At 38.3% G+C, this 122,222-nt stretch overlaps 14 protein-coding genes, 1 long non-coding RNA gene, 1 other non-coding gene and 1 pseudogene across 18 annotated transcripts in view; 11 read left to right on the top strand and 6 right to left on the bottom strand.

Moving 5' to 3' along the window:
* Trnar-acg (transfer RNA arginine (anticodon ACG)) overlaps nt 1–4 on the bottom strand; it is a 73-nt gene extending 69 nt beyond the window's left edge. The window contains exon 1 of the tRNA in view: nt 1–4. This exon is cut by the window's left edge and continues 69 nt beyond it. This is a non-coding gene — a tRNA (tRNA-Arg).
* Nucleotides 1–6,222, bottom strand: part of LOC144660104 (uncharacterized) — a 10,177-nt gene extending 3,955 nt beyond the window's left edge. The window contains exons 1-5 of the mRNA XM_078520662.1: nt 6,182–6,222; nt 5,071–5,252; nt 4,360–4,623; nt 4,169–4,216; nt 1,270–3,606 (exon numbers count right to left, since the gene is read on the bottom strand). Of these exons, the coding sequence (XP_078376788.1) occupies nt 3,395–3,606; nt 4,169–4,216; nt 4,360–4,623; nt 5,071–5,146 (600 nt within the window). The 5' untranslated portion in view covers nt 5,147–5,252; nt 6,182–6,222 and the 3' untranslated portion in view covers nt 1,270–3,394. The remainder of the gene's footprint in view (nt 1–1,269; nt 3,607–4,168; nt 4,217–4,359; nt 4,624–5,070; nt 5,253–6,181) is intronic.
* Nucleotides 6,223–11,245: 5,023 nt separating this feature from the next.
* LOC144660775 (homeobox protein notochord-like) lies at nt 11,246–13,920 on the top strand. Its single transcript, XM_078521501.1, has 2 exons — nt 11,246–11,814; nt 13,111–13,920. Exons 1-2 carry the CDS (start codon nt 11,502–11,504, stop codon nt 13,515–13,517), a joined length of 720 nt encoding a protein of 239 aa, XP_078377627.1. The 5' UTR covers nt 11,246–11,501; the 3' UTR covers nt 13,518–13,920.
* A 6,290-nt stretch (nt 13,921–20,210) lies between these two features.
* LOC144659740 (uncharacterized) lies at nt 20,211–27,000 on the top strand. 2 transcript variants are annotated; one of them, XR_013571951.1, is made up of 2 exons: nt 20,211–20,467; nt 25,248–25,381. XR_013571951.1 is itself a non-coding variant. In XM_078520241.1 (2 exons), the coding sequence occupies exons 1-2, from the start codon at nt 23,660–23,662 to the stop codon at nt 25,595–25,597; spliced, it is 678 nt and encodes a 225-aa protein (XP_078376367.1). In that variant the 5' UTR covers nt 23,400–23,659; the 3' UTR covers nt 25,598–27,000. The 2 variants fall into 2 exon arrangements, 1 of the variants encoding a protein (XP_078376367.1); XM_078520241.1 differs by lacking the exon at nt 20,211–20,467 and adding an exon at nt 23,400–23,987 and having other exon boundaries at nt 25,248–27,000.
* LOC144659742 (uncharacterized) lies at nt 27,000–118,031 on the bottom strand. 2 transcript variants are annotated; one of them, XR_013571953.1, is made up of 7 exons: nt 117,857–118,031; nt 107,075–107,336; nt 100,204–100,304; nt 67,307–67,380; nt 56,009–56,082; nt 54,961–55,058; nt 27,000–27,736 (listed from the first exon to the last, which is right to left on the bottom strand). It is a non-coding gene; the product is annotated as an uncharacterized LOC144659742 (long non-coding RNA). The 2 variants fall into 2 exon arrangements; XR_013571952.1 differs by lacking the exons at nt 67,307–67,380; nt 100,204–100,304; nt 107,075–107,336; nt 117,857–118,031 and adding an exon at nt 66,716–67,170 and having other exon boundaries at nt 27,260–27,736.
* LOC144659734 (uncharacterized) lies at nt 31,757–41,239 on the top strand. Its single transcript, XM_078520234.1, has 5 exons — nt 31,757–31,904; nt 34,236–34,386; nt 35,916–38,630; nt 39,606–40,348; nt 41,099–41,239. The coding sequence occupies exons 1-3, from the start codon at nt 31,832–31,834 to the stop codon at nt 37,225–37,227; spliced, it is 1,536 nt and encodes a 511-aa protein (XP_078376360.1). The 5' UTR covers nt 31,757–31,831; the 3' UTR covers nt 37,228–38,630; nt 39,606–40,348; nt 41,099–41,239.
* Nucleotides 41,089–43,047, top strand: LOC144659256 (uncharacterized; the record flags this gene model as incomplete). Its single annotated transcript, XM_078519683.1, has 2 exons — nt 41,089–41,617; nt 42,182–43,047. Coding segments are annotated over 2 exons (711 nt in total), but the record flags the coding sequence as incomplete, so codon positions are not given.
* Nucleotides 46,594–51,579, top strand: LOC144659739 (uncharacterized). Its single transcript, XM_078520240.1, has 5 exons — nt 46,594–46,653; nt 46,735–46,832; nt 47,359–47,895; nt 50,399–50,509; nt 51,035–51,579. The coding sequence occupies exons 2-5, from the start codon at nt 46,757–46,759 to the stop codon at nt 51,355–51,357; spliced, it is 1,047 nt and encodes a 348-aa protein (XP_078376366.1). The 5' UTR covers nt 46,594–46,653; nt 46,735–46,756; the 3' UTR covers nt 51,358–51,579.
* LOC144659738 (uncharacterized) lies at nt 53,903–60,014 on the top strand. Its single transcript, XM_078520239.1, has 4 exons — nt 53,903–53,998; nt 54,815–54,899; nt 56,329–57,312; nt 58,537–60,014. Exons 2-4 carry the CDS (start codon nt 54,824–54,826, stop codon nt 58,794–58,796), a joined length of 1,320 nt encoding a protein of 439 aa, XP_078376365.1. The 5' UTR covers nt 53,903–53,998; nt 54,815–54,823; the 3' UTR covers nt 58,797–60,014.
* LOC144659731 (major facilitator superfamily domain-containing protein 6-A-like) lies at nt 60,043–61,996 on the bottom strand. The gene has a single exon (XM_078520232.1). It carries the CDS (start codon nt 61,890–61,892, stop codon nt 60,273–60,275), a length of 1,620 nt encoding a protein of 539 aa, XP_078376358.1. The 5' UTR covers nt 61,893–61,996; the 3' UTR covers nt 60,043–60,272.
* On the top strand, nt 61,633–71,690 carry LOC144659733 (major facilitator superfamily domain-containing protein 6-like). Its single transcript, XM_078520233.1, has 2 exons — nt 61,633–61,766; nt 69,443–71,690. Exon 2 carries the CDS (start codon nt 69,486–69,488, stop codon nt 71,073–71,075), a length of 1,590 nt encoding a protein of 529 aa, XP_078376359.1. The 5' UTR covers nt 61,633–61,766; nt 69,443–69,485; the 3' UTR covers nt 71,076–71,690.
* On the top strand, nt 65,274–66,611 carry LOC144660947 (major facilitator superfamily domain-containing protein 6-like). Its single transcript, XM_078521667.1, has one exon. It carries the CDS (start codon nt 65,274–65,276, stop codon nt 66,609–66,611), a length of 1,338 nt encoding a protein of 445 aa, XP_078377793.1.
* Nucleotides 77,886–82,017, top strand: LOC144659728 (major facilitator superfamily domain-containing protein 6-like). Its single transcript, XM_078520224.1, has 2 exons — nt 77,886–79,622; nt 80,403–82,017. Exons 1-2 carry the CDS (start codon nt 77,987–77,989, stop codon nt 80,585–80,587), a joined length of 1,821 nt encoding a protein of 606 aa, XP_078376350.1. The 5' UTR covers nt 77,886–77,986; the 3' UTR covers nt 80,588–82,017.
* On the top strand, nt 85,099–87,309 carry LOC144659735 (major facilitator superfamily domain-containing protein 6-like). The gene is made up of 2 exons (XM_078520235.1): nt 85,099–86,478; nt 87,034–87,309. The coding sequence occupies exons 1-2, from the start codon at nt 85,149–85,151 to the stop codon at nt 87,213–87,215; spliced, it is 1,512 nt and encodes a 503-aa protein (XP_078376361.1). The 5' UTR covers nt 85,099–85,148; the 3' UTR covers nt 87,216–87,309.
* Nucleotides 87,236–89,372, bottom strand: LOC144659730 (major facilitator superfamily domain-containing protein 6-like). Its single transcript, XM_078520231.1, has one exon. The coding sequence runs from the start codon at nt 89,109–89,111 to the stop codon at nt 87,471–87,473; it is 1,641 nt and encodes a 546-aa protein (XP_078376357.1). The 5' UTR covers nt 89,112–89,372; the 3' UTR covers nt 87,236–87,470.
* On the bottom strand, nt 90,196–94,844 carry LOC144659726 (uncharacterized; annotated as a pseudogene).
* Nucleotides 97,502–100,696, top strand: LOC144659727 (major facilitator superfamily domain-containing protein 6-like). The gene is made up of 2 exons (XM_078520222.1): nt 97,502–98,953; nt 99,661–100,696. Exons 1-2 carry the CDS (start codon nt 97,513–97,515, stop codon nt 100,572–100,574), a joined length of 2,355 nt encoding a protein of 784 aa, XP_078376348.1. The 5' UTR covers nt 97,502–97,512; the 3' UTR covers nt 100,575–100,696.
* Nucleotides 118,032–122,222: the final 4,191 nt, after the last annotated feature.

Genomic DNA, 122,222 nt, shown 5'->3' with positions numbered 1-122,222 from the left:
GGCCTTACATGAGGGATGAAGTTACCTTTAGAAGACTTCTTCTTTATGGTTGGAAACTAAAGGTAAAGTGCTTAAGGGCTTCGTTGAATCTGCTATCGATTTAATATATATTTAAAAATAAGCAAAGCCGTGTCTGATTTCGAATCAGAAGAGTCCCGATTCGATGTTGAGAAATATCTTTTAATTTAAGTGTTAATGTCAAAGTTGTTTTCTGTCGAATTGTTTAACTTTGTTTCTTTTGACCATGTCATCATTAATTTCTGGTATGACTCGAAGCGAGGTTTCTGATTTTGTCGAGTGAGCCTTGTCCGGTGCTCGGAGTTCAGAAAGTTTGAACATAGTCCGTTTCGTCTGTACATAGAAACGAGGGAACCGTCAAAATAGAAGCAACGTTTTCACCCCGGCTGGGCTCTTCGTGATTCGATTTGCAGAGAATGTTAAGTCCTAAACAACAAGGAAGTCTCCATACATAATCATACTTTTCTCATCCGATTTCTAGCACAATTCCACTGATTTTGTTTTGGGTTCTGTGCTGGTATACCGGTGCACAAGAGACTCGCCATTTATATTTATTCTCTGTTGGAAGAATCTTTTTTCTACGTATTGATCTATGCTACCCCGAGATTTGCGAGGTCTGCAAGCTGCGCACTAGTACTTATATCTAGATTAATTTAGTAATCTTTGGATGTTGTTCTTCAGTAGCATTTCAGAGCGGATGATATTTTAATTAACCTACATTAATTAACCTAACACTACTGTAAAAATCGTATACTAAAAAATGCTATCTTACGCCGATCAACAGCACCATCAGGGATGATGATGCCGTTGATCGCAGAAAGCAAGGATTTATTTAGTATGCGATTTTTAAAGTAGTGTTAGGCTACATTTTTACTTTTATAGTCTTTTTTAGATTAATTTAGTCTAGCCATTTCTTTTGAGTCAAAAATAATATAACAAATCAAAGCATTTCAACCTCTAAGGGCGTTCTATGAAAAAGACATGACATGAATCTGGAATCTCCTGATTCGTAGTCAGATGCCTTATCCATTGGACCCGAGCGGGACCTTTCGCGTTAAGGAATGGCAGAAATACCAGTATAGGTATATACACGTTTAGCAGAACCACACTGGCCGTGTATTGGTAATCGCGCAATATGATTTCCTACACACGTGCCCTCTATTTAACAAACATACGTGTAGGACATTACGTAGGACATTAGCTTTAAAATCAATGTTGGAAGTTTTTTCTTTTCGAATTGTTCAACCTTACCTCTTTTGAAACGCCCATATCGTCGTCCTTACAGTAATTCTGTCTTTCTCATTCATTCAAGTTGGCTGACTGTCGCGTGCATACATGGAACTACCGCGTCACAGAGAATATTGCTTGCTCTAGTAAATAAGTAGAAGGTCTCGTGGAATGAAAGTTCTATTCTTCTACCGCTCCAAAAAATATGGTTGGATATCATTTGGGTGAATGAAAGCTGATTCAGAATAATATACACTGCAGTGCCGATCGACCCAGTTTTTTGCCTTGCACTTTGTGCTGAAGATTTTATTTTTACAATATTGGGATTGCCAGTAAACCACCGGTTTGTATCAAGTGCTCCTGCATCCCTGTCTTGAATGTTATCAAAGCAAAGAACTATTTCTAGATTTGATTTTATTTTCTCATCCAGGGTTAATATGGATTATAAAAGTGACAGGGCCCCATCATATAATGCAAAAAGTTTAGTAAACTCCACCAGGACTCGAACATAAAATCACCTAATTTATTATCAGATGCTTTATCCATTGGGCCACGGAGCCTCCTTGCATGGGTATTGCTTTGCTACTTGTGAGTGCACTTTATTTTACGCAATCTTTTGTGGAAACACTTACTATTAAGTGGGTTATCACTTCGATACCGAATTGTCCTTGGCATAAATTAAACATTGCCACCTTTTGGCTATAAATAAAATAAATGACTTTTATTTTGACTTTTCAAATGAGATGTTACGTTAAGCGTGGGTATGATCTCATATGTAATATTTTTGAAATCAAGCTTTTCGAGTTGTTTCTGTGTTGTTGAATGTTTATTGTTTGTAACTGTTATCCTCTTCAATAACGAAAAAATGATAAAATAAATTAAAAAGGAAGATATTCGTACAGATGTGGTGCATCACAATTGTCATTTTTTAAAGTTAAATGGCTTGTATGTAAAGCTTCTTCGAATGGCTCGATTTATAGCTCTTAAGAATTTCACATGACAAATAGAAGAAATAATCTTAGAGAAAATATGAAAATCTTCGAAACACTGAACTGACATTCCGTGTTTTGATCGAATTTTTAGATTTTCCAGGCACGAACTGTGGACTGCGACTGTGTTGGGTATTAAAAGGTTGATTTCAGGACAATTGTATGAATAAAGTCCAATTTTAGCAGTCTCTGAATGTTTTATAGTTCCAAGCGTATTGTATGATAATCGATAGTCATGATACGTAAATAATTTATCGTAAAAAAGCTCGCCAAACTGACGAATTTTGTTGCCTTTTAATAATATACTGTATAGTACTTGATTTGCATCTCTAATAGATTCATAAAAAAGGAGAAAGAAAAAAAAGACGTCGTATAAAATTGTAAAATAGATTGTCGTAAAAAAAAAAAATTAATCGTCCCTGCTGAGAATCGAACCCGGACCGCTGGACTGGAGGGCCAACGCATCGCCACTACACAACGCGTTAGCAAGCTTGCACTTTATGGTAGAAATTAGTGTTATATAACGAAGGCTTTTGAATGGATTACCCGCGTCCGCTGTAAACACAAGGAACCAACGTGATCATATCTCCCTTCAAACAACTTCTATACTAACATGCCGCTCACAAAAAGACAGAATCATTTCATAGCTTTACACCAATACATTTAGTATTCTCATTCACGAGTGGGCTAACAAAGCGCCTTTGATTATATAATGGCATTATTCAGTCATTTTGAAAATGACTATGATTCAATTTTTCATGTTGATTGAATAATTACAATACCATACTCGGCCTAGAAAATCACCAACTTTTTTAAAGCTCAGTTTTAAAACGGCTGTTCACATCTACATGTAAACCTTTTTCAGTAATGGTGTGAACGAAACAAAGACTGTTCAACCTGCCAAACCTCGACTCTTTTCTTATGAAATGCTGAAATGCTAAGATCAGCTTACGGAGTACACGAAAAGTTAGAATTCTGCCTGGAAATATATAAATATTTTTTCATTTCGAGTCCAAATACATTGTTCGATCGTTGCAATAATTGTAAGGCACTAAGCTACATTATTTAGCAAAATATAGTTTTTCAAGCAAACGCAAGCAAACTCAGAATTGTGATACGCTACAATAATTTTACACTACAATACAAAAAGACGTGACTTGTTAAGCTGTTTGTTGATCAGATTCTGTCGAAAGCGGGTAGTAGAGAAACCATTTGTTTACATCAGGATCTTTGCTTTCTTTGTTGAGTATCAACAGAGGCTTGCCAGCTAGATAAGTCGCTCCACTCTCGATAGCTGTTGTTTTTTCTGGAACTCCGTTAGTGTCAGCCAGCAAAGGGGCTTCTGCTATATTTACTGCTTGTGAGGCGCTATCTATAGAACAAGCAAGGAAGAAAACGTTTTCCTTGTCAAGTATGCTTGAAAAGTTTTATTTCATTGTGTGAACAAACAGCAAGTTTACTTACCAAATTTTCTTTCACAAGTTTTATTTATTCGTTGAAACCTTGAAATGTTTTTCTAAGACTTACAAAATGTAATGCTCTTTGCACGGCGTACTTTTTCGAAACGTCATTGCCTTTGGGAATACATGATTACTCTTAGTGGACTTAGTAAAGAGCAACTTGAACGTAGTTCCTTAGCCGGTCTCTTTGGATTTGCCTTACTATTGAATTGGGTAAAAATTAACCGCGTATATACAGATTATACACAATAGTTTTTATACTGACACATATGTTACATACATAGGTCTCGTAGGGCAACCATAAAGGCTGGTGTGGACCTGCCATTAAATAATACACTAACAAAACATATAACTATTAATGAAAAAGAAATATAAAAAGAGAATTAAAAATATATGAAGTCAGAATCCTTGGAATTAATCAAGCAGGCCTCTTTCTCACAAGTTTTTGTCCTTTTACACGACTATGAGATTTACCTGTTACGGCTTCCTCTGCGATGCCGTCTGTGTTATTCTGATCATGTTCTAACAGTAAAAGAAATAACATTGTAACTTTATGATATTTGTGTAGCAAAATTTGACTCATGCTATGTTAATGACAAACAAGACACTTCATGTTAGGAGAATGTTTTAAACTGCTCTGAAAACTAATTTCTTATTCGTTTTACCTTTTCCAAATAAACTGTTATTCGTTCTCTCCAACTTTTCTTCTTTAACTCTGGTGTCATTTTTTTCGCCTAAAAGCTCTTCACCAATCTCTTGGCCACTCTTAATGGCCTCCGTCTGATTGTCCAAGTCGTCCAGCAGTTTGGTGATGTCATTGTTGCCTAAATCTCTTGAAGAACGAGCTTCCTCATCACTCACGGGCTGCTTATTTCTCGTTGGCAATGTTTGTCTCAAATAGACCACATACCCGGCCCTGTTCAGAGGAACTTTTCAAATCATAAGTTAATCAGTACACTGTGAAGGATTTTTGTAAAGCTGAAGTTTCTTTATAACAATAACTTCACCCTTTAAAATTCAGAAAAAAGTTATTTTGTGAGCAATACAAACTCTCGTGAATCCCATATTTTGCACTGCAATTATGGGATTGCTTATAAGCAAGTTCGATCAATCTGTGCACTAGACATTGATAAATAAATTAAAGGAGCGGGGGGTGGGGCTGGTCCTCTTCTCCCTGGATAGTTCTGAAACAACTCGACGAAGTAGAATAAAGGTTCACTTTCAAAGTAGTCACTAAATTGATCTTTTTGAAATCTGTCCCCTTTTAGATCGCACGTCAGTGGTCAAAATGAATAGAAACGGATTATCGTGCATGGGGACATCGTATTTTGTTGTACGATAAGTGAAGAATCAGTTTAATTCTACAAACAACTTACCAAGATCAACAGTTACTATCACAAATGCAAACAATGCCAAGAGTATAAATACTGTAGGACTTTGAGCTACACTCATTAAGGTTTGTATCTGTATTTTTCTTAAAGTCGCCAATTCTTTCAACCTCTCTAACGCAACATAAGCATCACTTAAGTGAGTGTAGAGTCCTTTTAAAATATTGATCCTGCAATGAAAAGAAGAACTTCACATTGACAAGGGAGCTGGTAAAATTTTACGATATCTGTTTTTCTATTAAAATGGAGGATCATGGATCGCTTTTCTAGTCTGAAGGCAAATTGACATGTAGAAAACGTCACCATGCCAGTTAAACTGAAAAACACAGTTCATAACAGCCAAATTTTATTTTAGTTTAACTGAAGTTTGGTCGTCCTCAAGGCTGCGTTTTAGCGCCCACACTGTTCAGTATCATGCTCTTTGCTATATTCACCGATGCCACAGTCTTTTAAGTAGTGACTTAATAGACTTAATTAAAAGGACTAAATAATGCTGATTTTATGTGGGGTTTTTTACGACCTACATTACTACGACCTAATACTGAAAGTGTCTCTGACCGTTCACCCCGTGCAAAACGCTTCACCGACCGATCGATCCAACGGAAAATGTACGGCCAGCATTGTATTCCTAATTTAACTCCAAATAGTCAATTAATTGTATCATGTTAGTTACACCAAATTTCCTTATTCTAAGGAAATAATAATTTCTTTATTTTAAGGAAAATAATATCTCTATAAATATATTTGGTTGGAATTTGACACTTCTTATGGGGAAGGCGTTCTCATTTTGTCGTTATATATTGGTCCGTGCGAAGCCAAAACGTGTACTACCTAACGTACACTGAATCGATCAATAAGTTGACCTCAAAAGGAATTACTACAACATGTTATTAAATGTGATGTTTTAAGATGAAAACTCGAAGATTATTTAAGAACCTGTTTGGTGCACTTTAAATTATTATTACTACTGAATGGTTTTTAACGGAGAAAAATTTCTAACATACATGCACCGTGAAAGGAAAAAGCTCATCTGTTCTTAAATATAGCAACCAAACAAAACTAACCTTTAAAAACAATAACAAAATATAGTTCGTTTTACCTGTGCTTGGCACTTCCTCAGTTGCTGGTGTTGTGGTTATTCATGCTGGTGACGACATACTTTTCAAACTCTACAGGTGTTGCGTGTCAAGAACACTTTTGGCGGGAAAAATCATTGGACGAAGCCATGTTCTTCCCTTTTACACTAAGGTCACGTGTGAAACACTTTCATAATTATGCAATTGTCATAATTAATTTTAATGGTGCTAATTAATGCCAGATTCACTTCATTGAGAGAATTCTTGGAGACTAGTTTCCGGATATTTATTTTGAAGTTTAATTCCGTATTATATCCGTTGGACAACAGTAGTGCTTGAGAGCAAACAGGCGTCCAAACGAAACATTTTGAATTTGACCTAAGAGTTAAACAAGTTTTGCACCGTTTCCTTTCTTTCATGATATTATGTCTGTTTATTATTCCACTATTGCCCCTTTTAACCATATTAGGGCAAAAGAACGCGCAAAATATGCCATGTTATTACAGAGCAGAAAAGGGCAAAAAAGCGGGAGGACAAACTTACGGAATACTGGCCCAAACAAAGTGGAAAAAATCCCTTATTCGATGGTTTGAAATATAACACGAGCGGACATTTTGCTTATTGCTCGTATTTTTTCTCGCCCCTACAGGGCTCGGAAAAATACTACGCAACTCGCAAAATATTCGCGCGTATTATACTTTAAACCATCGAATAAGGTGTATGTATCGCATTAGTGATAGAAGTGTATGACTTTCTGCAACGAAGACGAAAACCAATACCAATGACCCTTATTCTGTGAGGCTATACCTAATTTAAGGATTTTAACCTCCATATTTTTCAATTAAATTAGTTTTCAGTGTTGATCTGTTTCAATTGGCGGCTGTCTAATTGGAATGAATGAAAAAGTCTTTGTTTACCCCCTTTAGGTGTCACTTCTCCTGAGTTTTGATATTGCTTCTCAAACAACTTGTTTAATGACAATAATTGCGTGTTGAACTTGATATTTTTGTATAATTATTTAGTGAAGTAATGACATGCCTTACACCAGGACTTCAACTTCACAAAAAGGCTCCTGTCCTTACCTAATTGACCGACGGGTGCGGTCGACCTTATACTTAAATAAGTTCAACATAATCGAGAGCTAATTCAAAAATATAATGTCGAAAATCAATGCCTCCTCACAATGCAAACAGCAGGCCTTGTCTTATGCGTACGCGTTGTTTTCTGTAAAAGAAGAAATGTACAAATCAGAAAAACGGATAATCAATCACCACCTTTTTGGTACATGATAGAAAATAATCTTTAAAGAAAGTGAGAAAACCAAGCAGCATATCAGAATATTCAGAAGACAAAGACGTTTTGCTGATAAAGTATGCCATGGTATAGTGACCTTAAATCGTAAATTGAGAAGGATTCAAACGATATCTCGATCTTGCTTGAACCGTGCTTGCGATTCTCTGTTCTTCTCAAGTATGTCGGGCCAGTTAAAGTTGTCTGATAGCGTAACATCAATTTTTTGTGCTGTGCTACTTTTAAGCTAATTAAAATTTGCTGCAATTGTAAAGCAAAGAACTTTAAATTTAGAGGAAGCAATATTTAATAGATAATTACTGAGGCTCACAGCATTATTGGGTATATTGCAAAAATGCAGCTGTGAGTCGAAATAATTATTTATTATAATTATTGACCCTCCCAAGACCCCATTTCTCTCTCTCTCTCTACATTACATGGACGATTTCAGTCGCTTCTTTTGGTTCATGGCTGCAATATTCGATATATTGCAGAGAGAGAGAGAGAGAGAGAGAACAGTAGGATTTTTTGTGTGTCAGTAATTATTGACGGTTATTGAAGGAAAAAGTACGGTAAAGGACTGATGATATTCGTGGCCGAGAAGTGAGAAACAACAAAAAAAGAAATGAATTTATCTTAACATGTCAAATGGGTAGAGGTTACTTCTTCCTAACAGGCGGCTTTTAAATACCAGACTGTATGATTGATGAATATCCGACTGACTGTCAACGCGATAAATTATATTCTGAAAATGTCGGTCTGAAACTAAGCTGTCGTCAAAAAGACCTCTCGAGTTCGTCTTGGTGTAAAATTAGCATTTGTTAAAATTATGGCCTTTCTGTTGAGCGAGCTAGAGTAATTCTTCTCAGTGTGGTTATTAGTCATCAATCGTGGCAATCGGTGTGGTCAGGGTACGGAAAAGAACAGAGCATTACAATGACGATCTATATGATAAGCTACTAGATCATTTTAACATCCATTTCTTGTTAACTGCGGATAAAACTTTGTTATCGAGTCAGGACTACAATAGCAACTCAGGAATCTTTAGCGAGTTTAACGTGGAAAGGAGCGTGATGATGTCATTCAACACTCAAGACAAGAATCGCTTTTTTCGTAAGTGAGAGTTTATTTTCATATGCATGAGATTGACTTGGAAAGAGATGTTAAAACTATTTATTGCAAGTACAGCTTACCCGAGGATTGGTGAAGGATGCATGCAGTGTATATGTCTATTGCACTGTTTTGCTCTGAGCCGTCAGTCATCTTATTGAGTAGACCTGTACAGTAATAGGGCATAGCTAGTCTTGGTCCTTCTTATCGGATTTTCTCTTGGATGAACGGATTAGCTTCAACATTGTAGTTCATTTTAATATTTTCCTTATATTTGAATTTGATTTTATTTGAATCAGGCGAAAAGTCCGTTTAGTTCATTTAAGAAAGCTGAAATTGAAAGGTTTTTATTTGGTAGATTTATGAGTGGATAATGTTTTAATGTCGATGGTTGTTTAAAATGGAAGATTACGAATACCTTTAATAAAATTAACAGTCTTTCTTGTCATAATGTAACTCTGAAGCTGGTCGGGTAAATTGCGGTGAACGGAAAGGACCCTAGGGCTATAAACTAATGCCATTTGTATAAATATCTATTTCACTCTGTCTCAGTAACTGATATCATCAGAATAATGCCTCGACGCTCAGTTTTGTTGTTCAAACTCTCTTACTCGGTTAGTAATTACTCGACAAGACTAATGTTTAAAGGCTTTCACCTTCGAAATATTGTTCGCGATTTCCTAGTGAAAGTAAAACACGTTGGTCAGCTGTTTTCTTCGTGGTCGTTTTTTATGTGCACAGTACCTACTATAAAGGCTTGATGAACAAAGCCATAATTAAATTCTAATCACAAAAGGTTCAAGCCAATCCATCTCGAGTAGATCTAAACATTAATAAACATTTACAAAAAATGTGGCTCTGAAAGAAGACCAAAGTAATTTTACGCTCTGTTGCTAAATTGCAAATAGATTTATTAAACAACAACGGGGATGCAACACAAATATCCCGAACAGGGGTATGTGTAAATATAACACTTAGAGCGAATCATATTATTATTTGTAATACATACTTTGTGATTGTATAATTAGATTACTGTCATCACGTTATCTTATTCTTAAAATGGACGAATTAAGATTTCGTCATGCAGGAAGACCTAAGCCCTTTTCAATGGTCAGAATCAACTTGTGTCAATGAAATCGAGCTGTAAGTTTTATTTCAAAAGCTTCTCTGTGTATTAGGATGATTTTCGTTGGAGAGTAAGTGGAAGAAATTATGTGGAAGATTCTTTCCTTCTTATATGACTTAAAAACGTTTAGGACGATGACAGTTTGTCATCTTGTAGATTCTTTCATCATTTTATATCACATTATATTAACAAGTCGTTCTAAAGATTGTGTGAGGAAAATAGCTTTTTCTCTGGTTCCTAGGCTATATTTACTACAAAAAATATTATGTATAAACATCCAATCAATGATATGGTTAAGTAAATAAAGACGGGTTTTAACTTATTTATTTCAGTACGTAAGACAAACGTCTGCTGTGAGATCCAAAAGAGTGGCTATGAAGGTCAATGGCGCTCAGCCGTCTCATTTTCGTATTCTCGTATATCCAAAATATTTCGTCTACTTATGTATCAAGCGTTTTCGCCACCTCGTTAAACTTACCATGTTATCTGACTTTACTAAAATTTCAAAACCATTTAAATATTTAAGTGCCATCAATTTGAACTTTCAGCATTTTTTATGAATGGAGAAATGCGCCTCAATTAGCTTGTGCAAAGAATTATGGGTAAATGTACCAGTCGCCCACATTTTGCCTATAGTGATTATGAAACACGTTTTTCTGCAAAATTGTACCGCTCTTTGTAATCCAAATTGCACATAAAGTTTATCTCTTTTATGTTTAATTTTTTTTTTGCTGTAATCACTTTGTTTTATTTTAAGTCGATTTTAACGAAAACAATAAGAAATGAGCCTGCACATCGACCACTGACTGTGTCCGTCAGGCCAAGTAATTACCAAAGTAGACCAAAATCTAAACTGATTTTATTGTAATGTGCTTATTATTTGTTAAATTTTGTGAATAATACGTGGATACAAAATCCTTATGACGTCACAAAATAATAATAATAATAATAATAATAATAATAATAATAATAATAATAATAATAATGATCAGGTGCACGTGTAAGAGTTTTTTAATTATACTTTGTATTATATCTAATACAGTTAAAGTTCATGTTTTAAGCGTACAGCCTTTTTTTATTTTCATAAAAGAAACGCATGAAGTTGGATAAGTTCCAAAAACTTATCATTTCCTTCCTCGCCTCGCTATTATTTGTAAATCCATTGAAGACTATAAATAAAAATATGTATTTTTAATGGTTTATGGTTAACAATTGACCAAACATGCAGTTATAAAATAAATCGACCTATATACTATATATATTACCAGTCCATACTGATTCTCTGCATTACGTGATAACTTGAATAAGCTAAATTGCGAGCTTTTTTGTTTGCTTTAAAAATACCTCATTTCCTTGGTATACAAACTTCAATTAGCACTAGCTTGACATGTTTTTAAAAGTCGCACATTTCAAAGGAGGCCGCGATTGACCGGGTCCCGTTGTCTGTCATTTGAACAAAGAATTACTCTTATCAGCCCGTCATGCACCGGAAAAAGGAAATGGATCAAATAACAGTAACTTTTACGTCAAGTGCCTTAGACCAAGTGTATTAGAGTTCAAAAACTGTGCCAAATTATTGATCCCACATTTCTTTTAGTTCAGAGACCACTTCTAACACGGTGCTTTGCTCATTATGAAAAATGGCTTTCTTTTCAATAATTTTCGTACAGCGAAACAACTTCAATGTTGATATCATCACTGACACCCTAAGTAATGACCGGTTATTGTTTAAAGGAGGCTGACATGCATAGTTATCAAATATTCTGCCGCTATTCATTACAAGACTGCTGCACAACACGCCCTGTTGAAGAGTCAATATGGCGTCAGAGGGTACCACATCTCCACCCGCTGTTACTGGAAGTTCTTTTTCTATAGAAAACTTGTTGAATCTCTCTGAAGGTGCTACGGAGAAACGAACCGCCAAGCTTTCAACTGACAGTTTATTATGCGATTCCCTCTCAAGGCCATCATTCCCACTTGTTCCTCGAGCAGTGCGTCCGTTTGTGTTTTACGGTCAAAATATGCCTCTTTGTACCCCTGAAGTTGGATTCCACTTTGCTGAAATTCCCCGTCCTCGCCCAGAGGCATGCATTCATCATTTTCCAACTCCAAACAACGGACCTCCATTAGGTAAGCTGAAAAGGGGTGTCCACTCACTAAATACCTGTCCTTGTTATCATTATTCCTGTTGCGCGGAAAACGTGGTTATTACGCCACTTCATTTTGGTTTTTGCACCATGTTAACCGTTGAAAGTTATGACTTAATCTAAGCCACAAATTGATTAGTTTCTTGGCAAAACGCTGAAGTGAAATGTTAACATAATTGTTGGTTACGTTTTTATCGTTTTGACTCTGTTAAACAAAACCATTTTTGAAGCTTTTTAGTTGTTGAATACTTTATTCTCCAGACCTTCCTATTCTACATTCCGTCAGGTTTCGTTATCCAAAGAATCCATGGAAGAATGGTTATTAGAAACTAAGCTTGTTTCAAATGATAGTTCTTCATTAAAATGTAAAGAAGTCACCTTTTAAGTAGCATCCGGGAAGACCAAAACTATTTAGCCGAATGTGCGGGATAATATCCTCAGCAAACACACGTTGGAGTAACAATTTAGAAGAGAATTAGTGTCAGGCTTACTCAAAATGTATTTGTAGCGAATCTTTTGATGTTTATAGTTTTATACCATTAGATCCAAGTGTCAATGCATCGTAGAAAAGGCTCCATTTGAATCATAAGCGTGTGACAGCCTTCTCTCCAAGAACTAAGACAGCAACATTCAAAGCTCATCTACTAATAAAAAAAAACTTTAAGAAAAACCTTGACAGCAAAATTACCTTTAGTTTACAATAAATTATTTGTCAACCACAACAATATATAGTCTATAGTTAAAATAGTGGTACTACATAGAGCGATCGTGAACAATTTACACTGAAAATTAGAAATTAGAGTATAGATATTGTGCTTAAGATTTCTATCACCCGTATGCATATATTTGCTATATACATTTTTCTAATGGAAAACCAGTATAAAGCAAGAAGGTTTTATTGAAAACGGTTTTCTAATCGCTGTTTCAATGTCGTGGAAAGAAATTAATACCATTGATGAAATGAAGGGTTGTTCTATGAGACGCTAGACAGGCAGTACTGAACTTGTTGTTTGGAGCTGATTTCGTTGCTTATCAATGTTAGCGTTTTACACATAACAAATGTTTTCATTTACAGCTTTATTTCAGCTCATCCCATACTGTAGCAACAATCAAACGTAGTAGTGCAAAACAATGTCAAACACTGGAAAGACATGCAACTAGTCACATGCGAGGTTACCGCGTGTGATTTTGATCCCAAAAAAGCAATACCTGAAGTACAAACGTTGTTTGTACGTACACCTTTATGAGTCATTAATTTTTCTTTTTCTTTATGTTTAAGGTGTGGAGCTTTTCACAATAAAACGAAGACGACCGATGAGGAAAAAGAAGCAGCGTCCATTGTTTTCAACTCATCAGATCCAAACAATGGAGAAGGAGTTTACAAAATGTCGGTATGTCACTGAAAGCAGGCGAGCCGAGCTGGCCTCAGACTTAAATCTCACGGAAACACAAGTGAAAACCTGGTTTCAGAATCGCCGAACAAAGTCGAAAAAGGAAACACGAGATAAACAAGAGAAATTAACTTCGGAAATCAGACGGCGGCCCTTTGAGTTTACCGACCAATATTTGCTTGAAGGGGAAAGAAACTTTCGTAAACAGGAGCATCAAATACATTCCTTTTTGCGATATGACCCAAATCCTCCATTTACTATGCCTTTATTGGGTCGTTTCTCTGGATTATTGTAGTTATCCAACAGAAGTTAAATATGATATATATGCGAATATATCTTAAAAGAAAAAGAATATACTGAGCAGTTGAACATATTTCATTCTTCTCTTTCCTCGCTAAGAAAAATTATTTACAATGCCATGTATATAATATAAGTCCGCCTAAGTAAGTTTGTTATAATGATGTGGACGTCGTACCTGACATGAAATTTGCCTTTTCTTACGTTTATGTATGTTATAACATGCATCATATTATAAATAAGTTACGGTCACAGAAATGTGCAATTCACTTGCACTAGAAATCATGTCACTTTGCTTTGTCAACAGATTCAATGTGAATAGTCTTTGTTATCAGTGGTCGTCTTTAGTTACTGTTGTGTAGAAATTTACTGGCACTTACCATTAAACATTTTAATAACGGGCTGTGTGTTTTATTTTTGGCACATATTATAGCAGTGCAGAGATTTTTTTGTTTTGTTGTGACTCGAGCCACTCACAACATCTCAGCATATAGTGAGTATAAAATTGCCAACACATATAGCTTAGCCGCTTCGAGCGAAATATAATTGTGGACCTGTACATTTATTACAAGATCCTGAAAAGAGAATGGCTGTTCAGATAGCGGTCCTACAATTTTGAATGAACTGTGTGGAATTCGGAAACAGCTAATTATCCAAAAGGGTAAAGGAAACTTGTTAACAGTTGCCCAATCTTCATTAGACGTAGTTTCAGTGAAGCAATACTCGCATGGAAATTTTGTTACCTTGCCAAAATCAGTAAAGTGAACTCAGTTTAGACATTTATTTTACTGATTGAGTAGATTTGGTGTTGGTAGGATTGAAACCACAAGACACGCCAAAATTGGGATAAAACGATTTAATGCCATTATTTTTGTATGCAAAAAGATATCCTGGTTTTTTTTTTTTGTGAATTGATGAAGGGACCTTTCATTTTATACCAGAATGGAACTCTGTGTATACCTAACAGTGTTTTTTAGTGAGTGGCGGAATGTCAATCTGTGTTGTGCGAGGAAAACACAATTTGGCCAATTTGTAAGTACACGAACAACGCATTAAAAGGACAAGCTAAGCTATGAGCGCTGATAAACTGAGGTTTTATTTTAACACATATTTGTTTAAGCCGATCAGGAAGCTGAAAATGCAATTTACATTAAATCATTTCTTCCAAAATATAGGAACGTGTCTGTTTATAACATGTCGAATTAACAGCATTCTTTGATAGGCAATCGCTTGTTTTTGGAGCCAAGTTAATGGTAAATACCAAACTTCCAGCTGTACAAGCTCGTGTTTGATCACAGGAAACGGAAATGAAAACCAGCTGCAGCGATGTTTCACTGAAAATGCAGGCCAGACCGACTGGGGCAGTTTACGAGAGGTTCCACGTTTTGCAGTGCTCTAAAAACGTTTTTTAAAACATTTGCAAACCTATTTTCTTCTTCCTAAATATTTTATATCATATTTGTCCTAACGTATGTGAATATCATTGACCCCATTTGGCCACAACCGCTCGTTGTTAAGAATTGCATGATTGACAGATGGCATGATAACAAAGGATCTGCCGGTCACTTGGATGTTCCATTACACACCTTTTTAGTCGATGACAGTGTTCAATACATGTAGTTATTTAGAGATTGGTGTGGTCTCTTTCAACAAACATTGTATTTTATTTATTTTTTCCGATTTATAGTGTAGATTTATAGTGAAGATATTGTAGATGAAGAACCTTTCTTCATTGGATACTCTGGAATAAGTCATTATTATTATTATTATTATTATTATTATTATTATTATTATTATTATTATTATTATTATTATTATTATTATTATTATTATTACTATTATATTATTATTATTATTATTATTATTATTATTATTATTATTGTTAACCTTGTTAAGCTTTATTGAAACTTGTTAAACTTAAAAAGATACTACAGATCAGGAGGGATAGGACTAATACTGATAGCTCCGCAAAACATTTGATAGAGTTATTGCGCTGTTTCTCGTGCTACCTGTCCGATACTTTGACTTTGGTTGTGGTAACCCTGCTCCTTGTCCTCAACCAGTGAGATAGTTTTGTTCGGTCCATCCCCGACTACCTTCATTGTATAGCGTATAGTTTACCAAATTGTGTATTCCTCTGGCCTTGTTCACGTTGGTGTGGAAAGTGTGGGTGTTAATCCCTTAATTCTCTTTTCACTTGAACAAATCTTGTTAACCCTCAAAAGCTGTAACGGAAATTTAGTAACGAACTGATTTATTGGTTGTTGACACCTGCTGTCTCCAAAATCTTTTGATTCATGCAGGCCCTCTATCATTACTGACTATAATTTGTTTGTCAGTCACTTTTTCAGCATTTCGTCAATTTTGTAACTGAAAGGACAAGTTTTGGATTGTCACTGGATTGGAGAATTATTTAAATGTTATAAATGAACCGTCAGTCCAGTCAATCAGAAGAATAGTATTACCATTTTAGGAAGGGTAGTGCGATTAAGAATAGTTATGCGGAAGGAGATCAGACTAATTACCTTTATTACGCTTTTCATAGAATCAGCTAATTTCCTCGAGTAACTTCTTTGAATCACTTCAAACCCTCACGGTTACGTCTAACTGTCTTACTTCAATATTTTATATTGTACATTTTTGAACCTGAACATGTCCTTGATGAAGTAAATATTAAAATCTGAAATAATCTTTCCGGTAAATAAAACAGACCTTTAAACCACATCTCTTTACTGTACATGTAGTATTAGTAGCAGTACTATTTTCAGGTATCATAGCTTTGTTACAGCCAAACCTACGGAACAATGTAGACAATGTATGCAGTTTAAATTTCCTACAGTAAAACATTAAACGCTGAAAAAGGTAGCAATTTGAGGTTCAATAACAATTGCAAAAGCTGTTTGTCATTTTACCCTTTCCGTATTCAGAGCTTCGACTTATTTTTTCTAAAAAAAAACCTACAAATGGGACCATTCTGTTAACACAGGGCCATCAATTTCCAGCTGAGGTTCCACTGTTTGAAAGGATTACGGGACTCGCTATCGATTTTTTTTTTCAAAAATATTGCAATTATTCAAATGCGATGGATGTTTAATCCTTGGTATTTGCCAATAGCACACTAGAGTTGCGAGAACTGTTCCTTTCTGTTGTATGAAAATAGAATCCCTGTCCTTCAAAAACGTAGCACGAAAAAAAAAATCCCCCACTCATTTCTCTGCAGTAATTATACCACTGATATGATTAAACAGAATTAACAGAAAATTCTGGAATAAATCAGCAGAGGCCAACTACTTTATTTTTTTCACCTTTCACATTTCTCAAACGAATAACTTTACCACAGATGCGATTATAGAAAATATCTCCTTTCCAACAGACCTTTTAATACATTCCTGGCTATGCCATTATTGCCATTATTACTATGCCATGCCATTATTCTTCCTTTTTTTTCATACTGCTGTATAGTCTGGGGTAACACCTATGATCATAATATTACACCACTTGAAAGAATGCAAAAGAAAGCAATCCGTCTAATTACCTTTTCTGATTTTGATGCCCATACTAGTCCTTTGTTTTCTCAACTCAAACTTCTAAAACTTCAAGATCATATCAAACTTCAAACCCTTTACTTCATGCACCAATTCTTCCATGACAAATTACCTAAGGTTTTTGACTACTTTTTTATTAAAACTTCTGATAAGCATAACACACGCTTTGCATCTAGGTCAACTTTTTATGTTCCAAAAATTCGAACTAACTATGGCAAATTCAATATAAGATACAACGGACCTATATTATGGAATGAAATTGATGAGAGATTTAAGATTCTATCTCCTTATTCATTTAAAAGAGAATTATCATTGCATTTCATTAATTTCTATTAAGTTTTTCTACTAATAATTTTATTTTGGTATTTCTGCCATTTTTCATTTTTTTTTTCCTTTTTCTTTTTACTATTATCTTTTTGCTGCTGTTGTTGTTGTACATACGTGTTTAAGAATTATTTGTTCTGTAATCTACCGCCTTAATTAATTGTGTAAAATTGTAAAATGTAAAATGCCTCTTTTCTGACGTTGTATTTATTTTAAATTAATAAATGGTGGTCACCCAACTAGTTTAGCTTTTTAGTTATTTGGGTGACCAGCAACTGTATGTATTTTTAATTTATTTATTGTTTAAACATTTCTTTGTAATTTTACAGTTCAAATAAACTTTGTTGTTGTTGTTGTTGTTGTTGTTGCTAGTACTTAGGGAAAATTCATTCTTTACGGCCTCCATATTGTTAGAAGCCTTTGTACTCGAATCATTATAAACGCTTGTAAATGCTCATTACTTTGATCATTTCCGGTTTTGAAATTTCATTTCGTACCTACTAATAAAATATTATTATCAATATTGTTTGAATTGTTGACAAGACTTGGTGTCGTCCAGGCCAATTTTGTCTGTAATCATATTTATGATTGACCAAGGCCATTCCAAACTGTGCCGTCTTTTACTGACATCTCTTATTTTAAGAAACGTATTTTACTGACATTTCTTAGAATGACTTACATCACGGAATTGTTGACTTGTTTTTGTATCGTTTTAAATTTCTTTTGCAATATAATTCGCCTTTTCCAGCTAGCTCATAGTCGGTTAGAATTATGTGTTTGCTAAAAAAAATCTCAACTGTGTCGTTTTGAAATCCAGTCCAGCAAAAACATTTGGCAAATGTTTTTGCTGATGAAGGAATGTATCCAACTTGTTATCAGCAAGGTGGTAGAATGAAGAATAACTAAAAAAAATAAGTAAAATAAATAAACATAACAGCGTGAGTCGCTAAGATGAATAATTACCCTAAGTTCCATAATCCACACCACATTTAAATTTATAGCATAAACAAGATATTAAGCCACTGTCATCTCTCACGGTTTATTTTACTGCGGCACATTGATCTTTAGTTTTCTCCTGTGAATTATGAAATGAAGTATTTGGTTACGTATCGTTTTCGTTTTATCGTTAAACCATCTGCTGAAGAACGGTTCCTTTTTTTTTAGCACCTCAACTTTGACGAATCGATACTACAACTCCTTTTCTGTTGATGCAACAGTTTTGGTATTAAACAGATGTCCAGTCACTGGTGAACAAGTTATGATTATTTTTTTTGACATTACAAGTAATAAAATAAAAATAATAATAACCTTTATTTACCCTCGGCAGTATTTAGAGCACAAAGGCTAGTGGGGCCGAGCAAATGAAAGAAACAAATAAATCAAATAAACATAACAACGTTAAGAATCCCAGATGGCCGGAGGCAAACCAGCTGGCTATTTACAAGCGTGGTCGAGAATCTGAACTTGGGACTACCAAGAACAAATTCAGCTAGCGGGTAGGGCGGGACTTGAACCCGGGAACTCCGCATTGCAAGTCCAACGCTCTAACCGCTCGGCCACGCTGCCTCCACAAGTTACCAAAGCGACGGTACGACCTGTTAAAAACACCCTTAATTTTCGTGTTTATAAGTCAAAACGACCCCCACTTTTTCATAATGGAATAATGATCAGCATGTTAGGATACAACTTTTGGCAAAGTTTTAAAAAAACTTCTGCATTTTGGGTTCAGAGCCACCTTAAATTTTCGAAAATTTGAAGTGGCTCTGAACCCACAAACAGACTTTTTTAAAACTTTGCCATAAAATTAATGGGTCAACGAGCTCGTTTTTGAGTTATAAGCACTTAAAACGAAATTAAGGGTGTTTTTAGCATATTCTACAGTTGCTATGGTTACCAGTGACGTAATAAAAATGACCACTTGTTTGCCAAAATGATTACTTTGGTTTTGGTTTAACGACACTCAAACGAAAATCGTTCTGAGCATAAAACATCAAATCTACGACAAACAAAAAGGTATTGACTAACGCATGGTGACACCTTATTCACTGGAAATCATTCTTGATCTTCTCAAGGGCGAACGTGCAAAAACACATTACCTTTTGTTGTGCAGGCTTCCGGCCTTAAAATGGGAATTTCTCAACTGCTACTACGATAAACGTTAATTGATTTCAATATATTAATTTATATCGGCAGAGCTGACAAAGCCACTGAAAATCAATTCAATTGTCCTTTACTTCATGTGGGATATTTAATAAGTAACAGTTTGATATTAGGTAGACCATTTCAAGTCTGTCGTTATTCCCTAAGTTTCAATTTTAGAGACTTTTGTGGTTCTTGTACGTTCTAAAAAAAAAAAGTGATTTTTGCCCTTTGTACGTATTTCCTTTGGCAAGTGTAACTTTTATTTCACTGAATCGAGTCACATATTATTAATAGTAATATAATTGTCTGGAATTCAGCTTTGGCAAATTTTAAAATGAAACAAATATTCAATCCGAATCTAAAAGAAATATTTTTTTACGCTCATCATATCTTCAGTTACGATTGCAGTGATAGAATACAAAAAGGAAAAACATTGAAAGTTATGTCGTGAGAATCTTCTGTTAGTAAATAACGTGATATTGAGTCTCGGGTGGAAAATCGGGTCACAAATGGTAACAGATCGCATGAAGGCCAGTCTCCCCTTAATGCGATAACTTGCTATATTACTGTCATCACCATTTATACAGTTTATATCTGTTAACCTAATCGACTTTCAGTGTCTCTAAAATGGCCCAAAGGCCACTTTGTACCTTACAAGGGCACATAATTATGGCTCTTACCACGCCAAACAATCAAGTCATCTAGATAATTCGACGGCGAAAACAAGTTTAAGAGAAACAAACATTACTACTAGCTTTTCCGTAAAATGAAATAAGAGGGAGGCTAATTTTTGACCAACCAGTGAAACAAACCAGTGAAAAACAGGCACGAATTACAATGAAGACGGGTGGGATTTATTGAATCGACCTTTTGATATGGCGCAAGACACTAAAGCATCATCAACAAAGATCAAAGAAAGATATAACAAAAAATCAAGGTTTGTATTGTCGAATAATTACATTTGAGTTATAACGTTTACCTACGTTACCTTTTATTAGCTTAGAGTTTCAGTAAATACAATGCCAAGACAATACTTAAATCCTAATGAAAAGCTCTAAGGTACCTGGAAAGTATCGTTTGTGCAGTATTTGGGGTTTGTAACCTTCAAATAATTTATAGCTTTGGCAATGTAATACGAGAAAGAACCTTGAGCGTGTATTTTACCAGACGTTTTTGTAAAGCAGTTTAAATTCAGGCAAACATTCACATCAATAGACCATATAGTGTACCACTACATCTTAAAACAATTTGAAAACGGCGACATTAACTTCGTATGGTTTCAACTGACAAAGCTATACTTTTATTCCAATGAACCTTTTGTAATAAACTAACCTTATTTGCTTTACGCAACATAGTAGAGTAGCTGGCTCACACCAAAATAATTTGGTACGGTTTCCCCTATCAATATCTACAGAAATTCGCATCTTCGGTTAGACGAGTTCGCGAGTTTTTTTTCGACACATCTAAAAATATAGACCGGCTGAAAAGGCCGCGAGGTGAAATAATGTTGCAGACATCATGGCGGTGCATTGCCAACTTACATCAATTCCATTCACATTCCACTAGTTTCATTAGCTTATCGCCGTCCCGTTAACGTTGTAGTGAATGAATTTTTTCTTATTGCCTTTTAAGATGAGCAATATTTGCAGTTTCTACAACAACAAACTTTTTTCCCTTTAGTTTTACAGATATATTACCAAATACAAAATCAGTAGTTAGTCTAATACATAAAGATAAAGAAAGGGGTCTGGTTACGTGCAATAAATAGAAAGTTAAAAGAAAGATTACAAATATATTATTTAACTCTGTAGGTTACGACTCTATTTGTGAGAATATATTTTGCTTGATATTCTCCTCTCCAATAAAAATGCACGGTGTTAAATTAGTCAGCTGGAACATTAGAAAGTTTCTTTATATTTATGTTCTCTATGGATGTTCTTTCATTGGAAATAAAAGAAGTAATAATTAGAAATATAAGTAGTGTTAGTGAGCGAGCTAAAACAAGGTAGATGACTGCTCAGTTGCCTTTCAGGTTACATCAATGTAAGAAGGAGAAAACAAACTGATAATTGTGTTCTCATTATGATTCCCAACTTTGTCAGGTTATAATCAAATGTTTCGGTAAAGTTTACTCCGCAATAGAGTGATAATTAGTTATACCGCTGTCAATAATAAGTGAATGATCTTTATCGACCTTCGTCATGATCCCGTGTACACAGCTTGATTTTAAAATATAAACAATTTAATCTCGTAATAAGCTTGACTTGACATATTTTATCAGCGCATATATCGGCGTACTGGTGTGAGTAATACACAGAATAACGTTCAGTTATCTTTATAAAACGATTTTATTGGAGTGCAAATATAAAGAGAATGATAGTATGAAATTTTAGCTAAGATGAGATATGTCACGATATATTTCAGTTCCAAAGAAGCCTCAAAATAATGATTTACTAAGGTAGAAAAAAGCAAAGGTTAAATAATAAACCAAGAAGCAAAAAGGTTAATATTAGGTGAGGTCGACACGAGCTTGAACGTTTTTAAGAAGCACTATCCGTGACATAGCTCCTTTCATTGTCAAATAAAACGCGCTTCCTTTTATTTAACTAAAGTTGAAAGTGTTTACTTATTTCTAGCTTCATTCTGAGTGACATCAGTGAGCATTGAAGATGCTTGCAGCCAATCTTTTCAACCCCTCCCGTTATTAATGATGTAGTTCACCGGATGCTTTGGAAGCACTTTGAAACAGCACTGAACATGTGAGAACGGAAATAACTTTGGTCAACGTTTAAAGGGAGTTTCTGTGAAACGTTTCAAAACAAATAGGATTGTAGAATATAGAAGTGCACCCTGAAAGTAGAAAGCTTTCCAATGTTCTCTTTTATTACAATTTTTTTCATCTTAAAGTTCATAATTCCTTAGGATGATTGAGGGAGAAACACTGGGGTATTTACTCTAAAGCGTTTGGTCTTCCACTGACTGTAAAGCTTTGTGTCTAACATAACCAAGAGCAAGATTATATTTCATGCTGATCTAAGTGTTCAGACAGCACTTTTAAACAGTGGTTCGTAACATTGAGTGGTGCTAATTGACACCAAATAATTGTCCTCTTTATATGGCAGTGATAGATCACGTGACCATACTTCGGCGAAAGAACAAAGGGGAAATTTTGCATTCATTCTTTAAACTGTGTGCTTAGTTCACCTCTTATTATCATTTGACAATATGGTAAAGTGAGACCGAGGAATGCCCAGCGATAGCGAGTGATTCCGTAACTTTTGGTCCTTACAGCTACTATTGTGGGTATTCAGTACAAAAAAGAAAGATATTTTCTTTTAAAAACAAATTTACGCTATACACTAGAATATTACATTTTAGTAACCGGTAAAAGTTATTGATACAGAACACAGTACACTACGATCCTCCTGTTTCTGTGGGATTTGCTCTTAAATATTTATGAAGAAGCCTTCTGATTTGGCTTTTTAAATTAAAGTTTATCTGCATAGCCTGAACACATTTTAGTTTATTGTAGAGTTCATTTAAGGAAACTCACAATCCAATTCGGCAGTCTTTTCGACCAATATTTAAGGGCCACTCGCATTGCTTCTTTTTTCTTGCCATACAACTCAGTTAAATTAAAAATTGTTTTAAAACAAGTAATCGATTTTATTGTACCACTTTCACAAAGTTTGTTTTTTTTATGAAATATCTATAAAATGTGTCAAATGACAGCTCTCAGTGGCAAGTGCAATTGGCAAAGTTCCGTTTACTGCCACTTCAAGTTTTTCAACCGCAACAGGAAGCGGAAATTTAATCCAATCGTCATAAAATTAAGATATTACGTTGAAAAAAATCATAGGTCATAAACCTTTCCCAAATATCGTGCTAGCCCAGATCTCACGCCACTGCACTAAACTACATGCGTATTCTTTTTGTAAAAGCATACTGTAAACCCTTTAACATTGTGTAGTTGATAGTGTTATTGATAACGTTCTTTCGACGACGTCGACGACATCCTGTCTGCCAATGACTGACAGGATTAATTATCGTAAATTCCAAAGCCTTTCTTCAAAAAGCCGCCATGTTACACGCCCAGAAGGGTAACACATGTCCCTGATCAAGGACCAATATGGCGACAAGAGGTATTGCATCTTCCCCACCCAGCATCTCGTCATTTTCACCAAGTAGAAATTCGTTTTCCATCAAAAACATTTTAAATCTATCGGATGAAACAGTGGAAAGGCAGAAATGGATTTCTGAAGATGCCACATCGATCGACGCACTTGATGCGCCATGCCCAGCGCCATCATTTCTTGTTGCTCCTCGTGCAGTGTTTCCTCCAGGGTATCACCGTCCACATTTGTCATCTTGTTTGCCTGGATTCTGTTCATCTCCATCTCCCCAGCCAGTTGCTCAGATGACTCCATTTACTTTCTCGAACCACGTAGGTTCCTTTGGTAAGTTAACAAAAGGAGCGGGCATGTTAACAGTAACTGCAGAGTTTTTCTTTCTGCATAACTCGTTGTTTAAAATAACGTTGTCTATTCAATGAAAATCGCGTTCATATAGAATCCTCTGTATCATCAATGCAGTTGAGGAAGCTTTAAAACCAGTTCTTTCTGATCAGGCTCAGGAGATGTCGAAGAACGATAAACAAAGTTTTACTCTTAAAACGGCTTCTTTGTTTTAGTTTTTTGCTTTTAGTTTTATTTTGGACAAACAGGTATCGTTTAAAAGTAAAGGTACCTCTTCTTAGAATCACATGAATTTGTCGATGATTATTTCAGTTATGTAGGGAATAAAAGCCTTGCAATATTTTTAACAAGAAAGCGTGCGTATCATTTTCCTAGAATAGAGTACAATAAAATATGTTCACTGAAAGTTGCAAGTACAAGATCTTTTTGACATGATTTCACCAAAACGCTTCCCGGCTGCTAGTTTAAACCGTGCTACAAAAATACTGTTATTTTGTTTTAGTCTTAATGTAATTTGTTTCATGGCAAAATTGCGTGAGATGTTTACATTTTTAGCTTGGACGCGGACTGAGGCAGCATGTCTATGTGTTTATCAAAGCTGATTCCGAAAACTTACAAACTCAGGTTATTTTAATGTTGATTTCTTTACCCTTACTTAATTAGAAAGCGTTGTGAACGAACATTACTGGACTTAACAGAACAAAAATATTTTTTTGGTCCGAGCCTCGGTGGGCGAGGTATGGTAAATATTGCCCTTGATTTACTGCAAAGTCGAGCGTCATTTGTGATATCATCGTTGTTAATTGTGTACCCTAGACCTGTCCAATGAATTTGCTTTATCGAATGTCTTTTTCTCTTCATTTTAAAAGGACTTAACACCTAATTGTATTCAAACAAGCGAGATAGCTTCGAGGTTGTTAGCAACTCATTATAATAATCATGTCTTCTTCCCCGCCTTCCTTCGCTTCAGTTTAATATATTACATTTTCAAATAGAAGTTCTGTTAACAAAAACATTTTTTTTTTAAAAGCAATCGTTCTGAAGTTAACTTTTTGTTCCGTAAAACTTCAAGAGCCAAGCAGCTTTATGCACGATGCCTTTATAATGTGCCCTGGGTAGCTGCCTTGGCTTGTCAGAAGTGGCACCTCTTTAGTTAATTTCCTGCGGAGTCCGTAAAGTGTTCACCTTTGTAATTTTACATGAGTAATATTCTTTGATAAGGCTTTCTTTTCTAATCTTTAGGTGTGAATCTTCAGAAGAAACGAAGGCGTCCAATGAAGAAAAAGAAATTACGTCCCTTATTTTCAGCTCATCAAATCCAAACGATGGAGAAGGAGTTTGAAAAATGTCGATATGTCACAGAAAGTAGACGAGCTGAGCTTGCTTCAGACCTGAATCTAACGGAAATGCAAGTAAAAACCTGGTTTCAAAATCGAAGAACAAAGTGGAAGAAAGAAACACAAGACCAAGGAGAAGCTCAATCATCGGAGATGCAACTCTTTTGCGGAGGAACCCACAAGCAAGGCTTCCTTGGGACAAATACAATGAGATTTTACAATGCAGAGTGTGTCAAAAGCTTTGCCTTTTTTTGAACATCAGCAAGGTTCGTAAAAAGTACTATATTTTCAGTACAGTTCGTAATGAGATATTTTCCTACACACTTGATGGAATAGAAAGTATCTTGCGACAACTGAAAGTCATTTAAATTTACCCAAGAAGCACAGCTTTCGAAAACACAAACTGCAAAACCTATATAGGCTTCTTCTTTGTTAATATATTCGAAGTCTTCTCTATGTAGTCATTTAAAGTAAGTTTTCCTGATATTTAGAGTATAATGCATGACCTTATTTCTACCGTGAGGCCCGCCGATCAAAATAATAGTGATATAAACGAAGAAGTGCATCTTCCTGTAACTATAGAATGCTTTTGGTAGAGTCTTTGTGTTTAAACATACCGTGTAAACATTTAATTTTTTAATCCCGAAATCCATATACATCAAAAAAGGGATTTTGTTTATTCGTCCTTGCAATCACGCTACATAGTCTGAAACAGTGAATTAAGCGTAAGAGAACTTGGTTATGTGCATGCCGGCTTGTTAATTTTATATAGTGTGTTATCTAAAATAGCATATTTAACAATCAGTTCATTGTGGTCGTTCACAATCAACCCTTCATCGTATACTTTAGTAGTAGTAGTAGTAGTAGTAGTAGTAGTAGTAGTAGTAGTAGTAGTAGTAGTAGTAGTAGTAGTAGTAGTAGTAGTAGTAGTAGTAGTAGTAGTAGTAGTAGTAGTGGTAGTGGTAGTGGTAGTGGTAGTGGTAGTGGTAGTGGTAGTGGTAGTGGTAGTGGTAGTGGTAGTGGTAGTGGTAGTGGTAGTGGTAGTGGTAGTGGTAGTGGTAGTGGTAGTGGTAGTGGTAGTGGTAGTGGTAGTGGTAGTGGTAGTGGTAGTGGTAGTGGTAGTGGTAGTGGTAGTGGTAGTGGTAGTGGTAGTGGTAGTAGTAGTAGTAGTAGTAGACATGTAATGCAGCAAATTAATCTTGAATGTCTAGCTACCATACATGTATATATATGAAATAATAAAGGCATGGTTGTTGTTTGACTTTGAAGCGAGTTTTTAAGTTGATTGTTTGTGCAAGTTTAAAAATATAGTATGATTGTGAATGTTGTTCGCTTTTTAGCCTTCGTAGAAAACCTTTTCAATATTTGGTTGGAACTAGTGTCTTGTTATTTTTATCAATTTCAAGTTAAAAAGCAACAACGAACCCATCTTAAAAAAGAAGGTTTAGGTCACCTCATTTACTGATTATTTAAATTTTTATCTTTAATTAAAAGCTTTCAATGATAAAATCACAGCAGCATTTTGCAGCGCTTTAAACAACGTGCAGCTAATACAAATGATACAAACAATTTTACTTAAACATTCGGTAAGAAAGGCCACGTCAGCTGCATTTAGTTTTGATGTGAGTCCTCTATCCAGATGAAACTGTAATTTCTGTCGGCCCGACAGATCTCAAGTTGGTTCAATGTTGTGATCATCACTCGATAAGCGCTGTTTTTAACCGATTTTATTATTTCAGTTTTAATCGATTTTAGACGGTCTTACATGAAATACATTACCTAGTGCTTTAAAGTGAAATGACAGTTTCTAAACACACGTTTAAAATATGCAGCTTTTGCAATACAACTGTATTCTTATGTAGTCATGCAAATAAAGCTTGTTGTTGTTCAGTTGTTGTAATGTGCAAACTCTCCAAAGTAAATCGAAAAAATTCCTGTAAACAAAACCATTAGAGAAACGAATGGAAATATATAAGCCAATATTCCTGCTATTTTTTGCCAGCCTCTTTTGAAACGGGAATAAATGTTCTGATTTGTTCAAATGTAAAAAAATCAAGTTGTGTTTCGAGACTATTGATAAGCTGTTCAAAACTAAGGATCAATGTCCTTGGCAGCAGGCTTTGAAAATGAATTGGTGTTCTCAGAAATGAAAGACTGATTCCTTGGGACATTAAATGAGGTGATAGACACAGGGACTTTTATCACATTATCAGCTCGTTTTCTGTTAAGCAGATTTATTTCCGTACTGAAGTATGCGGTCAGGGCATCAAAACACAAATGTCATGGGGAGATTGCCAGAATGTTCGATGTGTACATTAGTGAGGCGTGGTTGCCTAGTTGTTAACGTGTTGGAGCCTGGATCCAACCTGGCCGGTGTCTTTCTTTCTTCTTTATCTGGAAAAAAAAATATAAATTTGAGAATTGCTGGGAGACAAAATTCCAGGGACTGGGGAAGAAGCTGCTCATGCAGACACTGTCGGTCACTGCAGGAAGAAAACGCAACAATTATTGAAAAATCAAGAAACTTCATCTTTCTTAAAAATGTTTACAACTGAGGAGTTGTAAAGATCAGAGAGTGGGCCACAATTCTCCCTGAACTGACAGTCGTACTTGTTAGAAGGCAGGAAATGTATTTCCTGTGATTAATCTCGTGTACGCAGACATCGGTCCACTGTTCGTCTTCATAATGAGAAAAGAAATGAATCAGATCCTTTACATTCATCGTTAAACAGTGCTCTCCGATTCCCCCCCCCCCCCCCCGGCTCCGATTATAAACGGCGCTTTCATAATCAGCTCCTTTGGAATGAAATGTCCATTCAAAGTAAACAAAACACTTTGACTGCTGTCGGTGCTAACCGCAATTAACAGAGTCCCGTTTGTTTGAAATGCTTATCTTGATACCGTCTCAGGAAGCGGAACTCCTAATTCCTTAAATTGTTGCCAAATTTACCCTGAAAAACTGTCTTATCTATACTTCATTGCTCTTGATACAACCGATTTTAAACATTACAACCCGTTATTTACGTCGCTCTTTCCCCAAAATGCATTAAAGCAATATAAATTCCGGAGCCAGTCTTTGAACACACCCATGTGAACAAGTACGTATCTCTGAACAAGAATCATTAAGGCGAAAAGAAGCAATGCACCTTCCCTATCCACTCATTTCACCTTCTGGAAATTCTTTTACTATCAAAAATATTTTAAATCGATCGGATGAAACAGTGGAGAAGCAGAGACGGATTTCCAAAGGTGACTCAATTGACGCGCCATCATTGCTTGTTGCTCTTCGTGCAGTGCCGTAGTTTTGTTCTTTGCCTAATTTAAGTTTGAAACTTTAGTAGTGCAGTAATACAAAACTACTGCGGTCGCCGAGAAATGCGGAAATAAAGCAAGTATTAGCGGTAAGGTTGAGGTGTCTTGTTGTCGGCGAATAATCAACTGTTTACCGGGATGAAGCAAGACAAACCTTCTTTGGCTGAAGAGAAAATATTATTTCCTTGTTTATAGTCAGATGTAAGGAGCTCTTTTTATTCGTATGGAGCTCTTAAAATATATAGTTTTATCAACTACATTTAACCAATCTACGTTGCGTAAGAACTGCCTTTTTTACTTTTAGGTATGAATATTCTCTAGCAAAACGCTGGTGATCATTGAGAGAAAAAAACTGCGTCCCTTGTTTTCAACTTATCAGACCGGAGCAATGCGGTGTTTACAAAATGTCGATTTGTCACAGAACGCAGACAAGCTGAGCTTGCTTCAGACCTGAATCTGACAGAATTGCATGTAAAAACCTTGCTTTAAACTCGACGAACAAACTTTAAGTGGAAGAAAGATATACAAAACAGAAGGGATCTTTCGTCATAAAATCGAGACAAGGCTTGCGTAAGAAATATTAGTCCTGTGCGAAATCCGGCAGCACATTGTGGTCTGCAAATATGTCTTGTTTCTGTTCTGATAACCTGCTTAACTTTGAATGTAGTATTCATGTAGCTTGTAACAAGTAAAGGGCGAGAAAGCTAATTTTAAAGTTAAAACAAGCGAAGTGGGGACATTTCTTAAAGCTTTCAAAGGCAAGGATACTCCGCAACACCGTTTGTTGATAAAAACAAATGCATACTTTAGATAGATTGAGTAGTCGACATTTGGAAACTTTAAGAATAAATAGCCAAATACAAGTACTCGATTATAATTACTTATCGAACGATAATGACTGACTAAGTAGTTCGTACAAGAAATGTGAAACTCACCGAGATCATTTCTAAGCCGAGTAACTTCTACTCAACGGCACTTTATAGTAATGAACGTATTAAATTCTGAAATTCTGAATATATGAAATCATATATTCGAACTGCGGATGAAGAATAAATGAAGAGAAGATCTTCGCAGTTATGAACACAGATTAAGCAGTTGCGAAAAGAAAGCCCAGCAAGCCTGACTTTTTCGGGCTTTCTTTTCGCAACTGCTTAAGTTGTGTTCACAACTGCGAAGATCTTCAGTTCTCTTCATGTATTAAATTCTGTTTGTATTCATGTTTTCTAGTATGAAAACATGCGGTGTTTGTTGTTGTGTATCGAGACGAAGTACTTTAATTTGTTCGCTTATCATACTCGCACAAAGAATACTTCACATGTAAAATTAAAAACAATACAAGGTTCCTGTTTATAGCCGAGCAATACGTGCAGTACTTCGTCAAGGTATTTTTAACTTTGGGACTACTTGATATTCCAGCGAGAAAGAAAAACCACCGCTGTAAATGATTACAGATGTACATGTGTATGCAGAAACAGTTAAAGTTGAACAGAAGTTGAGCAAACTGGCTATAACAGCGGCCCTATTCTCGTGTCGCTTAACTTTATTAAACTATGATTCATTCGGTGGACATTGTAGGCCTAAACTGAAACTGTTTAAAGACATGGATGGAGCTCCTGCAGGAACTGACCTTTTTGAAAGGCCTCTGTCATGAATTGACTTGCATTTTGATCAATTGGCCAGAAATGGTTTGTGCCATTTCCATCGTGACCTTTATTATTTTATTAAAGACTAAGCTTCCTTCTTTTTTCAGTTGAGGAAAAAAAGCAATCATTTGTTCAGACCTGCCTAGAGTGGAAAAGACGACCTTATGTTGGATCAGTCAACTACTAAACTCTTCCCGTGATATCAGAATGACCCCAGAATTAAACATGTCGGATTGCTTTGTCTCCTGACTATATCTATTGATTGTAAGTATAAAGGTATTCTATCTTAATCTTACTATGTTCTTCTGCTTTATTGTAGCTCTATAGCGCCGATGTGTTGAAAAGGCTTTCCCAGATTTAATTACCCCAATTTTTCTTTCCAATCGAACGCCACTATTTCACTTTGCTGGGAGATTTTATGGAGTCAGTACGATCAGTGCCCTTCACTACCTGAAACGTACATCGTATTTACCACACCTAGCCAAAAAAAGTTACCGTGGTTACAAAAAACAAAATCGCTAAATGGCCCTCCTTTCATGTTACTTTACAGCTAACCACCATTCGAAACTAGCATCTCTTGGAGTGATTACAAACTAGAGTCATTTTGGTCCACCAAACTCACACGCGTAGCCAATCTTTATCTGCCTTTTATGGAGTTCCGTAATTTGCGAAAGCAGCGGGGTAATAGGCGTAGTTTCACTGTAAAAAATAACCGTTTTAACTGTAACCTGACAGTCCTGGCCGCCATTTTGGAAACTAGCTGTTTGACTGATCACCTTGTTTATGCGTTCAGCGGTGTTGATATTTTTACGCTGCGTAATTCATGGCGACAAAATTAAGGCGACTGAAGGGAAAGGGAAACATGAGTACTAAGATAACTTGAAAGACTGTTTTGCTTTCATTTTAGTTGGAAGGTAATTCCACTGAACGTACTTACTTTAATGCTCCCTGCTTCTCAAAACCAACCCCCACCTACTAACTCCTCAAGTTTTAAATGCTTTTGTCTGCACGGATTCGCAAGAACAGCACGAGGAAACAAGTAAAAACATGTGTTTCATAAAGGACTTCGACGTTCTTAGCTTCTCTACACTATAATACAAATACAAAAATAAAACAGCCCATATCTTGTTTTCTTCTGTCCTCGTAAAATTCAAGGAGATTTTTAGGTTAAAAAGAAATTTTTAATGGCTTAGACTTGCCTAGAATAAAAAGAAATTCGATGGTGGGTAGTTGAAATGTCATTTTGCCGCCAAACGGCTTTCAGAGCGATATCTACAGAGCAGGTCTTTGAATAACAGGTCACAAGTTAACAGAAGATATGACAGGTATTCTCCGCCTTAGCTTTGATGGACAGGCTTTCCATTGTGGAAAGATAGCAGTTAACCTGTCTTGGTCAGTGTTTCTCAACTTTCTTGCTCTCAATAATAAATGAGTTGCAACCGACTAAGAAGAATAATGTTGTAAATGGCTCTTGATTCATATAGGAAAAACGAAGACTATTAAAATGTGAAGTTGGCTTTACAAGAGAAAATTAATGAGTTTTTACAGCATGAAGGCAGCCGTGTTGAGCTTGATGGTGCTGTGTTTTGCGATAAACCAAGAGTCAGGTAAGCAATGTGGGCAAATCACAATGACAAAATACTCCTCACTATGTTTCATAACACTCGGACAAATAAACATATAATTTTCAAATATTTTGTATTATCCAAGTATGGTTCGGTAAAAGCCCCGTTTGGTGTACAATAATACAGTCAAAGTATATGATCCTCCTAATTCTGTGCCCTTGGGTTAATTGCAGAGGCAACAACGTAATATTTATTGTATTGTTAGTTTTGTTTTGATATATAGTTGGCCATGGTATCACGTCTCTTTCTCAGACATTTATGTTCACCACGATTCAAGATTGTGTTATAAACTGGAACAGTTCTTCTTCTGATTGATGTTTGACAACCACAAAAGAGGAATAATCCGTTTGATATGGATTCTTCGTTTTCCTTACTCTTATAATTAACAAATATAATTCTACCCAAATTTAAAGCCAACAAAATTTAACACGATCGATGAAAAAGGAACAAAGTTTCTCTTATATTTGTTTTGGCAATGCTATCAATTCCTCCTTTCAAAAAACACTTGAGTTTGGGAGAACGAAAAATGCTATGATAGACTGAAACAATTTTTCCCTTGATTGGTGGTTGACATTCGCCACATTATATAGAGGGGCGTTTTCAATTTTAATTATTTCCTTGTAATACTGATTGTTAAATGGAATTTATCTAGATTATATTTTGCAGTGCATCCTGCATCACCAGTGTTTATTTAAACAAAACATGGATTTTCTTCGCAGTTTCATTAGGGACCAGTCCTTATTTATCGCCTGGGGTGGGAGGGGGTGGGGAGTTTGGAGGATTCTGTATTATGAACAATATAAAATATCCGATCCATCGTCTAAGAATGGCTATTGTTTCAGCACCCCCCATGACTGGTACCATTCCAAGTACACTTCCCACCTCCCCCCCCCCCCCCCCCCCCCCGTGTCTCTCATACATGTTTTGTGATATAAATTACTTGCATGTTTTTAACACGTTGCGGCATGCACCACTGAAAAACAATTTATCAGTTACGAACTGCATCGCATCATTGTCATCAGGGAGGCAATTCAAGTTTACTAGCACAACACTTCCACCTTTGTCACTCTCGACAGCACTATCACCGTCTTCTCCCTCTTCCACTAGTAACTTGGCGGGGGGGGGGGAGGGGGTCTCGGAAAAAATATGGGGTTGCTCCAATTTCAAAGGGTTTACAGTATTCTTTCCAGTTACCCATTCATACACCCTATTGACAGAAATGGTACTCTTTCGTGTACCATCGATTGGAGATAATGTACCCCTTTTCACCAACCTACAAAAAGGATACTGCATCTCTTTCCTTCATTTTTTAGTTGAAAACCCTCTTAAAGTACTTTAAACGACACGACGATTCGGTGTGTCTGTTTTAGATGTTTTGAAAGGTCCTTGTTAAAACCTAAATGACAGTTTACCTACACTTCTGTATACTCCAACTTGTGAAATCCCTACCCTTTCATATACCTACAGCCTGAAAAAGGTACCCCTTCTGGGCGGAGACTGGCCGAATAGTGAGTACCCTCCGGCTCCATGACGTTGCTCATATCTTCTCTATACTCTTCCCTATCTTTGCTAGTCCATGTTCTTCTAAATAAATGTCGAGTTCGTTGCCTTATCCTCAATCTCACCGAGGACATTGCTGAAACCAGTGTAGCGATTCTTTCTTCGAGTTGGCTTATCATAAAAAAAAACCCTTTACTCAACAGGGTAGGAAAAAAAAAACAAACTACATTTACTTAAAAGAAAACTGTGTTTTTCATTTATTTTTTCGTATAATTGGTTTGATAAAATTATATTAAATGTAACAGTTACAAATGACACTTGTATGTTTATAAAGTGAGATAACAAAAAAGCTAAACAGGAAATTTCTCTTTTTCTTAACCCCCACCCCTGCTCGCACAGCTCTACCCGAATGAACCCCCCCCCCCCTTCACTCCTCCCAAAATCAAGTAAACCCCCAAATCCTCCCCCACCCCGCCAAGCGATAAACAATGACTACTCACTTGTGTTAAATGCATTTTTAAAACTAAAAGGGCCATATATTATTTTTCCGTGACAATGGAATTGCTATCAAGCTGGCAAAATAGCTGCTGTCATCTTTTACAACAATTAGCTGAATTTATCAGTTCATTTATTTGATAAATACTCCTCCAGATTCTTCTAAGTAGGTCAAGTAATAAGATCAGTGACCTTGAAAAGCATTAATACTTCAACTGTTGTTGAGTATTATTGAACTCGATTTGGGTAAAGTTAACTATAACAGAACGTTTTTACAGATGACATAGACATTAACAACGCTTATTAAACCATCTTCAGAGTGCATTACCATCCAGGGAAGGCAGCCCACCAAAATACTTAATCGATGGAAAAATAACAAACTGATTCCCAAAGTTAGAGCTGTGGAGAAAAGAAGTGAAACAACACGATCGAAAGTGGAGAAAACGCACATGGAGCAAGCGTTTCACAGGTACACACCTTCTATCTAGGTATAGCATGTGCACGATTCGCTTTGTGATCATGGGTAGTGGTCCAGATGGCTAATACCGGGGCAGAAGGCGAACGTATATTTATGACAAACACTTAAATATATCTTGGAATTTCGAGTGTGGGAAAAGCGACGAGATCTATAGACAGAGCGGGGTTTTGTTTCTATTCTTTTTGGTAGTGTTTGCGTAAAAAAAATGTTGAAGGAAATCGCTTACTAGCTGTCATTGTTTCAACGCTTATAAAAATTAAAGAGCGCGAAAAACATTAATAGCTGGTTTGTTATACGCTAAGTCAACACAGATTTTTTGTATCCGTTTTCTTGTAAAAGGGTACTAATTGTAGCGTCCATTTAACGAAGTATACCAGGGATTGTAAAAATGGGAATGGCTGGCTTTCGCTTCCTCCGACATTAACTGACAAGACGCTGAGAAGTTCCTCTTTCCCGGAGTTTAAGGAACGCTTTGACACTAAAACAAATTTTCTTACTTATCATGGTGTCGTATTGTGCATAAAATCTGTAAGAAATGACACAAAAAAAAAAACAATACGTAAAAAACAAAAACTAAGCACCTTTGTTGACAACTTCACAAAAGTTTCTAAGCCCAATAGAATCGCATATGAAAAGCTAGTCAGCGATAAACAAAACAGCCCTACGAAAAGCCAAGAGAAGTGGTGTGTTGACTGCAGTCTAGCTAGAATGCTCAGAAGAAATTAACTGGGAGATGGCTTACAGACTCCCTTTCTGCAGCACAAAAGCTACCAAATTAATAATTTTTCAGTTTAAACTACTTCATAGAAGACTGGCGACAAATGACTTTCTTAAGAAAAAATCGGCTTAAGAGAAAACGATATCTGTACCTTTTGTGGAACTGTGAAAGAGTCCCTTATACATTTATTCTGGACCTGTAGCAAGACTTTTTGTTTCTGGCAGGACTTTATGAAATGGTTGGCTCAAAATCAAATAATGTTGAAATCCAACACACTTGCCCCCGCTATAATCATTGGTCTAAGGTCGGATACCCTTTTCCACACAAAACAATACTTCTACTTTCTTGTGGCCAGGTATTTCATATGGACCTGCAGAACAAAAGAAGTAAACCCCAAAATAGAAGGATTTCCAGGCTTCCCTTCTTCTTTTGGTGCCCATCATAAAACACAGTTTTCACTGGAAAAAGGAAAAGCCATGCATGCCTGAGAATACATTTAATGAGAATACTTTTAAGTGCTATGAACCTTTAATCTTCTATAGCTTATTGAATGCATATATGTAAATTAGATCTTTTATGTGAATATTGATGGTACTTCTGTTTTTTTTTTCTTTTTTTTCCTTTGTAACGTGATGTAAATAAAAGCTGTTAATAAAAAAAACTTCACCTATACCAACACAGTTTACAAAGCACATAGCACATCAATTCTTAAGAACACTTTATCGTTGAACAGTTCATCTTTCTTTTAAAGTTAGTTTTGATTATGATTAAAAAACAACTAAACTAGAATTCATATTTGCAGGAAACATACAGACAGTACACCTTTTAAAGAAAAGAGATCATCTAATTCTTCAAAAGCATTCAGTTGTTGTCAGAATGTCAAGTTTATTTCTCAGCCAGGCACGAGGAAGGATGTTTTAGTAAAAAATCCTCAGAACGTCCACTTTGCTAAGAAAATCATAGTTGGATCCCAGTTTCGAAAACTTTTAAAAGCACTTTATAGAGATCATTCCAGAGATGCTCAAGCTATCAAAAGAAAAATAAGCGATGGACATTTCCAGCTGTCGGGATCAAAAGGAGAGGAGGACGACGAAAAGGTCAGCATATTTAACATAGAAGGCAAATCTGATGCCTCCAAAAACAAAACCATAATCGAACTTCGGGCTGCAATACTCAAGCTTTTGGATAAAGTGGTGAAAAAAGCTAAATCAACACACATTGCTAAGCAAAGAGCAAATAAACAAGACTCTTCCAGTCAGTTGCCCGAAAAAAACAATCAGTTTAGCAAAACTGCCAAAACAGAAATACAAGAAAGTTACAAGGATACTAACCCGCCGTCTTCTTTGGATAAGGATGACGAGGACCTCTCTGCTAAACGTGCAAACTATTTGGATCTTCTTAACTTCATTGCACGCATGAAAAGTACGGAAATCGGACGAGAAGTCGATTCTCACCACACGAATAGAATGCCTAGTTTGAATGGAGGTATGCTGGACGCACGAGATATGATGACGCAAGGTCCGTTCCGCCCAATGTCCCAAATGCCCGACTTAGAAAATACACAGGGTGAAAATGGCAACCTGCCAGGAAATAGCCCGCAAATACAAGAAATGAACCTAGCAGAGCAGAGAAAACTAATTGAAGACCAGATGGAGAATCACCTCCCTCGACTCCAGCTGAAGGCCAAACTACTAGAAAACCAGCAAGACGTACCTCCATTGCAAAACCTTCAAAACGTTCAATTGTCTAATTTTATGCGAGGTCTTCAAAATCCCATCCTTACCCAGCAAGAGGGCGCGATACCATTTGGATTTAGGCGGCAACCTATGTTTCACCAACCGCTTTTTCTTCCTCGTGTAAATCCATATTTACCATTTGTTACACCCCACCCCAGGCCTGGAATGGGGTTTCCATTTTTTCACCCAAGGCGTCCGAAAGTTAGATATCCATTGGACAATGAGAACGAAGATGGCGATGAAGACGATGATGACACTGATGATTATGACAGTGAGAGAGATGAGCCTCCACCGAAACATCAGCTGCGTGACTATGACGACGCTGACAATGACGATGTTGATGAGGAGCACAATGACTCTGAAAATGACGAAAGATAACGCCCCTTATATATAGTAATTCTGGTGTTCAGTGACACATTTATCATAATGCATAATTATTTGTGTTACAAGTGTATATTGAGTTAAGTCTACACTTTGTATCCATTTTAGTAGGCTGATGAAGGATATGTTGGGCGCTTTCCGTTTGTACGCAGAAACCGGTTGTTCCGGTGAAAAATCAAATGGAACGGTTCTTCCCAATTGAAAATTTTCGCAAAAATAGAATACATTCAGAAGTTTTCCTCTTTTCCATTTCTCCCGAAATGACCGAAAAATTTCTGTTCCATTTGGTACAACCAGACTGTTCGTTCACAGAGCAAGGTCAACAACTTAGCAAAAAAACGTTAAAATTAACCCGTTGAATTGATTCAAATTAATCCAATTCCTGTCGAGTGTAAATAGAGAGCCATTCTTTTCAAGCAGCGAGAGGTTTTCCCTCGAACTTTCTCCAAGGCTTCATAAAGACGGAAGATGAAGCAGAAAAGTTTCACCCTCGATCGCCATGTTTTCTCGCGGTGTTATCACAAAGAGAATTTTCAAAAGGAACAGCTTCTTTCCGTTTTGTTTTCGTGATTAATATTACTCTGTTCCATTTGTTGAAAAATTCTCACCGCAAATTTCATGTTTTTTATTGAATGCACTGACTATTGTAATCTTCAATGTATTTTTTTGTAAAAGTCGTTTGTAAGTAGCGTATCGTTTATGCACTGTCTTGTTTTTGTGAAAATGCATAAATTTTAAAAAAAGGGAATGCACCCATTATCATTTCTTCTATCGCTAGAAACAAGAAAAAAAACAATTGAATGAATTGCAATTCCAAAGGAATGAATTGCATTCCAATTCGAAAGCGGCGTTACAATATAATTATCACTTACGTTATTTAAAAGTGATAAGAACACAATGGGCAGATTCAAGATGGCAGTTTTAATAAAGTTGCCAGATGTGTCTAGGATTAAACGCTAATAAGATACACGCTCATTTTGAAAGTCATCATAAATTATCCTTTAAGATAAACGTTCGCCAAACACACATTATTCTGTCAAATGTGAAGAGATACGAGAATGGCCAGTAGCTTAGTCATATGTGAAGCACTTGTTAAACAATACCTGAGCCGTTCAATCCCAAACGTCTCAGTGATCGGTTACTTAGGAATATCCAATGAGAACGCGGGCTCATCATTGAAGACTGGTTCGTCTTTTCTATGGATTTAAAAGGCAATAACTCCTTTCCAGTCCCCTTTGTGTCAACACCTATAATTTTATCAGTTCCGTAAAACAGAGAATTTGATTTATTGAGGTCCTGAGGAAATGTAATGGCAAAATCCTTAAAACGTTTGCTCTTTTTAATAATCCTGACATTTAAAGATGCGAACGGAAGACCGCCAAGGGAAAGAATTAAAGACGGTAAGTTTGTTTAACCGCTGGCATCAGTAAATAAAAAGTGATGCTTCGTTGAAAAAATAGATGAACCTGCCTTGGTTTGGTTTTTTCTCACCAACAAATACTAAATAGGGAAGTTTAAGAAAGGTGTCTTTGGGAACGTGTGTTGTACTTTTCGATCAAAAATCTTTCTTTGTGGCAAAGTATAATAAACAAATTTGGACGCATAATTACTTCTGTTTGTCAACGTTAAATAAGCGTGAAAATTCATATTTTACAGTTATGTCGGTTAAGAAGAGTCTAATATAATCTTAATACTGCAATAAAATAACAGCAAGGGAACTGCCTAACAAAGACTGTTAAAAAATAATGTCCATGTGTTGTCGGCCAACATAACCTGCCATTGTTGTGATTTAGCTATACAGGTTGATTGTGACGATAAACGAAACCAAACAGATAAATTTCGATTCAGCACCAAGGACTAATTTGGAATATTTTGAGGCAATGCAAGTCTTGCTTGATTTGATATGACTATTTCCTTGATTTTCTTGATGACTAGGCTTACACCTGTCATAACCTTTATAAGATTGGTTTAATTCAAAGCCTTTTTCTTTTTTCCACACCGAGACCCCTGAACAGTTTCCCAATGTGGTGTCCGTAAAAAGTGCAATGTTTCGCTCTCGAATACTGTTGTGAGGGACCGACTATAACTTATCTACTGGAAGGAAAGGAATGAAGGATTTCACGGGGGGGGGGGGGAGTAGCTTGATTTGGGGATAAGAGAAAGGGGAGTTATGCTAAATTTAAAGCCATCTTTTTGTGTTATGATGATTGTCGTGCATACCGCAGAGGCATTTGTCAAAGAATAAGAAGTAGAGTTGCAGGTCGGTTACCACCTGAAGCCTCACTCGGAGACATCATAGTAACAGTTGTTGAATTAGTTTGTAACCCTTAAATGAAGGTTTTAAAAGACCTCTTGATCTGCTTCTTTTGTTCTAGAAGCCAAACTAGGCCTCATTAGCGTTCCTATCATGAAAGATGCTCGTGGCGTGCCACACGAGACTACAGCACGCGAAGACCATAAGTCATACTTGACGGGCCCCGCCTACAGAATCCTGAACAAAGACAACAGCTATGACTCAAAGGATCCATTTATCTTCTTTCCATTAATTGCTGTCGAGCACCCACGAGGCTGATACTGGCAATCCACCGCTGCTTTAACAAACATTTTTTAATTGTTACTTTGGAAAATTGTTATTTGGGAGTAAACATATCAATTGCGTTCATTTTTTAAGAAATAAATGTAAAATCCAATTATTAATTTGGAGATCCACAATTAGTTTCGAAATATGTTTTTATTCCTTTAATTTTTCGCGCAAGAAAACCATTAGTGTGATGTCCACTGACGATGCCATTGCGTAATTTATTGTTTTTAAAACGTAAAGGGTCCCGTTTCGTAAACTCCCTTTAAAAGAAGTGTTTAAACCACTGTAGTTTACACTTATTTTGTCAAGTTTTCCCGTTGGCAAGCATAAACAAAGTTTGATCCCTGTAGTGGTGGGTTGGGTTACGTGTCTGTCTCACTCCGTTACTTACAGTTCAGTATTATTTTGAAAGAATGGGACAGTAAAATTAAATTTGCTCTTTGCATATGCCAGCTTGCACGATGTATTTAGCTTTTATGCATGGACTCGCCATCTTTGTTTTCTTTGGCCAGGAGGTGTTTTCTCGACCGGTAACAGGTATGTTTCACACAGTAGTTTTTCAGAGATTTTTTAACATGCTGGCAACTCAGTGTAAAGTAATGCGATTTATCACATCATTTCAATTTCCTCGAGATCGACCTCGGGTAAGAGTCTAATTTTCGGTCGCTTTTGCTAATAAGGGTTATATCGATGGATTAAGGCTGTTCAGCATGGTCTTGCCAAGTAGATTATTCATCCTTGTATGTAAAACGGGCATTTTCATTCGTGTGATGCTCTCTGAAGAACCATTATCTTTCTGAATATAGTTCCATTATCACGTGAATATAATAAGCTTGAATAGAATGATTTTCAAGAGTAATATGACATCACTGTAAAGTCCACTGTCCACCACATAATGTATGAAATGAAAACCGCGGTCGCATAGTCTATTGGCATTTAAACGGTAAAACAAGTTATTAAAATGCGGAAAATGAAAAATAAAAAATCCACAGATGTAGCCGACAAAGCATTATTTTAGAGAATGTCTGAAGTGAAGGCCAAAAGTCTTGTTCCAACACGCGAAGTTTCGGTTAAGTGTGCGGACTAAGTTTACTTTAAAATGTTAGCTATGCATGTTTATCGAAATGTTTGTTGGAGCAGTGTGAAATAAGACAACTACTGAGGTTTGTTTTCTGTGAAACCTTAAAATAATTTCAACGCATGACAATTATTCTAGTTCTTGTTCATAGATACATGAATCATAAATCATAAGCAATGAACTCAATCTTTTATAAATTAATCTGCAAGGGAACCAAAAACTTGGTACTAGGTACCCACTGAATCATCACAGCAGTCTATATCGGCGACAGGAAGTTGTTGCTGTTCCACCAGTAGCGACCTCCATCCTAGAGGGACCCTATCTTCCGCCTGCAAATGCTGAAAACGAATTATTCATTGGACCGCATGGAGTACCAAATCCTCTACACCATGGCTATCCCTTGTTTCCTGGATCTAACCTCTTGCACGCTCATCCTGGCTTTCCGCACGCGGGGATTCACGGCTACTATCCACACCCAGCTTCATACCATCGTACAATACCTTGGGGTCTTCGCCACGGTTATCATACCCACTGGCCCCATATGCAGGCGTCTGGGCCTGTTTTTCTAGCAGATCCAAACGACGGGATGTATCAGGAGCCTGTCACAGGGACTCTTATTCCACGACCAATAATACCTCCGCAATATCCGGGGTTTATGAGCCATGCGGCTGATGTACATGGGTATTATAACTCGGGGCCAGCGTTCCTTGGAGGACATGGAGTTTATCGTAAGAATAAATCAAAAAATGTCAATCTCTTACTCTTTAAGTGGCATTGTTTTCTCTACAACATTTTTGTTTACGATGATAAGATTCGAAATTGGTATACGCCTTGCTTACTGGAAAATGAAAGTTTCAAAGCTGATTCCAATAGAGTGTCAGACAAACGCCATTATTTCAAAATGGGAGAGAACACAATTCTGCTACGAGTTGATTGTATTGTGAACAAAATCATGTGATTGCCAAACTGTCCTAATAACAATTATATTATATATAACCAGTTTTTGCAGAGAATCAGGCTTTAAGAAAAAATACGATAATCAGACAATTATATTCGCTGCGAGAACAACTCGTAAATCCGGAACATCGAGCTGCTTACAAGTCAGAGGCCATGCAGGAAATCATGGTGCATATAATGAATACAAATTCAAAAGTTATGATTGACGAAAACGTGCATTGCGACAGCTGTTCTTGTGTTACATCATTTCCTTGATTGAAGTACACTTTGATAATTTTCCGGCAGAATGAGTAGGTACATAAAAATGCTTACTGATTTGCTTTACTTTTCTACAGCCATTGATACTACCATGGTAGAAGATCAGATTTTGGATAACACAGGAAACTTACACAGCTCTCCAATGGAAGATGTCGCTGAAAGAATGGAGGAAATAAGAAAAGAAACGGAGCTTGAAAGACAGAAACTTATAAAAGCTATGAAATCTAAATCCACGTCAAAGAAAGTTACAAAACCTTAAACGCCAAAAAGTTTAGTTTCGCTCTAACGAGACGGAATCGTTCAATTTCATTTTATCTTCCACTATTTATTTAACACCAACTGACGTTCTGCTGACTTCGGTTTCTGTATCGCCAAATGATTTGGGGTATTGCTACACCCCTTGATAGGATGTTAAACATTGCAAGATATCCCAGAACTCTCGTCAACTGCTGGGAGAAGAGGGCAGTATGTTTTTAAACGTTTGCAAAAGAACACAGCACAAAAGGACCCTGGCCAGGGGCTGAGCTGTTTCTGCGGAGTTAAGATACCATGTAGAATTCGCCCTAATAAAATTTGCAGCGTATAACAAAATATTACCGTTACGTATACAACACTTGCGAAAATAGTTTTAGGGCTAAATGATCATTCCTATTCTCCTTAAAAGAAGCAAGCATGGTCTGCTACGCTGTATACGTTGCCAAACTATTCAGAACCTCATTAGCTTGCTGTTTTAATTTCACAACAGTAACCGCATTGCCTGCATGTATCGTAGTATATCGAATCGTAGTTTACAGTAGTACATGTAGCAGCTACAAAACTTTGAAATCAGTTTCCAAGCTGTATTATTAATGAAGGGTCCATAAAATCATTTTACGCTTGCCATACAAAAGAAAATATTTTTAAATACTTAGTTATTACAGATTGATCAAATTTTAATCTGCCCTTCGTTGATTATTATTACTAATGAAGGTATCTATTCTCGTACCTCGAGTCTTCGTCCCTTCTGCGCAGGCTCTGGTCAAAGGGAATGAAGACCCTGGGAACGAGGATGTGAAAGTATCATTCTACGCAGTTTTTTTTTCGATTTTTTTGCTTGTTTACAAGCAAAATGAAGGAGAATAGCAGTTAAGTGGGGGTAAATGTGGAACCACATTCTTGTTAACTCTCAAGGGACTGTTTTAATTTCTCAAGGGATTACTTTCCGCTGTGGGTGATCACTTGCCATCTCGTGAAAAAAACGTGACTTGTCACATTTACAAACGTTATATAACAATTTTAAAAGTGACATGTCAGTTTTCTTATCTCAACGCACGTGTGTCTGAAAGGCGATCTATAAAAAGCGTCGCAAAAACAATGGATTGCGCAACTAACGGTAAGACACGAATAAATAATCACTAGCACTTACATCGTTTAAAAATTACAAACGTCAAAAATAAGCCACACCAAAAAAACTCGCTCTTTTCAAAGATATTATTAAAGTTAAAACAAATGCAAGAGATGGGGGCTTCTTTTAGCTTAGGAGCGGTTAAAAATTAGGCCAAATTTGGTTGCTACTTGCAAGCGCCATTCTATTTCGTCATCAGCCTAGGTCGTTAGGGGCGTGACCTCGCGTTGACAGCAATGTTGCATGAATCGGCTTTACAACATGCGATCGTATCTACGCAGTTCGAGTGGAATTTCAGTCAAAGACAGCAAAATTCTTTCGTATTTCATCTTCAAATATAATTCGAAAGCATTCACTGTATATATGGCTTTTGTTTAATCCTTCTTAAGCCCACGAAGAAGCTGTCTTGATATCCGACCCTCGCAGAGCCCAGACAAAACGCAGCATGACTGTATCGATTTGTTTACGCTGCAATTATATGCGCAATGTTTTCTCTGACAGTAGTCGTGAATATCCGTACTTTTTCGTACTTTTTCGTGAAGCAATCGTAACGATACGGCCTTGAACACATTGAACAGCGGTCTACCTATAACAATTCAAATATGGCGTCACAAAAACAAAGCATCGAACGCATATTTTGCTGTTTCATTTGCTAATTTCGCTGCCGTAATCGACTGCCTCGAAAGGTCCTTGCAATTTTAAAGTATAGAATTGTCCGATCTCGGTGAAATTTGCACTGTTTATTTGTGTAATTTTGAGGAATATGTGTATAAATACCCGGCGCGGACGAGCCATTTTTGACAAAATTATATGGCTGCATTTCCTCCGCGAAGATAGGAAATTGTTAAACTAAACTACAAAGCAACTGTAATGATAAGTTCGAAGAACAATGCACAGGATAAACCTTCGACTCATACTTCATGCAAAAAAGTCGGTATCTCGTAGAGACTTTGATTAGATATGTTCAACGGTTTAGTGCTGCCGTTATTCAGTTATGGTTGGTTTATAATGGTTCTTATCATAAGTTCGTTTATAGCAATTAGTCGGCGCTAAAAGTAGCAACGCTTCAACGTAAGATACCTTAAAAAAGTACAACAATAAAGAAAACTGTGGACATTTGAAAACAAACTCCCTTATTATAGTATTTAACACACCGTGATTCTTAATTTCCAAAAGGTGGAACAATCATCCCTATCTGGGCGATAAATTATGGAAGCATTTAAGATCAATCACCACGCGTTCCAGTGGGTCAACAAAAACATTGCATATTTAGTAGGAAACAATAGAGAGTTTTTCCACCCGTCTTTTACGTCGAAGAGAAAGTGTTAAATACGGCATTCAACCCTCCTAAGTAGTGGTATAGTTATGTCGACAGAACATCTCACTGAATTCCACTCCCACCTTAAGAGAAGTATTGGGAACAAGCAAAGTCCGTAAAGAATGAGACCTCTGAGGAGGATTTGAGGAAGAATACTCGACAAAATAAGGAGCGGATAGCAAACCATGTAGTACCGAAAGAAGAGGAGCGAAGGAAAGGAAAAGCGGCTGTGACCGATAGTAAGACCAGATCGAGCAAGAAAACGGCTCAACACGGGCTTAACACAGCGAATTGAGACTATATTGAGGGCAAAACACGAGAGGCAAAGGAAGCTGCACGTCAGCAGAATTTGACGTAGCTCTAGTTTATTTTATGCTAAGTATTTAATCTAAGAGAAAAACTTGTTTCTCTTAGATTAGCTCTAATTTATCGCTCGAAAGCTTACAGTATCACACCGCACAACGGATCAGCCTGTCAAAGACAAGGATGGTAAAGTTCTCACGAAATTGATAAGAAAAAGATAAAAAAACTAGCCCGATGGAAAGAATACTTTCAGAATCCCCTGAATTGACCTCCACCAACGTCACCAATTTATACTTTACACATTACTCCTGCCGAAATGTCCTTACATATCAACATAAACTGCTAAAAAGAAGTATAATCCTTGAACGAGCGAAAATAGAAGTGGATAAGGTTGTATGACAGGAAAAGACCTGAAAGACATTAAAACGCACAAATCACAAAATTGCGGACCTTTGCTAAGTGATGTCTTCCAAGTGAAAACGTAAGAAAAGAGAAGCAGTATTCCTTATGTAGTTATATGAAAGGCGTGTCATTTTCCATCGAAGGTATACGAAAGGGTTACCTTTTTGTCAAAAATAGTGTATGAAAGGGCAAGGGCTTGGGTCGGGGCGGGGGAGGTTGTCCCCCCACCCCCTCACAGTAAGCAGCCTCCTACGCATCCAGTGGCCAGAGAATATCTCCAATAAAGACTTGTGTAAGAAAACGGGGCAAGATCGAATGCACTTGCAAATCCGAAAACGTATATTCCAGTAAATGTGCCTGGATGGCCATATGCTGAGAAAAGAACCATCCAGCATTGTCCACCAGACCCTCCGCTGGAGTGGGCAAGACAAAAAGAACCAGGAAAGACGACACACCGCGTGGAGAAGACCCACAGTAGCAGAAATCCAGTGGCTGGGCTTGTCCTGGAGCCAGTCAGATAAGAACGAGACACAGAGAAAAGACAGACAGAAAAGTACGTTTGACGGGGAATGCGTTCCCCCCTGAGTTGAAGCGTTTAGGAAAGAAAGAGAAAGTTCTTCTGATTTGTTGATTCCAAATTTAAGGACCGTAAAATCATAATGTTTTCATTAGTTTAGCCTTTTATCCACTACGTTTACTGTTCTAAATCACTAAAATATAGCTTGTTAAGTTTAAGAGCAAAGACATTCTTGCTTTAACTCGATTTCTGTCGACCCAACGTGCAGAAAAATAGGTTTAGATCTAGTTTAGATGATGAACGAAAACAAATGAGTAGTGTTCCTCCACTACTTTTTTGTCTTATCTTTAAACTCGTAATAAACTTAAAAGTACTGCAACTGAGAAAATTAGCCGAAAGTACGTATCTTAAGTGTTTCTGTCAAGGCCGGCAGACTGGGTATAATCATAACATGAGTCCCTATTAATTGAGAAAATGATCAACAACAGTCTCTGACGTTCAAGCTACGGAATGTTTAGTTTTATCTGTCACCTGTAAAATTTGGTAGCAACCATAACTGTTTTGAATTTCAAAGAAAAACAATCACACGCTCCGAAAAAATAACTGTTGGACTCACTGAAATTCCGTAAGTAATAACACCTTGTAAGGTCTCATTTTCTTTACATCTCGTTGATGTAACGATATACTGAGACCAGTTTCATTCTAGGAAACGAGCGTGAACAAGAAACATGAAGGAGAAAGTTTTAATATACTTCACCTTGCTTGTTCTTACTTCAACAATGGTTCAACCAAAGCGAACAATAGGTAAGTCTTCTTTCCCAAGATTTCATCGCTTTACTATTGCTTTTATATTGGTCTTTTACAGATTTTTCGATGAATCTCGTTTCTTCAATGCTTATTGTTCGTCATGCTTTTACATTTAAAAAAAAAATAACCTATGGAATAGCCCGAACTTTTACCGAATTGTACGAGCAATTTAAACTGTTGTCCTTTTGTGTAATTTGTTAATTGAAAAATTAAAATGCTGAAAATGCCTATACGCCAGAACTCTATGTATAATTATACATCATGCGGATCAATTCTCTAGGAAAGTTTGAGATAAAGTTGAGTTTTAATAAGCGACTTTTTTTCGAGTAAGCGAAAACGTTGTCTGGTCGCTGTTTATTCGTGCAGGCAACTTATTTTGTTTTGCAAATGACATGTATATTTTCAAGCGAACAACCGATCGATTAATCATACGTAACTACTTAAAGGTTTAAATTTAGGAGCATCGACATTGTGAACTCCTTGATACGTTTTCCTTTGTTTGTTTTTTTTTGTTTGTTTACAGAAAAGCGTGGTCATCAGACCAAGAGACACAGAATTATTCACAAGCCGATCAAACCTAATCTGATTTCTAGACACAAAAAACACGACATCTTTACACTAGCAGCTCCACCGAGCATCAGTTCGTTGCTTCCCTCGGCGAGCCACATGACCTTGATGCCTAATGGTGTGCCAACTGCAGCTGGCGAGTACATCCATCACTTAATGCATCGTCATCCGCTCAACATCCCGGTTTATCATGGATATCATCCACACGGTGTCTACCCAGTTCATTTACCACAACATTATGGACCGCTTGGCCCATTTGGTCACCATATGTTCTACAGACACGGTCAGTGGAGACACGGTTTAGGATACGGTGGAAGCTATCCCTTTGCACATGGCTTTGCACGTGGTCCATGGTACAGCTCGCTAAGACACGGCTTTGGTTATGGTTATCCTGGCCGTTTTAGGTATGGACTGCATTTTGGACATGTTCCAGCTGGTTATGGATTTCGTCATGGTTATGGGCACGGATATCATGGATACGGTCATGTTAATAGTAAGTTACTACTGGTATATTAGTCGAGAAAGGAGCTGGTTGAAAACAACTTTTCTATAATACTATTTTCAGCTCCCACGTACCTATATGTAATGTCAGTGCACGTAAGAATCTATACATGGTTCGTACAACTTCAGACAAACAAAATTCAAGGACTTTTCAAGGACAAAAACTTGTTTTCAAGGACTGAGTCAAAAGTCTCTGATTTCTCCGCCCTCTTTTTCATTTCTTAAACACTCAACTAAGGGCCAAATCGCACTAGCAGACAAATTTTGTAACAATTGGTAGATTTCATCATTAACGTGTCACTTGTTACAGAAAACAAGTGCGAATGCGTTTTTTGAGACCTAGAACTTGTCCAACATTTCAGGAAAACAAAGAAGCAGTTGTCTTATGATTGGTCCGCGTTGCACGCGCGATACATTTTGTCAAACAATTGCAAAAACAAGAACGAACGACTTGTTGGACAAGGGTAAATTTTGTCAAAACGGACAAATCATCAAAGGGGCCGTTGTCCTGCCTCAAGGTAGGACAATTCATGACAAGTCACATTCCCATACCCCGTAATGCCAGATAACAATATGTTGTTGATTGGCTATTGTGTTTGGTCCAAATTGCACCGAAAAACAACACGCACTCAAAAATTGTTGGGTGTAGTATGCACCGTGATGTGGCTCTCACTATCATAATCCAGCCGCAAAATCTTTTCGCGAGAGGCAAAGCATATTTATAAGTGAAGTGTTTTGGCCAAATGTAAGAATAAGAAAAGAAAAAGTTATCTTGAGACGACTCATTATTCTACTGCATGAGAACACGCGTACTTTAAACATGTTAAATGCGAATTATTTTACCGCGTTGTACTGCATATTTGATGTTTGCCAAAGACGGCCGTGCTGAGAAATGTACAGGGATGCCAGAAGCACGTGCAGAGCTATTGTACTAATAATTACACCTTTTGTTTTCTTCAAAATGTCTCTGACTTGTCGCGACAATTTTGTTTTTGTCAAAAATGTTATGACATTTAAAACTTGTCCGATAGTGCGATTCGGCCCTAAGTCATCTACAACTTTTAAATAGTTCAGGCTTGGTTGAGGAGATCATCGTGATGGCATTTAACTTTTTTTAAAACGACAACAGTGTTCCTTTTATATTTCTTGCCTTTCATGTAAGACTTCAAAGTGCTTTCTCCCATGCGTTCGATGTCGATCACTTTGTTGCAAACACAACACAAAGCCTTGTGCTTGTCGCCTTTAAATTCTTTAACCCAGCTGAACTTTTCATCACTTTTAAACCATTTACGATTGAATACACATTTGCCCATAGCTAACTTGAATTGCAAACGAAGGAATTCAAAACAACGCTACATGTTTACTCACTATCGGCCATGTTGCCCCTTCCAACAAAACTACATGGTGGACAACCCCACATCAGAGGCCTGGTGCAAGCCTTGGTGCATGAAATAAAAGCAAAGATCTAAATCATGCTTCATGTAGGGGTTCGCGTTTTACACCCACATTTTCGCAAGTTATTTCGCATTTTAGAAGTCGTTCATGAACAAATTTTTCTTACCAAAATCATTTAATTTATCAGAAAAGTAAAAGGGCGTGCAAGAAATCCTAAATTTCAAGGACTTTTCAAGACCTACTGAAAAAATCAAGTACTTTTCATGGACTTAACCAAATTCAAGGACTTTTCAAGACGACTGCTAAAATTCAAGACCTTTTCAAGATTGTACGAACCATGTCTATAATAATATGCCATGACTTTCCTTGAGAGAGTTCCTGTACTGTTCTTTCTTTTGAGAGTTCTTTCACTAACTGTAATCTGAGGACAACACAGTAATTTGTTTTAGTATATACCACACAGATGAATAGTGCTTTTCGCGCGCGCTGATTGGTTAACTCGGAGGTGATAAGCAAAGTACTATTCACCTCCGAACAACTAAAGAGAACAAACTGCATTCGCGCGTCGCTTTGTTTACCGAAAGTGATGTTTTGGTCCGGTAGTTATTCAACTTGTGTGGTATATACTAAAACCATTATTCACCTCAGTGTCGGTGAATAATTGTTAAATATAGCTGAAATTTTCTACCCAACAGGGCGCGCTCTCATTGGCTACTTCGAAGTTACATGGCATCTAACAGTAAAACTGTTTCCCGCCAGAAATCTCTGAGCGGGCAACATTGTAAAATCTGTGACGTCAGAGGGTGACAGTGCACTGTTGCCCGCGAATGTTAAGTTGAGCGACGACCGCCATTTTTCTAAGTCTTCGTTGAGCCATATAACAAATCACTTAATGACTGGTTTCTCGGGAAACCAGTCATTAAGTGTTTTAAAAATGTGCTACTTTGGTAACAAATCAGTACACCCATTTACTGTTATGCTAATATATTATAACTGATGTCAGCTACTTTCTTCAATAAAATGTTTCCAAGAGAGCGGTTTTTCAATCACATCTAAAGTATGAAAATTAACAAGTTATTACTCTGAACATTTTTTTGAAGGAAACTGGTTTCATCCGCTGAGGGGCTGGTACCCATATTCCTTTGATCACAGCGTGGATTTACGTGGCGACAGTGGACCGGACACAATGTTTGTTGAAAGAAGTTCCATACGTAAGTATGCTTTTACTTTTTTAAGATAGATACGCAATCCAAAAACAAAAAACAGTATAAGCAACGTTTCACAAATCAGTTGTACACTATTTGAGTTACACATGTTTTAAACATGTTTTAGCCTTCGTGTTAGCAGTCTATCAGCTAGTACGAGAAATATGTCCAATGCAATTTTGACGGTATACACGATGCAGAGTTAATTGACTGTGATAGTGACTTCCTATACAATTAAGATAACAATATTATGGGTTTCCACCACAGTGTCGACTTTGAATTAATTATGAGCTAGGAAGAAAAATAGTATTACCACGATGCTCAAAATACCCGGACAATATACATTGTAAAAAAATACACTAGGACAACATTCAAGTTTGTAGCTACATTTTTTTATGCACGTAAAGAGCTTGAAATAGCATACGGGCAATTTCAAATGTGCTCTTTTTAAAATGCATGTGAATCAAATATCGATCCAACCATCACAGTAAACAGGAAACCAAGCTCACACATATTTTGATTCTATTTCAGCAGCTGCTTCCAAGGGTTCTTCGCTTGGAAATCAGATTAATCCTCGTCGCTTACTCAAAACCCGGCACAAGTCAATATTAAGGAAGCGAGTACGCTTACACTTTCCAGTCAGTCTCTCTCAATCGTTTCGACGTTTTCCGTTAAGGCGCAATACTATTCCAGTAGGCTTTCGTATTCAACGTTTCAAGATAAGTCTGTCTCCGTTAAGGAGAATATTAAAGCGTTCCAGGGTTTACAAAAAGATTATAACGTCTCGATTACATAAAGCGAGAGGTAAAGTTGGAAGATCTCAGCGTGCTGGTGACAGCATGACAACAAAATAAATACCATAATCGAACAAAATTAGCTCAGAGGTTAACGGAAACGGCTCTAACAAATGTAAGCAGTTACCTTTACTATATGTCCAAACATGTGAATCCAGAAGTGCATTAAGACTGGTCTCACGGAGGTAACCGCTAAATAGTCCGTTATTTGTGATGTAATGTTTTACCAGGTTTGTGTATTACTTGTCCTGTGATTGATAACAATAAAGACGTAAAAACCGATGCACGTATGGTGAATTTGATTCGTTCGGAGTCCTGCGGGAAATACTCTTTTTCTTTTGCCAGTGTATCATATTAACCTTAATAAAAATTAATCCTCACTCTCTGTGCATCCAAGGCATTATGTTGAGACAACTTTATTCTTAAACTGTCCCTACCCCTCCCGATGTAGGGCTTGGAAAGAGAAGACAGGGACGCCGCCATTGCCCCCACTTCTTAGGAATATGTAAAGAAAGTAAAAATTAAGGGAAGAAAAAGAAAAAAAACACGACAGGAGAAGCAATGAGGGAGAAAAGTATTTCCCATTTACTGATTACACTCAATTTAATTAAAAAAAGGTCTAAAATCGGGTGCTTAGCTCAGCTCACTCAGTCCTCTTCGTGCCCTTGGGCACATAAGGCCGTTACCAGATTCCGCCACTGCTGCCTGTTCTTTGCATTCTTTCTCAGCTCTCCCCAGCTGAGTCCGCTTTCCCGCATCTCTTTTTCAACTGTCCGCCGCCAGGTCTCTTTTGGTCGTCCCCTTGCTCTTTTTCCAGATGGAGTCCAGTGCAGAGCAACTCTGGGAATTGATGATGGATCCATCCTGAGGACGTGTCCGATCCAGCGCCACCTTCTCTTCTTCACCTCGGAGCTGATGTTGTTTGTTGAGGTTGCCCGGGGTAGCTCGGCGTTTGAAATGATGTTAGGCCAGAAGATTGATTTTTTAAGTAATTTTGAATCGCCTTATAATGTGCTGCTAGACAAGATAAACTGTCTCCAACTTCATGATCAACGCATCTGTAAATTCCTCTTGTACAAAAGTCTATTTTTCAATGACTATCCAGCCTATATGAGAAACATGTTCTCGTTCCGTTCTACTTCATACAACCTGCGTGGAAACTATATACTGGAAATGCCCAAACCTAGAACTACAACTTTTGGTCTCCACTCCTTTACTTATCTGGCAACAAAAGAATGAAATTCTCTACCTAACTTTATAAGGCTATGTAACTTATCTGACTGTAAAAGGCACATCTGCAAAGCCCATTCAATTAGTTAATATAAGTCAATTTTAAATATGTAAATAGTAATTTTTATTTTAATTTGTTGTTATCTATTTCGTTCTCGGAAATATTAGCTTGTTAAGCTACTCTAAATTCGAGTTTAAATAAAGTTTTATTATTATTATTATAAGATGTTCAGAATGCGGCGTAGACATCGATTTTGGAATGTGTCAAGTTTGTGGCAAATGGCTTTTGTGGCCTTCCATGACTCACACCCATACAGCAACGTGGTGAGAACGTTACTCTTGAAGAAGCGGAGTTTAGTCTTTAGGGTGATCTTCTTGCTTTTCCAGATGTTCTTGAGGGAGGCAAATGCTTGCCCTGCCTTGGAGAGCCTTGCTCTAATCTCTGACTCTGAGTCTCCATCGGTGGTCATCTTGGAGCCAAGGTACGTAAACTCGTTGACTTCTTCAACTATCTTTCCATGCAGGGTGATCGGCGCATCTGAGCGATGGGCTAAGAGGCAGATGTCGTCTGCAAAATCAAGTCGCTGAGCACTCCCTTCTTGGTTTTGCGCAGCTTGATAGCCAGCGTTGCCATCAGCAGCTGGTCACTCCCAACATCTGCTCCTCTTCGTGCCTTCACCTTGCCGTTTGGGGATGTCCATGTCATCTTGTGGATTTCTCTGTGCGGGAATAGGGTTCTTTTCCCTATATAATTAATTCGGTAGAATTGAGACCAAGAAACAACAAAAGATAATAGTTTATTTACCACAATGAAGAAGAAGAAAGTGGTTGGAAATATAAATAATATAACGTAACATTGGTAGAGTTCTTGGAGACGACCTGCACCAAATAAATGCATCCTTGGCAACAACCACCCGCATATAAGGCGGGAGGCTGGCTGGTTGTAGTTTACCTTCGGCGCCGGCGGCAACAAATTGTAAAGATGCATTGCTGATGTCGAAACTCATGTAAACTTCACCAGCCAGTAAGAGAGTTCGAGATTTTGATAATTTTTAAAACGGCGTCATTTAATTGATGCGTGGAAATGCATAATCATTCGAATTCCAACAGATGCGAATATCTAAATGACTTTAAATAGTTGTAAAGAAATCAAATATCGTTAAACCAGTCCACGGCTGTTTGTGTCCCTGATCTTGGTATTATCTCGAGTTGATCCTCACTTTTACAGGGTTGGCCAAAGAGTTCTGTTGTAAGACGACAGCCGCTTTCTTTTGGTTTATGGTAATATCTTAAATGAGATGGTACCCGTCACACATGCTCGTCAATTAATAACAAACAGGTTGCATAAAGCATAATTAATCTCTTCTTTGTCTGTGGCCTCTTTTCAGTGTGTTGATCAAATACACTGTCCTCTTGACGTTCAATGTGATCACTCACTGTAAGCTCCGTTACTTCCTCAGACACACCCAAGGTACGTTATTACTTCTTCGTTATTTCCGTTCATAGTTTCGGTACTAATGCGTAAAAGATAAACATTTAATTTGAAGAGTCGGATATTTATTTGACATTAGCCTTAAGATAAATACGCGGCTAATTATATTAAATCTATCCACATTTAATGAAATAGTCTTCTGACTTTACAAGTGCACAGACAGTTACAAAATTTAACTCTATTTTTAAGAAGTATAACATTCATCAGGTCGACTACTTGGTTGATGAGTTGCTGAGTCCGGCAAAATTGCAATCCGACGTTATTGGGGGCCATAACGTTAGAGAAAAATAAACTTTTACTCTTGAATTCGCGTTTATTTCGTCTTTCCAGTCTCGATCTACAACAATTCTCGCTACACGTGCCTATTGCTTTTTACGTTTTTTTCTCTTAAAATGGGAATTTCGTTTGTTGACGAGGAGACATGTGATGCTCGGCGTATATTTCAAGTTACATCATTAAACTTTACCATAGCTTCACGACAAAAACGAAAATTAAATCTATGTCTCTAACATGCTTTTTCGAAGTTTCAGACAAACTATTAGAGGCACTTAACGACGACTGAAGGATAATAAATTTACTATGCCTTTACGTTAATGGTCATTCGTTTTATTATTGTTATTCCTTTAAACAACAAGCATAGCTGACAATCATAACTTATTGCCTAACAGAATTTCCAAGGTGTTAAGAGTAGGTGTAGATGTACGATCCTTTTCATGACACTTGAACAAAATCTGAACGTTTCATGATTTCTCACTATTAAGAATATTTGATAAATGCCATATTTTTTTCTTGCAGGATACCGCCATGGAAAACATAAAATTAATTCTCTTGTTGCTATTAACATGTTTTATAACAAATGGTGGAAGTCTGCTAAGAAAAGGTAAGGGCTCACAGGATCAAATTATGTTTCTTATTTCTCATAAACGGACATAGAGTATTACCTGTTTCGTTCCAGAATGATGGCAAGCCTGTCTGAAAGGCGATGGACTAAATTTTTCTACATTTAGATTTCAGTTTGCTTCTGGTACCGAGCACAAACCTAAAAGACAAAAAATAACAATGATTTACAAAAGATCTGAACAAATACATCACAATAATTTCATGCGTGTGCGTTATTGCTACTTAAACAAACAAGTCTCATCTATATTGACAGCCGATCAGTGACTACCGATCTATGTTTTAAATTGCATGACAAATCACTGAATGGACAAACTGTGTAATTCCTCTTCGTAGGCCATTTTTCTCTGTACACTTTTATATTACACCCATTTTTTCTTAAGAACGTAGGCTTATTTGTAAGGCTTAATATCTGGAGACCAAAGAAAAGCAAAATAAAACTGAGAAGTAAGGTAAAACAGAAAATAGTTTATTAAGGAATACAGTTAATGTTATACGCTTATTAAGTTCGTTGACATACAGTGTATTTACCAATTAAGACTGCTAATTTCACGTCCAGAGAAATGCAAGCATTACACTGCAAGGAAAAGATCATTTTCCTTGTGGACTCTGTTTTAAGACGAGTCTTAGTGCAAAACCATTCAACTTAAAAAGGTTTCATTCGCATGACAAGAAGGATTCGCTTTGGAGGCAAAAGGAAATGATAAGGCCCTGTTTGTACAAGTCAGTTCAAATCAGTGATAGGCTTCCAGCAATTCTACTTTTTTCACAAAAATATAAATTCAGAAATGAAAAAGACCAGAAAAATCATTTTTTTTAATTTTTGTTTGTAGATAAACAGAAAAATATACCTTTTTTAGTGGAATTAACCGGCTTTAATTCTTTTTCATAAACAACAGACTATTTTCGACATTCTTCAAGGACTTTTGTAAAGTATTTTTTTCACTTTCTATTGTTATTTTCATATATTGAGAAACTTCTTAAGTTTTTTTCAGCCTTTTTTCCTTGCGATTCCGGAGAATCTTAACAAGGAACATTTTAAGATTTTTCGGCTTTTGGTCTTATTCCTCGGAAGCGAAAAAAGACTGTCACCTTTTTCCCAGTTGGCAGTTCAGCAGTCTTGATTGGAGGCTGTCAGACTCTCTCGGAGATGGCGAAACAACAACCTGGACGTAAATCATGGAATTATCATCCATTTGAAAGAAAAAGAGATTATTGTTCTATGTTAAGATGCCGATACTTTATCAAGATATATAAGTTAATGGAGAACTTATGACTGATATGAGGCAAAAAAAGACAAGAATTTTCTTTAAAAAAAAAAGGAAAATGATGCCCGCTGCTGCGCAGTTTACTATAGTCTGATCATGCTTGTCTATTCTAGCATTCTAACCCATTTTGCTTAATCCACTCAGGAAATAAAAAGCATATACTAGCGAGCCATTCCAGTGAAAAAGTCAAGAAGCAACAAGTTCTTGTTCCACTGAGAAATTTTGCGACTTCCACCTACGGCCAAAACAATTTGATGTCACCAATGCTTCACTTAGACGGGACAAACGAGGTCAGTCCCTTAAGAGCCCCATCGACTGTGTTTATAAACGGTGATAACCAAGCCAGCCAGCCGTATTCTCCAATGGAAAGACAGCAAACTGAAGACAACGAAGATCCGTACCAAGAAACACCAATTGAAGACAACAACTACAACACGGCCTACTCTCCTTTGTTCGGTAATGAAATGGAAAACTACAATGACGAAAATAATGATAATACCAACGTGGCTTTTGCAGACGACAACGGACAGGGCGAAGCTCCGTATGATGAGCAGTCAAACGAGGGATACTTAAGTCAAGCCAATGAAGAAGAAGAGGAAAATCCACCAGCTAGAACCATGATTGATTACAACAATCACAACAGTAACTATGTATCAGATGCCGCCGTACAAGGTGGACTTGCCCCCACCCTGTCCAGTCTTATTGCTTCCAGAATAAGAGCGCTAAATAGATTAAACTCGCTTGGTCAAAAACAGTCCACGTCGACTTTGCCAAACTACGCATCACTGGTCAAACAGCTTTTAAAAGCTAAAGCTCGTGGAGTAAAATCGTCTTCCCAAATACATTCTGATGACACGGCATCTAAAGCAGACAAAAAAGACAATAGAACCCAAAACGATAACCAGACACAACAGGCCAGTCCCGTTGACAAGACAAAAGCTAAAAAGGAAGATGCGAAAAAACAAGAACTCGAATACAAGAAAAATGTGAAAAATGCCGAATTGGCGGCAAATCTAGCCGAGGCTGCAAAGACGCTGACAAGACTCGTTAATAAGCTGACGGGACAAGATGCTATGATTAGTCAAAAACACGAAGATGAAAGTACAGCAAAGAAAAATAACAGTGAAGGTTTGTAATGGAATACTGACAGTGAAAAAGTTTCGTCGGTATTACAATTAGTATGACTCATAGTACTTGGAGAAAGCAGACAATAACATAAAGGACTACTACAGACCCCACCAACTGACAAATACAGAATTTACCACGTACGTGTACGTCAGCGAAACCAATCTTCAAAAAAACAATAAAAATAACGGCATTTCTGCCATGTTGGATAAAATAATAACTAGCGCAGCAGGAATTGTCAATTACAAACAGTTGCCTGCATGTTACTCCTGATGGAGAGACTGTGTGAGGGTAAGGTGCCTTGCGTAAGAACATAATATATCTGTATCGTGCCGGGCACAACCACACACCATCACACCTCACCCTATGGCTAAATATTTGTATTTTTCTTTCTCTGTCTTTTGGAAAAGTTGCTCCAAACAAGTGTCAAGTTCATAAACTTAGTTTTGAGGCGTTCGTGATTAGAGCACAATAGAGTCAATTTATGCACAAAAAAAATACTTTATAGCCAAGACAGGATGTGCCTTTGATGCGATATGTAATAAAAGGTACTAGATGCTATATACGACGATAGCGATAGACCTACACATGATTTTGACAGTTGACAAATAACGGTACACTGACGTTTTTAAAACTCACTAAACTAAACTCTTTTGCTATTTTCCACAAGTATCCGAGATTCAAGTCATTAAAATATTATATTCTGGTAAAAAAAAAAATGACATGGAATTCCCGCACAAATTCTGTTTCGCCTCCATGTTGAATTATAGTTCACCACTAATTTTTCTCCGATTTTGATTGGTTTAAATTAAACACGTGACGCGATAGTGCCCGTCCGCCGGAGGGCACTATCAGCCCATAGTGCCCTCTCGTTAAAAATGTCCGGATCGATAGTGCCCGCCCGTGACTGTTTTTTGTAAACAATTGCAAGCTGCCTGCAGACAAAAAAACCCAACCAAATTCACTGCATTCAGTGGATCTCTCGTCTGGCTTTGTTTCGTTTGTTAAATTTCGGCTTTCAATTGAGTTTTTTATCTTCAAAAGTAAAAATAATTCACGATGCTTGTTCTGTATGTGCGCGCGGAAGAAAATTTAGTGGTGAACAATAAAGACAATAGAGTGTTTCTGTCGAGGAACTATCGGTCTGATAGTTCCTCGACAGAAACACTCTATTGTTAAAATAGCTAATTGGGACACTTGAGAGATGATCTTTTATTTTGTCAACAGACATCTCTGTGGATGGAGGATGGTCAGAGTGGTCCAGGTGGTCAAGATGTACTACAACCTGTGGTGGGGGGTTAACATATTCCAAGCGCAGTTGCACGAGCCCTCCTCCTTCAAATGAAGGGAAAAGCTGTGCTGGTAGAAGTATTAGAGTGCGACTGTGTCACCTAAACAGATGTAAAACCACTGACACTAAGAAAGTCAACCTAGAGCGATCTCTGAGTGAAATGGCAGCCGCTAGAAGTCACATTTACCGGCCGTGACAAAACATCGACGTAACTCTACATACAAGCCCAGAACATTCTTTATTCTTTTATTTATGGCCTTGAACTAAGGAAACCCTCATTCCTGATAACCTGCCCTCAATGCAAAATCCTCAATTATCCAAAATCCCTAGCTATTAATTTCTCTTTTTTATTTGTGTAAATCCCCTTTAATTCCTAATAATGTAAAACTTAATCTCCGTAGCAAAGTTGTGCGAAAATGTGACAAAATTATAAATGATAGCCGAATTTGCAGAAGAATGGCCAGGGGCAATTTTCTTTTACCTATTACCTTCACAAGAGGGGGCCCGTTCTAGTTGGTCCATCAGGACTATTACTAAAAAAAACACACAATACAGTCAAGCCTTCGCTAACGGACACCTCCCATAAGCGGACACTTAGTATACTTTAACCTGCCATAGGCTTATTCGGGTCCCAAGGGTGTCCGGTTACGCGAGGTTCAACTTGCATCCTATTTGCCTTTATACCCAATGACACAACAATTCCTTGTTCGGATTTCCCCTGTTTTAGACTTATATGCCTTGAAGCTAAATTTCATAATGTAGCGAAGTTATCCTTGGTCGACTCTCAGATCAGTTAACGTAAAGTCTTAAGTCCACCGTCTATAACGTGTTCGACATATATGACATGACTGCATGTGGTGACACAATAATGGTCTTCCCAAAACCGAGGATAAGTTTGGATGAACCTTTCCTTAGGCGTGGACACACAACAATGTATTTTAACCAACAACGAAAGAAGTTTTATAATGCATGAAATAAAACCCAAACGTAGCGATACTGGAAATGACATCGTTTTTGTAATCTTGCTATTTCGGAGATTGTGATGAATTATTAAATGTAAACCACTGTTTCACTTGCCTTCGTTTAAAAATTCCCAGTTTTTTGGCTATGTGTCTAGGATACATTTTCTATGTTTTAATTCTTTGCAAACCGATGTTTTTCATAAGAGAAGAAAACAACAAGTAAGCGTAAAAAATGACATAAAAAACACAATTTTTCACAGAGTTTTCACAAATGGTTTTGTTAACATTTTGATATGCAGTTCAAATAGACTTTTCGCTGACAATTCCAACCCATGTAATTGATGGTTAATCAGTATTTCTTATATGTCTTTAAATGTAAGTTGATGTAATATTTTATTTGATAAAGCATAAATTTTCTCAGAAACCACATTTGTTTAGTTAAATTGTTTTATGTCTCATAAGCAACTAGGACAACAAGGGGAAACGGTACAAATGATGCTTAGCTTAAACAACTCGTATAAATTCCAAATGAAAAAACTCAAGAAGGAAATAATATTTCATATCTGCTTTTTTTGCGTAAAATTTATTTGAAATGTTGGTCGAGAACTAGTAACACCGAAAAATGATTTTGCGGGGGATCAATATAACAACCTGCTATCGCTAATTAGAAATTTATTGTATCTGTTTCTTCCAGGCATAACATCTTTGATCTACTGTTCAAACTCATCTGCTTGGCTAACAGTTGTAAAATGAATGTCAGGTTTCTTTTCTGTTTGGCGAACATTATTCACTATAATAAACACAAAAAGAACTATCAAACTTAATTCTCCAAAAACGAGAAAAGCTGTACTGGTACCAAATTCGTGAACCATAACACCTCCCAGGAGACCGCCGCTGGCGTAACCTAAGCCGGTGTAAAAGCCGTTAACGAGTCCTTGAAGTGTCGTAGCCACACCAGGCTCTGCACCAACATGGGAAACAAACGATGACCAAACAGCGGCAGTTGTTATCCCTTGAATGAGTTCTATTGGCAAGAAAAGCCAAGGTCTGCTACAATACGAGTAGTAAAAGAATCGCAGAGCGTAGCACAGAAGTCCCAGGTACATCACCCTGAAGTGCCCGATGTTCCGGAGCAGACGCTCTGACAAAAGGTAAACCACCACTTCCGCTGTGCTGTTGGCCAGGATTATCAACCCAAACAGCATTTGCTGCCCGCCTAACTCACGGAGATGCCAAAAGAGAAATGTCTGTATAAAACCAAAAGCTGTGCCACAAAAAAAGACAATGAATAGAAAAAACGCATAGTCGAAGTTTTTAAGCACTTTAAGCCCACCTATTGCAGTTTCTTTACACTGTGAGTGATCGACAGGTTTAAAATTAAAACGACTTGCTACAATCAATGTAGCCACCATGAAAAAACCAAACACATAAAAGCAGGGAATATAGTTGATGTCCATTTCGTGGCTACAGGGATTAAGAGTTTTCGGTCCACTTATAGATGTGCCAACGATGAAAGCCGTCATTCCATAACCAACCGATCCCCAAAAAGCTTGCTTTCCATATTCATGGCTGTCCTCTGCGAGAATTTGCAGTGTGGCTGTGTCCGCCAGGCATTGCGTTGGCGATGCAAAGATCTGCCCAAATACTATAACGCAAACCATAAAAATGAACAGTCTAGAGGAATCGGAGATTTTCTCAGGCGAGGGATAATATTTTAGGTCCGGAAACGTATCTTCTTTGAGTTTAGTCGACTTCTCAGGCTCGTATTCATTTGAGAAAAAGCTTAAAGCCCATGGAAGAAATCTACTGGATCCAAAAATAGACTCATAAGGTTGGTGATCGATAGAATTTTTAGGTCGATGAGGTCGTGCTGTTACGTTTGTGAAGTTAGTCTTGCGCGTAGAGGCATTTTGAAACAATGACAAGGACAGGGAGTTCATCTCATAACAGGCTTTCGGTCTTTCTCCTATCGGTATTATGGCCAAAGAAAATGTTGACAATAGCCAAGCTGACAATCCTAATAATAAAACAAATTTACTTTTGTTGAAGCGATCCGCAAGAGCTCCCCAAACAGGTGTAAAGACGAATTGGACAAGAGATCGTACAGCCACAAGGATGCCCAGCTGTCGTGGTGATAAAAACAACTGTTTAAAGTACAATGATAGATAGGGCCACAGCGATCCAAAAGCCGAGAAGTAGAACAGGTAAAATAGTTTGGACACCAGTCGCTTTCGGTTAATTTTACAATCGAAGCGATGTTTTGAATTCTCATCTCCTTCATCATTGTTGCCACAAAGTCTTTCTTGGGACGCCTTGTATTCCTCGGGCATTCTTCCATTGACTCAGTAGAATTGTTTTTGGTTTTTCCAGTGGGCACGCACTCCAAAACGCATTGACAACCTTCATTGATGCTTAAGGCTGGATGTTGAGTTACCTACAATGGGTGACATCATCAAACGAAACAAGAGGACTGTTTAGTTTAGTGAGGTTAAATTTTTATATCTTAAGTAAAATTAACCCTCGCGCGACTGGTACTTCTATTGTTCTGCTCTCCTTATAAGGAAATTGTTGTGATAATCGTTTCCTCGCTAATAAAAACTTGACAGCCGGCCCGGCCTTTGAAACAATTTTTTCCATGAGTATAATGGGTTAAAGAAAATCTAGCAATTAATACAAAAAAGCAAGTCAACAAATTCAGTCCCTTGAGGTTTGGACATGACCACTCAATCCTAGCAATAGATGATCATTGCTATTTAAACTTGCATATTTTGGTCGTCATTTGAAGTGTTAAATAGTCCAAGTGATTTTTTTTTCATTCCAGTTGTATTGAGAATGATGTTTTGTCCCTTTTTGAAACATAAGAATATTTTAAAACACCGTTAAAACTAGTTAATTGTTCGCTTGCAGACATGTGTGATTGACCTGCAATTTTTGTTCAAAGAAGCAATTGAGTTTAATATAATACAGTGCGTAACATCCAAACTATGGAGCCGGATTCCCTCCAAACGTAAAATTTCCTTAGATGTCGATTTTTTAAATACAAAAGAACATAATATGCAAGAACCAAAAAAAAAAACAATTAAGGCAACAGCAGCGATTACCTCGCGTGCAGACTCATTTCTTGAAGTCGTTCAAGTCTCCGCTGTAGTTTTCTGCAAATTGCATCAGTTGGAGAGGGGAAATTAATCAGAGAAATGCAATCTCCATGCATATTTCACTATTTCAATATTCTTCTACGAAACGTTGTTTTTCTACAGAGAGCCCTTCGCGTTGCAAAAGTCATGAGGGCAACCTCATACGACAAGCACTCTCGCAAAAATTACTTAAGTTTAAGTAAATAGGTAGCGACACACAAGACTTAAGCCCTTAGCTACACGGCCACTTCACGTCCCTAGTGAAACATGTTGGTCGGCAAGTTACACCAAGACGTTTCATGGAAGATAAAAGATATATAGATGGATTTGGATTTGGTTGAATTTTCGATTTCCTGCGTCCCGGCGAAGTACAGAAAAAAAGCACTCAAACGCCGCCATTTTGTTTCACGGCCGTGTTCTGAGGGGATTGGGTCCAGAGGCTGTTGTGACGTCTACCCTTGACGTCTACCCAGGGAGCTCGAGGCAGAATCTTTCGCGTCCACTCGAGCTCATTTCTTTCAGGATGGCATGGTGCGATACACATTTGAACAGTGCGAAGAAACGGCTTCCAGGCGCTTTATTAGCTGTTGCAGCAACATCCCAAATTAAGAGAAAAAAAGGTATACTTAACGATTTAGGGGCAATGATCCGGTAATGGCAAAGAAAAGACGGAAAAGATGGTTGAATTTTTCGAACTGAAAAATGCAAATTGAGTATGTAAAAGCCATTGAAGAACTCTAGAATTTGTTCCGCAGGCTATTTCAGCAGCGGTAGCGCGACGGTCGCATGCAATATTTTGCTCCAGCTTTATGGCGTTAACATTTATTCCTCGTGTGATTTTGTTGATAATCAAAGATGAACACCTCCGAATTACATAACACAAAAAATTTACAAAAGTGTTGGACTGGCAGAATTTTCTAAAGCCGGGATTAGGTGTAGCAGCGTTTTTTTGCGCGCTTTGTCACCAATCGGAACTGTATCATATATGATTATGCAGCATGGTTCTACGGTCAAACAAATTTGTTTTACAAACAAACCTGAATGAGAGACACAGTGTTCAATTTTTTGGTTCAAAAACGCAAAAGGCTTGATTTCGGCCGCTCTCGTGTCCGTTCTCTGTCGGGGGAGGAGCGCGGACTCATTTTCCCGAACAACAGCTGGCAATCGAACTTAAAACGCGGGGAATCGAATCTGAAAGACAATAATACTTCAATGAAAATTCCATCTTGTGAAGAAATAGTGGATTCGTGATAAATTCAGTTTCCATATCTTTATTAGCCACTTCACTAATGGCTAGTGAGAGGTCACCGTTTTTATGATGCGAGGATATTCAAACATAAAAATCTCACTTTTTTCTCACTTTCTAGTATCAGGCATATTGGTTGGTAAAATCGAATGATGTGTGCACGCTTAAAACAGGAATATCCATTTAATAAACTGTTTTAGAGATAACCATTTAATAAGGACTACTGCCCGCTTAATAAAGTTTCCGCTTATTATCGGCTTTGCGCGTAAAACCTGGAACCCAAAAGAAGTTCAGAAACGTTTCGTTGGTATTGTGAAATACGCCTTAACTGCAAATAATTATGAGGTAAAGTTTTAAGGAGCTCGCCTCCCAACAATGTTACCCGGTTTCGAATACTGGGCCCGGCGTCGTATTTAGATTGTTATTGAATATTGGTTCTCGTCTTTGCTACGAGGGTTCTCTGGTTTTCCTCCCTCCACGAATTCCAATTCGATCTTTGATGCACGTACTCTTTCTGACAAATTCCTAAGAGCTCTACCGTGTTGCGTGGGTAAATATATAACAGCACGAAAATAATACAGCACGAAAGCTTTCAAACGTTTTATCATCCATTTCTTCCTTTGTCTTTAATAGTCGGGGAAATTGTCGCACGACAAGACCAACCATGACATATAGAACATTGTACACGTTAACACTTTGTTTCTTTTACAGCGTTAGTCTACTGACCAACATTTAAGGAAAAATAGTCTCTAAGAAAGCACATTTTTATGACAACCAAAACTCCCTGACATAAATCTATGACCGCGGGTGATAACGGGTGGTTAACGACTCTAGGTGTGCAACAAGTCAGAAATTTCCCTGATAAAATAACTGTGATGTGCTAAAAACTAGATATAGTAGAAATATTAAATTCGCTAAAAGGAAACACATTGAAACTACGACTCCACAAGTATCAACATACTGCAGGGCAATTGAAGCTGAAGCAAAGCTCTGAAAGCTCAAGACAAGCAACTTTCAACAGGAGAAGTGCGGCTGTGCGTAATCAACTTTACTTTGCTGTTTATTCAATATTTTCCCAGCAAACAAAAGACTGTTAATCAAAATTCAAACAAATCCAAAATCCAAACAAGCTATGAGCGTCTGTCAAAAATGCCGAACTTGATAAAGAAGACCAACACAGGGACAAATACGAAGATCCACAAATCGATGACAGTGAAAAGAAATGCTGCCCACAAATCGAAAGGAAACATATTCCAGCCAAATTATTTTACTTCTTGTATTTTTCGTCGTTGGGTGCACTGCTGCCTTATCTTGCTTTGTACTACAAACAAATGAATCTTACGCCATCTCAAGTGGGAATACTGATGGGATTGAAGCCCTTTGTTGAGTTCGTGTGTACACCACTCTGGGGAGCCTTTGTAGATCGATTTAAAATGGGAAAATCGATTCTTCTATTGTCGCTGTTTGTTACTGCATTGTCTCAGTTCTCGCTGTCTTTAGTAGCACCAGCTGAGCGTCTTTGCACATTGAATTTCATATCGCGTTCCATCGAGGGCGGAGATAATTCATCCGAAATTTCTCCGCATGTTGGAAATTTTTCTTCTTACTGGAAGGATTTTGTTTTTGTCTCCTCCGTTGTGAATGACAAGCCATGGCCGCTGGTCTATGCCAGTAAAGAGGACGATATGTCACAGATACCCAGTACAACAGAACTATTTACAATATTACTCATCATTATTTTCATCAGCAACATCATCTCGTCTCCATCTCTGGCGCTAGCAGACACAGTAACCATGCAAACGTTAAGACCTAATGTACACCTGTACGGGCGGCAGCGGCTGTGGGGATCCGTTGGATGGGGAGTTGCCTCATTTCTAGTCGGTGCACTGGTCACACTGAGTCACCACTGCCCTAATCCCTACACTAAACCTTCCGAAATTAATTACAGCCCTTGTTTCTATACATTCGGTGCTTTAATGCTTCTTTCACTTCTTACATCCGTAAAATTTAAGTTTGCCTATAGCTCAGAAGACACCAAGTTGGCCAAAAATGGTGAAATAATGGATGGTTTCAAACGAAGCATCAGCATAAAATACATCATGTTCCTTTTCACGGCGTTTTATTTTGGAATACTGAACGCCTTTATGAAAACGTTTCTTTTTTGGCATTTAAAAGACTTGGGCGGCACGCAGCTACTTTTTAGCATTATTGCAGCCGTTAACTGCTTTGCTGAAGTCTCTGTGTATCTTATATCTGACAAAATCATCACACGCATGGGACACAACCGAGTGATACACCTTGCAGCTGCAGGATTTACTGTACGTTGTCTATGGTATTCGTTTTTGTCAAACCCATGGCTCGTTCTTCCATTAGAGTTCATGCCTGGAATAACAAACGCTTTAGCATGGGTAGCTATGCTTTCATACGTCAACGAATTATCAACGAGTGAAAACGCCACCACCCATCAAGGCATTCTTTATGGGTTTTACAGAGGCCTTGGTTATGGATGTGGTGAAGTGCTTGGGGGTGTTATGATTAACTTTTTAGGTTCGGCAAATGCTTTTAAGGTGTTCGCATTAGGTGCAGTTTGTATTCTTTTAGGTAACATTTTTATTGAAAATTTGAATCAACTGAAACGAATTTCTAAATGGTATCAGGCAGGTGATTAATCAAAACAAAACAAATGAAACTTAGAATTTTTATTGCGTGAGCAGGACTCACAACTGTACCTGGACAAAGAATATAATGAGTGCATCTGGGGAAGCTTATCTACCTTGTATGATTGATTCCACTTCACAAGATGCCCTGATTTACTTTTCCCAAAGGTCGCTGCAATAGCCTGCGCTTGTACAAGACTAAAAAATAACCTTGTTTCATGACAGCAAGGAATAATAAAGATCAAAGACATACAGATGCAAACAATTGGGTGATTTAGCGAAAATTAAAAAAAAATTAACCTTAAAGGCTCGTGGAAAACCTGTATAAACAAGGGGAAAGGAAGTTGTCGAGCAAACTCAAACTTTCTGAATGGTACGAAAAAAAGCAAAAGAACAGCGGTCAACTATAACTGAAAACAATCCGCACTCAAATGGTTTCAGTAGCGCATTTTTTTTTTTTTTGGAGGGGGGGACAATTATTAGGAAACTAGTGATACGAAATATTATATTCTTCACCAAACTTTTTACAACAATTGTGCCTACAGCAGTGATGTTTTCTGCAGGATTACAGTGTTCCCTCTTAAATTTGTGATCGCTTTACCCCAATTTTCAGCATCATATTCAAGCCAAGAAGAATACTCCACCCAGGGTAGTAAATGTTAATTTGGTTTAGTGTTTGCTTATCATGATTTCTCAAATCGGCCTACCTCACACGAATCTCCTTTAGCTGAAGGGTAGATCGTCCCACTGCGGTACGAATCTGAGGTCATGGGCTCGACTCCTGTGGAAAGAATTCGAACATTTTTACAAGCAGCTAGTGTCACTGACTGATAAACATCTTTCTCGGTTCTTAAATTTTGTTTAAATGTTGTTTTCAAGCGGGTATAATAATAAGAACGAACATATTTCCAATCACGTGGGTTATATTGCTTTTCACGTGCTTCTTACGACTTCTGATTGGTTTTCTGCGAATTTGCTTGCAGTAAACCAACTAAACTCGTTTTATTGTGAACAACTCCGTTTCAGTTTGTTAACAAGTTTTACTAGTGAAGGGTTTCATATATTTCACGCCATTAAAACAACAAGTGAGAAGCTACCTGCTGCTTTATCCACAAGGTTGAACACATTCATATTTTCAACATGTACGTTCGAAATCAACTTTACTTTCGATTCAGTCGTCTGAGAGGATTAAGTCGAGCATGTAAGTTACAACAATACCACGAAGTCACTGTGTTCAGAAGATGTTCGTGGCAAGTTCATTAACTCTGAACATAACGCTGCGTTATAAGAACTGTAGTGATTTGTATGAGCAAACAACACAACAAACGAAGTTGCATAGATCATCGCTGTTAGCTGGCTCATGTTGAATTGGACGTTGAAAAGTATGCTCTTTAGAATCGTCATTTCAAAGCAGACGGTTAATTTGACATGAGTTTGTGCGTTTGTTTGTTCTACTTTGCTTGTTTTCTCAGTTGAAATAAAACAGATAGAAACTCAACTGTGTAATTTGCCTATTATTTTTAACCACAACTAGTGGCAAAGACCAACGTTAAGATTACATTATACGATTTATGCAGTTTCTAGCAATCCTGTAACTTAAAGGATGTCTCAGCACAGAAATGGTGTCTTGTTCCGTTTGACTTTTTTCCAGGCTCTCACGGTCATATTTGGCGTATTTCGAGATGGAAAACACTTGAAACTGAAAAACCTCCCGAAAAGATCACAAAAGAAACCAATTTGCCTTTCATGCGTTTTATCCTAAGCAGCATGAATCTTTCAAACGAACAAAACTAGCCTATCGTCTGATTTTTAGGAGCTTCTTTTTCAAAACTCCTGAAGAGAATAATTGTATACCAATGACCGGTGCCAGTATTTTGTTCACATTGAGTGCTTTCATTGCTAATTATAGTTCAATCAAAATAACTAATGAAAACGCTGAAATAGTCAAAGTTTGATTTTTTTTTTAACTTTTTAGCCAGTGGTACTCCACTAAAGTTAAAAACTTTCCAGTTTAGTAAAATGACTTTCCTAACTTGTCAATATCTAAACTTTTTGGCAAGAAAATAGCCACCTGTTAAATGTTCGGGTGGCCTTGGTCTCGCAGAAACGTTAAACGTAGTTTAGAAAAGTCAAAGAATAACATACATTGAAACAGACCGAAACTTTAACGCTTACTAGCAAAACGATAAGAATTGAGAATTTAAACCCATTACTTGTGTCACGATCTCTTCCTAATTTCTTTTCGAAGGAGCCACAGTCAAAAGTCTAAATTGGCTAGGCTAGCCAAGATCGTCAAATTACATAGAAGCGAACTGTTTATTTATTTCATTTTCTGGTTGAAAAAGCGCTTGATAAATCAAACAAATCAATCAAAAAATATAAGAGTTCTATGCCATTTTTGTATTTTAAAAGTGGCCGGGTGGGTGTTTTCTCGCTATTGGTGATAAGTTCGCACACTTCTAAAGAACATCAGGGTGTAAAATAAACATAAACAACATAGGACAAGATAAGACGGCCACTGGCTAGTTTTTTTTCCCCTCGTATTAGGTTTAAAACTATTTTAAGTGATCAAATCTGTTCAATTTCTTGTTTTGGTTTGAGTCCAAGGCGGCGGGATTTGGCTGATGTAAGTGACATTTTGTGTTGCTTAACAACACAGCACCTGTTGGGGTGTTGAACATAAAAAATTCACATGTTGTCACTGGCCAGCCATAAACGGACGAATTAACTTAAGCAACACAAATTTGAAAACTTTACGTGTCCAGACAGGAATTCAATTTTTTGGCCTCCCGTGCACGAAAACTCGATCCAATTATTACTGATTCAAACATTCTATTTTAAAGCACATCAATTAAGGAATAATACGTCGATGCGCAACACTTAGAGATGTCCAGTGAAGACAAGAAAGCTATTACTGATCATGAGAACATGGATGAAGATAAGCGATGTTGTCCTGATGTGAATCGTAAACTATTAATCCCGAAAGCCTTCTACTTTTTCTTCTTTTCCGCCTGGGGATCATTGCTTCCATACTTGGCTTTGTATTTTAAACAGCTGATGCTTTCACCGAGCGAAGTAGGAATTCTTATGGGACTGAAGCCGTTTGTGAACTTTCTCGTTATTCCAATATGGGGCGCCATAGTTGACAAGTGCCAGAAGAGCAAGTTAGTTATGGTTATTTCCATCATCGCTTTGATTACATCCACCTTCACTCTTAGCTTAGTCCCAGGACCCAAAGAGAACAAAGTAGTGGTCAAACGATATTGTAACATGTCTACTCCTAAGTATTCTAGCTTGATTGACATGAACAGACCGGTGATTGACAGTCCCAACTATGAGTTTCCCGAGCCAGGTATCGACAAGATGGTGGAGATAGATAAACATCAAAAGTCCTTTATGCCATATTTTTACAAAGGCCCCAAGCCTTGGTCGCTCGAACTTTTCATTAATCTAGACGAAAAGACCACGGTTAGGGTAGAGCTGGACACAACCCAGTGTTTTATGACCTTATTTTTAATAACTTTCTTCGGTACTTTGATCTCTGCACCGACGTTAGCTTTGGTGGACACAGCAACACTTCAGCTTTTGGGCTCGGAAACCTACAAGTACGGCATGCAAAGGCTCACGGGATCGATTGGCTGGGGTGTTGGTGCTTTCGTTGTCGGTGCTTCCCTGAAAACAACTCACCAATGCGGCAAAGACAAAGACTACGAGATTGTTGATTACATTCCTTGTTTTTACACTTTCGCTGGTTTGATGTTTCTGGGTTTGTTAACAGCCACGCAATTTAAATTCGAAGAGAAAACGAAGAAGCCACGTGGTGCAAGTCTGAGTGTGGGGCTGCAAGCCTTGAAGAGCCCAACATATCTTATGTTTCTTTTCACCGCCTTGTACTTAGGATTTCTTATGGCATTTATAAAAACATTCCTGTTTTGGCATCTAAAGGATCTGGGCGGAAGTCAACTTCTTTTTAGTATCATTTCCGCCGTTAACTGTTTTGCCGAAGTCAGCATGTACTTTCTTTCGGCCAAACTAATAAAACGAATAGGTCACGCAAGAGTCTTATATCTAGGACTAATTTGTTACTCAATAAGACTGTTTTACTACTCAGCTATTCCCATTCCATGGATGGTTCTTGTTGTGGAGCTACTTCCCGGTATTACAACAGCGGCGGTATGGGCTGCTTGCCTATCTTACGTCAGCATAAACTCAGGCCCAGGCGCCGCAACGACAATGCAGTGTATCTTGCACGGGGTGCACTGGGGCCTCGGTTATGGCGCCGGTGAGGTGATTGGTGGCATTATGGTGCATCATTACGGTGCGCCAACGACTTTCATTATTTTCGGTGTTTTGTGCATAGTCGTCTTAGGCGTGTATATTTTGATTAATTACTTCTGCGGGTCCAGAGATGGTAAAGAAGGTTGCAGCGCAGACTCCGAGTACTCAGATCTAAGTGACGATGAAAGGAAACGATAATTGTTTTCAAGTAAATTAAAGTGAAATGGCAGCTATTTTGACAACGCCTTAACTGCAAAATAAAGTGAAAAATAGTCATTGAGTGTTTTCACAAACAAAGTAAGAAACAATCCCTAAATTCCTGGATGTGACACGCCAACTCATGGTAATTGTATTCAACAAAACATGTCTAAGACTTGGCAACGCTGAATAAGACTACCATGACACTCCCTGCAGGCGTGACTTATACAGGGAATTATGGATTGCTTTGTTGTTGTGGAAGCCAATTTGAAACAATCTTCATTAAAGTTTAAATCGCACTCTTCGCTATATATTGATACAGTTATTTCCTTTTCAATGTAGCTGCCATTTCGATTAGGGTGTATTATATGATAGCCACTGGTGGCTGTTTAATTGCGTTTCCTTGGAAGATTGTTATCGCAAGCGTCTGCCAAATATTGTATGTTTTAAAACTGTGTCAATTGATGCAAGGCTTTTTATAAGAACTTTTAATTTCTGTTCAGGAATGTTATACTGCTGCCCGTTTTTGGGTGTTGCTTTTCTGCAAGCTTATATAATGAGCGAGCTAATTTGCTGAAGGTTCTATTAAACCTAAACTTCTGCACTGTTATGCGAGTTTGATATTTTGGTTTTCTTACGTTTATAGCTTGGTCTCGTTACGATACTATGATCTTATGCATAAAGGGATCGGTAATAATTACGACGGCAAACCTTCGGGATATTTCTGACATTTTTCGGATTTCTTTAATTCTAAAGATTCGCCGGCAGTAACGTAGAACGTTTTCCGGCAAAAAGCCCTATTTTTTCTCTTCACGAGCGACGAAGCCTGTGGGGATAAGGGTAAGCATAAGACCAAGGGGGCTTCACACTGCAATAAGCATAAGGACTAGGCAGCATACGCAAGCGTAGTGCCTTAAAATGTTAAGACGGAATAAGCCAGGACTTCTTGTACTTATTGGACAAAATTATGTACCAACATTATTTACACCTTATTGCAAGCTTTTGTGTTACCGCTTCAAATATCTTATCAAAAGAAATATCTTCTAACAACACCAAACATCGAAAACAAATTTCGAATTTCCACTGAGTTCCACTGAATCACTTAAAGAAGATTTTACAAAATGGCTACCCCTTAGATTTTGACTGTAGCTTATGAACTTTGAAATTCGTTTTCTCAGACTCTGATAAAAAATTGTGGTTGATGTTATCACAGATAATTACTTACATCTTTACCTTTTATAAAGGGTAAGAAATAACGCAATAGGGTTTAAATTATTCTGGTACTGAATTTTGTGCAACGTAAATGAATATTACTCGACTTCCTAGTGGATTCCGTCTTAATCAATTTGCTCTCATGCTTATGGGTATGTCGTACGTGTAAAGCCACCACCTTTTCGAGGCCCCCGAGATGATTGTTTGAAGATCACTCAGTTGCGCTGGCCGTATCTCGATTTAAACGGGTGACGCAAGCGCAACGGGAACTGCTGTGTTGCATCAAAGGGCAAGTTGTTAGGGTTGTTAGGCTCTGCCCGAAACGTCTGTAAATATTAATTTTTTGACACTTAAAAGAGTTTTTTCTCGAATTGTGTTAGGGTATATGCGAATTGCAACACCTGGGTTCTTGACAAAAGCTTTTCGTCTTGGTTGCCTGGAATTCACCATAGGTGGTTAGTTTACCTTGAGGTTGCATTGATATTAAAGAACGTGAAAAATAAAGATCCCTTGACATTATTTCCCCACACCTAAAATAGCTTCATGTGTGAAAGTAGTATTTTGTGTCGGCAAAAGTTATGTGCTCGGTTACTTGAACCCTATCAAACTTAAGAGTGTGTCCATAAGAGGACCAGGCAACATGTGATACAGCTCATGTCACCGATTTCACCCAAACTTAGCATAAATGTTGGGTATGGTGAGCTATTTACTGTGGCAAAACATCAACTCAAAATATATTATTCCCTTCAAGTTATGGCACCTTTTGAAAAAATGGCCATTTTTCACTAATTTATGCATATTTAATTAGCTGACTTTGATTGACCAGTTCCACAAGAAAAAAAGACTTCTGAAAATAAAATTCACTGCGTTATATTCTGTGGTTATTAGGCTTTAAGTGCAATAACTCACTTCAACCGTCTGTTTTGATTTCTTCTCCTCAAACGGTCTTTTGGAAGGTACACATTTCGTACTGTTGGAAATAGCCTTTAACTAGTGCCCAATATCTCCCATGAGCAACAACTTATATACATTATTCTTACATGGGTAATGAAATCCATCATTAAACTTCACAAAAATGCCACAAAATGTCTGGGGACTTTAATATTCTATTAGTATTGAGGAACTAAACACACGTGACTTAACGATTTCTTGCTATTTCATCAAAATTCACCGAAACACAGAAGCCATTTATTTGCCTCAATTTGGCATAAAATCGGTACGAAATAGCTAATCAAGCATAAATCTATAGATAACAATCAAAATATTGGCGAAGATTGGCAGTTAGGGCATTTTTCGGAGCGTTTTCAGAGCCATATAATTCGGCAATGTTGTGATAGTAAATGTAAAAATAGCAGCGAAAGATTTTCTTCAAAAGCTCGCTCAATTCAACATTTAGGCACATCAAAGTTAAGAAACAAGAAAGTAATACTACATACATGCCACTTATCGACACACAGATGCTTTCTTTTGAAGAATTTGTTCTTCCTCGCTGCACTTCGATCCTTCGATCGATCTCAATTGACATGTACTGTTGCTTTGAGGCGCGATGAACTTAGTCAATACATCGTGGTTCATTCTTCGTGAAAGGTGTAAACAGGTTGTCAATAAAGTCATTCAAAGAGCTGTTCAAAGTTCACGGAAGGACACTTGTCTCAGCCAGTTTGCATGAAATAAATTTAACTGGAAAATAAACAGCCGCCATGTTGTATTTCTACCTTTGAGCCTGCCGTTTCAGTCAGCGGTACGGGCGTTCACTGGGGCAAGTACGTAGTGTAGTCATCATATAGTTGTTTGACTAAATCCTATATAGGGATATTCATAAAAGGGATACATAGCCTAGCCCTACACAGCTATACACGCCTATACATAGCCCAACACAGCTATACACAGCTATACACACGCGTGTTCATTTGCTTTTCCTCCGCAAATGTTTGTTTTTGTCGGAATAAGTAGCGGATGGCGTTATCTACCCTCTGAACAACCGGGGCTTGATCTTAGCCTTATAAGTAGTGTGCGTTTCTTGTAAAAGTGAGAATTTTTTTCAACTTCTCCATTGAATTTTTTTGATAAATAGTTGAAGAGAAATACACTGGATGCAGTGTAATGTATGCGATGCAATCGGTTTTGATGCTCTGAAATTGAGCTCTGAAATGTCGGAAACCATTAAATAATCAGAGCAAGTTTTTCCATCTTATATCAGGTTAAAACTAGTATGTTTATTGTTTTTTTGTTGTTTCTGTCTTTTTTGGGAGGTGGGGGAGGGGGTGAATATGGACATTCGAAGAAATGGCGGTCAGGTTGTTAGCCTGGCCTGTGTACATCTATTCCTTCTGTTCAAATCGTCTATATTATATTACACTTTGGTAGCTAGGAGACTGAATTTGTACCCACTCTCTTTTTCGGGATCCCACAAAGTTCTCCATCTGTCCATTTACCGATAAACGTCATTACTGCAGTTTTGTTTTAGAAAAGGGCTTTTATGGGGACAAATTTTTCCTCTTGAGTGCCCACATTGCAAGTGACGAATTGCGGCTTCAAATGATAATTTTCTTCATCACCGACTCAATTTAAGTGGCTATGTGAGTTACAAAGACGCGAATGCAGACTTTTGTAGTGTGCTTAAACCCCGCATTAAAACTAAACAAATTTATTGCAAGACTAGGACTATGCAAGACGGCCAAACTTATTAGCTAATGTTTCAACCAGCACAGGTAGTCTTCTGTCTTTTTCGAGGTCAACGCGAGGAAAACCCGTTTTATTCTTTGTTGTTTTCTCTCTCTACATTAACACCTTTATAGATATATGTATATATTTGCTGCGCCATATAGACTGCGTCGCTAAAGGCATTTCGTACGTGAATACTTTGTTCAGTTCAGCACAGACGCTCCCCCAACTGAAGCACTTGCGCAAGAAACGATTACAAAACCTACCTCGCTATCCACCGTATAGTGATTTATCCCGTGGTAAACGTTATTCTCCAATTTTGCTGAGTTATTCATTTTTCCCCATTTATGCCCCAGGGGTAGGGGAATTTGGTCAAAAAATGTAATCGTTATGCGCGGTATTAATCACTATTTCCGCCAGGGGAGGGGAATTTGAACAAGCTATAAAAAAATACAAATGTCTGAAAAGTAACTGGGAGACGTTGACATTTTGATTTGTTTAACTGTGTAGCGTCTTTTATGCTAAAAATAATTGTTTATGCTCCAAAATGACGCTAAATACTAGTTATGCAACGCTTTCGAGTGGTATACTACGGAATATCCCACGAGTCGCTTGTATTTTCTCGGTATACACACGAGCCTAAAGGCTCGTGTGTATACCGAGAAAATACAAGTGACTCGTGGGATATTCCATAGTATACCACTCGAAAGCGTTGCATAACTAGTATTTAGCGTCATTTTGGAACATAAACAATTATTTTGATTTGGTTGCCGTGCATGCCGACCGTTGAACAGAAAAATCAAGAACTCTGTTTCGGTGAAAGTCAAATGGAACAGTTTTTTTTCTGGAAAATCTCTTTGGAAATTGACGGAACGTCAGAAATTTTCTTACCATTTGTAAGGTTTCCCAGTTCTAGTCTCCCATCCTTCAAGTCTCCCACCAACGGAAAGAAATAACAGGAAACTGAGCTACACATGGTAAGCGACATCTATTTCGGTTAGTTTGCTAATTTTGGAAAGAAGCCTTTCCATTTTTCAGTGGTCATTCCAACCGGTTCTCTCCAACAAATGGTAAGCACCCTAGAGTTCGTTCAGCATCACATTGCGGTAAACACTTGGAGCTGTAGCGTAGGAAATTGTTTTCCCTACGACAATTTGAAAATATTTTCATTTTCATCACAAACGCATCCAACGAACACTCGCGGAGGAAAAGCAAATGATCGCGCGTGTGGTCGCGCGTGATGGACGCGTGATACCCAGTGAACGGCCGTACCGCTGACTGAAACGGCAGGCTCAAAGGTAGAAATTCAACATGGCGGCTGTTTATTTTCCAGTTAAATTTATTTCATGCAAACTGGCTGAGACAAGTGTCCTTCCGTGAACTTTGAACAGCTCTTTGAATGACTTTATTGACATCCTGTTTACACCTTTCACGAAGGATGAACCACGATGGATTGACTAAGTTCAGCGCGCCTCAAAGCAACAGTACATGTCAATTGAGATCGATCGAAGAATCGAAGTGCAGCGAGGAAGAACAAATTCTTCAAAAGAAAGCATCTGTGTGTCGATAAGTGGCATGTATGTAGTATTACTTTCTTGTTTCTTAACTTTGATGTGACTAATGTTGAATTGAGCGAGCTTTTGAAGAAAATCTTTCGCTGCTATTTTTACATTTGCTATCACAACATTGCCGAATTATATGGCTCTGAAAACGCTCCGAAAAATGTCCTAACTGCCTTTTCTTCGCCAATATTTTGATTGTTATCTATAGATTTATGCTTGATTAGCTATTTCGTACCGATTTTATGCCAAATTGAGGCAAATAAATGGCTTTTGTGTTTCGGTGAATTTTGATGAAATAGCAAGAAATCGTTAAGTCACGTGTGTTTAGTTCCTCAATACTAATAAAATATTGAAGTCCCCAGACATTTTGTGACATTTTTGTGAAGTTTAATGATGGATTTCATTACCCATGTAAGAATAATGTATATAAGTTGTTGCTCATGGGAGATATTGGGCACTAGTTAAAGGCTATTTCCAACAGTACGAAATGTGTACCTTCCAAAAGACCGTTTGAGGAGAAGAAATCAAATCGGACGGTTGAAGGCAATTATTGTACTTAAAGCCTAATAACCAAAGAATATAGTGCAGTGAATTTTATTTTCAGAAGTCTTTTTTTCTTGTGGAACTGGTCAATCAAAGTCAGCTAATTAAATATGCATAAATTAGTGAAAAATGGCCATTTTTTCAAAAGGTGCCATAACTTGAAGGGAATAAAATATTTTGAGTTAATGTTTTGCCACAGTAAATAGCTCACCATACCCAACATTTATGCTAAGTTTGGGCGAAATCGGTGATATGAGCTGTATCACTTGTTACCTGGTTCTGCCCTGTTCTCTCACGGGCACACTCTTAATCACGTATTGAATATTAATTTTACCAAGATTTTATGCGTCTTTTTGAAAACTGTTTTCTCAGTTGCAGTTCTAGGAGTACAGTTAGAAATAGACCACAGTCGGAAAATGTATTGAGTATGTGTCTAAAACGTAGAAACTAAATTTGCTAATGCTGGTCTAATTTGAATAGCTTCGCAAAAATGATTTGCTGGGGCAGAAAGTAGGGCACCGTCAAACCCCCTTGACCCTACGGTCGTTTAAAAATACGGGTTTAGCACCATACAATCGATAAGTAACAGACTGATATGAGAGTTATATTTTCAAATCCTTATGACTGAAAGAGTGAGTGATTGAACGAAAAATCAGACTGATTAAGCGAAACACTTATACCTCAAGAAAAGAGGCTTTGTTTTCCCGTGGCTATTAGTGGCACCCGCGTTAACCAGCAAGCCACCCGCAAACAATCATCATTTATCTGATGCGCACTTGAACTTGCACGTGGGTTTGATAACTTATTCATCGCGTTTGACGATAAACAGTTCATGATCCTTGTTCACAGCTAAGCTAAGTTACTGGCCTTACTCTGTTTTTAAATATCACAGTGATTCTCAAAGTTTGGATACAGACAACCTCCTAAAGAATGTCTGAAAAGGCTCCGGAGGAAACCGAGAAAATCAATGATGACACTCAAAACGACGAAGACAACAAAGACGGTTGTTGTGCTATCAACAAGGTTTACTTAGTATCCAAAGGATTTTACTTTTTCTTTTTCTCTGCTCAAGGATCGCTGTTGCCATACCTAGCTCTTTTCTTTAAACAACTCGAGCTGCCCGCTAGTCAAATCGGTGCCATAACAGGGATGAAGCCTTACATCGCTTTCTTCTTCATTCCATTTTGGGGGTGCGTTGCTGATCGATTCAAGAAAGGAAAGCTTTTGTTTGTTTTATCTATGATTGCTATTATTGCAGGGATGGTCGCCTACGCTCTCGTTCCCATCAATATTTGCGAGACAGAGCCGACAACAAGTGTCAGTGGTCGAGCCATGGCAAAAGATATCAGACACGCCACACAACATGCGTCATTTTTATTTGGCCCGCAAAACGACGAAAGATCAACGAAAATTAAAACACGGCTAGGCATCAACTCGAAAGTCATGAAAAAGTCGAAACTTTACGCGCAGAGTCCTTCCCAAATATCTAAGTTGATAAGAAACGTTTCCCCAGCGGAAGAAACCATGGATTTGGACGGGTTTAACAAGCACTTAGAACTGGCAAGATCTAACGTGAAGACCGGCCGAAGAGCACAACTTGCCTCAAACAATGTTACGTCCTTAGACAAAGTCTCGGAAATGGCAGACGAATCTCTTGAAGAAACTCCATGGTCTCAATCAGATATGATCGCCCTACAGGACCAGAAATCTAAGAAGACCCCTACAAGAAAAAACACTTTTATCTTCCTTTACTTGCTCTTTGCAACATTGTTTACAACCATCCTATCATGTCCAAGTCTTACACTCGCAGACACTGCCACTGTGAACCTGTTGAAGCAGAATGATGACACAGATAAGTATGGCAAGCAACGGATGTGGGGATCCGTCGGTTACGGATCTATGGCATTTCTTGTGGGTTCCGCCGTCAGCCGCACCCACCTTTGTCCTCCAGGAAGCGCCAGGCGGAAGGACGTGAACTATTATCCATGCTTTGCAATGTATGTGATTTATAACATCATTGCCCTGCTTATAGGATCGAGATTTGAATTTAACAATAACGGTAAAACCAACAACCAAGAAACTAACGAAGGCGCCGTGTCAACGAAAGATGACTTTGATCAAAGCAAAGACGAAGCCGAAAGCGGCAACAGAGGTATAATCGCTGGACTCCTCATCCTTACACGGCCAAGACATGCTATGTTCTTAGTAACCGCCTTCTATGTAGGCATCACAATGGGTTTCATCCGGGTGTTTCTGTTTTGGCACTTGAAAGACTTAGGTGGCACTCAGATTCTTTTCAGTATCATGACAGCAATCAACTGCGTTGCTGAAGTGACGCTGTATTTCCTTTCTACCAAGTTGATTTCCTATCTCGGCACCATAAGGGTGCTCTATCTTGGCTTGACATGTTACTCCATACGACTGTTCTATTATGCGTTTGTTTCCAACCCTTGGGCTGTTCTCCCCGTGGAACTGTTATCTGGTATCACCACAGCAGCTGTGTGGGCCGCCATGATGTCTTACGTAGGAACTCATTCTGTGCCGGGAGCTTCTGTAACGTTGCAAGGTAAATATCGTTCAATATTTTTCTAAGGGAGCTATTTTCTGAACAATAGTTTATTACATTTACTACTTTAACACCTTAGCAGCCATTGGACATCAGCCATTATTCTATGCCCAACAAACACTGGACCAAAACCTCTTCCGTGTTTTTTTTTTTACAAAATAATATAAAATGAGCACGATTTACCAAAATTTCGTGGTTGTTCACCTAACCAGAAACCTCGTGCATGTGCCCGATCCGTAAATAACGTCTTGTATTTGTAAAATTTTGGTTACATGTCGCCTGCTCTGATTGGGTCACTAGGTGTTTTGTGTTAGGTTGTGAAGATGATTATGACGTCATCAGTTGTTTTATTCTTTATTAAATTACATAAACGGAATATTAAACTCTTGCTTTTCGCTTGCATAACTTGATGCACGAACTCAGATGATTTCGGAAGATGTGATAGCTTCTCGTATAAACCCTCTCATGCGTCTCAGTTTCACGTGACCTTTGGTGCTCCAACTCACACTCATGTTTGCAAACTACACGCACGCGTCTTACTTACATTTTTAAATAACATTTAGAATGGGATTTGTTAACATGAAATGTATTTACTATTTGCTCTATGATCTGTTTTGTAAACTTTGTAAAACGCGGTAAAACGGCATTTATTTGCTTCTGATCAGCAAAAAAGTGTGACGTTTAAAAATTGTAATTTATGTACTAAAAGTAATAGTGTACTAATCAATTGTTCTCCTAATAATGGGTGCCAATCGGTTTTAATTTATTTATCTTCCCTAGGTATTTTACATGGCGTCCACTGGGGCCTTGGCCACGGATCAGGGGAGCTCATTGGTGGATTTCTGATTAGTGCCTTTGGTGCACCCACGGCTTTTTCCATATTTGGAGCATTTTGCCTTGTATTGATGGGTGCTTATATGCTAGTAAACAACCTAACAAATAACACTGAAACTAAGGGGACATAACTGATTCAAACAATTGTAACAGATCTAGATGAAGGCCATGCGTTCATGTCTGAAAATATGATCAGCACAAATCATCAGATATATGTGCAACAACGCCATAACATCCTCCAGAAAGGAAGCAATCTTAAGAATTGAGTGAATTATTTCAATTGCTGTAGGAACTGATAGCAGTTTCTCCAAGTTTGTGATCTGAGCAATTTACATGTACATGTACATGTACATGTACATACAAGTATTTTCTTTAAGAGACTAAAAGACAATTAATACAGCCCCAGGTAAAGGGTGCTGTAATCAAGCATGTTAAAATTGCATAAAAATCCGAAATAGATCAATACGCGATACGCGATGAGAATGTTAATTAAACATTGCTTACGTTTATTCACAATTTCAATGTACGGAATATCGCCATTACGGAGCATTTCATTTATATCACACAATCACCAGACAATACACTTTAAAATACCGAATACGGCCATGGGAAAATAATCGCAGAATTTGCGTTGGCAGTAGACAATGTGGCTAGACATCTTTCTGTATAATAACAACCTGTTATCAGATGACATATTTACAGCGGGTTTGTAGCCTGTCTCTTAACCCTATTCAGACCGGGGGGGGGGGGCTTTTGAGGCCCGCGCTGACTTTGAATTTGTATAACTTTTTTAAGATTTAACCAAACGCTGCCAAACTTTCTGAGTTTTCCTTAAATTTATCTGGCAACAATTTGGTATGGTTGGATGATGTGTCAGGAACTTGACATCACCATGGCAACGGCATTTTGGCAGGCATGTTTTCCCGAATTTGTAATTTTGCGTGTTTCTGCTAATAAAAATCAACTTAAATGGAATTATTTTTACATTTATACGGGTTTAAAGCACATTTTTATTTATTTTGAGTACTTTGCAGTGATTTTGAGTGGTTTTCTGACATTTTGAAAAAAATTTGAAATCCAAGATGGCGGATCCAAGATGGCGGCTGTTTTGACGTCATGATGTAATTGACACGTGATGTGACGTCACCATCCCACATGACGTATACCAAAAGAAAGAGTTTCGGACATACATTACATGCTATAAGTTTCAAGCTCATTGGTTAAATATTCTGGAAGTTACATAGGAGGGTTTCTTCCCCCCCCCCCCCCGGTCTGAGAAGGTCCAAAAAAGCCCTGTCTGAATAGGGTTAATGTTAAATACCGTGTTACAAATGGACAGCGTGGATAAGTTGGTATTATGAATAAATAATGTTAATCGTTCGGTAACACGTACGAAACTGAATTTATTATATGTGAAGAATGGATAAATACATACTACTAGGATACTTGCGTGACAGTGCAATAAAGGTGCAAGTGCATATAATTATTAATACATTCTTAGGTGCAAATGAATGTGCAAGTGATAATTACATAGTGCAACAATAAAGTCAAATCTAACCGACTTAACCATCGCTGCCTTTGTCGACTCACTGATGTCGGATCAAGAACATCAGGCCGCGACCGTCGCGCAAGCGGACAAACCCGCCCGAGCAAAAGTATCCTTCAAAGATCGGAAATCAGCCGATGCAGTCCGGAAGCACCTCAATGAATTCATGAGGAAAATCAGGGTCAAACTTCACCAAGTTTACACTAGCATAACACTTCGTTGCTGCGTAGCAGCCGATTCCTTTCCACACGCACGGAGCGAGCGAAGGAAAAGTGAGCGAACGATCACGCCTGCAGGAGCGAAAAATGGGGAGAAGCGGGGAAGGGGTGGGCAAAGGAAGGAACGCCTGCAACGGATCCCGGAGACTTTCCCAATCCAATGCAATGGATCATTTTGATTTGTTAAAAGCCCGTCAATCAAGGGTAATGATAGAATATGTAAGATCCGGTTCACGGTTCTTCTTCTCCTTGGCTAGGCGCCAAAAGTTTAAAGTGATTCTGCAATGATAGCTGGAACTCCCTTCTTTATCCTCCAACTTGAGATTTTCAACGTCATAGTGCCTTCTCGGTTCTTCCTTCTTTCTTAAGAGAAAGCTTTCGGTTGAGCTGCGCGACAGGTGGTGATCAGATCCCACGTTAGCACCTATATTTGCTCTGACAACGTCCAGAGCGTCTCCATCGTCGATCAATTGTGCTATGATCAATCTGGTGTTTAGCCCTTGTGTCGGGAGATCTCCACGGAACTTAATGGGACGGTATATGCGGGGAGATGGTGCCCCCAATTATCAGCTCATTGCCAACGCTACCCTGGGTACCAGAGGGTTTTTTGCGGAGAAAAAGAGCGGCGCGAAGCATTGTTGTTGCCGTCAAAATCTTCTATGACAAGGAGTCGCATCTCTTCTTGGTGTTCGATCATCAACAGTTATAAGCTGATAAAAAGCCTCATTTTCAGACAAAGAATGTCCACGAATTTAAGGCTTCGTATGGATTTTATATAGTTATTAAAGTTATGGCCTAGTAAACACCAGTATTTTCATACTGTCTTCAGTAGTGTTCGATTCTTACAAGTAAACGCTAATTCCATACGAAGATTGTAAAGAAGGCCATGCTATCTCTTATTCTTTAAAAATTCTGAAAAATTTCGAAACTCTCCTTTCTTCTCCCCAAGTTTTAGGGATTTAAAATTCTAATGCGCGGTTTGGGACTGGTACTATTAACGTGCGCGCAATATCAAATTGTTTCTATGCAGTTATCCTCCCCACCAAAAATTCACCGTTAAGCAATACCAAACGCTCCAAAATGGCTAGCCATCAACTAAGAGCAAAGTGTTTATTTGTTTTGTCTTCATCATCGCCACTACATTACTTTTCGCGGGTCTTTGATGTGTGTTTAAGAAGGCAGGTAAACATTTCTGAGCAATCAATCGATTAAATATTTGACACGTTAAACACAACTGCAACCTACCAGAAATGATGACTAGCACACACCTTGTATTGCAGGTGTTTTAAGCCTTTGCTTTAGTTAAGACAAAGTCTGCATGAAATCTTGATCGCATATATCAACTACAATGCATTAACACTGCTAAATGGAGAGAATTAGCTTACTGGATGAAGAGGCTTGTGTTAAATTAGTAAGTACACATTGTATATGCCTTTTTGTTTTCCGTCTGGAATACGGCTTTTGTTAATTAATCTTTTGACTGAGAGTTTTTCGACAAAACAATTCAGTTCAGCGAAAAGTATTTTTGAGACAGTTAAATCTTGTAAAGGCTTGATTATAAAACCTTTAAGTAAACATGTTGAAATAAATGTTTGTAAAAGCTCTCTTGACAAAATCACGATCTGCACTTAGGAACTTGATTTAACCGACTCGAACCCGACTGAATTTGATTTTTGTTATACTCGGTTTATCTCGACATGCGTAATCTAAGTGAACGGTTCATTGGAAACAGGTAGAATCTAAACGCCAGTTCCTGAAGACAGACTTGATACAAATAAATCGACTTTTGTGCTCGGTTCGGTAAGAACTTTACTTATGAGTCAGTTCTAGTGTAAATCACACACTAATTGGATAAAGTTAGAAAAATTTCTGAATTGGGAAATCTGTTCACCCCGGAGGTTTCCTCCAGCCTACCTGTAGTTGTCATAATCCTCGGGCGATTGGAGGGTGATATAAATACCTTTTGACTCTGATATTGAGCCATTTTTGAAACTTTAGAGATTGAAATTTTTAGAATTGCTCAATGTTTTACCACTTTGACACAAGAAAAATCGAATTATTACGGTGGTCCAGACAACGTCTACCGTTTGCGTTGGAGGTTTTCTCGTCTTTATTTACTCCTAAGAGAAAAGTTGCTTCACATTTCTGCAATTCCTGTCAATAGCTTGTTTAACGTTAAGGGATGTAATTTTCTCAAGAGTATGCAGGCTGTTCAGGCGTCAAAATAACTTGAGTTCTTCCTTTAACTGACTGAACAACCCACTACAGCTTAGGGAAATTGATGGGAAACAAAGAATTTCAAAAGGGATATTGTGTTATTGGAGGTACATTACTGACAGATGAACAGTTGCAGATAAAAGACAGAAATGATTTAAGTTCATTCCGTTCACTCAGCTGAAGCAGGTACCAGCTTTGTCGTTCAATTAGTCAGCTCAGTGGAATAAATTGAAACCTCATCAGAGATCTAAGAAAACCCGGACCACTATTAGAAAGACGGACATTCAAATAGTGCATATGCATTAAAACTAAATGGGTTACTTTCACCGTAAGAGTATCAAGAAATTTTAATAAAAAATTACAGACGGAACTTTGAAATATAACAGGCCCTTGTGCAGGCGACCATTTCAAAAGACAAAATAGTGTTAACTTTAACTGCATAGGAATACGATTGAACAAAATTCCACACAAAGTATTTTTCTCGAAAAGGGAACATCTCAGTAAAACAATCTGTTAAGGTAACAAATTCGTCGATTAACACTACGTATTTCATCATTTTTATCTACACTCGGTTGTAATAAATGAACCCTATATCAATGCAGAAAGCCACCAGTGCTGGTATTCTGACGTTTCTTTCTTTCTTGTTCCTACCCAGACATTGCCATACAAGGACAACAAGGACATTTAAAGCAACGAAAAAACAAAGTAAACATGTCATATGAGGACAGTAACAGCTGTAATAACCTTGATGAAGCATCTGACAGTCCAAAAGACAATGAAAAATACTGCACATGTATCAACCGAAAATACATCATTCCCAAGGTGTTTTATTTCTTTTATTTTGCTGGACTTGGTGCCGTGTTGCCGTATCTTCCTTTGTTTTACAAACAACTTGGTCTACCAGCCAAAAAGGCGGGGATAATTTCTGGAATTCAGCCCTTTATATCATTTTTATTTACCCCAATGTGGGGTGCTTTAGCTGACAAGTTCAAAAAGGGAAAGTTGGTGTTTATTATTTCTTTTATGGCCCTGATAGCTGTAGCAATAGCTTTTTTGCTGACCCCGATGCCACCGTGCAAGGATGACATAGACGGAGAAAGTCGACGCGAAATAACACTAGCGAAAAATCGCTCTTTTGTTATCAAGATGTCTCAAATAATAGCAGAATCACAAGAATTTCATCTATGGCCAATGGAAAGAGAAGACCAAGTAAATTTTCAAGCACTGCAGAGTAAGCAACAAGCCCATGAAGGTGAATTCAATGTATTTTTGTACTTGCTGCTTGTCAGTTTATTCGGCACGCTTTTCTCGTGCCCAGGCCTTGCTCTTGGTGACGCTGCTGCTGTTTGCTTGTTACGAAGGAACAATGACATACACAAATATGGAAAGCAAAAAAAGTGGGCCTCGATAGGTTGGGGCTTGGCGGCATTTACTTTTGGAGCAATTGTAAGTGATAAATACCTGTGCCCTTTTGTACCAGGACAAAAAAGAAAAATCGACTACAGTCTGTGTTTTTATGGCTCCATCACCTTGAAGCTTTTAGCCCTTTTCTCGGGTCTTCGTCTGAATTTTGATATGGATGGGGATAAAGACAACAATGAAGACTCTAGCGATAAGAAGGCAAGTGGCGTCAAAGCATTAATCAGAGCCGTAGGTCGACCGAGTTATCTTGCATTCTTTGTGGTTGTTCTTTACAGTGGAATGACTTTTGGCATGATCATGGGATTTCTTTTCTGGCATTTGGAAGACTTATCAGCCCCACAGATAATGTTTAGTATCATACCAGTGGTGCGATGTCTCGCAGATGTCGTGGTGTACACTGTATCTCCTCAATTAATAACGAAAATAGGTGTTCTTAATCTCATCTATCTCGTTCTGGTGTGTTACGTCACGCGATTGGCGTGTTACGTGTTAATTACCAATCCCTGGTGTTTTCTCCTTCTTGAAGTATTGTCAGGGCTGACATCTGCAGGAGGCTGGGCAGGATTTGTCACATTTATTGCTTATAATTCTGTGGAGGGCGCCCCTGCTACATTACAAGGTAAGATCTGATTCCAATGTTATGCTTAAATAACACCCTGTATATATAAAAAAATATGTAGGTCTGTGTAAGGTGGTGGGCTAAGGCGGGTAAAAATGTTCGGAGAAATTTATATGTATTATAAAGGTTACAAGAAGGTGGCTCATAAAACTAATATTAATAGGTTCTTATTGTATAATAGTTTTCTTGGGAATGAAAAATACATATGCTTTAAATAGGAATATTATACTCAAGAACAATACTTTTAAGTAAAAGAATTGCATGTATCGGAGAAAAAAAATAACCTATGTAAGTCGAGAGGAAATTGTATGTCTTGAGAGAGAAGACGTTGGTTGGGAAATTTGGCCTAAGACTATCCAGGATTAAAACTAAGTCATAGTGTTTTTATTGTTTATGTTTTGAGGAGTTTGCGATTAGTCGCTGTCAAAACTGGAGGACAGAAAATATAAACAGAAAACATTACTGAGAGGTTAAAATACTGAAATCAAAGTTCATGCTTATCCTGGATTAGCTTAATCGTGCTTTGAACCATTCGCTTGCTGCCTTTTTCAACAGGGATGCTTCATGGCGCGTACCACGGTATAGGTCACGGACTGGGGCGAGTGGTTGGAGGTTTCCTATTCAGTACATTGGGAGCTCAAGCAACGTTTTCTATATTTGGTTGCCTTGGGATAGTAATACTGATTATGTTTGTGACAATAAATAAAATATTTCAGGGTGTTAAGACATTGAAGTAAAATTTAACTTTAAACAAGGCAAGATTTTTTATTACTGTTTTGTATTTGGGTTTTTGCTTTGGCTTGCCTCAGTGTGAACACGCTCGGGGACAACTGTTACTAAATAAAATTTAATGACAAAAATCGACTGTGCCTAAATCTCTCTGACGGTGCAAAGCCTTTAATTACTTTATCTGTTTCTATATATTTACGCCGTTAATCGCTGCGTCAAATTCATGAAATCATCAATGAGAGGTTAAAGATGAAGGATATCTCTTAAGTTTTATTGTTTTTGTTTATAACAACAAAAACAAGAAGGAGACAAAAGCTAGCAAGAGCGTACAGAAGAAAGGAGGTCTTCATCCCAGCTACATGTACAAGTAATCCTCCTAAGAAACCACCAGTTGCAAAACCTAACCCCATGTAAACACCATTCAAAATCCCTTGAACTGTGTTCGATGCTCCCGGATGTAAACCAACATACGATACACAAGATGACCAAAATGCCGCGGTGGTAATCCCCTGGAGTAACTCCGCTGGTAAAACAACCCAGGGGCTCTCAACGAAATAGAAGTAAATGAAACGAACAGAGTAACAAAACAGAGTGAGATAAATAACGTTAATATGACCGAGGAAAGAGAGGAGTTTGTCTGTGACGAAAAACACACACACTTCAGCCGCACAGTTGAGTCCATTAATGACGCTAAATAACAATTGTCCACCCCCAAACTCGTGAAGGTACCAGAACAGAAACGTCTCTATAAACCCCGTAGCTGAACCACAGAAAAACGCAATGAAAATAACAAAACAGAACTGAGGACTGCGGAAGACCTTGAGACCTTCAGAAATCTTTTGAGTCTTTGAATTATTTGCAATGGGCGCTTCCTGTGAATCTTTGGTTGAAGTCTGATCAAACTGAAACTGAGTAGCGCACAGGAAGGCCACGCTCATTCCTACCGCATACACGTAAAAACACGGTCCATAGTCAATTACAATCTCGCCGCAGTGGTTCTTGCGATAGTTTGTGCTAACAGCAGCCCCAACAGAGAATCCTCCAATGCCCCATCCTAAAGATCCCCACAGTCTCACTCGACCATACTTCTGGGTCTCGCTGCCAAGGCTTTGAAGCGTGACTGTATCTGCAAGCGCTTGCGCAGGAGCCGCAATAATCGTACCAATGATAGTTACAAGAAGCAGGAATAGAAACTCTTTTGAATCACAGCTGACGTGCTTATCACTTATTCCGCTCATGGAATCCTGGGACGGCTTTTGACCGGAAGGTTGTAACTTTGCTATATCTACTTCCGGTTTTTCTTTCCAGTGGTCTTGATCTTTCAGGTCTTTATTTGCTTGCGACGTTATACTACAAACATCTCGAAAATCTTGAAACGTAATCGGAATGAATGGCACAGTAGTGTCAAGATACGGTGATACCCTTGAAAAGAACTCTTGTTTTGTTGTTCGTTGGCGGCTGATGATATGTTGATAGCTAGTGTTCCGTATTGGTGTGACTGAGCTTGCGTGACTTTTCTGAAATGAAATTTCATCTTCGCTGCTGAAATCATAAACGTCACACAATCTAGGATCATTATTTACGGGAACTAAGGACAGTGAGAAGTTTGAAACCAACCAACCCAACACGGACAACAGAAAAATAGCCTTGCTCTTACAGAACCTGTCGGCACATGCGCCCCAAAGAGGCGTCACGCAAAACTGAATCAGCGGGCGAACTCCAATAAGTATTCCATTCTGATGCGAAGATAGTTTCAGTTGTTTGAAATAAACCGGTAAATACGGGAACAGTGCCCCAATGGCCACGTAAAACGAAGCATAAAAAGCTTTCGACAGCCATAGTCTTTTATCCATGGTAGGAAAACATCTGCTTGTGTCATTCACGTTGTTATCACTCCCGCGCATCCTCGAGATATTGTCCACTATACTCGAGACACCGTGACGGTTCACTTAACCAAATTTTGCCCACTAGACGTCTAGTAAAGGTTAGCGCGCCTTGAGGGTTGAAAGCGTTCTTCATTGGTACTTCATTTGTTAAAAAGGATCCAATTGTGGTATAATTCCCGCTCACGCAATTAGGCACGGGTTTTCTTCGTTGCTCTTGTTGTATGTGGCCTCTGGTCAGAATTTAAACTCAGTTCACTTCTTCAAAAAGGTATCCTTTCCCAAAAAGTTAGCTGGTCTGTTGGTTAGAAGATTTAATAAGGAATCAAATGCTAGGCTCTCTTTAAATAAACATGACTGGTACTTGGTGACGCTTGGCTAAGTTTTTAAGAACCTCGTTACAGAATTTTGTTATCGAAAGTATCTGGAACAGCGTGCGTAGAAATGTCATTCTAAACTCGCAGAATAACTTTTTTAACAAAAGTCTAAAGAAAAACTCTATATTCTGATTTCAGTCTTTTTTATTTTATTATTACCAAATGTCATGTATTTCTGTGGATGTCGCAGGTGTCAGATTATCGCAGTGACACTTGATTTAACTGAACCAGTGGAAATTGAAGAAACGTGAAAGCAATACATACTTACACTGCTTTGTTCAGTTTCACGACTTTCGCTGTTTAATCAAAGATAAAGTCAATTCAAGGGACGATGAAGGCAATTTCCAAATAGTTTTCAGACCATGCTTCAAACTGAGGAAATTTTCTTTTCATGGAAATGAATGTTTGAGTAATACACAATTCATGTAAAAGGTTTTCCATCCGGCGTTTTTTTTTTTAAACAAAGGCAAAAGTTAACTTGGATATGGCAGTGGTTAAACATGACAATGCTGCCTTCCAAATATGTTATTTCATTGAGAAATGCGCGACTCGAGATTATTTATCTCTTGTTGTGTAGTAAAGACACAAAATTTAAAAACTATTATTGGGATTTAAATCGAAACCTGAAATTACCCACACCCCGGGTGTACACCCGACAAACTGTTATCTCTACTGCCTTCAATAATCAAATAGCACTACTTCAATGAAAACGGCTCCTTTTACTGATTTTAAATACAAAATAAGTATAAATATTAAAGCATTGTACATGTTAAAAGCCCAGTCGAAAAAAATAAAGAATAATACTGTGGAAAGCTATCACATATTGCTATACAAAACCGCTTCATTTTAAAATGGAATTCTCATGCAGTACGCTCTACATGTATTTGTGATCGTAAAATGATCACAATATATAAGTGAATATAAAATGCTGTGTTTTGCATGAAGACAAAAATGCACACAAAACACATTAAGGTTACATCTTTTTAGTCGCTTTGTATCTTTTATAAACAAAAATTGTATATTAAAATGTTAAATGTGATCCGGCACATGTAAAGGAAAATAAAATCAGCTCGCTCGCCGGGCTACTGACGACTAAACACATTACATTTACGTTGTAAAATATTGGGTGTATCTTGTAAATAACTTAGCTATTTCAATCTTCAACGTTTATGTATCTCATTTACTTAAAGAGGGTTTTAAGCATTTGTAAACTATCTCGGCCATTTTGTCATAGCCATAAGGTGTAAGATGAAGATGATCATTCCACAAAATAGCCTGAGCCTGGGGCGAAAGTGAATGTCTTGGCAGCTGAGTGGCCAGGTCACACAGCACTACATTTCCTTGTGATCTACGCGCATAATCTCTCAAATCCTCGTTTAATTTCTTACGCATGACCCAGAGTGTTTTATAATTGGGCCAGGCTTCGTAAGCCGATTCAGGAATAGTAAGAAGCACAGTTCGAGCACCGTACTTGTGCGCGATTTCGTGAAGAACTTCAATATCACGTACGATTCGCGGCTTCCAAACATTAATTAATTGATTCATGAATGAATCATCGTCACCAAAGTTCTTGACATGCGCTACGTCATTAGTTCCACCCAAAATTATCACCCAATCAAATCGCGAGCTGTTTCCAAGCACTTGCGGTAAGCGTCTTGCCATGCTGCCATGTGCCATTTCACGCACCTTCCCGCTCGTCTTAACGTAATACTTCAGTCTCCCATCAGCATTCAACAGCTGACTAAGTCTTTGGCTGTATGGATGGAAACTGCGCCCGTGGTTAAAATATCCGCTTGTTAAACTATCTCCGAAACATAAAATGTTTCGCGAGTAAGGGTCTGAATTAAATGCTTGTGGGGATACAGCAGACTGTAAAGTTGATATCGGCGTTGATATTGGAGAGGCTCCTTGTTGTGGTACTGCTGGTAACTGAACTGATGAAGGCGCTGAAAGAGGAACAGGCGGAATTCCCGGTGAGGTCATTTGTGAGATATCAGGTGAGGACATCGGCTGTCCCCTTGGTGTGTCTGCTTGTAATAACAAAGGGGGAGTCTGAATGGTAGTTACAGACGGGGTTGGTGTGGGCCTTGTTATCGGCGGCTGTGCAGGAATCTTTGGCAACAGAGTAGTTATTCGACGAGCAAGAGTTGATCTTTGTGTGGGTTTAATCACGGGCTTGTTTGTAACTGCTGTCTCCTTTGCTGAAATTGTACTGCTTAAACTATTTGACGCCAAATTACCCAGCCCTAAACTCGCCAAAATACTTGTCAAACCGGACTTGTTCGCTGTCCTCTTTGGCTGCGGAACTCGTTTTTTCGGTAGTGATTGTGGCTTTTTAACCATGGGACTCGATTTCAAACCTGGTGAAGGATGTTTTTGTGCTATACCAGCTTTCTTAAGCAATAATGGAAGGATGCTTCTCATGATGTTCTCAATGTTACCGTCACTTGATTTAGTTTTTAATGGTGTTATCGGACTGGTAGGTGTGATTTTTGACGTTGTCATCTTCTGTGTAGTTGTGGACTTTGTTGGTTTAGTTGTTACCATGGTGATTGCCGATATGCCGTGATGAGCGTCACCTTTAATCATCCCAACTACTGCAGGAAGTATTTTCGCCAAGAGCTTCTGGATTGTATCGTTACTCTTTTCTTGGATTTTCTGTGTATGCTTTGGTGAGTGCTTTTGACTTACTTGATGTTTGGTCGTTCTATTTTTCTTTCCATTTAGTTCCATTTTTATGTTACTTTTACTATGTGAAGATATTTTGGTTACATTTTGATTTTGCGCAAGAACTGCTTCAAGTGAATCAAACACATCACTGTTCTTGGATGCGTTAGCTTTTTTTCTGTCGTACATCTTAGCAAGTTTAAGAACTTTCAAGAGTTTTCCGTAGAAAAGTTTGTCGGAGTCCATAATTCCACCTTTGGCTTTTCTAGCCGAATCCTTCTTGCTGTTTCCCAAAGTCAGTTTTTCTTTACGCTCATGTTTTTTCTTTTTGTTGTCGTGAAACGTTTGCGATTTACTGTTTTTGAAATGATGCTTTATATGTTGACTGTTTTTAAACTTATGATGACGAATAATTCTGTGTGTCGCTGTTTTACGCAAGTGATGATCTCTTGATAATTTTTTTCTTGACTTGTTTGACTTGTATGAGCCACCTCTTTCCCTTGCACTTTCCTTTTTCTTTTTCTTGTCATGGCTCGACTTTTTCTTCTTGTGATTGTGCTTGTGCCCACGCTTCAAAGAGTTAGACTTAACGCGGAATTTCTTCGCGTCTTCTTTCTCCATTCTGCGTACAAATTGTTCAGATATGCTCCAAACCCTTGTTTCTTTGCCCTCCGCAGGCACAAGCTTTTCAGCATGTGCATAAGATGGTTCACAAATGCGCACATTGTATCGCGGTATCTCATCTTGATCATTCAGAGACGTTTTGTGAACGTGAATAACTCCATTCGTTACGTACCACTTTTTACTGCACAGTTGTGCATACTTTAGAGAAAACCTTCCTCGTTGGTGCCCCCGCCTTACTTTTAACCTAACAGGCCGGCAAATTAGTAAGGTATGCAAAAACCGCCTGTTGTGTCCAGAAGTCCTGGTGATTTTGACTGTTCCTCGAGTTGAAAACTGCTGAAGAAGTTTACAAGTTCTAACATGATGCCGGCTGACTTTCCACTTACCACGAATTTCGTCATCCACGGTATGATGCTTTCTATACCGACGGTACAATTTGAAGTTAAAAATCTTATGATGATTGCCATGTGAAGTGCGGTGCACGAGTAAATGTCTTAAACGATGAAAGTTCTTTATTGGAGTTTTTTTATCCGAAGATTTTGAATAACTAGCTTGCGTAGGTTTCTGTGGATGTGGAATATTTGTACGTCTATACTTCCGTAATATATAACGAGGCTTTTTATTATGAACCTTGAGATGCTTTCTCACGTGATGCTGCGCATGCGCCTTGGTTGAAATGTGCGTTCCTTTGTACTTAGGCGCATGTGGTGCGAGGTGCTTATTTCCTCTTGTTGTACCATAGTGATGCTTACTCACTTTTTCCTCGTGATATTTCTTTCTGAGATGCTTTAGTGCTTTCTTGTTACTGTGAACTTTGTGATGTCTCGCTGAACGGACTTTCTTCGCATTCCTGTCGCTTTTTTCTGCGATATTCTCAATATACTCGTATTCTAAGTGCTCCCTGGAATGTTTCCTTTTCTTTTTGTGGTGTCTTGTGATCTTTCTTCGAGACTTCTTTCGGTTTCTTCTGCTCTGTTTTAAGAGATGCCGTGACTTATCGGCATCGTGGGAGCTCTCTGTAAAAAATGAGATGAGAGGAGATGGAGAAGTCTGTGCGCTATCACCTGTGTACTGAATACTGTTATCCCCATAGTAACTGTTGTCGTAAGAGCTTTGAGGAAGCGTGTTCTTATTCGTAGGGAAATAATAGGGTGCTCTGTAAGAGACGTTTGCCAATGGCGATGACAGCGGCGTTGCATTTTCGTTAAAAATTCCCAAGGAATTACTATTGTAAGTAATGAGATTGGAAGCCTTAGTTCCAAATGGAGTAAACCTTTGGTTGCTATTTACGCCCCCTGGAAATGGAAGCCGGAAGTAAGGATTAAAAGCCGTGGGATACGGCACTGTGGGGGGGCGGGTTAAAAACAGTGGGATACGGCACTGTGGGGGGCGTGTTAAAAGCCGTGGGATACGGTACTCTTGGAAACGATGGATAGTTTACTGGCGGCTGAACAGTATTGAAAGCGTCTGGATAATAATTATAAAAGCGTTTCGTCGCTCTTTCACTCGATGGCCAAGTAGGTGATGGGTTTTCAAGGACAACGTTTCCTCTTGTCGGAAAATCAACATTGTTGGTAACGGAAGAAATCTTGTCACGCTGCTCATTCCCTAGAGGAGAGTAAATTGCAGGTGATGGCTTCCGTTGCGGAGCATCATTCTGAAATGGACGAAGTTTCTTAACACTTTGATGAAAGTGATCAAGAACATTCTCCGTTTTTATCCACGCGTGCGCGCTAGCATAGCCAGTGGGAGCATGCGCTGTGGGACTTAACATGGTTGGTGATGTCGAGTTGCCAGAACCAGGCCTCCTGGCGGAGCGAGAGTGTGCACTGACGATTTTCCAAATCGTATAAAGAAATGTCAGGATAAACAAGGAGAAAACGGCATAAAACGCCACAGATCCATAACCACGGTGACATGACACTAACGAGCTAAATTTCTCTGCGCAGTTCAGGCTACCGCTGACCTCTTGCAGTCTTGATCGTACGTTCATATTTTGAATTCTTTTCCACCGGTAGCTCTGAGGCACTGAAGTAGGTCCATTTCCTCCAGTTCCGGACGTCCGACTTCCCTGTTCTCCAACCATTGGCAATTACATCTGATTGACTAAAAAGGAAATAAGATCAGATTTAAGTGAGACAAACAGTGTTTCTTTTACAGAACCGATTTTTTATTTGCACAATAAAACAGCGCTGTGTTTTTGAAAGTTTAGCTGCTGCTAATTAACCACACATCGCACCGCGCATTCTGTTCTTTACTTCATTTACGACGTACCGTATAAACTTTTTTATGTATTATGAGATAAAAGTTGTCCTTTAGCACGGTGTTTCAACTGGCAAAAGTTCATAACCACTTATTTTATACAGAATATTAGGGGCGTGGTGAGAAATGTTAAAACGAACTTCCATGGGAGAACTTCAAATAATAATATAATTTACCAAAAATTAGGGAGCTGAAAAGAGCACTAGAAAATGTTGTAAGATTTGTAAACTATTGTAGGCGTTTTACGCAAAGGTTAATAGTACCGCCGTTATGAATGTTGTTATGAATCAAATGCAGCTGAAACATTTTACTAAGTCGAAATTATGTCCGCGTAGCATGAAGGCCATTTCTACGCTCTGTTCGCTTCAATGGGCAAACAAGTTCGTTAAGCATTCATCTGACTGATAGCCATAACAGGTGTGCAAATTGTGAAACTAACAAGACTGTTTGGTTTAACAAGTGCCATTAACTAATACCTGACAAAAGGACTACTAATTCTCGGTCAAAGCAACGCAAATGACCTACATTTACAACACCATTGAAGACTTCAAACGCCTTGTTGAATCAAAACAAGATATTAATACTTACTTCAATCAGGAAAATGCACTGAACCAAAGAAGCTTCTTGGGCGTATCCACTCGGCCATCTTGTAGAGTTATTGACGTCCTTCAAATGTCACATTTTTCGCGGCTCTTCGAACAAGCAAGAATTAACTAATTCGGCGACAGATCTTTTACGCTGAAGTTATTTTCGTTGGATTTCAATAGCAAAATTCAGACCAATTTTACGCCCATGATGGAGAGAACCTATTTTTACAGTTAAAGGCGAGTTAGGGCAGACGTTCTTTGCAGAAAAACTACAATTACAAATTTGGAAATGATGAAGGACGAAAGTTGTCAAAAATGAGGTCATGTCGTCATATTAACGTTTGCGAACTTTTTCTTTTAAGCCAAGTGTTTTGGTCTATATATTTCAAGTCAGGAGTTTTTTAAATCGAATCTGCTTGGATTATGTTGTTTTCATTCCGATACAGTCATAACAAATAGGATTTAAATTATCAAGACAAAATAAATCTAACATAAATCAAAACAACATGACTATAACAAAATAATAGCATTTTTAAATTAAAAAAAGCTGATCTATTTGGTTATTTGTAAGGTAAAGTCTGCGTTGGGCCCATTGTCCCATCCCAATTTCCGTAGCATTAAGCGACTTTGAGCATTTCTACTCCCCCCTGGATGGGATGCTAGTCCATTGCAGGGTTACCCCCCAGCAGTAAATTCGCCGGTACCCATTTATACACCTGCATGGAGAGGGGCACCGTGAGAGCTAAGCCCGAGAATACAACACAATGACGCGGCCAGGATCCGGAGTCCAGCGCACTAACCATTAGGCAACCGCAGTTGGTTATCGGTAAGTTTCTAATTAAAGCGAACGAAACACAGCTCGTGGTAGTTGGCCATTTCCTGTGGCCTCGCGAAATTTGTGTTAAATGAGCAAATAAAATAATAAAAATACATATCACTTTGACATGCAGATATAACATTTCAGAACATTGAATTTCTGCCAAATTAATTTAAAAAAGGTTTTAAATGTCACGCCAACACAGGACTACTAGAAAACATAAGGGATGAGAGTGACTGAGGAAAGGCTTGCCGTTTATTCAATAATGTGAGCGCTAATGAGGATGTAGACAACTATTTCCAGACATGAGAAACACTGCTCAAAACTATTGCAACTTTATGTAACGTTTGAGCGAACTGCGTTGAATATCTAACTCGCTATTAAATTTAAAGAGTTTATATTGCTGAGAAGCAAAATTTCTTCTGCACAAGATATCCAAGCTCTCATTCTATTATTTTTATTCTTTTCCCTTATTACTTGTCGTTTAAAGGAGAGATTCCATCGAACAAAAACCATTCAAAGTCATTAAAGAAAGGCAACAAGATCGTCTTGACTGATGCACCACATTCGTTGCCGCGAAGAGCTCGTTAAGTTGTTGCTTAGCAACGTGTGATCATTTGGTAAGACACAATTTCCAAGGAATGTCGGGCTCAATCACGTGCCTTGTAAAATGATTGTTGTCATTGCATATACCTTGATACTTGATTATCTACTTTGTTAACCCTCGACTGTATGCTATGGAGAACACAAATAAACAATCTTCGCGCAATCTCGTTTTGTTTTTTGTTTTTTAATTTCTGGTTCTTTTTTTTCTTTTTAACTCAATGAAAACTCTCAAGACCGTGAAAATGAAAATGAAAATTAATAGAAACGCTTTAAGTGAGAAACAAAACAATTGTCTGAATAAGTTCTTTTGTTTGTATTTTTTTAAATTAAGCGTTTCACACTAAAATTTGAGAACAATCGCTAAATACACATTAATTATTTGCCCAAGTCATTCCAAGCTTGCTCTGAGTCGCTCACTGCCGGTACCTGCAAAACAAGAAGCATAAACAGGTTGTTTGGCCGTGTCTTTGATCGACCGTAACATGATCAGGAAACCGAACTCAGGGCAGGAATCTCATCACGGGGAAAATAAAAGCGTTGAAGAAACTGTTCCAGAAGCTAGAACTGTTGAAAGGCAAAAAACGACCATTGAGGACGAAAGCGAGGATGAGTTGTATGGCTTGGCTCTCATACTTCGAAACACTGAAGATGCCGCCAAAAACCGCGATGTGTCAGAGAAGCACCAGTCTAACAATCAAGAAAGTGTTCAGGAAGAAGCAACATCTGGTTTATCAGAAAAAGACGAAGACCGCAAACCACATTCAAGGTGTTGCCCGAGTCTCAACCGACGCCTCGTTATCAACAAGAGCTTTTACTTCTTTTTCTTCTCAGCTGTAGGCTCGTTATTTCCTTATCTTGCGGTATTTTATAAACAGCTATGGCTTTCTGCGCACGAAACTGGAATATTAATTGGTATCAGACCTCTGATACAGCTTTTCGGAACGCCCATGTGGGGAGCAATAGCAGATACATACAAGAAAAGTAAGGTTATTTTCATCATGTCTCTGGTCGCGTGGTTGGTGTCCAACTATTCCCTGTCTCTTGTATCCCCTGTATTTCATTTAGGCGTCTGCAAGGACAATGCAACCATAGGAATTGTTCAAGAAATTCTTGAGGAACTCGAGAACAAAACTATCACCTCGAAGAATTCCACCGCTCGTCATAAGCAGACAGCGGCACCAGAGCAAGTTAACGCAGCAGGGAATCAGTCCGGTAATAACTGGTTCGAAATTGTTGGTAGAGTGAAAGAGGAAAATGCATCGAAGCGAAAGACAATTAAGCTTCCCAGGCAAAAAATTCAAAATCAACTAAACAAAGTGTTTCCAATCGACGATCATAAAAATATATTTCACAATACGACAAACAAACATTTCAAGAGAAAAAACGACAGTAAGCATCGAACCTTAAACAAATCAATAATACGTCGCATAAACTCATCAACAGTGACTAAAAAAAGACTCCCCAGGCAAATGAGGGATGTCATCACTCTTCAAACTTCACTAAACGATCGCTTGACGAAAAGGGACATAAAACTCTTGATCAAAGCAAGAACATACTTCAGTAATGTACCCAATTTAGTATATAATAAACAACGCCGAATGAATAAAAACAACAATGCTGTAATTTCCAAATCGGATCTTTTAAAACTTCTTCATAATTCAAGCGACATTAACATTGACGAGTTTTACAGGAAATTAAACAGAGAGCACATTGAAAGAGTGTTTGATTCCCTCAACATGGCGGGAGAGTATCCATGGCCGCTGGACACAGTAGCTAACTATGACTTGACACAGAAGTCAAATGACTGGCGGACTCCACACGATTCCCATTTGTTTACTCTTCTTTTTGTTATCACTGCTATTGGGACATTAATTGCTGCACCAGCCATCACATTAGCTGACACTGCTACACTGCAAAACCTCGGTAAGCTATTCACTTTGAACAGCCAAGTACGCATAAGCACAGTAAAGGCATTTCTTGAACTGCATTGCTAACACTTCAACTTAAAGGTTACCCATATTTGTTGTTCCCTGATTTATGACTCATCTCTCAAAAAATGATTCATCGTTACAAGCACGTGCATAAAAGGGTGTTGTGTAAAGTTCTTACACCTATTTACCAAGCAGTTTGAATGTTTTACTCCATTAACTTTCGCTTAATTTCCCTTGTGAACAAATAGAAGGGATAAGACGTTTGCAAGTGGAATTCATTGTTTCCATAGCAACAGTGGTTTAAAAGCGCTGTTTGCCAAAAATTTGCCTTTTCCCTCTATCTGTTATTCTTGACTGTTTAGCTGAAGTTCAAGTCCATTTTAGCAACCCTAGGCCTACCTAAAGTCTTGTTAACTTCCAGTTCAAGTTGATTTTTTGACGACAGAGGGAAATCATTAAATGGCTAATTTAAATATGCCAGTTACAGACACGTTATGTACAGTAACGGTGACAACAAAATAGGAACACGATGTGTACATGATGTGTGTACGCTTTATTCTTTTTTATTTCTTTGCCTTGGTATTAAGATAACGCACTGCATTAAAATTTGGTGGCCACATGCAAAGTATTGCTGCAACCATTGCTGACTTGTTAGGTGTGTCTTTTACAGAGTAGCATGTTCCTCTTCATTATCCTTAGGCAACAGACCAGAAGATTACGGCAAGCAACGTTTGTGGGGAGCATTTGGCTGGGGACTGGCCGCTTTCATCGTTGGATCAAGCTTAAGTACAATAGAAGAGATCAGCAATTGCAACAATCCTTTAAGCGTGGACTACTTGCCTTGCTTTTATGCATTTGCCTGCCTCATGGGAGTGGCTCTCTTAATTGGCACATTATTTGAATTTGACGAGAAAGCATCGCACGAAACAAACATTTGGCAAGGACTTGCAGTGCTATTTGACTGCCGATACATGTACTTTATCTTCACTATTTTGTTCTGTGGAAGTGCATTAGGCTTTATAGAAACGTTCCTGTTTTGGCATTTGCAAGATTTAGGTGGTACACAGTTCTTGTTTAGCACCATAACAGCTATACACTGTATTTCAGAAGTAGTAGTTTACTGTTGTTCTGGTATGTTTATCAAATGGCTGGGCCATCATCAAGTTCTATACATTGGACTTTCATGTTATATTATCAGGTTTTTTGGTTATGCCTTTATAAGTAACAGCTGGGTAGTCCTACCTTTTGAAGTCCTTCATGGCTTATCAACGGCAGCAGTATGGTCAGCGGCTGTGGTCTTCGTAGGACTCATTCCTGGAGCTCCAGCAACCATGCAGGGCATTCTAGGAGGAGTGCATTGGGGTTTAGGAAATGGAGGAGGAGGGGTGGTTGGAGGACTGTTAATCACTTATGCTGGTACAACAAATTCCTTCCTCATATTTGGCATAGTTACCCTTGTAGATTTAAGTTTATTTATTGTTTTAAACAACATGGAATTTTTCAACTGCTTTGAATGGTCCAAGGGGATTGGCACACGGTCCCATTATACTTTACAGGAAGATAAGACAGAAGAACACGAGGAATTGGAAGCAGATTATGATGACCTTTACTAAACACAAATGCCGTGCACCACATTACCCAATGAAATAAACAGCTCTATCCTTCCTTGCAGTCCTTTAAAACTGCTTTAAGCAGCTAAATATTTTAACTTTAATTGATCAATTATGCAGATACATGTATACAGTCAACTCTCGTTATAGCGGCCGCTCGGGCGTCGTTGTGTCCGTTTGCGGGTCCGTGCGGGTCATCCAGTCACCTCTCTCGCCGGGGATCTGGATTTGTCCGTTGCGGGTGTCCGCATGCGGGGTGTCCGCGGCGAGAGTTGACTGTAAGTCATACCAATAGGTTTTTTATATTGTTTTGTATTTATGGCATTTTTTTAAGGTCATGGCTAGCTTGAAAAGCAGCCTTTGCTAAATTTGTATTACTGTGAATAAATAAAGATTAGATCGCATTGAATTCCATGGCATAAAGTTACAAAGGGACTAAGCTCCTCCCACAGTCATTAACACCAGATGACTGCACTTTAGTTTTTATATGGACCGTTCTATCTTTTACCATAGCTTTGCAGGATATTCCTTCAAAAAGTTTAAGCAAAATTATTATGCTTTGATAATGTTATTGCCCCCGCAGGGTTTTGGCCCAGAGGCCAAAACCCGAGGAGGCACCCTAGGAGTCCCCGGGTGTATACATACAAGGACAAAGAATATCTCTTGAAAAAGTAAGAAATGTGTTTGTAATGGGCGAAGCGTTCTCGATTTGACGAAACTAGGCGCGCACGGTCGTAACGGGTAATATTTTAGCAAGCGCGCACGGTGGTGTCGGGTACTTGCAACCATGAGGTCTCGTTTCGTCACCTTCGAGCTTCGCCATATTCTAGCAGCATTTCGTTTTCCGGTTTTGGCTTACGCGTGTTCACAGATATGTTCGAGCAGTTTCTCTGCTTTGGTTGTGTTAAGTGATATTTGAAGCAGTTGTTTATAGTAATATCATAGTAATACGTCGAAAGATTTCGAGCAATTAGTTTCGTGTTCTTGGCTACGTGTGTTCGAAGAGCTGGTTCGAGTGCTTTCGGAGGTTTGCTGTATCGTATACTGATACATCTTTCAACGAGTAATAAACAAAATCATGAACTTTGTCATGTAATACAAGGTAATTCGTTTCGCTAACAAACTGTCAGATTATTTGATCCAAAGAGTGGGTTGAATAAGGTTAAAAATTGTTTTCTCGAATCTTTGAATGTGCCATATTTTGTTACTCGTGGAATTTTTGGGCTTTTTGGCCTGGAAATTATTGTAAGTTATTTTGAATGTTATAAGCCCGGGAATATAAAGCTTGCGTGTTGTCACCACGAATAATGTGTTATGTGTTATTTCCGCTAGGAGTTAGTTCCGCGCGCTAGGTGATATATTTTTAGGACGCAACGGAGTGTCACACAACAAGAAATTTTGCAGCAAACAATGTCGGTCGTGACGTACATTGCACAGTAAAAAAAGAAGTCTAATTGTGTAGTCCATCGGCATCAATAATTAAAAGCGACAAAAAGACTCCACTAAACTTAGAATGATGTAAAACAAATTATAAAAAGGCGGGGGCAGATTTATAGTGAAAACTATTACTAGTTTATGATATGCTTTTTAACCATCATCAACCCCAGTGAAAATGTCTCACCACGAAGCTATGATGATCACTTGCAGAGATCTTATTAACTTCCATTCTTACCCTGACAGTATTTATTTATTATCTTATGTTCATCATTTTACAGGTATTAACAGAAATTACAATTTTGACCAGACCCAGGCCTTCCTATCATCTACAGTGCTCCACTTTCTCCCCCCCCCCCCCCCCCCCACACACACACACACATAGTCCAGGAGCAAATGTCGCTGAAAAAAGTTCCGTGGGAATTTCGTGAAGATTTTTGCCGACCAGTGTAAAAGTGTTGTGTAGGGCCTAAGGGACCCGATAAATGTTGTCGGCACTTTTGTAACCCGTGCAGACGGTTTCTATGGGGCGTTGAAATGTGCCCCATGTGGCTCAGCATGTAAACGAGGCTGAAGTTCTAAATTGCTTCGCGCAAGCTCTAAATTGGTTGAAATATTGCCGTTTTTTGTATTTTAGGACGAAGTTTTCCTAGTCCTTAAAATTATGAGATAAAAATACTATAGATTGCGCTGATTATACTGGTCACAGGTCTTAGCCCTATTGAGACCCGGGGAGGGGGCTTTTCACGCCCGCGCTGACTTTGAACACTTATAACTTTTTCAGGGTTCCACCAAACGCTGCCAAACTGTGCGAGTTTATCTAAAATTTATCCGAAAATAATTTGGTAGGATAGATTGTTGTGTCAGGAACTTGACATCACCATGGCAACGGCATTTTGACAGGCATGTTATCCCAAATTTGTAATTTTCGTATTTCTATTAATGAAAATTAACTTTAATTCAAATATTTTCACCTTTTTACGGTTGGTAAGCACAGTTCTATTGATTTTAAGTACTTTGCAGTAATTTTGGGTGGCTTACTTGCGTTTTGGAAAAATTTTGAAATCCAAGATGGCGGATCCAATATGGCGGCTGTTTTGACATCGTGATGTAATTGCACGTGATGTCACGTAGTCATCCCACGTGACGTATACCAAAAGATAGATATTCTGACATACTATCCATCCTACTAGCTTCATTGTGATTGCTGAAAGTTATTCTAGAAGCTACATGGGGGGACTCGTAGTCGCCCTCGGTCCTTCTTGGACCGAGGGCGGTCCAAGAAGGTCCAAAAAGCCCGGTCTGAGGGGCCGGGCTAGTTTTTTTTTTTTTTTTAAAAAAAAGCTCCTCTGACTGGCTAAGCTTTGAAACAACTGATAACTTTCAATATAAAATTAAGATTTTTAGATATTAATTACTATGATATAATCGTTTATTGTTTTAAAACTGTTAAAACCACGACATGTTAAGTTCAAAATTAACAATAACTGCAGCAACAGAAACCTATTGGATGTGAACTATAAGAGGTCAAAGATGCCCATTATTTTGCAAAATGTCCTAATAGAATGAAGTGCGAGTGTTTCGGCTCTGCATGTGAACAAAGAGGAAAATTAATCATTTATTGAACTTTTGTTTCTTAGGCGTTTCAAAACTAGACTGCTTTTATGTCTACGTAGTGAAAACCGGTTGAAAATTAATGGTAGAAAAAAAACCGTTGTTATTACTTAAAGAAGCCGTGAGGTCTATAGAAATTTTTTCATGGCAACAGGGAAGTGAACAAAACCCGCGATAGGATGGGATTCTACTCTCGCTCAAATCAACCGTTGCATGAAGGCTGCAGGAGGACTTATTGGGATCACTCTAAACCTAAATGCTAGAGCAAAGTTTTTCCTAAGGCAAAGCAAATGGCTGGGATGTCTTCACTGATGCAGCTTTTATTTCACAACGCGAAGACAGAGTTATTGATTGGTTGTTGACCACAATGCGGAACTTTGCTAACCCGTTTAAAGAAAAGAGTAAAGAACTTTACAATTGTAGTAACCAAGATGGTCATGATCATGCCTGAAGCAATGAAGACTGATCTTTGCCATAAAAGTGAGAGAGATAGGGCACTTTGTAAGATCTTTGCTAAAGACAGAATTCACTCGAACATAGTGAACTGCTGGTCATAGAAAAATAAACGCAAACTTCTTCCTTGGAAAGAAAGCGGAAAGGTATCAAAGTACCGGTATCTTGCAATGATAAAGTGGTCGAATTTCAAGACTAATGATAGTATGCAAGAGCCAGACCTGAGGTTGATATCAAGGCAGCGATATCTAAGTTTTCTGTGGTACCGAAATCTATGTTTGCACCCGATGGTATGATGCTCCATTGTTCCGCAAAGAGCTCGTTAATGAGAATTCTTTACAAGCATGGAGGTGAATCGCAGCAGAGAATGAACACGGCTACTCAGAATAACGTAGATGACATAATAAATGTGGAAGCAGAGCCTAAACTGCAACTACGAGTCCCTGGTGTTGACGCGCTGTGGCAGAACTGCAGTACCTTGATAGGTCAGACAGTAACAAAGACTGTTCATAGTCACTGGCGCTGGCCAGAACCACCGTGTAATTGAGCTTGGGTCCATTGCTAGCGCTCTTGGCAGTGCTAAAATTGCAGTGCTATGTGTAACCTGCGAATACAGCAGCCTCTCATTCGCTCCCGCTACTACGTAGTATCGGGAGAGAATGAGAGGGGGCTGTATTCGCAGGCTAATATAACTGGAGGTTTTTTCCTGATAGTCCTGCGTGCTGAAAAGCCTTCAGAGACACAGACAAGGACGTAATTAATGCTTGGGGATGTCTTGGAACGACGCTGTATGCAGAATAGAAGACAGTGGCTCTAATAGAGCAGAATGTTTGCCAGACGTTTTAGCTCAGAACAAACATCTCGATTCATGATGATAAAGACCTCATGTGGTAGATGTGCAAAAAGAACAGGCTACCACCTACATTTGTTCGCAGAGTGCACTTTAAGAAGCAATTCTCTGTGCCCTTTACCAGATCATCACAACGACGGAGTATGCAGTCCTAGGTTGTCACAGCTAGATGGTTACGGATGGAAAAAGAGGGAGGAGGAATGGACGACTGTAGCGATGCGTAGAAAGTTCACTCACAAAACTTGCTACAATCTGAGAGGGGGAATGGGAGGGTCTGTAGACATATTACATATACTGAAAAGACGGTTTTTACTAGCGTCACTAGACCATGCAAAGCCTTTTAATTTCGTTAAATTGCTCAACGCCGGGATATTCATTGATTCCTACTGACATAAATTGGAAAATGTTTGGCGAGGGGACGGGAGGCACTGTGGTTCCAGGTCTGTTCCAGGTTCAATGAACCACAAGAAAATGCAGCTTCGATTTCATGGTCACGTGATCGAGACTATCCATATCAGTTAAGATAATCTTTTGGACATCTCAGACTATCGAAACTGCTAATAGTTATTCTAAAATACCAATAAATATCACATTTTTTTTTGAAGTTCATCATTCAGCCTCGTTTTCATGCTAAGCCAAATAGGCGATGTGTTTCAATTCCCCTCTGAAGGCCTTTGCACGGGTTACAAGATTGCCGACAACATTTATCGTGTTCCTTAGGTCCCCCTTAACACTTCTAAACTAGTCGGCAAAAATCTTCACGAAATTCCCACGGGAATACCATTGCTCCCAGACTAACATAACAGCAGGGCTAAAATATAGGTCACAGGTCACAGGTTGCAGGATGCAGGTCATAGGTCACAACTTCAAATCCCTGTCCCCAAGAGTACTAATATCCCAGCTCACATGACAGGCTAATTAACATGCTTTCAGCATGATACATTTGTACTATGGTGGACTTTTTGAACATATTTTTAACAATGAAAATCTAAGAACTAATCTAATATCTTGTTTCACATGCACATGCAAAAGATTATCAAACAAACAAGAGTGAAGAGAAGTCCCTGGCTGTTCCAGTTTCATCAATCACTTTGGGTAGTTTCAGTTACTGAAATGGCTTAGAAAGGAAAAAGTTTAATGTTACATGTATTGATAGTTTTGACTGGTTAGAAAGGGAAGACAATTGAATCAGGATCTTTCTCGATGGTGAAGTCCATGTTCTTAACCAAATACTCAAGAACTGATCACATGACCACAACCCTTCCAGGATAGGGTGCATTCTTTCTGCTTATTGCATGTACCAGTAGGGATAGAATAAGAAACAAATTTTAATGAAGACAAAAAAATGAAGTGGAAAAACCTTGGTCTTGGTGGTCAAATATTTAGGGACAGACTATTTTATTTTTGAGGGGGAAGCACAGGCTTCCCAAGCTCAAAATTCGTCTTTTTGATGTGTTTTTGAGCCTTTCGGGCGGCCGACTCTACATACGTGGTGTATGCGACAGCTTGTGTATATAGAAAAATGTATAGGAAAATCACGGGTTCTCTAAAATCGGGTAAATAAATATATATTTTGAAATAAAGTTTACCTACCTCAAATGTGTCGCTTACTTGTGTCTTGTGCCGAATTTGGAGTCATTCCGACGCCATTTAGCGAAGTTATTCGAAGTCGTTGTTTCTAGGAGAGACAACGACTTCGAATAACTTCGCTAAATGGCGTCGGAATGACTCCAAATTCGGCACAAGACACAAGTAAGCAACACATTTGAGGTAGGTAAACTTTATTTCAAAATATATATTTATTTACCCGATTTTAGAGAACCCGTGATTTTCCCATACATTTCTCTATATACACAAGCTGTCGCATATACCACGTATGTAGAGTCGGCCGCCCGAAAGGCTCAAAAACACATCAAAAAGACGAATTTTGAGCTTGGGAAGCCTGTGGGGGAAGTAGCTGTTTGCAAGATATTTCTTTGCCTTGTTTCATTTTGCACAATTTTCTTTCTCGTGCACAAGCTTTGCAGGTTGTCTGTTCTTTTAATTGATGAACATCCCCCTTACCAATTTTGACCTGTGACCTGTGACCTGTGATCTGTGATCTGCAGCCTGTGGCCTGTGTTTTAATCCCTCTTCACACACACACACTTACCTATAAATCAAGTTCACACACTGACACCACCATAGCCAGCCCCACAATAGTCTTGCTGCCTCATCCCCAGGCACCGATCGGCTGGATGAGTAAGGCAGGAAAACAGGGGGCGTTGGGGTTGATGGTTAGGCCGCGGGCCGCAATCTTAGGTTTCCGAATCTTAGGTTCCTGTCCGCATCAGGCCCACAACCCCAAGTGAGCCGGCACGGCAGTCCCACATCACCACGCGAACCATGCTCGACCAGGGAGGATAGGAGGATGCCTGGGGGACAAGGCAGGTAGTTTGGTATGTTCAAAGGAAACCCAAACATACATCAATGGCATTTTAAAAAATTTTAAAGAAAGAGAATTTGCACAGGATTTTGAATTGAAGTTAAAAAGATGACGAAACAATAACTGGTGTTGTTTTCCATCATTACATTGTGTTTCTAAGCAATGAGCCCAGTCATGTGGTACAAACTCCAACGTAATGGTAAAAGCTATTAAATAGGCCCTGCCAGGGTTAATTCCGACAAGCGACATAGCCCAAAAAGTAGCATGAAATGAAACTGTGACAAACAATAACCTTTCTCGCCAAATTCCGACAAGTTTTTTTTTTTTTTTTTTTTTTTTTTTTTAGATAAAGCAGTTTATTGATTAACACTGAGTTACAATACATTACAATACATAGCTTACTTACAATTACAATACACTACAATACATAGCTTACTTACAGAGAATAATTTACGTTACACAAAGGGCATGCAGAAACTAAATAAAAAAGAATATATTACAGAGAACAGGAAACCTGGGTGCCTACTTTTGTTGTTGTTATTATATCTACTATTTCTATATATGTTTATTTCTATATATACTTATTTCTATAGTTATTGTTACGGATTACAACTGTATCTGTTTCTTAGATTTATGCATCTCTATCTGAATTTTACTTTCAAGAACGGCCATGAAAGCTTCCCAGTAGTACTCTTCTTCTTTTTTGGAGGCAGTGTAAATGTAATGTTTTGCGATAATCAAGCAGAGGTTTAAACCAAGTCGACGAGAGAAGTCATTGGCAACACCGTAAATGATCATGTTTTCATCAAGAGTTATTGGCTCGGAGTTTTTGAAATTCCACCAATTAGTAAAATGAGACCAAAAGCTCTTAACTTTTGAACAGGAAGCGAAAAGATGAGCTAGTGTTTGTCTTTCAGAGCATAGGTGACATTTATCGGTTTCTTTAAGTGCGTCTCTAAAAAGTGTTGAGTTTGTTGGCAGAATGTGATGTATAATTTTAAATTGAAAGATGGCAAGTCTGGTGTCCTTAGTAACTTTGAAAGGAAGGCTATATATGAGTTGTATTGTTTTTTCATTCAAATTTGCTTTTACCATCCTTTTTCGGCAGTAGGTGTTACAAACTTTTTTTTGACAAAGAATCGTGTAGCCGATTTGCAAGAGAGCTTATTCAAAGGTATTCTATTGTTATCTTTGCCATCCAAAGGCGCCTGGATATTTCCTTTTAGGATATTAACCCATTCTCTAGGGATTGAGTGGCATAATCCATGATACGTAAGAAAGTTAGCTTTGATTTTAAATCTAGAGCAGAACTCAGGAAAAGATAGAAAAGCATTGTTTTGGAAAATGTCTTTGATTTTAATGACTCCGGCTTCATGCCATTTTTTGTAATAAACAGAAACACCACCAACTTTAATGAAGCGATTGTTCCAAATAATTTCATTCAAAACTTGTTCTTTGGTGTTAGGAGAAAAATAATTTATTTTTTCCCAAGCGTAGAGAGCTTCCGAGTAAAAAGCAAGTGGTATTTCAATTTTAAGTGCTTTTAAGTCAAAATTACATTGAAGTAGAAACAAGCCTCCAACATCCCTTAGGTAGCTCAATGGTATGTGGCTCCAACTTGAAGTTTCATTACTGTCGTTGAGTCTTTTTATCCAGGAAACTTTAAGTGCATCGTTGATTATTTCAAAATCAGGCATATCTAGTCCACCTTTTTCTCTCGGGCCGATCATAGTCTTTTGTTTTATTTTAACTTTCTTGTTCCACACAAATTGGGTAATTGCTTGATTTACCATGTTGACAAATTTCGAAGGAAAGGTGAGCACTGATGTATTATATACAAGTTTAGAGATTGCGAGAGATTTTAGAATCGTTATACGGCCATATAAAGTGAGGTTTCTAGGATACCATAAGTTGAGAAGGCTTTTCATTGAGTTCAGTTTTTGTTCGAAGTTTTTCTTATATGCAACTTCATCATCATGTGAAAAATGAATACCTAATGCGAGTATTGAGTTGGAAGGCCAAGCTATTCCAAGGGGCTCTGTTGTATTGTTTCTGTTCGCGCCCAACCACATACCTTCAGTTTTGCTTTTATTAATCTCTAGGCCTGAACATTCCTGGAAGTTTGACAATAATTGGAACAAGTTATTTGCAGATTTTAGGTCAGAGACAAAGGCAGTTGTGTCATCGGCATATTGAGAAAGCTTAAATTCTTTGTTGTGTATATTAATTCCTTGAATAGTTTTGTCAGTTCTTATTGCATTGGCTAGGATTTCAGCACATAGGACAAATAAAATACCCGAGAGTGGACAGCCTTGACGAACGCCCCTCTCAGGCATGAAAAACTCAGACGCATATCCGTTGTTTATGAAGCAACTGGAGCAATCCGTGTAAAAGGTTTTTATCCACTTTTGAATGCATGGACCGAAGTTAAAAGCTTGTAGGGTCTTGTGAAGAAAATTCCAGTCGACCGTGTCGAAGGCTTTCTTAAAGTCAATGAATATAGCCAGCCCAGGGATGTTTTCTAATTAAGTTACTTTCATAATATCCATAATGAGCCTAATGTTTTGACCAATATAACGCTCTTTAACGTATCCGGTTTGATCATCGTTAATTATTTTGGGAAGAACGTTTGAAATCCTATGAGCTATGGCTTTAGTTGCAATTTTGTAATCGACATTAAGTAGTGTCAGCGGTCTCCAGTTTTCAAGATATAGTTTGTCCTTACGTTTTTTTGGTATTACTTTGATAATTCCTTGTTTTTGCGTTATATTCAAATGTTGATGTTCGAATCCGTAGTTTAGACTTTGTACCAACTCTTCACCCAGCATCGACCAAAAGCGTAAATAGAACTCTACTGAAAGTCCATCGCTACCAGGCCATTTACCCTTGGCGCACTGCTCTAAAATGTGAAGGCATTCCTCGTTACTGAGTGGGTGCTCTAGTTCATTTTTTCCAGTTTCATCTAGCTTAGCAAGATTAGGATTCTCAAAGAAAAGATTGTACTTCGAATTGTTGCACGGTGCTGCAGTATATAGATTTTTATAGAACATCTTTCCTTGTTCTAGGATATCGTTCGGAGTAGTAATTTCTTTATCATCGTTTGTTTTCAATTTGGAAATGTGCGTCTTAAAATGGTGCCTTTTTTCTAAATTCAAGAAATATTTAGTGTTTTTTTCGCCTTGTTCATGCCAGCGTGTTCTACTTCTTATTATTGCGCCTTTAGTTCGATATTCCGCAATAGCGTTAAGTTCAGCTCTAAGACGATAAAATTTTAAAATGTTTTCCTTTGAACGCTCCGTCTTCAGCAAGGTCATCAAATGGTCAATTTGAGTTTGAAGGTTTTTTTCAGCATTTCTGCGTTCTCTATTTTTCCGTTTTGTATACTGGACACAAAAGCCTCTCACTTCCATTTTTATCATGTCCCAGTAGAGACCTTTATCCTCTAGATAATTGTGCTTTGTTTTGAAATCTGGTATCTTGTTAGAAAGTTCCTGTATGAATTTTTCATCGTGCAGCAGAGAGTTGTTTATTTTCCAAAAACCTGGGCCTCGCTGAGTATATTCTTTTGATTGCAGATTAAGGATAATTGCAGAATGATCAGACAATGTGTAATGAACAATTGTAGAGTCTTTCACAGAGTTTGACAAGTCTTTTGAAACCAGCCAGTAATCCAGCCTGCATTGTACTTTTAGAGAGTTGTTACGCCACGTGTATTGTGACTGATTGGGGTGTTGACTCCTCCATACATCTTGTAGGTTGTATGTTTTGCATAAATTATTGATCTCGCTAATTACTGCTTTTTTCCTTTCAATAGAAGTTCCACCAGTTTTGTCTAAAGGTGCTAGGGCGCAATTGAAGTCGCCCCCAAGAATAATTTGCATATCAGCGTATTCTCGAAGGGTGTCATTGAGCTTTGAGAAGAATATTTTTTGACTGTTATTGTCGTTTGGGCTGTAAATATTGCAAAGTAGAAACGTAGAATCATACAGCGAGGCTTCTAGTAGTATATACCTTCCGTTTTTATCAGCTATAATGTTTTTAATGCGAACATCTAATTTCGGATTAAAGAGGATTGCAACTCCTTTTGAGTGATTTGTCCCGTGACTGAAGAAAAAATTCCCTCCCCATTCTGATTTCCACATTGCTTCTATGTTTTCCGTAGAGTAAGTTTCTTGAAGGAAGATTACATCAAATTTATAGTTGTGAAGCCATTGTTTGGTTTAAACCTCTTGTATTGAGTGAGCAAAACGAAGCTTTAAACGGTGTTGTCATATCCTGATATTGACAAGTGACAAAAAGGCCTAGAACGACCGATGAAACAGCCGACACTGTGCATTTTGAAATTCAGACAAGTGACTCGGGGACCCCCCCCCCCCCCCCTGGCAAGGCCTCATTAAAGAATGCTTAATGGGACAACCTCCAAAACTTGCCCAATCTCGTCCCCAGAGCCTGTGTTCCCCTTGACCAGCGGTCGGGAAACTCAACGGCTCTGGACGAATCCAAACCGGAACCAGGAAATCCTGGTTCCGGTTTGATTGTGCGCGTGCGCCAGAGATTGCAAGACTCTTTTGCGCACGCTCCACGTTCCACTGAATAATCATCCTCTTCCCCAGGGCCACGCGTATTTTTTTAAAATGACATGACGTAGTGGCCCTGGTAACGGTAAAAAATATGATTTTTTTGATTGGCTGATAAAAACTGCATGCGTAATTAGGTAAAAAAACGAAACGCTTCTACGCAATTTTGGTTATACTTCCGGTCATCGAAACAATTGAAGATGCAGCGGAAAGTTTGAAAATGTTACCGGAAAAAGACCGAATAACACTGGGAGTTTGTTGGAATAACGTATTCACGAAGCAGACCTTCGTTTATGAACGAATGACAAGTACATCTCTTGCAAGGTGTAACTCGGTTGTACTTTTTATTGCATTAAAAATATTGCTAACATTTGCACCATCAACTTAGCTTATACAAGATATACACACTAAATGGAGTTCATGAATACATGAAGACTTTGAAATTCAATGTGATATTTCTTACCGCTGCTCAATAGAATGATACCTCGTCGATCAGCGGCTTTTTTGGTTCTGAATTTTCTACAATACGTCCGCATGGCCATACATAAATTTCACAGTATCATCAACCGTCGGAATGTTTATATCAGCTGATGATATCCACGACTCCATGTATATTACACTATATAACTCCAATTCCTCTGGATTCTAACTTTTCTATCTGCCGTCAGATAATATTGCGTGTAGAGACGACACAACATCATCAACACATCTATCAGCCATGCAATTCAATGAGTTCCAAACGAATCGAATTGTGTAAGTTAAAATATCAACGACTTGAATTGCCAAAACCAGCTCAGTTCAAAATTCGCTTTCTTCTCGTCTCAGTCAGCCCCAGCCTTCCCCTTTCTTTTACTGAGCAGGCGCAGACGAACATTTATGCAGAGGGCATGCGCTACCGGATGTCGTGGATTTTACGACATCCGGTAGTCAGTGTTACCAGAGCCCTTCGTTTCGCCGACCACGTGACCAAAAGAAACGGAGGCTCTGGGAACGAGAATGCTGAATAATTAAAAAGTCATTCGACCGTTAATTCATTCACAGGAGACTAGACATGTCTGCGGTTTTATGCAAATTCAGGTCGTGTCACGTAATTGTAATTAATGCTGTTTTGGGATCATTCTCTACTGTTAAACATCGTTATACATTTAACATGCTTATTTAAGTGAAAAAGAATTGCTCTGAGACTGTTGATGTCGTCTCCAAACAGAAATACATCCAAAAACTGCACATGTTACGATTGCGTGCACAATCTGTGATTTGCATAAAGCACAGACTTTCAACTCCCCAGGGGCCAGGACAACCATCCCGACGCACGTTCAAATTTTGGCGCGTTACAGATCGACCAATCAGAATTGTTTTTATTGTTTCGGCGGCTTTTTAGAATAGCCCAGAGCCATTCTCGTCCCCAGAGGCCGCGATCCTTCTGGTCAGCACCCGGGATCGAGACCTCTGGCCGGCTCCAATTTCAAGTCCGCGAATCGCGGACTTCCGGTCCTTCTGCGCAAGCTCAGACAGTTTTCAAAATGGCGGACCAAAAAGAAAATAATTATGGAGCTTTGAAGGTCTTTGAAACAGTTAGCGGTCAAGAGCAAAGATGTGTTAGCGATGGCAAATCATTGATTTATCAACTTCTTCCTCCGGTACTGAATTTATGGAAGATCGTCCGCGAGAAAGTCTACTGTGGCAGTTATTTTACCGTTAAATGTACCGATTTGCGATCACAAAATTTTCAGCACTTTACGTCTGCACAAGAGATGATGGCAGATGATGCATAATCGATGTTTTGTTGACTGACTACCATAAGAAAAAAAAAAACGCTTTTAAGCACAAGGTACGAGGGATTGTTGTGGATGAAGTTTATCTCGCAATAAATTGGTAAGCATGCAGTTTTTATGTAGCAATTTTATTGTTTATGAAATCTGTAAGCTTACTTTAGCTAGGTTTTTCTCCAGTCGATTGAGAGTGAACCACAGAAAGTTAAACGGCTAAATAAAATGCAGAAAATGTTATTGTATGCGTCTTTTGTCTTTCTTATCCATTCCAGCATAATTATGTCAAGGATTCAGCTGATAAATGTGTGATTCCAGGAAAAAAACATTTCTGCAAGGAATTATATAAATTTAATAGGAAGCTAGAGTGAATATTCCATGGATATTTTTCCCCAGCTAGATTTTACTTGGACTACTTGGAGAACTGGGAAGCCCCTCTTTCAGGAATATGTAGCCTGGCCCATATATAACTTCCAACTTCCAAGTTTGAAGTTGTGAGATATTTAGGAAGTTTAATTCAAAGTGGCAATTTCATGCAAATTGTTGGGCATGGTTATTATTAAATGGCATTGACTCGACAACCAAACTTGAAAAAAAAAAATGCAGTAGGTTTGATTATTAAATTCAGTCCCACCAATAATATGTTATGTGCCAGGTATAAATATGTTTTGAACTCCTATTTTGTTACACATAATGTGCATGCTGGCAATTTTAGTCTACACACAGAGATCATTTATTTTCCCCAGTATACTAGCTATATGTACATCCCATCATCCAAGAAAGTGATCAATTTGGGGCTCACACTATACAAAGCTATACTGAACTGAACTTTAAATCCCTCACAGCTTTTTACAAAAAAATTAAAAATGACAACCCTTGTTCATGTTTACAATGAACTGTGGCCTCTGCTTGTTAATATAATGGTCCTACATAAACAAGAAGTAGCTTCATTTATACAGTGTGAGCTGTTGTTACTCCTTCAGGCATCCACCATACAAACTCATGAAAATTATGAAAGCAGGTAAACCATATGCTTGAAGTGTGGGACTTGTAAAACAGTGGATCTGCAATTACTCTCCATGCAGAGCAATGTTGATAACTTTTAGTTCTTAAATTTAGTTTTGGAGGCAATTTTCAAGAGGGACTGCTGAAGCATATTCACTCCTGCTCTTACTTGTATGGCTACAGCTGGTATAATAGTCCATTTTACAGTTGCATGCCAAGTGACCTGGCCTTTGAATGGTAGTGAGGCTGGAGGTGACCTTGCATTGTTACAAACCTCTTTGCTTTTTCATGTAAATGCAAACTTGTTCAGAACAACTTGATTTACATGTCAAAAGCAGTGAGGTCTGTATCAAAACAAGGTGACCTCCAGCCTCACTTCCATTCAGAGGCCAGATCACTGAGCAGACAACTGTAAAATGGTCTATTGTGTAAGGTGCATAGGTTGCGGTGTCTGACATTTGCGGACTGCAGACTTTCACCCTGGTTCGCCTACTTCACACTACGGTTAGCCTACTATTTACTCTGGTTAGCCTTAATAGCACTTTGGTTAGCCTGTTTATGGAAATGGTAACATGATATATTCTCTTTGTCTGCAATCTGCAAATGTCAGACACAACACAGGTTATGCTCACTGCTGGTGTAAATGATACAGGATGTTGATTTATCTCAGTTCAGTTGGCTGCATAATTTCAGTACACAATCAATAATTAAATTACTAGTATATGAAAGAAAAGTAAAACAAACCCTGGTTTGACAAACCCTGGGGTAATGTTATGTGAGAAGAAGATGAAGAGGATGAAACGTGGCACCCATGCAATGGACATCTCATTTATCCTTGTTTAGCTGTTAGGTATCAGCATGCCATATAGTAACATGCAATTGTGTACGGGAAAATTTTTGTAGAAGGGGGGGGGGGGGTGCGCTTTAAATTATTTGCCGAAACTCCCTGGTCACACATTCAAGATGATTCTTTTGTAATGTCACATTAAATCACCATACCATGAGAGCACAGGTGATCAAATAGTACAAATGGTTTTATTGGTAAATCAAGATCAACATTATTAAAACTGACATGAAGTTAAAACTGACATGAAGTGAAACTGAAGGTATAACATGCTCTAAAAGAAGAAGAATTAAAAACATTAACTTGGACACCCAAAACTGCATGTCATTCATGTTTATTTGTCTTGTTTGCACACTTTACTTTCTGTCAATGTTAATTCTTAAAGCAGCAATGGGAGCTGAAAGTCCCCTTTACATTACCACAAGATTGCAGGAATTGTGGCCAGGATGGAGGTAAGTTTTTGGAAGGAAAACTTTTTGGAGACCACAGCATGTGTCTCTGCTTGAACGGTTCATCCATTTTGCCTGAATAAAAGACTATTTTTTTTTCTCAACCTCCCCTAAAGTATGCTGAAGGTCACATGCCAATAATGTTCACAATAATTCAAAATATGCAAAATAAATCTGTTTTCAATGCTACATATATTATATGTACAAACTCCAGAGGTGAACTCAAGGGCATCTGGGCTATTAACTAACTAATAAATATACATGTGATCACTGTGTGGCTGCAGAATAAGTAAAATTTGCAAGTCCTATGCAATGCTGGTGGCATGGATATAAAATCCACTAACATTGCAATAGCTGAGCAAAGCAAAACAACAAATTATGTAAAGGGGAGGTACAAAACTTACACACTTGCATTTTGTCCAAACTGTCTCACACAGGTATAACAGCCAATTTGAGTTTTGAATTGTATCAACAGAAAAACAACAATAATTTAACAGGCTATTTTCATAACATTACATGGCATACCTGTGGCAGACATATTATGATCAGCTCCTTTCTCTTTTAAACAATAATAACTATGTTTTTTAATAATCTCTGTTACAGTGTTAAATAATATTGCACTTTGGCTCTTAGATCTCCACTTATTTTGTTGTCATTTTAAATCATCATTGCCTTAATTATTTTATACTTAAGTTCTTAGATCTCCACTAATTCTGTTATCATCTGGCTGTAAACAAACCAGTCTGTCTGATAGTAATTTCAGCTGTTAACAAATCATGTACATAGGCCATTTAAAAGTGATAAATAAAATGTGAAGAAAAAAAAATCAGCTCTTTTCCTCGCAGTGAATAAATCAACAATACTTGTTGCATCTAATTTTGAAGCGATTAACTACTGTCTGCTTATAAAAGATATACCATTCTTTTTTCTCTCTTCCTGAATTTGGCGAAGAAGTTGAGGCCAGGCTGTCTTCTAACGATTCGATTTGCCTTTCTTCGATCAGATTTATACTGATTCTTGCTGAGCTTTCGAATGGACAGCAATCATAATAAACTCCTGAAATACTTCTGCTTCACGCGTAACAAGTTCACAGAGTTCAGCACATTCGGGAGGGAAACCAGCTTCGAAAGCAATTGTTGAGGCAGAAATGTTTTCTCAATCTCACATGATTCCTTCGTTGGTTGCTTTGGAACCAAATAAAGCCAACAGATGCGTCTTCGGGATAATATTTACGTTACAAGGTCGGCAAACAGACGCTTTACAGCGAATACGCTACGTCGAAGTTCTTTCCGCCATGTTGACTGAAATTTCTCTTCCGGTCTCAATTCTATTGTTTGAGCAACGCCAATCGTAATCGGATCTGAACCGGAAGCGGCCAGAGGTCTCGATCCCGGGTGCTGACCAGAAGGATCGCGGCCTCTGGGGACGAGAATGAGCCCAGAGGTCCCGATCCCTGGCGCAGACCAGAAGGATCGCGGCCTCTGGGGACGAGATTGAAACTTGCCATCCAGGATTTCGTACTATATGACCGTTTTAGGCAAAAGTCCCATAGTGAGCGATTTTTACTCCCAACGTAAAGATAACATATCAAGCTATAAAAAATCGGCTAACCCTCGCTGTAAAAACATGTGAAACTCAGCAGGGAAGTAAAACGAAGAACAAAGAAAACAACAAAGAACGTCAAAACAATATAGAGCAGCGGGAAAACAAAGAAAAATATCAAGTCACAGGTAAACCTGCGCTCGACTTGCTTCGAAAATTACTCTACATTTTCGTACAAAAATAGCTCTCGCTTCCATTCTACATCTTCTTTCTGATAAAAAGGATAGCATAACAATGTTTCTGTGGGATGCAATCGCACATACCTTGTTTCTGTACGGAATAGAAACTTGGAGAAATCCTGGCTTACTTCGAAATTGCCGCCATTACAAATCATCAGTGAAGTGTCCTCGGTCACACAAGCGCGGTCAGCACTGGGTACGCGGGTGATTTCTTTCTTTCTGTGACACTTCCTAGCCTGAATTTCAGACATCCCTCTGTGTTCGCCTGCTTGCCAGAAGGGACGTCTGAACACATTTGAGCCTAATGCCGTCCGGTGACGTCACTACCCGAAAACCGGGTAGTGATTTTGATTGGTTGATTTTAAAATTATTTGCATAATTATGTGAAATTATGACTGAATTTTACCGCGCGAGGATTGTAATTTGAAAACGTTTGGAAAGAGTTCGAAGGAGTTACCTTCCCAGAAATGAATTTATTAGTCATTTACCTTGAGTTTATTACTTTATTAGTTTACCTACGGATGCATGACAAACTTTGGCCTCGAAAAAAATTCTCCACAGGAGCCGTAAGATGATGAAGGGGTGTGTCTAATAAAGGCGAGAAACTTAATTAGCGCGGCTTTTGGCCTAAATTCTGCTTGTCAAAAATCAAATAAAGCAGAAAACCAGATCACACGCGCGGACTTCCTCTCAAACGCGAGGCTGTTCAAAATTCTTGAAGTGATGTTCTTGCCGTTTCGACTTCGAAATGCCTACTTGAACTTTTTATATCCCAACATTTAAAAGAATCTTGACGCGATGTTCTTGGGCTTCTTGCCGTTTCTATTTCGAAATGCCTACTTGAACTTTTTATATCCCAACATTTAAAAGAATTAAACGGGAGATTCTACAGGTTATAAAACCCGTTCTGGTTTGAAACTTTAGAAATAAAGCGCGATAAGCTTTCTCAGTCGACTCTGCGTACCCCTTCCCCTTTTTACGCCTGCAACGCAGGCTAAAATCTGCTTCGCAGCCGTTTTCACTGTCGTCACGCAACGCTGCCAAATAGCTCTTTCCCAGGATCTTCTAAAGCGCGAGGCTTTCCTCGGAGCCATTGTTTACAGTATTTTGTTATCTGTCACGTCAGTGTACATTTCGTGTACGTTGAACGTACACAGCACGATGGCGGACGTACTTGGGCTGTTTTTAAGGTTAAAATTTTACGAACAAGGTAATATTCTACTGAGGTGGGATTTTCACAATGTTAAATCATGATGCATTTGATACGTAAGCCATTCGAAGCGCCGTTCTCGAGGAGATCAAGAAAGAAGGGCCAAGATGGCAGCCTTGCCTTTTCAAGGCTCCAGTCTTTGGAGGGTCACGAGTCCATCCCTACCCGCTAAAGAATTGGTATATTCTAACAAAAGAAAATTGTGGAACGCGGCCGACGGATTTCGCAAAAAGCGACATATTTTAAAGATTTCAGGACGAAATCCGAAGTGTTTCTGCGCGGGAACTTTTGCCCGCCAAATCGTCGTACGCGGCGAAGTTCGAGAGAATGCCAAGTACCCTGTGCGTGGTTTCTTCTTTTGGATTATGTGCTGGTCAAGATGGTCCGATTTGTTCGTCATTATTCGAGTCAGTGGCGAACATGATAAACTCAGTCGCTTAAGATGTCGAGGATGAAGACAAATGCATGCTCGATCATGGTTCTGGCGGGAATTTCTACCCAGGCCAATTTTCAGCTCTTTACGCTGAAATTGTTGACATCGTGGAATCAAAGGGGAAGAAAGGCTTTTCGGAGCTTTTTTCGTCACCAACCAACGCCAGGATCTTTTAAAGTATGAGAGTTCCCGACTGGGTACTTCTCTACTTAAAGCTGCATGCAAAGCTTCCAGACCAGACATGGCAGACACTGTTGAATTTATCTCGACTTGGAAAGAGTAACGTAAGTAGTTTCAAGCAAGCTCTTTTTGTAATTGTAATTTTTAACTATTTCAATCTCTAATTTTATTCGAGTTCTGTTGTTGTACAGAAATCAGTGGTTGTAGTAATCATGATACCAAATGAAACCTGGAGTAATTTATTTACCTATTTATTTTACTTGGTTATAAATATTGGTGTGCAAAATTGTCAGTGTCACCATCAACATGATTTGCATGCTATGTCTTAATTCTAGACTGGAAGAGGTCTTGCATACATTAATATGCATGTGTATTCATATTTATTAAAGACAAGCGATTGACAGACCATGCATGGTTATAATTATGAGGTCTACAGTGTACAAGGTCATATCTATACCAAGGACTAAAGTACAAAAATAATGTGTATTTATTACACGACTAAGGCAGCCCAAGGGCCAATAACTTAATCAGCCAATCAGATTACATTATTTCCGGTCCTCAGCGAGGGCCGATATTTTCCGAGCATCAGACCGGGTTTTGTCCCAGATGATCCCGCACTAATCCCCGGGCGATTTAGCGCAAGATTTTTGCAAGATTTTTTCGGAGTTTTAATTGCTTTGAAAATGAAATGACTAAACACAGAAATAATATTATAACTCCTTTAGCGCGCATAAAAGTTTTGGCACACATTGTTTTCCACCACATCTACTGGGCAGCAATTAACACTACACAAAGTTTCCAGTCATGTAATAAATCTCTTATTAGCCAAGATTGCTCAAGACCGTACTGTGAGAATAATTATTGGCCCTTCGTCTTTTTTGTACGGACCTCGCTTCGCTTGATCCGTACTTTCAAGACCTCGGGCCAATATTCGCACATTACGACCAATGCGTGTGGATAATAAGATATGTATATGCACAACTTGAGGGAAGATGGCTGGAGAGCTTAAATTATTTTGCAATTGATTTATAATAATTGTAGAGGTTTTTTTTGTTATACAGAATTCCTTAAACAAGCGCCGCATCTGGACCCTCAGGTGCTTATTCGGGGTAGGTAAAGTCTGTGTCCGAGCCAAGTGGCCCATACAGCCGGAGCTTATCCCGGTTTCCGTAGCATTAAGCGACTGAGAGTATTGCTACTCCCCCCTGGATTGGATGCCAGTCCATCGCAGGGATTCAGTTACCCCCAGTAAATTTGCCGGTACCCATTTATACACCTGGGTGAAGAGAGGCACTGTGAGAGTAAAGTGACTTGCTTATTCGGGGTGGCAAATATTAATTTTTTCATCTTAAATGTGGCGCTTATTCGGTGATAAGATACTGCAGTCCTATTCATAATGTACATTTTTTTGACTGCCAGCAACACTTACGACACTGTCTTAACCTTAGTGTAAAGAATGATTATGACATCCAGCTGTACATTTGCTTTTTCAATTTTTATTATAAATGTGAAACTTTTCAGAAAATTTAATTTGATTAAATCAAACTTAAAAAAAAAAAGGAGAAGCCTCGAGCCAAGCGGCCCATACTGCCGGAGCTTATCCCGGTTTCCGTAGCATTAAGCGGCTAGGAATATTTCTACTCCCCCTGAATGGAATGCTAGTCCATTGCAGGGTTCCCCCACAGCATTATGTCGCCGGTACCCATTTATACACCTGGGTGGAGAGAGGCAATATGAGAGTAAAGTGTCTTGCCCAAGAACACAACACAAGTGACCCCGGCTGGGGCTCGAACTCGGACCGCTCGATCCGGAGTCCGGCGCTCTAACCATTAGGCCACCACAATTTAAATTCATTTAAATTAACCGTTTGGCCTATGATACTTCTTATTAAAACATTGTTAATAGGAAATCAGTAATTATTTATTGAAATATTGATAAAAATTGATCTTTTATTTTTTTCTTGATTTTCTAGGTACTGTAGACTACAAAGCTCTGTGTCTTCTGCTTAATAAGGGTGGTAATGAAGATTTCCATCTTGGTGGGAAAGGTTATGACTTGGAATTCTGTGCATTTTGTGATGCTATAAGGGTAAATCATTTTTGCTTACTTTTGTTGTGGGTTAAAATTGGTATTAGCAAACAGAAAATACCCAACTAATAACTGTTGTAAAACCAGGTACTTATTATTTGCACATCAGGGCTTCTAATGTCATAGTAATCATGCATGTGTCTGGGATTATTGATAGTGGTTAAAAGAGGACTGTAACAATGTTATATTAATGCAAAAGTTAACATTCAATTTATTTTTAGGCTTGCACAACCCATGGTGCTGGTCCAGATGAAACCTGCTTAGACGGCTTAAGATCCAAAGCTTAAACATTGGAAGGTAAGGATCTTTTGAGGGTGCTTAAGCATGCTAATACATTTTAAAGCATTGCTACACATTAAATGTTCTAAAAAAAACTGATTCAGTACATCACTGGAATACACATGTATATATGTTACAACTGACTAGCTATAGGTACAGCTGTTACAAGGAAGTTCATGTGGAGCTAACAATGTTGTACTTAGGTTAATCTGATTATTTGGTTAATCAGAATGACTTGCATGATCAATTTGTCAACCAAT

Source organism: Oculina patagonica, chromosome 7, assembly GCF_052425735.1.
Source record: "Oculina patagonica isolate OP01 chromosome 7, crgOcupat, whole genome shotgun sequence".
Taxonomy (NCBI): Eukaryota; Metazoa; Cnidaria; class Anthozoa; order Scleractinia; family Oculinidae; genus Oculina; species Oculina patagonica.
This window is presented reverse-complemented; position numbering and strand designations above follow the sequence as displayed.

Coding starts and splice junctions, on each gene's coding strand:
- LOC144660775 (XM_078521501.1), top strand. CDS start 11,502: ATGGCGTCAGAGGGTACCACATCTCCACCCGCTGTTACTGGAAGTTCT. Junction 11,815..13,110: donor AAACAACGGACCTCCATTAG/GTAAGCTGAAAA, acceptor TTTATGTTTAAG/GTGTGGAGCTTTTCACAATA.
- LOC144659740 (XM_078520241.1), top strand. CDS start 23,660: ATGGCGACAAGAGGTATTGCATCTTCCCCACCCAGCATCTCGTCATTT. Junction 23,988..25,247: donor GAACCACGTAGGTTCCTTTG/GTAAGTTAACAA, acceptor TCTAATCTTTAG/GTGTGAATCTTCAGAAGAAA.
- LOC144659734 (XM_078520234.1), top strand. CDS start 31,832: ATGAGTTTTTACAGCATGAAGGCAGCCGTGTTGAGCTTGATGGTGCTG. Junction 31,905..34,235: donor TGCGATAAACCAAGAGTCAG/GTAAGCAATGTG, acceptor AACCATCTTCAG/AGTGCATTACCATCCAGGGA. Junction 34,387..35,915: donor ATGGAGCAAGCGTTTCACAG/GTACACACCTTC, acceptor TCATATTTGCAG/GAAACATACAGACAGTACAC.
- LOC144659739 (XM_078520240.1), top strand. CDS start 46,757: ATGAAGGAGAAAGTTTTAATATACTTCACCTTGCTTGTTCTTACTTCA. Junction 46,833..47,358: donor TCAACCAAAGCGAACAATAG/GTAAGTCTTCTT, acceptor GTTTGTTTACAG/AAAAGCGTGGTCATCAGACC. Junction 47,896..50,398: donor TGGATACGGTCATGTTAATA/GTAAGTTACTAC, acceptor ATTTTTTTGAAG/GAAACTGGTTTCATCCGCTG.
- LOC144659738 (XM_078520239.1), top strand. CDS start 54,824: ATGGAAAACATAAAATTAATTCTCTTGTTGCTATTAACATGTTTTATA. Junction 54,900..56,328: donor TGGAAGTCTGCTAAGAAAAG/GTAAGGGCTCAC, acceptor TAATCCACTCAG/GAAATAAAAAGCATATACTA. Junction 57,313..58,536: donor AAAGAAAAATAACAGTGAAG/GTTTGTAATGGA, acceptor TTTTGTCAACAG/ACATCTCTGTGGATGGAGGA.
- LOC144659731 (XM_078520232.1), bottom strand. CDS start 61,892: ATGCCCGAGGAATACAAGGCGTCCCAAGAAAGACTTTGTGGCAACAAT.
- LOC144660947 (XM_078521667.1), top strand. CDS start 65,274: ATGAATCTTACGCCATCTCAAGTGGGAATACTGATGGGATTGAAGCCC.
- LOC144659733 (XM_078520233.1), top strand. CDS start 69,486: ATGTCCAGTGAAGACAAGAAAGCTATTACTGATCATGAGAACATGGAT.
- LOC144659728 (XM_078520224.1), top strand. CDS start 77,987: ATGTCTGAAAAGGCTCCGGAGGAAACCGAGAAAATCAATGATGACACT. Junction 79,623..80,402: donor AGCTTCTGTAACGTTGCAAG/GTAAATATCGTT, acceptor TATCTTCCCTAG/GTATTTTACATGGCGTCCAC.
- LOC144659735 (XM_078520235.1), top strand. CDS start 85,149: ATGTCATATGAGGACAGTAACAGCTGTAATAACCTTGATGAAGCATCT. Junction 86,479..87,033: donor CGCCCCTGCTACATTACAAG/GTAAGATCTGAT, acceptor CTTTTTCAACAG/GGATGCTTCATGGCGCGTAC.
- LOC144659730 (XM_078520231.1), bottom strand. CDS start 89,111: ATGCGCGGGAGTGATAACAACGTGAATGACACAAGCAGATGTTTTCCT.
- LOC144659727 (XM_078520222.1), top strand. CDS start 97,513: ATGATCAGGAAACCGAACTCAGGGCAGGAATCTCATCACGGGGAAAAT. Junction 98,954..99,660: donor TGCTACACTGCAAAACCTCG/GTAAGCTATTCA, acceptor CATTATCCTTAG/GCAACAGACCAGAAGATTAC.